This window comes from Papio anubis, chromosome 13 (genome assembly GCF_008728515.1).
Source record: "Papio anubis isolate 15944 chromosome 13, Panubis1.0, whole genome shotgun sequence".
In the NCBI taxonomy this organism is placed as follows: domain Eukaryota; kingdom Metazoa; phylum Chordata; class Mammalia; order Primates; family Cercopithecidae; genus Papio; species Papio anubis.
Window position 1 is genome coordinate 53,905,126 of NC_044988.1, and position 144,179 is coordinate 54,049,304.

Genomic DNA, 144,179 nt, shown 5'->3' on the forward strand with positions numbered 1-144,179 from the left:
AGAGGGTTAACTCAATGATCCAATGACAAAATCCAATGCAAATTAAGTATAAGAAAGAAGGTGAGATAAACAACACACAACCTCAATAAAAGCAATAATGATTGTTCTTTTAAATTTCTTTTCGTAGAATATTCACTTTAGGATTTAGTAATAGCTGTCACCTATAAACAATTACTTGATTCCTATGTCTTGCTCAGCAAATCCTGCCATGTGCCAGTTCCTTGGAGTACAGATGTAAATACCCACCAAGGATTAGGCAAACTTCCTTGGCATAAAACTTGACCATCTCTGACAGAAGTCACCAATCTTCAGACGTAAACCACAGACTTCAACTGTGTAAAAAACACTTTTAAAAAATACACACTTTGATATTCTAATATTTGCAAATCATGATATATCGGTTTTTTTAACTTTATCGCTATTATAAATACAAACGTCAAGATGTTTATTTTGAAAATAAATCCAGAGCATACTACTTATACCAGAGTCCACTACCATGTCCTGTGAGTAGCATGAACATTAGCGGGTAAAATTTTCTATTTGAAGCAAATATAGATGTCATTGTATGCAATTGTGAACATCTGAAAAAAATCTATGTATGCTATACATAATAAACCTGTTTAGGATTGAAGGCCAAGTTTTTTCAAAAATTTTAACTCTGTGAAATAAAGTTTTAAAAACTAATGGGTTATACCTTAGCCCAGTTTTGCAAACCACACATGCCTATGTGGAAATGCAGCAGCTACCAGTGAATATTTTTATTTTAGCCAAGAGATAAGCTAATCCCAACTCTCTTCAATCTATCTACTATATACTATACAATAGGTGTCTCTTAAAGCTCTATTAAAAAAAAAAAAGTTTATATGTTAGCTTTTTTTCCGCTATGCTTTGATTTGTAGCAATGTTTTATATTTTATTTCATTTGTAGGTATATATTCCTATGGTCTGTATTTGTTCTTTGGAATATGATAATTCATCAAAAAACTTCCTAAGTATATTAATTTTTACTTCTTCCTCCTTTATTTAACTTTTTGGGTGTTCATATATCCAAAAACTTGCAGCACAGCTCATTAAGGCCTATCTTTGGAAATCAACACATAAATTTGAAAAGTATTCACACTTGATTAACTGAAAAAAAGAAAAGAAAACTAAATCCAAAGACTCAAATATGAGAGGCCTTCAGTTTTCAAAAGAGGCACATAAATCAATTTTGGTTTAAGGACTAAAAAGAGTTAAAGTTTTCTTCATACTAAAATGAAAGGGTTTTATTCTATGTTTTTTACTTTCTTATCACTGGAAATGTCCACATAGAGCCTTAGTAAGCATCTGCCAAATGCACTTTTAAGGATATGCCTTCATTGGTTAGATAGAGCCTGCTTTTTCATCTCTATTGGTAAGTGTAGAGCTTAGAAAAAAAAAAAAAAAAAAAAAAAACTTGACCACTTTAGTGTATTTCCTATAATATTTTCTTTGGAAAGGAAAGGAAAGCAGAAGGGCATCATTCTATGAGGGCCAGTATACTTAATAGAGATGAACCACAAATTTTGCTCTGGGCTTTCTGGCAACAAGCATGAAAAAGCATAAAACAAACTCTAACATAATTTATAGGTGCCATAAGACCATACATTGATCCACTACATAAAAGTATATAAATACAAATGTTAAAAATACATTTGTGTTCCTGATTCAAGAAAGATAAATTTTTCTCAAGGGTCTCCATACTGGAAACCGAAGAATCAGTTAAAATAATATGTTCAAAATGTCTTTATGTGAAAACAAATTCAAAGGGTTGTTCCTAAAGCAATATTGAAGTCTGTAGAGGGAACACACAAAGATGTTTTCATAATTTATAAGCGAAAGCTATGGGCATCATGTGTTCAAATTCCCAGATTTTAGGAAATGTTTTAGACAAAAGAAGGCCATAAATATTTAACTGTACTCCACCTGACTTTTATTCTGTGTATTTTAGTGTCAATATAAAGAATATTTCAGATTGGGTATGATGAAAATTTCTCTATAATTCGTTTAATTCCCTCAACTTTTCTCTCACCTCACTTTACATTCAATGTATGAGATCAAACACAACATTTTTCAAATGTGCTTCATATGCCTGTGCTTTGAGTCCTTGGATATACAAGAGTATGCAGCAGTGAAATTGCTGCATGGATAATTCTGTTCAGTCTTTAAAATATCTGAAGCAATTTAAAGAGTAAACATGAAGGGTAGATGTCAATAATATCACATTACAGCACTGCTCAGAATAGAAAAGCCTCAAAGTTCTGCCGACTCACCAGTCACAACAGAGAAGGAAGCAGTAAACATGAGAGGTAATACTAGCTTTGGGATTCTACTAAATATTCACTAAGGGTATTCCAAAAATGTCAGGTCTTTTTCTTTAAATTTTTATTGTGCATCTGTGAATTTCCTGCCCTTTTAAAGTCCTGATTCACTAAGATTTTAAGTCAATGGTGAAAATATTTCTAGTTTCCACTGAGACATATTTTTTTAAATGGTATTTAATTGAGTAATAATTGGCTAAAGAATGTTTCAGAATTAGAATCAGAAGAAAATTCTGGAGACTTTTCTAAAAGGGTAAATACACAGTGTGTCATAAGAGCTAATAATCTGCACATAATAAACTATCAGAAAAAATACATTAAATGTTGCAATTTTTTTATCACTCAAAAATTTTCATTGAAAAAGTCCATCTAATTCTTAGATACAAAATAATAGTATGTGTTGATTAAACAACAACAAAATAACAAAAAACACTGTCAGCATATAATGTCATATTCCTTCTTTATGAGAGTTTCTATGAGTTAAGTTTTACAATTCTTTGATGAAATTGGATTCATTCAGTCCCTCACTTTAAATTTATCAAGCCCAGTAATACCATTAGAGACAAAGATAAGAGGCAAGATCTTCTACTCAAGGAAATGGGTGACTTTGTGAAGAAATCAGACATGTATGCATGTGCTTACAATCTATACTATAAAAGAGGCATAAATACAGTTGACCATGGAACAAAGCAAGGATTAGAGGCACCAACCCTCATGCAGTCAAAAAATCCAGGACAACTTTTTACTCTCCAAAAACTTCACTAGTAATAAAACCTACTGTTGACTGGAAGCCTTACTGATAGCATAAACTGTCAATTAACATATATTTTATGTGTTATATGTATTGTACATTGTATTCTTAAAGTAAGCTAGAGAAAAGAAAATGTTACTAAGAAGATCATAAGGAAGAGATAATTTATTTGTTATTTAATAAGTAGAAGTGGATCATCATAAAGGTCTTCCTCTTCACACTGCGCAGGCTGAGGAGGAAGGGAAGAAGAGAGATTAGTCTTGTCATCTTTGGGGTGGCAGAGGTATAAGAAAGTGTGCATATAATGGGATCTGTGCAGTTCAAGCCTGTGTTCAAGAGTCAACAGTTGCAGCATTTAAGAACTGAGAAAGTAAAACTTAACCCAATAATTTATCATGGAATATAACCATTTACTCTCTTTTATTAAATGCCTAATTAAAAGAAATAATATTAGCCAAGATTATCAAGACTATCAAGATGACAAACAATTCATTAATTTTTATATCACCTCGACATTTAATCTTCTATCATTGAATAAAATTTAACCACGAGGCCCTATTCTTGGACTATATTTACATAGCCCCTTAAAGATTGATCTTGATTAAATCACGGTGGTTTTTTAATATGAAGTAAAATAACTTATTTTTTATAAAACTAATATCAAAAAGCACTACCTCTATCATTCAATGTCTTCTGTATCATTGATTCACAACTACAGAGAAAGATATGTCGGATTTACCTATACAACTACGGGTTGCTTTTGTTTTATTTGTTGTTGTTGTGTTTTGTTTTCAAACTATATCCTATTGCTAGAGATTCAGATTTGGCACCTTTATTTTCTTTTTCCCTAAACCCAGGAATCACCATCTTGATGTCTACAGATATAGTCATAATACTGTAGTGTTCAGATGTATTGAGAATGAAAAATATTGGGATTTTAAAATAATTTACTACTTGCTTAACGTACTTAGATTTATCATAAAAATTAACCAGCTATTTTTAATTCAGTTATTTCAAAATAAATTTTAAAATTTTCTTTTTCCTTGCCTACCAGAACGATTCATGTTAATTATATTAATCCTCATGGTTAGCATATTTTCTTCTTCATTTTGTATTCTTCGTATTTTCCCTCATATATTCTATATATCTTTAAAGTCATTAAACAGTGTTTCCATTTTTCTATTGCTGTTGAAACAAATTTCCACAAATACAGTAGTTTAAAACACCACAAATAAATTAGCTTATAGTTCACTGAAGTAGAAATCAAGGGATTGGCAGGGCTGTGCTCCTTTCTAGAGATTCTAGAGGAGAATCTAGTTTTTACCTTTCTAGCCACTAGCAGTTGCCCGCATTACTTGACACCTGACCCCTATAATCTTCAAAGTCAAGAGTAGTCAGTAGGCCCTTTCTCATGACTCTACTTCTCTGGTTTTGGCTCTTATGCCTCTTTCATCCCCATTCGAGGATACTTTGTGAATACATTGGACCTGCCAGAATAATCTAAGATAATCTTGTTAATGTAAACTGATTAGCAACCTCAAATCCACCTGCAAACTTACTCCTCTTTTGCTATGTTGTAATACAATATAGTCACAGTCTAGGCACTAGCTCATGAGAATTCTGGGGTACAGGCAGCATTATGACTAATACATATGACTTTTAAAAGTACACAACAAATAGAGGTATATGATCGCCTGGGTCTCTAGAGAACTCATGATGAGATGTAAGTATTGGTTTCATTTGTCTTCAGCATAGATTGATTCATTAAACATATATTTAATTAATATCCACTTGGTGCCTGGTATTGCCTTTTTTTAACTTCAGAATAATGTGAACATAGCCTGACACTGTTTTAGGCATTTTATTTATTTTATTTTATTTTATTATTTTATTTTATTATTTTATTTTATTTTATTTTATTTTTGAGATGGAGTCTCACTCTGTCTCCCAGGCTAGAGTGCAGTGGCACGATCTCTGCTTACTGCAATCTCCACCTCCTGGGTTCAAGCGATTCTTCCAGTTCAGCCTCCCGAGTAGCTGAGACTACAGGCGCCCGTCACTGGACCCAGCTAATTTCTGTATTTTTAGTAGAGACAGGGTTTCACATGTTGGCCAGGCTGGTCTCAAACTCCTGACCTCAGGCAATTTGCCCACCTTTGCCTCCCAAAGTGCTGGTATTACAGGTGTAACCCACCGTGCCCAGCCCTGTTTTAGGCATTTTAGATACAGATCTCCTTGGCAAAGCACATGAGAAGGAAGATTGCCTGGAAATCAGTAAGAACTGGGCATTTCGTGGAATCTTTTTATATAGTTACTGAACAAATACTTACTGAGAGGCTAGTCTGTACTAGATTAGATGCTAGATATTGGATACAAATTATTAGAAACAACAAAGTGGTCCATATTTATAAAGATTACAATGTAGTCTGGAAAATATCAAATAAACAAGTGAACCACTAAATAGTTGTAAAATTACAAATTAACAAATAAAGTACAGGTTTCAAAAACAGCAAAATATCCCACATATATAAGAAAGTCAGAAAAGACCTCAAGAGGATACACCTTCTAAGCCCAAGGTATATAGCATGACATATTACTATCTATAGTATTTCTCCATATGCTCCCAGAAATATCTGCATCATAAACACTGAATGTTCTTGCTAAGTATTAAGATTCTTTGACTTCTTTGTAGAATTATTAAAATCAAATTCTCTGGTGTTAGGTCCAGGGAATCCACATTTTAGCAACCTTATCAAATAATCTTTCTGAACACTAAATTTCATGTTTCCATAATTCTTGATGTTAAAAGAATCAATCTGTGGGTTTTCTGTTGCAGTGCAAATGACAAATCATTTTGTGTTACTCAGGGTAAGATTATTTTCCACACAGTTGAAAATGGTTATTTTCAGGAAGAAGATGCTTGGAGAATGAAAAGAAGTTCCACAGAAGCAAAAAAAAAAAAAAAAAAAAAAAAAAAAAAAAAAAAGCATGTGAATTGCAAACAGCTAATTGATGCCTTTGATTTTCTCTGAACCAAGGCAAAACTTGTGGAGCTGTGCTTTTTATTTTTTATTTTTGTAGGTCAAGGTTAGGTTGACCATTAGAGTATTAACTTGGTTTTCTAAGTAAAAGAAACACCACTACTAAATTCTTAGACCTCAGTAAACTTCTTAAATAATGGTTAGACCATAATATAATTAGAAGTAATGCAAATAAACATTTAAAGCAGTTTTTACAGTAATTTTGTTTTGTTTCTGAGGTTTTTGATCTGTGCTCCACTTATTGCTACTTCTTTAAGTGTCTATTTTAGTGACAATACACCTCTTCTTATTCACTCAAAAATAACATGATAGTAAAAATATTGAAAACCAGAAACTATATTAGGAATAACAGGAAAGTTTATCAAATAAAAGCATGAGTGCATATGTATTAGTTCCTTCTCATGTTACTATTAAAGACATACCCAAGACTGGATAATTTATAAAGAGGTTTAATGAACTCACAATTTCACATGGCTGGGGAGGCCTCACAATCATGGTGGAAAGCTAAGGAGAAGCAAAGGCATGTCTTACATGGCCACAGGCAAGACAGCTTGTGCAGGGGAACTCCCCTTTATAAAACCATCAGATCTTGTGAGACTTATTCACTATTATGAGAACAACATGGGAAAAACCTGTCCCCATGATTCAGTTACCTCCCACTGGGTCCCTCCCATGACACGTGGGGATTATGAGAGCTACCATTCAAGATGAGATTTGGGTGGGGACACAGCCAAACCATATCAGCATATATAATTGTAAAAATTATTTTTTAATCCAACTAATAACTTCTGCCCATATCAAATGGATATTTCTTAAATTAACTTATTGGAAAATGGTACCCCTAGATGATATCCATTTAGTAATAGGATCAATATAGTTTTTTTTATGTGAGAAGTTCTATAGTAATATGATTAAACAAAACAAAACAAAGGCAAAAATTAAACAAAACAAAAATTAAAATACATATAAAAGGTAGAAGAGAAGTGTCAACACTGGCACAATATTTTAATTCAAAGGTAGGCAAACTTTATTCCTCAGGCCAAATCTGGCCCCCCACCAATTTTTGTATAGTTATTGAGCTAAAAATATTTCTTATATTTTTAAATGACTGAAATTTTATAAGGTACATTAATATATTATGACACGTGAAAATTAGATGAAATTCAAATTTCTGTGCCCATAAATAAAATTTTATTAAAACACAGCCATAATTCCTTCATTTATAAAGGGTCTCTGGTTCTAGGCTGCTACAACAGCAAAGTTGAAAAGTTGTAACAGAGATCTTATGTCCCACGAAGCTTAAAATACTTACTATTTGTGTTTTTACAGACAAGTTTGTCAATGCCTGTTTTATCTAAAGATTTACAAATTTTACCTGTTTGAAGAAATTAATGGGCATGCCACTCCTTATGCCACTTTGGCATAAGGATCATTTTGAAAGCAATTAAAAAGTTATAAGAAAAGGTCTGCACCCTCCCCAATTTGCCTAAAAACAGAAAGTATATTTTCAAAGATGTCCTTCCTCCCCTTTCCACCACGAATGGCAAAAGTGAATCATTGGAGACACTTTTATACCCTTATCAGTCCAGAGACTATACCAGATAAATCTATGTAACAAACATTACTAACTAGCCTTTATCTACCATTGGTTTCTTTCCTACAACATATTTACCTTCTTAAAATTTCTTGCCCTTGGAAACCTAACACTGCTTTCCTTTCATTTCTCTAGATTTACTGCTCTTTGTCAATGCTGCTGTATAATCCTTAGTTTTAAGCCACTTTTTCAAGTCACTCATCTCTTGTTAGTCCCATTTTACATGCATGATACACATGTTAATACACTTTTGCTTGTTTTTCTCCTATTAATCTGCCTTTTGTTACAGGGGTCCAGTGAGAATTTGGAAGAGGAAAGGCAAATGATTTTTCCTCCTCTACAATAGTATAAATATGCATATATATGTTTCGAGTCCTCACTAATTCTCATATACTATCCATGTTTTATACCCATTTATTTTGCCACATAATATATTCAATATCTGTTATTTCACTTAATCCTTGAGTTAATCATGCAAGGAATGTGCTAGAATTAAACACAATAAAAATATACAAATACTGGAATTTACATAGAATGCATAATTTCCAGAGGCACACATCTGGAACTCAAGCCCTACTTATTCTAACTCCAAAGCCCGTACTCTCTTATCTTTTGTTACTGCTTTACATTTTTAGTTACATATTTATGAATTTAGTGACATGTTTATATATACTTAAAAACTGATTAAGACAGCAGAATCTAAAGCGATTATTAACACATTTATTTTCATTTTAATTTCAAATAAATCCTTTGCTGTTAGAAGAAAATTATTCTTGAATGATAACAAGTCATGCACCTAACGTTGCCAGATAGAGCCTTCTTAAACAAATGAAAGACAGTTATAAACAGACAAATGCATTTTCACCTTTTTCTCCTATAGAATTTTCTGTCTAGGAAGAGCAGATAGTCACACTGAAAATCACACATTCTAAAAGCCAAGGGAATAGTCCTGAAAACACCTGTGAGATAGCAGATACAAATTGAATGAGGCAGAGAAGGGAGGGAATATTAAACAGAAGTAAGTGGCCCTATGCTTAACCGCCTAAAATTACCCTAGATTTTCTTCTGCTAAATTCATAACAGATGAATTTCAAGTGATAAAACTGTACCAAGTGAGGACTCATAACCTTTCTAATGCTGGGAATCAGAGATTAATTATTAGTGGGAATAATCATTAACATTGTCCTGACACCTGGACCCCAAAAAGCCTCTTCTCCAGCAACCCTGAAAATTATGATCCTGTAAGAAAAATGTCCCATTCTGGATCTTAGGTTGGAATTGACTTAGAATAGAATTAGAATATCTAAAAAGTGTTCTAATAAAATGTTGTTAACCTCTATGACTCTTATACATTCTTTGAGAATAAAAAATATGTGTGAAAATTTTTCTAATGTGAACTGTAATATGAAAGGGAAAAGGGAGATAAAGAAAAAAATTATATGTATAAATTTAAGACACAAATCTCCATTTTCACTCGATGTATGGCACTTAATATAGCATGAAAACAAGCAATTTCTGTATATGCCACTGTCTTCATTAGATGTTTCACATATATGATAATATCATTCTATTTCAGCTCTGTGAAACAGAACATTTTTTTCTTATTTAGGAATTAAAACTTAAAAAAACAAAAACGAAAATAGCTGTGCTAGATTGTCTTTGATCCACAGTTGGTTGAATCTACAGATGCAGAACCTGTGGATATGGAACACCAACTGTGCTCTGAGCAGTACAGTAAGATGTGACCTCAGAACAAAGACCAAATACAGTCTGTGGCTGACACTTTTTGTTAAAACCTCTAGAAAGTTGAAGGTGCATGTAATGGATCTTTTAAGTCAGACAATAAGGCTCCTAGGAAATGGGGAAGCGTGAGCCCACAGAATCTTGAAGTAGCCAAACTTTCAGTAATTAAGGATAAAGAGATATGATTTTTAAAAGAATTTTAGATGCAACTCTGACATACAGATTTGGCTGCAATCAAATATATGGAAACTCATAGTATTTCAAAAGACCTGGACTGGCAAAGGTGCCACCTGCCTGTAATAAAAAATCTGAGGCACAAAAGAACTTCAGTAAGAAGCTGACCAAGAAATATGCTCAATGACCTTTTCAAAAGTGGTCAGGGAGAGTTATTAAAAGTGGAAATTCCCAGAGAGTCAAGTCTAGAGCTGCAGAGAACAATAGACTGAGTTGAAATGAGGCCCAATCAAGGAGCATTTTCTATCCTCAAAGTAAGGAAAGTGGGCAATATTTGCTCAATAGAATCTCAAGAGTTACTAAAGATCGATAATAGCCATAGGACTACCCTTCTTTGCACTTGCAATAGAAGTATTTACTGTTGCTATCCTGTCCGTGTTCCACCATCATATGTTGAATGTATGAGACAAGAGGGTTGCAGATAATATATCTTATCTCTTCTGATTTAGGGGCACAGGATCTAGATCTGATCAAGCCTGATGCAATGATAAGATGGGACTCTGAGTATATTTTGGAGAGTTATAGGGCATTTTTCATATGGGGACACAGGGTACCCATAATGAAAATCGTATTTGTGGCAACCATGAAAATGTCTGTGAGGGCCATAGGCTCTTGGCCTCCTAAAGGTTTTCTAAAAGCCACTGACATGAGGCAGATTGATTAATAGGAAAAAAAGGCATACAAATTTATTTAACATGTATACAAAGGAGCCTTCACAATGATCTAATTCCTAATGAGTTACAGAAGCTTATATACCATTTTGAGATTACCGAAAGAACGAGGGCTTAAATTCTGGTAATACAGGTTCTAGGAGGGGATAAAGAGGCTTGGCTAGCAAAGATGACCTTGCTATGTGGATGAAGCTTCCCACAGAAGCAACAGCTTGTAAGTATTTCTTTTCAGGCTTTTAAAGGTACCTGACTCTTACTCTCTCAGATCCTGGGGCATGGCTGAATTCATAGAGATTATCTACAGATGCAAATTTTCCCCACTTAAGACAGCTTTGTAAGGCCATTTTTTATCAGGACGGCCAAGTAGCAGCCATTTCAAAATATGTCAAATAAATATATTTTGAGGTAAATTATGTTAATTACCTTCATCTCACCCAAAATATCTTAACTGTGGGGAGGGTGAGTGTGATGCTGGATATATGCAGTCATGTCTATGAAGTGACCAGTGATCTGTCTGAAATGGGTGGGTAAGCTGGGGGTGATATTTGTCCTCACTGGATAAGCTTAAAGGTATTTAGGGAGTTCCAGTTTAAGATATGTATCTCTTTAAATCATCTATATTTTTAAAATTTTAACTTTTACACACTAAGCAACAGAATCCCTAAGAGACAGAAAGTAAATATTTAAGTATTAATCGTTAATAAATAATTTAAAATATTCTACTTGCATAACAACATCTTTTAATTAGGTTAAAATTGTATACTGAATTGTAGATCTAAAATAGCATCTCCTTTGAAAGATACATTTAATTTTAAATATCAATTGGTATGTTTAAATAAACGCGTTAGAAATCTGAGAACATAAAAATACTTGAGAGAATATTGCAAATATGATCACCACAACTGGTTAATACCTGTAAGAAAAAGGGTGCAGATTCTGGAATCTGATCTGCCACTTATCACCTCTGGGTCCTGGAATGTGTATTTAACTCCCCTGAACATCAGAATCATTTTCTGTAAAGTGGAGGTGATATTAAAGCCTTGTACAGTTAGTGTGAAATTAATTGTTATGACATATGTAAAGTTTTTCTTCAATGGTAAACTCTCAAAAATTGAATTTCACACCTCTCCCCCTGTGAACACTCACAGATACATTTTCCTCAATGCATAAGGAATTGTTTATCAGACATGAAATATGAAGTTGGAATTTGTAAATGAATTTGTGGGCTTAGGACAAAAAGCACTCAATTCCATTGATTTATTGTCCAGTCTGTCCTTCACAGAGTGCTAGTCAGCATATCAGAATTAGTTGTTCTATTTGATGACTGCTTTTCTCATTCACCATAGTGGCTTTGTAGAATGATTAGCTGTTAGATCAAGGTATAAGAAAATCAGATTAACTTAAATTGGCAAGTAATTTTTAAATAAGTGGGCTTTAAATTCAGTCATAAAGTATAGGGGTGGAAGCTGGTCTAAACTCGTGAAAGCCTTATCTATTGGGTATGTCTTCAGATTGCTTTCCTTGAATTTTGTATGGCCAGTTGCCACATTTAAGTTGGACATGGGATGAGGAGGGTAGGTGTAATACTGAGCTCATGCAGTGATATCCAAGAAATGACTAGTAATCTACCCAAAATGGTTTGTAACCAAAAATAAAATTCTAACTGACTGATGGGCCCACCCGTTGGCCAAGGGCCTTCCAAAGTTAGCTTGAAAAACTAGCTCAGGCCATGATGGGAAGTGGGGATCAGGCATGCCTCATTGTACCCTTCTCCTTTTGGAATTCAGGCACAGCTGATAGCATTAACATCAATACAAAGGCCTTAAGACTGATAGAACAGACTCTTTAAGTCTGTTGAGTTTACAATCTATTCTCTCTTATGCTACCTACAGGCTACATCTGCATGATAAAACTTTTGATTTCCACAACCTCTTATCTAACTCAGATATTTCTTTCTGTTGATTTCAGGTCTTCAGTTAATAACCAATTGCCAATCAGAAAGTCTTTGAATCCACCTGTGACCTGGAAGCCACTGCTTACAGTTGTCCTGCCTTTCTGGACAGAACCAATTCACATCTTACAGGTTTTGATTAATGTCTTATGTCTCCCTAACATGTATAAAACCAAGCTGTAGCCCAACTACTTGGCCACATGTTCTCAGAATCTCTGGGGGCTGTATTGCATGCCATTGGTCACTCATAAATGGCTCAGAACAGACGTCTTCAAATATTTTCAGATTTTTACTCTTTTCATCAACAAGTTGATAACTTTGAGCTGCATATCTTCTGTTGGAAGAGCTCTGGGATCCTACCTAGTTCCACTTTCACATTCTCCTTTCTACTGCTCTGTCCTCCCAATCTATTACTCACTATATCTGAGTTTATCTCAACTTATGCTCTGCCTTCAATGTTTATCAATACCACAACATTGAGAACTGCTGAGTAAAGGCTTGTCTACATGCCATGTAAGCTTATAAAGATATCTAACCCCTAGATTAATAGAATTAATATTAGATTCCATAAAGCGTAGTGTAGAAATCAAATGACTATAGCCTCTATAAAGGCATGTTTTTAAAAATAAATTGATATTTACCAATAAACCAAACAAATGAAGTTGTTGAGAAAATTTCCTAATTTCTAAAAATTTAAAGTTTTAAAAAATGAGAAAATAAACTTTGCAACTAAAGATTACATTGTTAAAAATTTATCTTCTGCCATGTCTTTAACATATTAAAAACTAATTTAATAATTTCATAGTTTTATTTTTTAATTCAATTTAATTTGAATTAAAATTGCATGAAAAGAGTAGTCACTACAGCCATTTAGACGGGAAAAATGGCTTTAAATTTTACTCCATATATACACTTGTTTGAAGGGAGTGGAGTCTAATTCTATTGCTTAGGGTTTGCATATTACAGAAAGAAAAAAGCTTCATTTTAAGGCAGCATTATGATTTTCCATGACAAAAGCTTGAGTATAAGTTTAGATAGATTTGGATTCAAGTTCCAGCTCAACTCTTTAAATCAGTATAAAACTTTGTATAATTTTCCAATATCTTAGAGCTTCCTTATATTACCTATTAAAGAAATATAAACAAATTTTAATGAAATCCATATCCTCTCCTGGATAAGATGAAACAACAAATGTCTGTAGTATATAGTATGACCAATCTTTATTAGTCACTAAGGAAAATAACTAATATTATCTTTATAGATTCACCTACTTAAAAAAATACTGTATTAAAACCTGAGTGTCTCAGCTTGTTTTCTACTCTGTAACAGAATACTTCAGAAATTTATTTAGCTCATAGTTCCAGAGGCTGGGAAGCCCAAGATCGAGGAGCTATATCTGGTGAGGGTCTTCTTTTGGCTTTTAATATGGCAGAAAGTATCACATGGTGAGAAGTGAGAAACCATACAAGACAGAGAGAAAAAGGACGCCAAACTTATCCTTTTATTAGGAGCTCACTCTCAAGATAATACAACCACTTCTGCCATAGCAGCATTCATCCATTCATGAGGGTAGAGCCGTTATGACCTAAACACCTGTCAAATGTCCCACATCTTAATACCTTACATTGGCAGTTTAATTTCACATGAGTTTTGGAAGGGACATTCAAACCATAGCACTGAGCAAACATTATGCTGAAGCTTCGTGTGAAAATGTATAAGATATCTCATGAAAATGAGAAACAGAAATCAGAAATTGATAAAATTTTCATTTGGTTATTCCGAGATGAGCGGATCACGAGGTCAGGAGATCGAGACCATCCTGGTTAACACAGTGAAACCCCGTCTCTACTAAAAATACAAAAAAATTAGCTGGGTGTGGTGGGCGCCTGTAGTCCCAGTTACTCAGGAGGCTGAGGCAGGAGAATGGTGTGAACCTGGGAGGAGGAGCTTGCAGTGAGCCGAGATCGTGCCCCTGCACTCCAGCCTGGGGGATTACTACTACTGAGAGTGTGATCTTCAATGTGGCTTGTTTGGATGACAAAATGAGTTTTCTTCCATAATTCTGCCTTAAAATCCTATTATATTTTGTTTGGAAGGTGATAAAAGAGAAATTGTTTCTGGTTACCTTCTAACCAGAAAGAGATGCAGTTCTTTTATTAAAAAGATACTCTGTTTTAGAGAGCAAATATATCAGAACCAGATTTTTTTTGTTGTTTAGTTAGAGCCATAGGAGGGTTCACAGAAAATTACCTTAACCATTGCATTTAAAATAGTCCATAAATGTCTAGCAAGTAGAAGCGTGTAGTAAATATGTAGGACAGAAGAAAAGTAAATAACTGAATTTTGCCCAGAAAACTGATTGAGAGTATTTGGGGAACCAAGGGAAGACCCTTATTGAGCTTAACAAAAAGTTGTCATAAATACACATTTTTTGAGTGGCAACACAGATTGTATTTGTTTAGAAACCTGTGAAGAAATAATTAATAGGAGATGACCAGGCATGGTGCTATAATCCTAGCACTTTGGGAGGCCGAGGAGGGAGGATTGCTTGAACCCAGGAGTTCAAGACCAGCCTAAGCAACATAGTGAGACCCCATCTCTACAAAACACTTAAAAAATAGCCGTGTGTGGTGATGTGAACCTGTAGTCCCAGCTACTTGAGAGGCTGAGGTGGCAAGATTGTTTGGCCCTGTGAGAGGGAGGTTGCAGTGAGCAGTAATCATGCCACTGCACTCCAGCCTGGGTGACAGAGTGAGATCACGTCTCAAATAATGTATTATCATTATCATCATAAGAGAAACCAAGCCCAGTGGAACAGTTTTCCACAGGAAAGAAAAAGGTTTGCATAAAAAATTTTGGAGATTTTAGCACATGATTAAATAGATGAAAAGTCAAAAAACTAGGCAACTCCCTAACACATGTGACTATGATGGAAGGGCTTATCTTCATTAGAAAGGGGTCACCAGAAGGACTGGACAGGCAGAATTTAAAACAAAACAAAACTTGCTAGATCTTTGAGTGCCAATCTATTTCAAGGCATTGACGTACCCACGATATTTTATAACAATAAAATTTCTAAACTAAGATTTTGAAAAATCACATATTATTTCAAAGAATACATTTGAGTACAGCCTAATAATTGACATAAATTTATATTAAAATTAAACTATGTGATCAGATGTGAAAAGCTGAAAGTGAGAACAACAGAATACTAATTTTCTGGCAACTAGTATCCTGGGTTCAATATCCACTGGTAAATAAAATAAACAGCAGCTTTATGGATTATTCAAAGACCCAAAACTTGAGGAGAGTTTTATAAAGTTGTACACTGGAAGTCAAAACAATGAAATGGACATGTTTAGATCCCCAACATCTGCAAGAGATTAATTGTAAACATCTTTCAGTTTAACCAAGGGGTGTCATTCATGGGAATACTCCATGTTTATATCAAAAATGTGAATGAGATGAAAATATGGGAAGAAGAGTTAAACAGGCTTTAACAGCCCCTAATTTCTGATGTTCTCTTCCACAATCTTCTTCCCTCTATTGTATCTGAGACTCATGACTTGCTTCTAACAACAGAGAACAGTAAAGGTGAGAGGATGTCATTCCATGAATAACTCATGCTGTGTAAGACTTTGTCTTGCTGGTCAACTTGCTCTCCTGGCTAAAGATAGTAAGTGGGTGTTGTTCTAAGTCACTCAGTCTATGATGATTTGTTGTACAGCATAGAAAACTAATACAAGGAGATCCATCAATCCTTCACAGAGTAAGAATATCTTGGTAAAGGTAGAGATGTCTTTGGCATATAAGTGTTTTTAGGTTACAAGATTACTAATCCCTTTTTCAGGTAACTTACTAGCACTGCTAAGAAGGTTCATTTTATAGCAAGTAATTATGTGAAGTAAAGTTCCAGCTCCAAATTCAAAATAATAATAATAACAATAAAAGGGAAAAAAATCCTACCAAATTGGTTATCCAAAGAACTTAATGATTTCCCTAGTTCATTTTTTTCTCTCTTAAAAATAATTTTTATTTTTAATTGTGCTGAAATTGTAGTCAAACAATGTTTACCATCATAACCATTTTTAAGTGTATAGTTCAGTGGTGTTAAGTACATTCAAAATTCTTTATATTTTGCAAAACTAAAAGCTCTATACCCATTACAAAACTACACATTCCATTTTGCCCCCAGTTCCTGGCATCCATTATTCTACATTTTGTCTTTGAATTAGACTACTCTAGGTATCTGTATAAGTGAATCGTAGAGTATTTATCTAATTGTGATTGGCTTATGTAATTAGCATAATGTTCTCAGGGTTTATCCATGTTGTAGTGTGTGATAGGATTTTCTTCCATTTTAAGACCGCATAGTAGTTCAGTATTATGTATATACTACATTTTGTTTATCTATTTATCTTTTAACAGATACTTGAGTTGTTTCCACATTTTAGCTATGTGAATAATGCTGCTGTGATATGAGTATACAAATATTTCTTTGAAACCTGGATTTCAATTATTTTGGGTACATATACAGAAGTGGAATTGCTGGATCATAGGTTCATTGTATTTTTAATTTGTCAAGAAACTGACATGATGTTTTTCATAATGGACACACAGTTTTACATTCCCATCATCAGTGCACAAGGGTTCTAATTTCTCCACGTCTTTGCCAGTATTTGTGATTTTCTGATTTTGTATAGCAGATATCCTAATGAGTGCAAGATGGCATCTCATGGTTTTGATTTCTGCTTCCATAATGATTAGTAATGTTAAACATTATTTTATGTGAGTATTGTTCATTTGCATATCTTCTTTGGAGAAATGTCTATTCAAGTCCTTTGCTCATATTTAAATTGAGTCATTTGTTTAGTTGTTGACGTGTAAGAGTTATTTATATGTTCAGATATCAACCCTTAACAAACATATGGTTTTCAAAGTGTTCACCCATTCTGTAGGTTGCTTTTCCTTCAGTTGATTGTATCATTTGATGTGTAGAAGTTTTAAATTTTGATGTTGTCCACTTTATCTATTTTTTAAATTTTGTTCCTTGTGTTCTCTCTTTCTCTCTCATCACACTAGTATTCTTGAAGTGCTCCAGTCCCAGGTTTAAAGTGAAACTCAGAAACAGTGATCATACTAAAGTAAGTTTGTTATCTTTAGAAAGATAAGAATGTTGTTGCTGGACTTAGAAATATGAATAAACATATGCCAGATATATAGATGGATAGCTAGCTTGATAGATAATTACATAGACAGAGAGATAAAACCCCAGAAGTCAAGGTATCAGAAAACATAAGAAATACTATATTCATGCCCATGAAAAGTGTAGTCAGTAAATTCCCTTTCTAGGTTTTATTTATTTATGTGAATTCAAAGTGTTTATTAAACAGATAAAAGCCTCTCACCTTTTTGCTTTTCCTACTTTCTTAGGCCAAAAATTCTGATTTTGCAGTATTTTCCTGCTATAGTTTTTATATAATGAAGCATGGGCCAGTAAAAAGCATGGGATAGAATTATGACTCCCACCTTAATTTGTTCAATTTCATGAGCTATTTGATGCTTTACACAATGCAGTTTTAATGAGTGAGCAACCCCCAATATGGGATTTAACTAATTTTTCTCTCTTAGTTCCTTTTTCTACTTTCAGATATGGCTAGCTTTTTCAGTTGCCAAGAATATATGCCCTCATTATTTACTCAAGTGGTTTAAAAGTGACTGCAGGAAGCAAATGTCAAATATTCAGAGTTGAAGGCTTTATACAACCTTCATCACATCACTGTAACCATCATCATCACACAATGGGATGGAATGGAGTAGGTTGATCAGATGTAGTCAAAAGCTCCAGTCTTTCTACTTTTCAGGAATACTAGTCTAATCTTAAAGGAAATGCACTTATTAAACCATGTGAAAACTCTGAAAGAAGATGGGCCTTAGTGAATAGTTCTCTAGGAGACTGCACCCATCTCCTAATTGTCTATCTGGCTGACCTGCAAAACAGAAACATAGTTTTGTATAAGAGACTCTTTGGCCAGGTTTTAGGACATATATTGGCAATAATACAGAGAAGCAGGGTACAACATGGTAAGTGATTTCACTAGTGAGGGCTTTATGCAAAGTAACTAACTGTTTGGCAAACAACAAAATGTTCATCTCAAGATGGGTATGATATTTGGCATATGACCCTACCTTTGAGATGATGATTGCCCCCATCAGGAATATAAAGGAAACTTGGATTTCTCAAATATGTTTTTAATTAAAGACAACTCAGTGGAGGTGTTAAAAGAACAAAACCTCACTTTGTAACTTCAAGTAATTTTCTCTCTGGATCTCTGCTTTAACCTATAAAACTGATGCTAAATAAACGAGTTAATTTCCCAGTTCTTACCTCTCTTGAAATGCATTTTATTCAAAATCAATGAAGTATGAAGGAAAATCAGGTCAGTGGATGTATACCATAATCACATGACTTCACATACCTCATAATGGGTTTTGCCTTATTTATAATTCAAAGCGAATTACAAACAAAGAGGTTAATTACACAGTTAATGTGATGTGCTTAAATGTGGAAGTGAGGGTACTGCAAAAGGTAAGCTTCTCACAGTAAATGTACCAAGTCTACATTTCACATATGGCAAACTTCTTATGAGTATTTAAGGCTTTAAATTAGGAACTTAGTGTGGCATGCATATATGTTGATATTACAGGAAGTCTTTACTGTTTTATAATTTATTTTGATTGTAATAAAATCTGCAACTCACATTTGTATGCAATAAGGTATAGGCTCCACTTCTTCAAGGTCTTTAACAACCATCTTTACTAGTTCAGCAAAATGTTATAAAAATGTGTGATTTGTGGGTGCTCAGTATAGAGATGAGGTAAGGGGCAGGGTGGCATAATGGCTGTGTTATGTAATAGATGTGTTATTTGGTTTACTTGATAACCATTTCTCACTACGAATTAAATTAAACTCATGTAGATGTCATAACTTTTGAAAATCATAAATATAAAACTATAGAGAAAAATATAGTCATGCATCTCATTCTTTCATAGTAATATCAGCAAGTCTGCTAAGCAGTGTGTATACTGAGCACAATGAAAGATGATACTGAGGGCTTTCTTTCCTTTACTCTTTCTGTACTTTTTCTTTTCCTCTACATTTTTTTTTTTCATTATGAGGTGTGCCTACTATTCAGCAAACAATTACAGATGACAAACTATTGTACTAGTTCTGTCATGATTAGCTGAAGAATATGCTGGCAGAGACATGAATAATGCTTAGAATTTTTCACTCAATCTTCTAGTGCAGTATTACTATTAATTCATTCTAGAATTATACAGACATTAGCAAGGTACATAATTATGGTAGTAATTTTCTGTAATATTATAATGTCAAATAAATGTTAGGATTGCTATTACAAAAGAGGAAAGATAGAAATTTATCTTATTCTAAACTTAATCGTCAATGAATTAGTCACCTCAGTTGCTATCCAAAAAGTCTACTTAGAGAAGTTATCTAGAAAATACCACGACCTACATAGCAATAACAATTGCTGCATAAAGTTATTTCTAAGCAAGTAATTGTAGCAGATATTTTCAGCGTAATCCTGATGAAGACAAGAGAGGACACAAATTTGGATGTAAATGTGCTTTGCTGTATGTCATAAGCATGTAAATGAAAGGTCAGTGATTTATTATTTTAAATGAATTCAAGTGGGGAAGGATGTTTTATAGTGTAAATAAATAATCATGCCCTTATTTAATTTTCTCTCTGTCAAATTTTATTTAAAATGCAGCACATTTGTATAAGATGTAAATAGAAAAACTGAGAAGTTTGTGTATAATGCATTACCTAATAATCATTAATTCATTCATTTATCTATTATATATTTACCAAATATATACTTACCATGTCTTTTGCTTAGAATTGACTAGATCTTTCTGCTGGAACAAATAACCCTATCGTATTGACTTAAAACAGCACAAAAGGCATATTTCCTATACAAGTTTCATATTGGTAACAGTATGATTATGATCTCTGCTCAATGTCGTGCCACCTTACCTTTGGGATCCAGGCTGATAAAGCAGTCACAATAGCTACAACATGCCAGATGTTGTGGTAGAATGGAAAGATAATATGGTCAGGCATGCATGTCTCTTAAAGCTTCTACCCAGAAGTGATAGGTGTCACCATGAGTCACATTTCATTGGCCAATGCAAATCACATGATGTGAGCCTGACCTTTCATCTGAGAAATGAAATAAACATAATTTCATTTTCATGTGTTTAGATATACGGGCATACTTCATTTTAATGTGCTTTGCTTTATTGCACTTAGCAGATTAACAGTATTTTTTATAAGTTGAAATTTAGTGACAATCCTGTGTTTAGTAAGTCTCTTGGCTCCATTTTTCCAACAGCATGTGCTCACTGTTTGTCTCTGTGTAACATTTTGTTAATTTTCATAATATTTAAAACTTTTGCATCTTATGGATAAGCGAAGAAAGTGGCTTCTTGAAAGAAAATCTACTCCTGGTGAACATGCTGTGAACATTGTTGAAAAGACAACAAATAATTTAGAATATTACATAAACTTAGTTAGCAATGCAGTGGCAGTATGTAAGAGGATCAACTCCAGTTTTGGAAGTTCTACTGTGGGTAAATGCTATCAAACAGCATCACATGCTAGACAGAAATCTTTCGTGAAAAGAAGAGTTGGCTGGGTGCGGTGGCTCACGTATGGAGGATCGCTTGAGCTCAGGAGTTCGGGACCAGCCTGGGCAACATGGCAAAACTCCATTCCTACAAAAAAAAAAAAAGAAAAAGAAAAAACTTTCAGAAACCACCATCCCATTAGTCAGCAGTCATCAACATCCAGGCAAGACCTGCCACCAGCAAAAATATTATGAGTTATTGAAGACTCAAATGATCATTAGAATTTTCCAGCAACAAAGTATTTTAAAAGTAAGATCTGTACATTGTTTTTAGATGTAATGTTATTGCATACATAATATACTACAGTGTAGTGTAAAAATCATTTTGATATGCACTGAAAAAACAAAACATTAGTGTGACTTGCTTTATCATGGTAGTCTGAAACTGAACTCACAATATCTGAGTTATGCCTGAACTTTCCTGTTCCTAAGTTAAATAATACAGGAAAGCAAAAGTGACTTTGTTACTTGTCCCAGAAAAGACGTGTCCCTGAGAAATATGATTGCTAATTAAATACAAGATCTTATTTATCAAAATTAAGAGCTCACTGCTAAAAGTGATTTCAAGATCTTTACTTTCTCGTGTCCACCAACACAAGCTATTAAAGCTATTATGTCATAGACGCGTCCCAATCTCAGCTAACTCCCCTTTTGCAATACATACTTTGAAATCATCCATCTCAGGTCCTAAAACCCTATCAATATTCACCACTGACTTCCCTCCTCTTGAACATTATTAAGACTCTATCAGAATAGTATTATCTCTTACTGCAGCTAGTCAGAGAGACTTTGATTTCCTTGATAGATAAGTTTTTCTGTCAATCATTTTGAGGAGTGGGCATTCAATATATGTCTACTCTCTACACTTTGAAGAAAACAGGAAACTGAATTGAATTTTAATGTTAGGTGTTGTGATGGACATTAGAGATATAGAATTCAATAGGGTCTAGGATTTGGCATATGGTATTTGTTTTATAACATTTGTTAAATGAATAAATAAAATTTCAAATGGCAATGTTGTAAAAACTTTGTTATTAAGAAAATGATGACAATAGAGTTAGCAGAATAAAAAAAAAAGGTATATATTCATACAAACTTACTGTTGTACAATCCAATATTTTAACTTGGTTAATGTTTTCTAATTCACTTGTTTCTTGGGTTTGTGAGTAAGAGTAACCCACAGATGGGTGGACAGCTTCTCCTCAACATCAGGGTGAAACAAATAATTTCATAATCATTGGAGAACTTCTGAAAGAATATTTAGTCTAGAAGAGAATAATATATTAGATTTTTTTTTAAGTTTCTTTCTCTTTTATATTTCTAAATCCCTGAGGACATGATATTCTTATCCCCCGATACAATGAAGATGTACAGTAAAAATTTTTGAAAGAATGAATAAACAGCAACCCCATTCATACTTCTGGCATATGTTGTGCTGGCACTTTATGCAAAATCCTGTGTGGTTTTAAAGATTCAAAAATGAATAGCATACAGACACTTGAGGCACCTTTGTAAAAGGAATAACGTCTGAATAAAGTCTAGAAACCACTATGGCTTCTAGAAGATGTGACATATCTCTGCCTTCTCATAACCCTACATGGCTAAGCACATTTTCTATAGAAATAATTCTATGACAAGCAACATGGTATAATGGAAAGATTTCTGAACTTAGAATGTGTTTCCAATGCCAACACTCACATTTGATTCTCGATGTGAATTTTGACATCTCTGTGCCCCCGATATTGGTTTCCTCATTTACAAAATGAGAGTTATTTATATTATAGTTGTGTTATGAGAATGTGAATATGGAATACTTGGGAAACAATTTAGCACTATCTGCAGTTACACCTGGCAAGTTGATTTTTATCCTTCACTTCTACCGTCTCTTCCTTTTATATCTTGTCTGTCACTCTTTAGCTTCCTCTGGCATTTTATACCCAGCAGTGAATTGAAATCTTATATTAACTTGTATGCCTACTTCCCTTTGCACCTTCTCTGAGGACAGGACTACTTTATTCATCTTTACATCCCATACATTTAGTACAGAGCCTGATGTATAGTAGATGGTTAATAACTTGAAAAAGAAAATAATAAAGAAAAGGATATGTTAATTAATGAGTGAATACATAAATTAAAGAGATGTGGAATATAACAATTGTCAACAGAGTGCTCTGTTCAATCATTGAAGTAAGAGAATCACCAGCCCTCTCTTCTGTATAACTTTTTTGAAGCTAAAGATGTAACATGTGCAGCAAAGGATAAAATCAGCACTGGAGTTTTCCCCAACTTCTTCAATAATAGGAATTACTTGAGTACTTATGAAATATACAGCTTCCATGACCTTCGTCATGAAGAGTTTAATTTTTCAGCCCAGGATATCACTAATAAATTTATATTTCTAGGAAGCACTTCTAATCAGTATACAACATGAGTAAAACACCATTGAGAGGTTTAGTAACATACTGAGGTCACAGGACTATATATGTAATAGCTGAGATTTGAAATTTGGCAAATTGATTTTTAAGTCTGTATTCTTAATTTTTCATAATTATTTCTTCACTAACAATAAAATCCTTATATTTGTACAATGCTACACAATTTAAAATGTGTTACATTTACTACTGCAGAGAACAAGTGATACTTACAGAGATCCATTAAAAGTATTTCAGAGTAAGCACCACATTTAGGTTTGAATTTTGTAGTACATGATGGGATAGTACCATGTAGTTATTGACCAGACTTTTCAAAAGCTATCATATTAGTTTCCTATTGCTGCTGTAAAAAATCACATCAGTGGATAAACACACACAAATGTACTGTCTTGCAGATCTGGAGGTCAGAGTGCCAAAAGAGTCTTACGAGGCTATAATCAAGTAATCAGGATGTCAGCGGAACTATTTCTCATGAAGTCTTCAGAGAAGAGACCGTTCCTTGCCTCTTCCATTTTCTAGAGGCTGCTAGGATAGCTTGGCTTGTGGCTGTAGAACGTTAATCTCTTCTTGCATTGTCATATTGCCTTTTCCTCGTTTGTTTCTCCCTCCAGCCTCTTACAAGGACCCATGTGATTACATTAGGCTCACCCAAATAATCTAGAATAATCTCCTCAATTCAAGACCTGTAATTTAAATCACCTCTACAAGGCCCCTTTTGCCATGTAGAGTGGTGTATTTAGAGGGTCTAGGATATGGATATCTTTGGTGACCATTTTCAAGCCTACCACACCAAGAGCAGCATAAGGGTGTTCCACAAAGGACAGTTTCTTAGCCTAGATGTCATTGAATCTCCTGCATTGCATATGCCAATAAAAGGATGGAGATTAGGTAAAATACTTTTAATATTTTTGTTATAATAGTTATGGAAATGAAAACATAGGTTCTGATTGGAACAAGATACCATTCCTTTGCGCCCAGGAAAAACAGTACATGTGATTACTCTTAAGTCATCAATAGGTTTTCTTTCTTACATGGAAAGCACTGTCACACTGACTCAAAGTAAAACCTCTCCAGGAATTGGGTGTTCAATGCTATTCTGAAAGCCTAAATCAAACTAACTTTTGCATTCCAGAAGAGTTCCCTGAGACTCTATCTGCAAATTAATAACAAATCACCCAGAATTTGAAATCATAAGAAATTACTTAGCAAGGGTTTACAGCTGCAAATCATGCCCAGTTGAAAGGTTCTAGCTTTCTGAGACAGAAGTGTTTGCATAACAGAGAAAGTTCTGTGAAGAGCTGCCCTATATTGAAGGATGAGTCCTCCTCTCATGTTAAAAATACCTTCAGCAACACATTTTAGAAAGAAACTGAACCATAGTCAGCATGAGGAGTTGCTGGAGGTCATAAAGGACAAACATCTGTAATAATTTGCTTGTCTCTATCACATAATAAAAAACAAAATGTAAACTGAAACAGTTACCGTTTACATAATCTCAGTGACATTGATCAAATTGGGAGGATGCCAAATAAAAACATGTTTTCTTATTAATTCCTTAATTGTTTTTCTCATTTTGCAAATCTGAGTTAATACATTGACAAGAAGATACAGTTTACTTTGCAGTAGAAACAAATGTGAATTTGCCAACCAGATGTGGGCTGCTAAATAGCAGTCACCTTTGAACTAATTTTCCTAGGCTGTTTATTTGTTAGTTAGTACTTTACAAAGCCAAGAAGGAAATATGGAGTTTGTCTTTCACAAAGATCCATTGAGAGTATTTCCAGGGTAAGGACCACTGTAGGGTTTGGATGTTGCAGTGTATGATGGGGGCAGCAATGAGCATCCTGTGGGTGACTTCTGAGCAGTGAAATTAAGTTGTTTGCAAAGCTGTCTTTTGGATCGAGGCAAATGAAGTGATCTGCAACTAATGGATGCTTGGCATAAGCCCTGGGACATTACCCTGAGTGTCTCGGAGGTGTTACTTCAAGCAAATCACTTAAACATTCTATACTTTAATCTCTCCATTTGTACAAGGCAGAAATTATATACCTGCTATGTCTTTATCTCCCGAGAGTACCTTAGAGACTTGTAAAATTTATTCATACTTCTAAAGCATTTCAAAAGAAAGTTGAACATGTAGCAAATCAGAATAATCTCTTCATGTCATATTCTATATAGATTAAAAATATTCCTATCCTCAGATTGATTAATACCATCCTGAGCAATTTGTCTTAAAGGAATTATCCAAAAGATAGAATGTACTATAGTCAATGAACAAAAATATTCTTTTAAGAATTGTTTACAATAAAGCACATGAAAGCAGTCAAACTGTCTATTGATATTTGATATATAAATAATAGATATATGTTTAGTTGATATACAGTTTTGAACTATCAAAAGTAATGATAATGAAATTAAGGTGACATCATTGAAAATTACTTAATATTACATAAAGTAAAAATGAACGCTATTAACTAATACCCAAGATATGTGTTCTATACGAATGAATACTAGGGCCGGGCATGGTGGCTCACACCTGTAATCCCAGCACTTTGGAGGGCCAAGGTGGGCGGATCACGTGAGGTCAGGAGTTTGAGACCAGCCTGGCCAACATGGTGAAACCCCATCTCTACTAAAAATAAAAAAGTTAGCCAGGCATGGTGGTGTGCGCCTGCAGTCCCAGCTACCTGGGGAGGCTGAGGCAGGAGAATCACTTGAACCCAGAGGCAAAGGTTGCAGTGAGCCGAGATTGTGCCACTGCACTTCAGCCTGGGCAACAGAGCAAGACTCCATCTCAAAAAAAAAAAGGAATGAATACTTGAAGAGATATGCAAAATTAAAATGAATGATGTGTTTGGGTAGTGAGCTATGTGATATTTATTTATTACATTTCTTAAACATCCTATAATGTTATATAGCATTTATCATTTTAACATTTTAAAATTAGAATTTTAAGATGAAAGAAATAAGGACACACGTAGTAGCATGCTGGAATATTGCCTTTATTTTTTTTGCTCCTGCTGTTCTGTTTTTCCTCTCTTCCATTTCCTAGAGTCAGCCAACACCACCATCTTCACTGGAAGCTTTCTCTGTAACTCACAGGAGTTTTTAAAGGTTTTTCATTCATTGTGTTCTGATAGTGAAAGTATTCCAGAGGGGCCTGCAGGCTCTGTCTAGCTGTCTCCCATCCTGGCTGCTCTTTGGTCATCCACACCACTGGCTGTAAAATGCCAGCAAGAAAATTAATGGAGCATTCGCCTATACCCTGATTCCTCTCTAAGGAAGACTGTCTCTGGGGAGCCACTAAAAGTACAGGAAAAATGTGCAGAAATCTCATGGGATTGGGAAGATGTGAAGACAGCTGGTGAATCTGGCAAACCCATGTCCCTGCAGAAACCTGTCATGCAGAGATAATGTGACCCGATTCTCTATGAATATGCATTTTATTGGACTAAAAGTGAAGGGAACATCTCACTTTGTGAGTGCAGCTGTTTTTTAAAAAGTGTGCCAGACATACCCAGAACTTTGTATGCATGATCTCATTTAATTCTCATGATAACCCAAGAGAGAGAAAACATAATGCCCATTTTAGCAGTGAAAAGAATGGAGCCCGGAAAGAGTTAATTACTTTCCCAGTGACACACTGTGAGACACTAGTGATGCCTGAGCCTTCAACAATTCTATGCAGTCTCAGAAGACAGTGTAACTAGGGTTATGCAGAAAATCCAGCAAAACAACCAAACAAAATACTCTTCTCCTCCATATCAGGAAAGTTACAATCATGCCATTGGAGCAATAATGGAAGTGAAACAATAGTTCAGGGCCTTTATTGTAAGCTGCTGCTATTTGTCAGATACCTTTTAAGAATACAAGCTTTCCTAATCAAACTAGCCAGTGTTGGCCTCCTATTTTTCTTCTTTAAACAACTGAAATAATACTCCTGAGATGAAGTAAAGAGTATCATGTTTAAGAGCTCCTCTCTGGATTTTATTGTGTAATACCTCATCTTATAGCTAATGTGAGCAGTAAATGTCCATAATCGTAAGTTTAGCCTGTAACCCAACGTCCCATGTGTATATATTTGGTTTCTTTCTATTAGCCTTTTTAAAAACATGTAGAGTTAATTTCTGGATACTCATTTTGTCTTTATATCTCATAGAGTCCAGACAGCTCACGTAGGTGGGAGAGTATAGGCAATTTACATACATGATGAAATAATAAAGATTAAAAAAATTCTTCATTGTCCCCCATATGCCAGTCCTGGTTCTGGATCATATTATACATTTTCTCAGTTTTTCCAACTGGCCTTCACGATAGATAGTATTATTTCCATTTGCATCTGTGAGAAGGGTAAGGTTTAGTAACTTTCACAACAAGATCATACTAGTGGTAAACTGGTAGCGTCAAGAATCTTAAGCCAAGATTTAAAGTCTTTTGCAAATATATCAATATTCCTGATCTTCCCCAGAGTATCTCAAACACAATAATACAGCCCAGACCTCACTTCCCTGCTGGCTTTGATATGGTGCACAGATTCTTGATTGTAAGCAACAGAAACTGAGTAATTAAATTTATTTTAAATGATGTGAGATACCTCAAAGAATCATTAGCAAGGCTGCAGACTGAGCCATGGAAAAACAGCAGGAACAGAAACAGCTCCCAAGACCCTAGGCACAATTATGCCACAGAGCTAGTTATGTAAAGATAACATTGCTGCTACCATCAACCACTCAATGACAGAGCTTGCATCCCTACCATGACCACTGGCATTGAACACTGTCTTTGCTTTAGGCCATTGCTACCCTGGAAACTCAAGGAGCTGTCTCTTCAACTGCAGCCTTCCACTAATATGAGCCTCTCAGTGTCTCTCATTCTTTGCTTGATATTTCCTAACTCGACGTTAGAGTGGGGTAAGGAGTGCCTTGTTGAACCAACATCACGCATCCACACTGTAGCCACAATGAGTACTGGGATATCCAGACTGACATTTTCAGCTTCTATTGTCATATATTGACTGTCATTGTCTTTCACCAAAGCTCAAAAATGCTGGTCATTACCATTCTCCCAGTCTCTGAGAAATGCCAACCATGCATTTGAGTTTTTGTTTCTTACTCTTTTGGATTAAGAACATATAGGTTTCTTTTAAAAATGCAAAGAGAATCACCTAAAGAGGACAACACACTGCTATTAACAGGCCAAATCCTCAGATTCTTCTACTTTATAAGATTATCTCAAGCAAAAATCAAAATTCTGAAGATGAAATATAAAAAAAATGATAATGTTGGTTCCGATTTAAGTGTAAGAAAATAGTCCAGGAAAAGAATAATTTCTAGAGGAAGGTAAAACTGGTTTTGTTGTTCAATTATCTGTTTTGCAGACCTGGGAAGTTATGGTGGAGAAAGCAACTGAAAGGAAAAAGAGACAATGTGAGTGGAAACTTTCTTAAGTGACAAATGGACATACATTCATTCAATCTTTGATTCAACAGGTATTTTTGACTGCCTATGCTGTCAGGCATAGAACTAGGTGCTGGAGATAAAAAATATGTGTAAAATTGCTCACTTTCTTCATAACGTTTGCTTTCTTCATGTATAGGCTGCTCGGCAGCTCACAGACATTTACCTGTCAGGAGCTAATTCTCTGGAAACCAAACTCCTTTTCTTCCAAAAATACCTATCTGACATAAAATGAAACTAGATTACACTAGTTCAGTGTTTAATATTCTGAAATCATAATTTTAGCCATAAATGCTGTTTCTTTCAAGTGATTGCTGTCTGGGGATTCTCATAGCAGCCTGAAGTTGGGGAGTAGTCAGATCCTTCCCTGGCTGTCACTGGCTTGTTTAAGTGACCCCAAGCAAATGAGTTAAGCATCTCTGGGACTTGGCTTTTTTATCTTTAAAAGAGGGCTAAAAATATCAGCCACCTGTTGGGAAGATCAGGGAGCTAATATGTCTCAGAGCTTTCAAATCTCTCGCTCTAAGCCTTTTGCTATCTACGTATTAAGAACAAAGACAAGTCCTCATTGCTTTCACCCAAATGCTACATTCATTCAAAGGAGGAAAAAATTACAATATTTGAGTTCTACAAGGCTTGAAGGTTATTTTGTATTAGTTTGAATTTCAAACTGTTTTTCTCTGTTGTACTCTTGGCACTGCCATTTTTTAAGTACAGCACTTCATTTGCATAATAATTACAAAGTTTAACAAATAGCATTAATGTCTGAAAGAAAGAGGTGCACTCCATTTAAATTACTGACAGTATTACATTACACATTTTAACTGCATTTTTTTTTAAAGAAAGCTATTCCATCCTAATGTGCTGCTGTACAGATTCCCAGAGCTCAGCATTATTTGTGCTTTAAGAAGGTAAAATCTCTTCCTGTGCTCTTTAGTGACTTCTAAAACCCTATTCATAAATACTGATTAGGCACTATTTCACCATAGGACAGAGCGCTGTTGGCACAGATCCCTACTCAAAGCCAAATTGGAAATGTTAGTATAGTAAATTAGGCCAAATGTCCTAGCTGTACTGTACATGAAAGATCATCTTTAATAAATAGATGCTAATGTAGCACTTGGATCACTTATTGCCGTAAATGTCAACCCTTGGCCTTGATTCCAGGAAGTTTGGGAAAAAAAAAAAAAAAGATATTCAAGGAATGTGTGCTATTTTAATGGAAAAAAGAATAAAGAGCAAACCTGAAATATACCATTTTTTTTGAAAGAGTGTTGAATTTGAACAGAAACTCACTGCTTAATTGTAGTGTGAGGAGAGAAAAGGAAAAAATGAAAAGACTTGTAATTTTTCCTGCTTATGCCCATGTTGTATTTGTTTTATTGCTTTTGTCTAGCTTTGTTACTTTGTGGATTATAAATAATGCATTTTTAACCAGTTTTCTCCTCAATTGTTTGTCCATAACTTCCTTTAAACAAACTTAGATCCACTAGAAATAAAGTATTCTTAATTCTGATTCCATACAAGCCATCCTACCACTTCTCCACTTACATGCTTTTATATCCGGGCAAAACACACAAACACAGACACACACAGCTCATGGGCAAACAACGTACAAAAATTCTATTAGAAAATTATATTAATTAGTAATTATTGTTTTATCCCTCTATTTGGCCTAAGATAAGACAGCCTACTTCTAATTATAAAATATATCTTTAGCAAGCATACAGGCATTTCAAAGAAAGAGACTATGCACATATGCACATATTATTTACCTCATATAAATAATGTCTAAGAAATTTGATGTGGCTTGGTAGCTTGTCCAAGCATTCTAACTTACCTATGTTAACCACCTATGACTGGTTCAGTTATTTGACCTGAAAAGGTAAAGTGTAGTAACTAAAAGTACTTACATTTTCCTGATTTCCAGCCAAACACCAACCACTTGTTAGACCTTACAAGTCACTTAAACTTCCCAAGACTCAAGGTCTTCTGTACGCTGGTGATGAGAACACCTGTCTCATAGCTGCACTGTGAAAGTGATGAACATGAAAGACTCAGTAAAATGCCATTGGCATGTAAATGGATCCCAAGAAACAGGCAATATTGCCATCATTATTTCTAAACTGAATTATTTTGAGTCTTACTCATTAATAAATTGTTATTTTATTTCAAGCTTTAGTCTGAAACATTAAACTCCTTATTGATAAGTAATCACTATTGCAATGAAAAATTATGACTTGTTACTGGTATACTCTTAGTCTTAAATTTTCCCCACATATGATAGATGTTTCTGGTTTATTTTTGTTTTTGTATTACATTTATTTCAAACTTTATCTTCTACAACTTTAAAAATGATTTAGTAGTACTTATCATTGTGAATGTCATGGTATTTTCATTCAAAGTAAAATAATTTGTGTTATAATTTTATTCATAAGGTACAAATTATGTGATTTATCATGGGAAGATATCTATAATAGAGATCTAAAGGATTATGCTACAGAAGCTTCTCTACTGTATCAATAATACCTTAGATAAATTCTGAGAAGAGCTTGATACAACCTTGATCAATAACGATGGTGATAGCTGAAGTTTTTAAATTCTTTGATTCTCCCTACTGTGTCAGGACCCATTTTATGTCCTCCAAAAGACATATTTCTAACCTTTACCACAGCCATTCAGTAGAATATCTATATTCCTACTTTAATATAAGAACTCCTGAAGGTGAAATAACTCGTGAGGACACGTAACTACAGGAGTCATCACCTGGATTTAAACCTAGGCTTTTTTTGTCTCAAACATCTATGTCTTTTATCATTCTGTATTCTAATATTGAATTATAGAGATGCTTTGCTTAGTAATATTGATTGTTCAGGTATAATATTCCCCCACAGTTATTTTTTGATAGGTAAATTAGGGGTTATTTCTATATGCATGAAAGGAAAAATAACTTTGTTTTATGTCCTTTGTATGTGATATGGATATTTATGGGATCATTTTACTTGACTGCAGCAGTTATTTTTAATTGTAGATATTACTAAAAAAAGGATTAATCATTTCGTAATTCAATTCCAAGAAAAGATAGCACCATATGGATTCTCTAGGTAAATTGAAGTAAGAGATCCTAAGGAAGTTTGTATAACGTAGGGTTAAGTGGAGTCTGATACTATTTTGAGATGTGGATTCAGGACAGATAAGGCAGCAGCAACCATGTAACCATGTAAACATGGAACATGTGAAACATATTATAGGTCCTGGGGGGAAGCCACAGGTAGAATGTTCCTAAGTTTATGTAAGAATAGCTTAAAAACAAGCAAGTCAGCTATAGCAGGTACTGGAATCTTCAAGATGATGAGGCCTTGACAAGGATGAAATAGGTTCTATATGAAAAAGATTTGATGTTGCAAAATAACCCAACGATGGGCATTGTAGGAGCTTCACAGTGGCTTAAATGTGGAGAGTCACTGAAAACTGGGTATACTGTTTAGAATTCATGTTAAGACTTTAGGGAGGACAGAAATTTCAAATGGGTTTCATTATTTAGTTTTCTACAAAGAAAAAAGATAAAATTATAAATATACATTTTATAGGTTAAACATTAATTTGAAGATGTGATGTGGTGTGCTCTGTATAAAAGTAATCAGAAAGAGTAACAAAATATTAAAATAATCTATAATGGTTTCAAAAGAATATTAAAATAAATGGACATATAAGAAAATTAGAGATAATTTTGAAAGATGCTGTTATATAATATCAGTATTATTTGTTTGAGAAATTTCCACAAAGCCCTTAAATATTTACAAGTTGAGAGCAAGCAGTATTCAATGAGCATTCATCCAACAAATAGAACTGAATTCCCCTATATGCTTAGTGAGCACTCCTGATTGCTTAATTAATGTTGATTGTTCCGACATTTATCATTGTTCTTTTCTTTCAAAAACACCACTTTTTCAGATGTTTATGCCATGTCCATCTGTAGAAAATATGCTGATCAAACAGCTTATGTCATTCCCTTTGGTCCAGGGCTCACACTGCAATTTAAGTTTACCAATTAGAGTGAAAGGATAGGTTGATTTTCTTTGCTGGGTGAGGAGAGTATTATTTTCTCTCTGAATGTTCTTTTCTTCATCTACGAGCATATCTAGTTCTCTCTCCTAGAGGAGAGGGACGAGGAATCTTAGTAATCTGAATGTTACTGGCAGTTGTGTTGCAACTACCAGATGAGTCAGCTTCAGTATAAAGCTGTGCCAAACATAAGCATAATATATATACAGAGAGATGGAAAAATGCTGGATCTTAGATGACACCACTTAGTCCACTCATTTGCAGAGCATCACACGTCTGGAATCTATCTTACCTTTTATTAGTTAAGCCAATCTGTAGCTGTGTTTTCTGTCATTTGTAGCTAAATGGATCCTAAATGCCCATGACTTTTGCTGTGCATTGCAGATATTCAGAAAAAAAAGACAAAATGTCTGCTCCCAAGGAGCTTATACTATAAGGGAACAAATAGATATATACATTATTACACATAGATAAAATTGATATATTTTATTATATACACATATAAAAATCACATAAAGATATATACATCATTAGAAAAACAATAAGATAAATGTTAATGAAGATGTTTTCCACCCTCATACAACCAACACTCACCTATCACATTGTTCCTACTGCAGGCAGAACATGAAAGAAGCCACTATTCAGGAGAATTTCAGAGCATAGCTTGCCCAGTATCAGATACGAAATGCACATTCAATGGCTTTCAGAAGCAGAAGTGGCAATGAGCACAAAAACATTACCCTCAATGAACATGAGGGTACTCAGCATCTGCATAGGAGATCATTACACAGAAAGATAAATTAATTCTCATAGATCTCTATTGAGAAAAATAATAAGTATTTTGTTAGAAATTGTATATGATTTTAAATTTCACTTATCATCTGATAATCTGGTTTTCCTAAAATATATAATGAATACATACCAAGTGCTATGGAAGCACTGTGTTTATGAATTTTTGTTGAAGTGGGACATAGTTATGAGTAGTCTTCATAGAGTTATCATTCAATATTCAAGGCAAGAATTCATCATAAATATGGGAAAGTTAGTCAATAGTAATGAATGTTTATTGAGCACTTACTATGTGGCACACATTTTTCTAGAAGCAGCAGCACTGAACAAAAGAAACAAAATTTGTTTTTATAATGAGGCTTATATTTGGAAGGGTTGAAAGAGTTAGATCATGAACAACATACATTACATGGGATGATAAAGTGATATGTGCTGGAAATAATGAAGTGAAATAAGGAGTAGTTGAGTTGGTTAAGGGAAAGGAGATCATAATTTCAGATAAGGTAGCCAGGGAAAACCTTGCTTAACAGGTGATATGACAGCAAACATATCTAAGAAAGAGTGCTCCAGATGAAAGAACGAGCAGTACAAAGACCCTGAAGTTGGAGAATATCTTGCATGTTCAAAGAACAGAAAGATAGCAAAGAGCCCCTGGAACAGAGTAGGCAAACAAGCTGAAGAAGATATAATGGAGTCCTAAATTATGGAAGGCTTCAGGTGAGGGCCTTTGCAAGTACTTTTACTTTTACTCTAAGTGAGATGGGAGGACACTGGACATTTTGAATTCAAGAGTGACAGAATCTAAGTTAAGTTTCAACAGGATTATCTTGCTGCAGGGTTAAGAAAAAGGTGGGAATAAAGAAACAGCATAGTATGTTTAGGAAGCAAACGGTGGCCAAGGAAAGGGTATGAGTGTGCTGTAGTGAGAGCGAGATTAGAAAAGGAGATAGGAACTATGTTACGATGGACCTTTATCTCTTTGATAATAATTCTGGACTTTTTTGCAGATGATAGATGTTAAACCTAAGAGTAGCATGATCACATTTATATTTCAGAAATCACAGGCTATGGCAGCATTTCTCTCCCCAGGAAAGAAATAAGAGTGAAGCAGAGAAAATAGTTAAGGGGCTCTGATTTTTACAACTTTGTTTAGCTACCAATAAAAAAGATTAAATATAAACAGTAATTTAAACAAAAATAAGTTTAAACATTTTTAATCTAGGGTTATCAAAGTGGTTCCTCAACCAACAAAAACTTAGGACTTTTTCTGTATCATTAGATTATCATCCTCAACACTTGTCATTTATGTTATGATCCAAGATTGCTGTTCCATTTCCATCCATCATATCTGTATTCTAGTCAGTAGAAAGAAAGAATGAGAAAAGTGTGTCACCTCCCCTTTAAGGACATGTCCCAAAATTTGCTTACACTATTTCTAATTATATCTTTTTTTTGTCAAGAATTTGGCTTCAAGAATTTGGCTTCATCTAGCTGTCGGCGAAGCTAGAAAATGAACATTTTATTTTGTGTAGCTACATACCCAGCTAAAATTCAGTTTCTATTGCTGAGGGAGAAAGAAAAAAATGATATTGAGGACAACTATATGATTCTCGCTAAGAGACTAGTCCAGGTGAGGTTTGCTGTATTCCTGATCTCAATTGCTGTTTCTGCAGGTAGAGGATAGCATGTAAATTTAAGCAAGGTTTACAAAGGAAATCAGCCAGATTTGGTGAATAATTAGATCTAAAGGATGATTAAAAAACACATCTAATTTGAGATTTTGACTGAAACTGATTTTATGACAAGGTCATTAAGCGAGACAATGTCTTAGTCTGTTAGGGCTGCTATAACAAACTACCATAGACTGGGTGACTCATAAACGAAAGAAATTTGTCTTTCACAGTTCTAAAGGCTGGAAAGAGCAACATCATGATGCCAGGTGATTTGATGTCTGATTAGAGCTAGCTTCCTTATTGATGGCCATCTTCTAGGGCGTAATGTGGACAAAGATGTTAGGTTGCATTTACAAAGACACTAATCCCATTCTTTAGGGCCCCACTTTCGTGACCTAACCACCTCTCAAAGATCCACTTCCTAACGACATTACCTTAGTGGTTAGTATTTTAACATATAAATTTTGGGGAGGAACACAAATATTCAATCCGTAGCATGTGGGGATTCCTGGAGAAGAAATAGATACGTACAAAATGTTTGATTTTGTAGATTGTATTTGAAATGCTTCATGATAGTTATCTGGAAGAAATTCTTATTTTTACATTATATTTATTTCTTAAAAGAGTAATGTAAACCACAGAACATACATTTCTTAGAGTGTAATAGTACTATCAGAGTGGTTGAACTCATTTGGTTTTCAGTCCTGGAAATTGCTCTAGGAAATATATTTCTGTTTACTTAGGAGCTACCTGTTATTTTATTCTTGACCCTCCTGGCATTTGCTAGCATACAAGCATAGGTTACGAACTCACTCAAAACAATTTAATTTTGTTTTATAGAGAAATAATGCTAATAAAATGTCTTAAAGTCTGATCTCTATTCTTTTGTATCTCCTGTGGCAATTATCTAGTCAGGAAGACCCACCTGTAGAAATAAGAGACTTCCTGAAACCAATACAACATCAAAAGCAAACAGTGTGTAACAGCATTTTTGCCATTTCTCCCCGTCAACAGGGATGCTTGAACCATAAATGCCAATTAGTATTGCAGAGGTTAGGGTATCACCTTTGTAAGTAGGAGCCAGAAGAATACAAAGAGTTGTTTGCTCTGCTTTCTACCTGTCTTTTAGCCTTCCCTGGTTCTATCTTTCTATAGGCCTAATCCTGAAAACCTGGAAGACTCCAAGAAAAAAACTCTGAAAAAAAAAAGAAAAAGAAAAAATAGCAATTGATTATGTGAAGTGAAATAAGCCAGGCACAGAGAGACAAATACCACGTACCCTCACTTACATGTAGAATACAAAACTGTTGAACTCACAGGTTACCATTTGGATGTGATCCAATTCAAAGTGATTAAAAATGAGAGGACCACTTACCAAGTTGAGATGAGTAATGAGACCAATTAAGTCTCATTAGGTCTCCTCACTTGAGAATGCAATACTACAACTAGTACAACTACTATAACTGAAAATTGTTGTTGCTATTAATGTTGTTATCAGATTTCATAGAAAATTATTCTGGAGCAAATGCCCTTTGGCTTACAAATTTAGGGCTGGAAAACCATCAGTGGGTAAACAGATGACAAGTTGCCTTGAAAGAATGATTTCTCACACAATTAACTCATTTAATCCTTATAATTAAATTGAGAAAGAAAATATTCACATTTTTCCAGATGAAGAACCTGAGGCTTATAGATTTTCAATGACTGTGCCAAGTTGACAGAGCTAGAGTATGAAAGAGTAAGAATTTGAACCAAGGAATATCTGATTTCAAAGCTTTTGATAGTATTCCACTATACCATGCTTTTCATACAGATCTCACATTCATTGAACAGAGTATACTTTATATTACACATTATTTCAATTTTCAAAGTGCTTAATATGCAATGAGAATATTTATTGTACATTTATGCAAATTATTATATTCTACTGTCACAGCAGAATTCACTAGTCATAGGTCCCTTTTCTATAACACAAGACTATTGTGCACTTTGCTAAGTTTGGTTTGATAAATGTATGGCTTGTTTATTTATTCAAATTGTCATTGAGTACCTACTAGAATACTGTCAGATAACGAGGGCATAAACATGAATGAGCTATAATGCCTCCCATCAAGGAATCCTAGCAAAATGGGAGAAACAAGCAAACAGAACAAACATATAATGAAAATGTCTGAACGTAGAAATGATGTAGATAAAGAGTTGTAGGAGAACGAAGGATAAAAGAACCAGGTTGAATTTAAGAAAGATTTCAGAAGGAACACAACGTTTGGGCTGAGTTTTAAAAGGAGCTCATTTAAGGATGAGATTTTAAAGTGGAGAAAAGGGAGTCAAACTTTCTTGGCAGAGGAAACACATGTAAACAAACATAATGGTTTGAAACACCAGCTCTGAAGTTGAATTCTTTGGGTTCAAAGGATGTTTGTGCCTTTTTCTAGATTAGATGAAATACCTTAAGAAGGCTACATACCTTCCATAAGCCTTAGCTTTCTTATCTTTAAGAAAAATGAAGGTTTCTACTATATGGGGTTATTATAAAATACTATAAATTAAATAATTCATGTAAAAAATTATCAGAATACCTAACATGCAAGGAACACTCATTAAATATTCGTTAATACTACCTTTTTATTCAGTATGGCTATGCTTCCATTATTTAATAAACTCATTATCTAGTATGGTAAATGGAATATTCTGGTTAATTATATACTCTAGCCAATAGTTATATTTTATTTGTGAAATTGTAATTATCTGAAAATTAGAATACTGAAGATGACTTCAGGGAAGATTGAATAGATGTACTTTTCCCTATTTCTCCTTGCAAGTACAACTAAAAACCATGAAAGTTATATGAAACAAAAGTAAGAATACTAAAACATAGAGCAAAAAAGCCATACCAGCTAGGGACTTCGGAATTCAAGAAACCTCATGATATAGTTTGAATGTTTGTCCTCTCCAAATCTTACGTTAAAATGTAATCCCCAGTGTTGCAGGTGGGGCCTGGTGAAAGATGTTTAGGTCATGAAGAAGATTCCTCATGAATGGATTGGTGCTGTCCTTGTGATAGTGAGAGAGTTCTCATGAGATCTGGTTGTTTAAGAAAGCATGGCACCTCCCCCTTCTCTCTCTCCTGCTCCTTATTTAGCCATGTGATGTGTTGGCTCTTTATTCGCCTTTTGCCATGATTGTAAGTTTCCTGAATCCCTCTCCATAAGCAGATGCTGACACTATATTTCATGTACAACCTAAAGAACTGTGAGCCAATTAAAATTTTTTCTTTACAAATTAACCTGCTTCCATGTATTTATTTATAGTAATGTGAAAACTGACTAATATAGAAAATTGGTACCAGGAGTAGGGAGTTGATGTAAAGATACTTGAATATGTAGAAGCAACTTTGGGACTGGATAATAGGCAGAAGTTAGATTTTAGAGAGCTCAGAAGACAGGAAAAAGAGGGTAAGTTTGGAGCTTCTTAGAGACTAGTTAAATGTTTGACAAAAATGCTGACAGAGACATTGACAGTGAAGTCTAGGCTGAGTTCTCAGATGGAAATGAGGAGGTTATTGGGAATTGGAGTAATAATTACCTGTATTACACCCTAGTAAAGAACTTGGCTGTATTGTGTCCATGCCTTAGGCTTTTGTACAAGGTTGAACTTAAGAGTGATGAGCTAAAGTATCTGGTGGAAGAAATATCTAAGCACCAAAGCATTCAAGTTGTGGACTGGCTGCTCTATCAACCTGTGCTTAGATGTGGGAGAAAATAAATGACTTTAAGTTGGAACTTATATTTAAAAGGGAAGCAGAGCATAAAAGTTTGGAAAAAATACGTACTCTGGCCATATGGCAGAGAAACAATCCAAACAGGCTTTGGAGAAACCACCTGCTAGAGGGATTAGCATGTCTAAAAGGGAGCCAAGTACTTATATTCAAAACAATGAAAACAATACCTCAAAAGCATTTCAGAAGTCTTTGAGATAGCCCCTCCCATCACAGTTTCAGAGGCCCCAGAGGAAAGAATGGTTTCTGGGGCCAGGGCCTTGCTGCCCAGTGCAGCCTCAGGACACTGCTCCCTACATCTTGGTAGCTCAGGGTTCAGCCTTGGCTCAAAAGGGGACTAGGTACAGTTTGGGCCACCACTCCAGAGGGTGTGATCAATAAGCCTTGGAGGCTTCCACACGGTTTTAAATCTATAAGTGTTCAGAATGCAAACATGAATGAGGCTTTGTGGCTTCCACTTATATTTTAGAGAATGTATGAAAAAACTTGGATGCACAGGCAGAAGCCTGTTAGAGAGCTGGAGCCCTCATAGAGAACCTCTAGTAAGGCAATCCCAAAGGGAAATGTGGAGTTGGAGTCCCCACACAAAGTCCCCATTTGTGCACTGCCTCGTGGAGCTATGGGAAGGCAGCTGCCACCCTCCAGACACCAGAAGGGTATATTCAGCAGTAGTTTGTTCCCTGCATCTGATAAAGCTGCAGGCACTCAACTCAAACTCGTGACAGCAGCCATAGGAGCTGTACCCTGCAAAGCCACCGAAGCAGAGCTGCCCAAGCTCTTGGAAGCCCACCCCTTGCACCAGTGTGCCTTGGATGAGGGACATAATGATTATTTTGGAACTTTGAGATTTAATTAATTTTCTGCTGGATTTCAGACTTGCCTGGGGTCTATTGTCCCTTTCTTTTGACCAATTTCTCCCTTGTGAAATGATAATGTTTAACCAATGCCTATATAGCCATTGTATCTTGGAAGTAAATAACTCAGTTCTTTAACTCACAGGTGGAAGAAACTCATCTCCAGATAAAACTTTGGATGTTGGACTTGAGGCTGGAAAAAGTTAAGCCTTTGCGGAACTATTGGCAGGGTGTGATTATATTTTATAATGTGAGAATGACATGAGATTTGAGGGTACAGAAGCAGAATAATATGGTGTGGATGTTTGTCCCCTCTAAATGTTATGTTAAAATGCAATCCCCAATGTTGGAGGTGGGACCTGGTGTGAGGTGTTTGTGTCATAGAGACAGATCCCTCTTGGTGGTGTCCTCAAGATGGTGAGTGTGTTCTCATGAGATCTGGTTATTGAAACAAGTGTGGCACCTCCTCCTTTTCTGCTGCTCCTGATCTTACCATGTAATGTGTTGGCTCTCCTTTGCCTTCTGCCATGATTGTCAGCTTCCTGAAGCCCTGACTAAAAGCAGATGCTGGCATAACATTTCACATATAACCTACAGAACCATAAGCCAAATAAACCTCTTTTCTTTATAAATTACCAAGCCTCAGGCATTTCTTTTCTTAATGCAAACACTGATTAATACACTACATAATGATGAGCTTCCTCCTGCTTTACTTTTTTTTTTTTTTTTTTTTTTGCCTCAGATACCTATAAATGGGGCTGAAGAAGCCAGCAAGCTGGAAGCACCAATGAGAAAGACATAAAAAAAAAAAAAAAAAAAAAAAAAGGAACAGGGCAAGAAGGCTGACTAGAGGTAGCCAGGTGAAACAGCTGGAATGGAACTAATGAACTAAGATGACTGGCACATTATTAACAGATCTTTAGAGGGAAGGCACTGAGAGTGGACAGAAGGAAGACACACAAGCTGCGATGAAGGAGGAGAAAGCTGGGAGCCCCGCATGGGACTACTTCACATTGGGACTCATTCCTGATGCACAATGATTCCAGGAAAAAGGATGAGTTGAACTAACAAAAAGCAATTCTCTCCACAGGCCTCTGGAATCCCAGGCAGAATAAGACCCCTCAACCACATGGATACTTGAGTTGGCAAGGAAATCTGCTTAAAGAAGTGGTAGAGGCAGCACACCAGCCAATGTAAAGTCCAGAGGGTTTGGTGTGAGAGTGTCATAGAGGAGCATGGCCAGGAACACCTATCCTATCCCCCTAGGCTTGACTTGCTCTCATAGGAGACTTTAGACCTAGGGGAACTATTGGAGCTGAGCTGAGCAGGGTGGTCTTGTCCATCAGATGGGGCCGGTCTGACCTGAGCATCCCTCAGTCTGCTGTCTTACTCTGGGACCCCAGCCTCTGCCATGCCTGCTTGCAATGTAGCATTAGGAGTACTGAGGGTCTGCATCATAGCTTCTGCACTGGTGGACCACATATGACCAATAAAGAACTGCAGTGGGTTGACCCTGATGAGCACACACCAGTCTGCCCACTCTCTGCCCTAACTGTAGCTTCCCATGGGCCCATGGTCACCACCTACATTGCTTTACTGGCATGTGTGTCCACGGGAGGATCTTGCTTTCCCTGCCTCACCAACACTTGTGTGCATATGCCCCCTGCCCTGCCACTGCTGCTGATGCAACTGCACTCTACCCCCCTTACCCATCTACCTGCCATTGCAGTGGGAGCCTTGGTGAGCACAGAGAGTACAGAGCTTACCAGTCAAGCCCCTGCCAGCTCCCTGCCCTTGCACCAACACTGATGCTGGAGTGAAACTAGGCATGGAGAACAGCAGACCCTCCCTTGCCCTGAGTGGCCACTTCTGCTTGCATAAATGTACACAGAGGAAGCACACGGTCCTGTGCCCACCAGCACTCTGCCCCCATGCTAACAGCACCACCAGGGCAACCACATGCACAGACATCAGCAGGGACCACCAATACCTCCAGCTATGCTGCCTCTGCAGCTGCTGTGAACACCTGCATGGAGGCCAGCATCCTGGCACCAGCTAGCAGCTGATGAGCATGCACCCCACTGTGCTGCCACTGCCACTTCTGCTGACATGGGAAAACAAGGATAGATTCCATGAAATGCTCTGGACAGTACCACTCATCAGAGTGTTGTGACTAGCAGTCTAGGAACAGCTCAGCTCCCAACCCAGCACAGTTGGTTTCTAGCCTCTAGGAGGCAGAGAACAAAGCCGGGGTCCAATATCAGTCCCCCAGATTTACCAAATGTAGTCCAGGAGTTGTGAGCTGAGCCATGTCCCCCTAAAATTCTCCAGAAACACTCAGTGAGTTGACTGAACCCACCTTATACTACAATCAATGCTCAAGGTCATCAAATAAGATTAAAAAATAAACCCCATCTAAAGGACAGCAACTTAAAAGATCGAAGAATCATAAGCCCACAAATATGATAAAGAACCAGCACAAGAACCTTGACAACTCAAAAAGTAAGAATACCGTCTTTCCTCTAAATGACTGCACAAGTTCTCTAGCAAGTGTTTTGAACCAGGCTGAGATGGCTGAAATGACAGAAATATAATTCAGAATATGGACAGAAACAAAGATAATCGAGATGCCGGAGTACATTGAAACCCAATCCAAGGAAGCTAAGAATCACAATAAAATGATAGAGGAGTTGACAGAGAAAATAGACAGTATAGAAAAGAATATAACCAACCTGATAGAGCTGACACTAAAAAAATTCCGTAATGCAATTGGAACATTTTTTTTTTTCTTTTTTTTTTTTTTCAGACAGAAGTCTCGCTCTGTCGCCCAGGCTGGAGTGCAATGGCACCATCTTGGCTCACCGCAAGCTCTGCCTCCCCGGTTCATGCCATTCTGGTACCTCAGCCTCCCGAGTAGGTGGAACTACAGGCACCCGCCACCATGTCCGGCTAATTTTTTTGTATTTTTAGTAGAGAGTGGGTTTCACCGTGTTAGCCAGGATGGTCTCAATCTCTTGACCTCGTGATCCACCCGCCTGGGCCTTCCAAACTGCTGGGATTACGAGCGTGAGCCACCTCGCCTGGCTAATTGGAACTTTTAATAGCAGAATAAACCAAGCTGAGGAAAGAATCTCAGAGCTTGAAGACTGGCTTTCAAAAACAAGAGAGTCAGATAAAAATAGAGAAAAAAGAAGGAAAAGGAATGAGAAAAACCTCTGAGAAATATAGGACAATGTAAAGAGACCAAATCTATGACATACTCGTATCCCTGAAAAAGATGGAGGGAACGGAAGCAACGTGGAAAGCATATATCATAATATCGTCCATGAGAACTTCCCCAACCAAGCTAGAAAGGCCAATATTCAAATTCAGAGAACCCCAGAAAGATACTTCACAAGAAGATCATCCCCCAGAAACATAATAATCAGTTTCTCCAAGGCTGAAATGAAAGAAAAAAATGCTAGACACAGCTGGAGGGAAAGATTTGGTCACCTACAAAGGGAAGTCCATCAGACCAACAGATGTCTCATAAGAAACCCTACAAGACAACAGAGATTGAAGGCATATATTCAACATTCTTAAAGAAAATAAATCCTAGGCCGGGCGCGGTGGCTCACGCCTGTAATCCCAGCACTTTGGGAGGCCGAGGCGGGCGGATCACAAGGTCAGGAGATCGAGACCACAGTGAAACCCCGTCTCTACTAAAAATACAAAAAATTAGCCGGGCGCGGTGGTGGGCGCCTGTAGTCCCAGCTACTCAGGAGGCTGAGGCAGGAGAATGGCGTGAACCCGGGAGGCGGAGCTTGCAGTGAGCCGAGATCGCGCCACTGCACTCCAGCCTGGGCGACAGCGCGAGACTCCGTCTCAAAAAAAAAAAAAAAAAAAAAAAAAAAAAAAAGAAAATAAATCCTAATCAAGAATTTCATATTTTGTCAAAGTATGATTTATAAGCAAAGGAGAAATAGATCCTTTTTAGACAAGCAAATGCTGAGGTACTTTGTTACCACCATACCTTCCTGAAGTAAACATGGGAAAGAAAGACTGTTAACAGCAACCACAAAAACACACAGAAGTACACAGATTAGTGACATTTCAAAGCAACCACATAAACAAGTCTGCATAATAACCAGTTAACATAATGATGACAGGATCAGATCCACAAATATCAGTAATAACCTTGAATATAAAAAGGCTAAATGCCCCAATTAAAAAGCACAGAGTGGCAAACTGAATAAAGAATCGAGACTCAACAGTATGCTCTCTTCAAGAGGCCCAGATCATATGCAATGACAACCATACGCTCAAAATAAAGGGATGAAGAAAAATCTAACAAGCAAATAGAAAACAGAAAAAGGCAGAGGTTGCAATCCCAATTTCAGACAAAAAAGACTTTAAACCAACCAAGGTCAGAAAGGACAAAGAAGGGCATTACATAATGGTAAAGGTTTCAATTCAACAAGAAGATCTTATTTTCCTAAATATATATACACCCAACACAGGAGCACCCAGATTCATAAAACAAGTTCTTAGGAACTTTCAAAGAGACTTAGATTCCCACACAATAATTGTAGGAGACTCAAACCTTATTGACAATATTAGACAGACTGCCAAGGCAGAAAATTAACAAATATATTCAGGAACTGAACTCAGCAGTGTATTAAATGAACCTGATAGACATCTACAGAACTATCCACCTCAGAATCAGAATATACATTGTTCTCATCACCACATGGCACATACTCTAAAATTTACCACACAATTGGACACAAAACAATCTACGGCAAATGAAAAGAGCTAATATCATACCAACCACTCTCTAAGACTATAGCACAATACAATTAGAAATCAAGACTAAGAAAATCACTGAAAACCATACAATTACATGAAAATTAAATAACCTGTTTCTGAATGACTTTGGGGTAAATCATGAAAGTAGAGCAAAAATTAAGAAGTTTGTTTCAAACTAGTGAGAACAAAGATACAACATACCAGAATCTCTGGAACACAGGAAAGGCAGTGTTAAGAGGAAAATGTATAGCACTAAATATCCACATCAAACGTTAGAAAGATCTCAATTTAACTATTCAGTGTCATAACTAAAAGAACTAGAGAATCAAGAGCAAACCAATCTGAAAGCTAGCAGAAGACAAGTAATCAAAATCAGAGCTGAACTGAAGGAGGTTGAGACATGAAAGAACTTTCAAAAGACTCACAAAATCAGGAGTTCTTGTTTCTTTTTTTGAAAAAACTAATACAGAGGCTGCTAGCTAGACCAATAAAGAAAAGAGAAAAGATCCAGATAAACACAATTAGAAATGACAAAAGATATATTGCCACTGGCCCCACAGAAATACAAATAACCATCAGAGAATATTATGAACATCACTATGCTCACTGGAAACTAGAATATTGTGAACATCACTATGCTCACTAGAAATTAGAAAAATCTAGAAGAAATGGACACATACCCCCCAACCAGGAGCTAGGTTTTTGAAAAAAATTAATAAAATGGATAGATTGCTAGCTAGACTAAAAAAGAAGAAAGAAGACCCAAATAAAAATAATCAGATATGTAGAGGGGGATATTACCATTGACCCTACAGGAAAACAAATAATTATCAGAAACTATTATGAATACCTGTATGTACACAAACTGTAAACTCTAGAAGAAATGGAAAAATTTCTGGACACATACACCCATCCAAAACTGAACCAGGAAGAAATGGAATCCTTCAACAGACCAGTAATGAGCTCTAAAATGAAAGCAGCAATAAAAATAAATAGCCTACTAACCAAAAAAAAAAAAAAAAAAGCCCTGACCAGAAGGATTCTAAAAAAACGAGGAGGGGTACTCCTCCCTAACTTATTTTATGAGGCCAGCATCATCCTGATACCAAAATCTGGCAGAGACACAACAACAGAAAAAGAAAATTTCAGGGCAATATCCTTAGTGAAAATTGTTTCAAAAATCCTCAAAAAAACATTTGGCAAACCAAATCCAGCAGCACATCAAAAAGCTTATCCACCATGATCAAGTATGCTTTATCCCTGGGATGCAAGGTTAGTTCAACATATGCAAATCAATAAATGTGACCCATCACATAAGCAGACCTGAGGTCAAAAACCATATGATTATCTCAATAGATGCAGAAAAGGCTTTCAATAAAATTTAAAACACCCCTTAACGTTGAAAACCCTCGATAATGTAGGCATTGAAGGAACATACTTCAAGATAATAAGAGCCATATATGACAAACCCACAGCCAACATACTGAATGGGAAAAACTGGAAGCATTTCCCCTTGAAAATCAGCACAAGACATTAATGCCCTCTCTCATCCTATTCACCACAGTATTAGAAGTACTTCCCAGGGCAACCAGGCAAGAAAAACAAAAAAGGCATTCAAATAGGAGGAGACAAAGTTAAACTATCCCTGTTTGCAGATGACATAATTCTGTATCTAGAAAACTCCATAGTCTCTATCCAAAAGCTCCTTTAGCTAATAACTTCAGCAAAGTCTCACAACACCAAAGCAACCTAAAAAAAATTACTAGCATTCCTGTACACCAGGAATAGTCAAGCCAAAAGCCAAATCAGGAACTCAATCCTAATCACAACTACCACAAAATGAATACAATACCTAGGAATACAACTAACCAGGGAGGTAAAAGAGCTATACAAAGAGAACTACAACAGTCCCATTCCAAGTGGAAGAAATTGGCCAAAACAAGGAAGCTATAGGCCCCATGGAAGTCCAAAAGCCAACAAGGCAGCCATCAAATCTTAAAACTCCAAAATAATCTCCTTTGACTCTGTGTCTTACATCCAGGGCATCCCTATGCAAGAGGTGGACTCCCAAGGCCTTGGGCAGCTCTGCCCCTGTGGATCTGCAAGATACAGCCTTTGCAGCTACTTTCATAGCCAGGCATTGAGTGCCTGCAGCATTTCCAGGTGCACGGTGTAAACTGTCAATGGATGTACCATTCTAGGGTCTGTAAAACAGTTGCCCTCTTCTCACAGTTCCACTAGGCAATACCCTAGTGGGGACTCTGTGTCGGGAATCCAATCCCACATTCATTCCCCGAGTAGAGTTTCTCCATGAAGGCTCTGACTCTGTAGCAGATTTCTGTCTGGACATCCATGCATTTCCATACATCCCCTGAAATCTAGATGGAGGTTCCCAAAGCTCAACTTTTGTCTTCTGCAGACCTGCAGTCCCAACAGCACATGGAAGCCACCAAAGCTTGGGGCTTGCAACCTCTGAAACAATGGCCCAAATCGTTCCTTGGACCCTTTTAGCCACAGCTGGAGCTGGAGTGGCTGGGACACAGAGCACCAAGTCCCAAGGCTGCATAGAGCAGCAGGGTCCCGGGCCTGGCCCAAGAAACCATTTTTCTTTCCTATGCCTTCAGGCCTGTGATGGGAAGGGCTGTCTCAAAAAGCTCTATGTTCCCTGGAGACATTTTCCCCTTTGTCTTGGCTATTAACTTTCAATGCCTCATTACTTATGCACATTTCTGCAGCTAGCTGAATTTCTCCCAAAAATGTTTCTTTTTTTTCTTTTTCTAAATTATGGTCAGGCTGCAAATTTTCTAAACTTTTATGCTCTGTTTTGATTTAAATAAAAGTTCCAGTTTCAGATAATCTCTTTGTCAATGCATACAGCTGAATGCTTCCAGAATCAGCCAGGTCACCTCTTGAATGCTTTGTTTCTTAATAATTTCTTCCACAAGATACCCTAGACCATCTTTTTCAAGTTCAAAATTCCACAGATCTCTAGGACAGAAGCAAAATGCCGCCTGTCTCTTTGTTAACGCATTGTATGAGTGACCTATACTCCAGTTCCTATAAGTTCCTCATCTCCATCTGAGACCCACCTCAGCCTGGATTTCATTGTCCATATCACTATCAGTATTTTGGTCAAAACCATTCAGCAAGTCTCTAGGAAGTTCCAAATTTTCCCACACCTTCATGTATTGTTCTGATACCTCCAAACTGTTTCAACCTCTGCCTATTACCCAGTTCCAAATTCACTTCCACATTGTTAGGTGTCTTTATATCAGTATCCCACTCCCAGAACCAATTCTCTATATGAGTCCATTCTCACTCTATTATAAGGATATTACCTAAGACTGGGTAATTTATTAACAAAAGAGATTTAATCGACTCACAGTTCTGCATGGCTGGGGGAGGCCTCAGGAAATTTATAATCATGGCAGAAGGTGAAGGAAAAGAAAAGTATGTCTTAAGGGCAACAGGAGACAGAGAGAGAAATCAGGAAAACTGCCACTTTTTAACTATCAGATCTCATGATAACTCACTCATTATCATGAGAACAGCATGGTGAAAAATGCCCCCATGATCCAATCACTTCTCATCACATCCCTCCCTTGACACACAGGGATTACAACTGGATTTGGAATTTGAGAGGGAACACAGAGCCAAATTAAATCAAACCCTCATTACCTAGTCTAAGCTAATTACCTCAAAAAGGCTCTATCTGTAAATAACAACCCATTGGGGGTTATGGCTTCAACTAATAAATTTTAAGAAGACATAAGCATTCAGTCCATAATAAACTGGTTTTCTCCATCCAAACATTACATACACACACACACACACACACAAAACCCATACCCACACCCACACCATTGAGAACCAAGAAGGGATACTGGACTTTAACTTGTACAAGGGCCAATAAAATACTTTGAACACTTTCCCCCTCAGGCCCACCCCACTTACCACTGGTCTCATGTCAGAGAAAATCTAGAAGGAAATTGAAACTTTCAACCCACGGGGTAGTAATTAGGCCCCCAGACCTGCAGTGTCAGTGAGGCTACATGGTGAGACTTGACTTATATTCAGTACTGCCACCCAGTAGTAATGAGGTGCCCCTTCTGTACCTTATGAGGGAGGTACTTGAGAAGATCCTAAGGAGAATCAGACTTTTGACCACCACCCAGTGATAATGAAGATATGAAGATATCATTTTTTTTCCACTCCAAACTTTCTTCTACTGTCAGTGAAGGTCAAATGTAGACACTAATGGGACATTCCTACTCTCACCAGAAAGGAAGGTACCAGTAGCGGCCTAGTGGAGGAGAACTAGAATTAATATCCTCACTCAAGGGTAACAAGGCATCCTCATCTCAGATGTCAATAGAGGTCAGGCGGGGAACCTATACTTCTATACCACCACTTTATCTTGCTGGAGAAGTGTCAGGGGAAGCTAGCTAAAACAGAAGGCTTAAATAAAACACAGAATGTCATAGCATAGTGCTCAGAATAACAAGTTTTAATTTAAAAAGAAAGACATCTAACTAACTAAAAAAATAAAAATACAGTATTTAATATATTCTAACACTAACATAACAGAGGTATTAGAATTTTTCTGAAAAGGATTTTAACTTAGCCATTAAAAAGATGTTTTGAGAAATGATTATTACTGCACTTGAGTAAATGAAAAAAAAGTATTAACAAATAGAGAACTATATTAGTCGGTTCTCATACCGCTCTAAACAACTTCCCGAGACTGAGTAATTTATAAATGAAAGAGGTTTAATTGACTCACAGTTCTGCATGGCTGAGGAGGCCTCAGGAAATGTATAATCGTGGTGGAAGAGGAAGGAAGCACATCCTTCTTCACAGGCAGCAGGAGGGAGAAGTGTCCACAGTGAAGGGGGAAAAGCCTCTTATAAAATAATCAGATCTTGTGAGAATTCACTCACCATCATGAGAACAGCATAGGGGAACTGCCCCCACGATCCAGTCATCTCCCATGAGGTCCCTCCCCCAACACATGGGGATTACAATTCAGATTACAGTTCAAGATGAGATTTGGGTGGGGACACAGAGCCACACCACATGAAAAACCTCAGCAAAAATATAAAATACATAAAGGAGAACCAGATGGAAAATTTAGAATAAAAAATTATATTGGCCAACTTAAAAAAATATCGATGGATGTGCTCAACACCTGAATGCAGAGATCAGAAAGAAGAACCCATAAACTTGAATATAGAGCAATAAAATCTTGCCAATATGAGTAAGACTGAAAAGTTAGATTGGAAAAAAAGAACAGAGTCTCTGGGACCTGTGGAACTATTAAAAATAAATCTACATTCATACCATTGGAGTTCCACAAGGAGAAGAGAAAGAGTGAAAGACAGAATATATTTGGCCAATTTGTCAAAAACATAAACCTACAGTTGAGCAAACACCAAACAGACTGAACTCAAAGAATTTCCCACCAAGATGTGTCATAAACTTCTCAAAAATAAAGACAAAAGTAACAAACATCTTCAAAGAAATAAGAAAGAAACAAAATATTATCTACAGAAAGAAACATAATGCTAAAGGCAGCAAATATTTTATTAACAACTACAATGGCCAGAAGATAATGGCACAATATTTTTCAAGTGTTGAAAGAAAATAACTGTTAGCTCAGAATCCTATATCCTTCTGAAGGATATATTTACTGAAAATATGCTTCAGTAATAAAGGAACATCATGACAATCTCAGATGAAGGAAGACCAAGATAACTTGTTGCCAAAATACCTAAAAAATGGCTAGAAAAAATTTTCTAAACTGAAAAGATAAAATAAAAGAAGGATTCATGGAATATCAGGAAGGACCAAAGATAAGAAAAGCATAAAATATGATAACTATAATACCTTTTTATCTAATGCTTCTAATGCTCTGCTTCATAATTAAAGCAACAATTATCACACTGCTTAATGTGGTTCTTTATATGAAGGAAATATTTAAGATGAATATAATAGAAGGAGGATAGAAGGAAGAAAATGGAGGTAAGATTTCCACACTTTACTCAAAATAGCAAAACAATAACACCAGTAGACTGTGATAAGTTATGTAGATGTAATATAATAGTTATAGCAACCGTCAAATACACTCAAATACACAATAGAATGCTATTGAACCTTAAGAAAAGGAAAAAAAGTCCTGTCATTGGCAGCAACATGGTTCTACTTGGAGGACATTATATAAAGTGAAAAAAAGCCAGGCATCAAAAGACAAATGCCACATGATCTCACTTTTATGTGAAATCCAAAAAATAAACTCAACTAATAAACACAGACTAGAATGGTGGTTGCCAGGAGCTGAAGGGAGGAAATGAATTGGGAAGATATTGGTCAAAGAACACAAAATTTCAGTTACACAAAAAGAATAAGCTCAAGAGATCTCTTATACAACATGGCAACTATAGTTAATAATGATGTATAGTATACTTGAAAATTAACGAGAGTAGATTTTAAGTATTCTCACCACAAAAAAATAAGTATATGAGGTAATGTGTATGTTAATTAGTATATAAATTGAACCATTCCACAATGTATACATATTTCAAAACATTATATTATACATAATAAATATATACATTTTTACTTGTCAATTAAAAATTTAAGAATAAAATGATAAAGAAACTCTAGGTAAATGAAAATGTAATTATAAAATATGTTTAAGAAGCCCACAAGAGGGCAGGAAAAGAAAACACAGAAACAAACAAAAAGGAAAAAGAGAGGGCAAAAGAGAAAGCAAAAGTTAAAATTGTAGGCTTAAGATCTAACATTATCAATAATTAATGTACATGGAGGTTGTCTAATCCCATCCATTAAAAGACAAGGATTGAGAGATTAGTTTTAAAAATAGTACCCAATTATATTCTATTTACTAGAAACTCACAGCAAATAAAACAATACAGGGAGACTGAGAGTTAAAGGATGGAAAAAGATACAATCATTAATCCAAAGAAAAGAGAAGTGCCTGTATTAATATTAGGTAAAATAGACTTCAGAGCAAATAAAATTACTGGATATACAGAAAAACTGTATATATTGGTAAAATGATCAATCCCCTAAGAAGTCATAGAAATCCTAAATGTTCAAACACCAGACAAAAGAGCTGCATATTATGTGAAGCAGACGCTCTCATGATAATGAAAAGAGAATTAGACAAATATACTATTAAAGTTGGAGAATTCAACATCCCTCTCTCAACAACAGATAGAACTAGACAGAAATCAACAAGAATGTAGAACTCAACAATACTATATCCACTGAAATATCCACTGATATATCCACTGAAAATATGCTTCAGTAATAAAGGAACATCATGACAATCTGAGATGAAGGTATTATCTTGAAACCAAATATCTTGTTATTATCTTGAAACCAAAACCAGAAATAAATGAAACAACAATAAAAAATAATATTCATCAGTATTAATATAACACTGCACCCAACAACAGAAGAGTCTCTTTAAGTGCACATGTAATATATACCAAGATAGAAGGATGAAATCCTGAGCATAAAATTCACCTCAACAGATCCCCCAAAAAACCTGAAATCATACAAAGTTTGCTCTCTGGCCACAGTGGAATTAACCTAAAAAGAAGTAACAAAAAGATAACATAAAAATTTTCAAGTAATTAGAAACTCATAACATGTTTCTAAATAATTCATGGATCAAAAAGAAAACCTCAAGTGGAACAAAAAATGCATAGCACTAAATGAAAATGAAATCATAGCATATCAAAATTTGTGCGATGGTGTTAAGGCAGTTTTGAGAAAGAAATTTAAACCACTAAATGCTTACATTAGAAAAAAAGGAAAGCCCAAATCGATAATGTAAGTTTTCTCTTCAAAAATCTAGAAGAGTAAAATAAACACGAATCTACTTAAATGGAATAATAAAGATAAGAGAAGAAAATGTGAAGATGAAATAGAGAAAAATCAATGAAATAGAAAGCTAGCTCTTTGAAAACATCAATACAATTGACAAATCTCTACTAAGACTGAAAAAGAATAAAAGAGAGAATATACAACATTTTGGTATCAGGAAGAAAATAGCGGCTATCACTACAGAGCCTACAGGTACCTAAAGAATAAAAGTGGAATACTATGAAGAATTCTGCACATATAAATTTGAAAAGTTAGATGAAAAGAACCAACTTCAGGGAGAACACACTACACAACGCGTCCAATGTGAAATAGACCATTTAAATGGCTATATAACTATTAATTAAATTTGAATTCATAATATAAAATTTCCTAAATGAAGCTCTATAAGCACAGATGGCTTTACTGGAGAATTCTAACAAAGGTTTGAAGAACCTTTGTTCTAAAGAAGTGTTAATACCAATTCTGTATTAGGGTTCTCTAGAGGGACAAAATAATAGGATATACGGATATATGAAAGAGAGTTTATTAAGGAGAATTGACTCACATAATCACAAGGTAAAGTCCCACGATAGGCCGTTTGCAAGGAAACCAGTGGTAGAACAGTCAGAGTACCAAAACCTCAAAAGTAGGGAAGCCAACTGCAGCCTTCAGTCTGTGGCCAAAGGCCCTGGAGCCCCTGGCAAACCATTGGTGTAAGTTCAAGAGTCCAAAAGCTGAATAATTTGGAGTCTGATGTTCGAGGGCAGGAAGCATCCAATGTGGGAGAAAGATGAAGGTCAGAAGACTCAGCAAATCTGCTCTTCCATCTTCTCCTGACTGTTTTATTCTAGCCACACTGGCAGCTAATTAGATGGTGTCTACCCATATTGAGGGTGGGTCTGCCTCTCCCAGTCTAAGGACTCAAATGTTAATGTTAATCTCCTTTGGCAACACCCTCACAGACACACACAGGAACAACATTTTGCATCCTTCAATCCAATCAAGTTGACACTCAATATTAGCCATCACAAATTCTTTATTATCTCTTCCAGAAAATTGAAAAGGAGGGAGAATTTCCCATTTTATTTTATGAAGTTGGTATTGTCTTGAAACCAAAACTAGAAATAAATGAAACAACAAAAGGAAACTACAAAGCAACATCCTTCATAAATATACATGCAAAATTTTTTTTAAATATGATCAAAGAGAATTTAGTAGCACATAAAAATAAATATATACCATTACAAAATTTAGTGTATTCCAAAAATTAGGGCTGGTTCAATTTTTGAAAATTAATCAGTATTGTTTACCATATTTAATTAAAGAAGAAAAATCATATGATTATATAAATTAATGCAGAAAAACTGTTTAAAAAATTAACACCTATTTATGTTAGATAGTCTCAGAAAAGTGGAAGGAGAACTTCCTCAACTTTATAAAGGATATGTACAATACATCTCAATTAACATAGTTGTTAATGGTAAATGACCATTCAAAAGCAGGATCAGTGCAAGTATGCCTGTTGTCAGCACTCTGATTCAACGTAGTGCTGGAAATTCTAGCAAGTACAATAAGAAAAGTATCTGAATAAAGGCATACATATCAGAGTGTAAAAACATTAAACTGTTCTTATTTGCAGATGACATAGTATTCTGTGTAGAAAATTACATGGAATCCAAAAATAAATCTCCTAAAATGAATAGATGAATAAAACAATTTCACAGAATAAAATATAAACATACAGAAATATAGCACTTTGGGAGGCCAAGACGGGTGGATCCCGAGGTCAGGAGATCAAAACCATCCTGGCTAACATGGTGAAACCCTGTCTCTACTAAAAATACAAAAAATTAGCCAGGCGTGGTGGTGGAAGCCTGTAGTCCCAGCTACTTGGGAGGCTGAGGCAGGAGAATGGCATGAACCCTGGAGGCAGAGCTTGCAGTGAGCCGAGCTTGCCACTGCACTCCAGCCTGGGCAACAGAGCAAGACTATGCCTCAGAAAAAAAAAAAAAAAAAAAAACATACAGAAATAAATTGTAATTCTACAAACTAGCAAGAAACACATAGACCGGGAAATTAAATGCAATAGCATTTATAATTCTTCAAAAAATGTGAAATAATTATGTGTAAGTCTAATAAAGTTTCTATGGTCTTACATGCTGATATCCATAATCTGCTGATAAATACAAGAAGATTGAAATAAAGGGAAAGACATACTGTGTTTGTGGATTAGAAGACTCAAAGATATAAATTCTCCACAAATTGACATAAAGTTTAACACAATTTTTACCAAAACACAGCAAAAGTTTTATATTAATACAAGAGTTTTCTGAAGTTTGTATGGAAACACAAAGGAACTATAGTAGCTAAAACAATTTTTATAAAAAGAAGAGAGTGAGAGGAATTTGTCTACCTGATTTCAAGACTTACAATTACAGTAATTAATACTGTGTCGTGTTGGAGGACAGATAGACGTGTATCAATGAAACAAAATAGAGCAACCAGATATATTCCTATTCCTATACAAATGTGCACAAGTAATGTTTGACAAAGGTCCAAAATCAATGAAATGAAGAGAAGAATGCCATTTAAGCAAATGGCAATCAGGCAATTGGATATTCATAAGCAAAAACTGAACATCATCCTAAATCTCATACGTTTTACAAAAATTGACCCAAAACAGATCATTGACTTAAACATGATGTAAAAAACTATAAAACGGATAGAAGAAAATATGAAAAAAAATCAGAATTTAGAAGCAAACAGAATTCTTATACTTGACACCAAAATATAACCTATGTAAGGAAATATTGGTAAATAGAAGTTCATCAAAATAAAAAATTTTGTTGCTTGAAATATCTTGTAATAGAATCGAAAACAAGATGCAGACTTACAGAAAATATTTGCAAATTACTTGACTGTATCAATGTTAATATCCTCATTGTGCTCTCATACAACAGTTTTGCAAGATTTTATAATTATAAGAAACCAAAGGGGACATGGGATCTTTCTTCATTATTTTTTACAACTACATATGCAAGAAAGGGCTAATATCTAGAATATAGAAAGCAATCCCAAAGTTCAATAGTTTAAAAAGAGAGAGCACGCCAACTTGAAAATGGGCAAAAGATATGAACAGTCATTTCACTGAAGTGGATATACAGATGGCAAATAAGCACATGAAAAGATGATCAACATCACAATGAGATATAATTACATATCTATCATAATGGCAAAAAGAAATAATATTGAGAACACCAAATGATAGTGATGATGGGGGAACACTGGATCACTCATACACTGCTGGTGAGATTGTAAATGGTTCAGGCACTCTGGACAATAGACAATTTCTTTAAAAAAATCAACTTGCAACTACTCTATGAATCAGCAATTGTACTCTTGGGCATTTAATCCAGAAAAATGAAAATTTATATTCATACAAAAATCTGTATGTGAAAGTTTATAGGACCTTTGTTCATCATAATCAATGATTAGAAACAACCTGGATGTCCTTCTATAGATGAAGAAGTAAAAAATATCATGGTACCTACTTACCATGGAGTAGTACTCAGAAATAAAAGGAAACTAATGATGCATACACACAACAAGAGAATCATACTGAATAAAAAATCCAATCCTGAAAGGTTATATACTGCATGATTTCATTTATATAATATTATTGGGATAACAAAAGTTATAAAATGAAGAAAAAAGTAGCAGTTACCAAACACTAATAGTGAAGTGGAGGGGGAAGGACGTGAGTGTGACTATAGAAAGGCAACATAAGGAATCCTTATGGTGATGACAATGTTCTATAACTTGACTGTAGCAATGTTAATATCCTCATTGTGCTCTCACACAACAGTTTTGCAAGATTTTATAATTACAAGAAACTAAAGGGTACATGGGATCTCTCTTCATTATTTTTTACAACTGCATGTGAATCTACAATAATCTCAAAATGGAGAGTAATTTTAAAAAACAGAATAAAATGAATTATACTATTCCTGGCCTTATAATTTCCATTCTCTGGATGCCTTTCCCTTACCTTAATTTCTCCCTTCTTACTCTCTCCATTCTTCCATTCTTCTGTTTAATTTTCTTTTTCTTTTCTCTTTTTCTTTTTTTTTTTTTTTTTTTGTTTTGAGAAAGAGTTTTGCTTTGCTGCCCAGGCTGGAGTGCAGTGGCGCAATCTTGGCTCACTGCAACCCTCATCTCCCGAGTTCAAGCCATTCTCCTGTCTCAGCCTCCCGAGTAGCTGGGATTACAGGCGTGCGCCACCACGCCTGGCTAATGTTCTAATTGTTGTATTGTTAGTAGAGACAGGGTTTCACCATATTCGTCAGGCTGGTCTTGAACTCGTGATCTCAGGTGATCCACCAGCCTTGGCCTCCCAAAGTGCTGGGATTACAAGCGTGAGCCACGGTTCCCAGATCTGTTTAATTTTTTTAGACACATCACATTTCAGACCACTTGTCCTACTCTACAAGTTTTCTGTCTCAACTGCTACTCAAATCTTCAACTACATGCTCTGATTCCACTGCAGCCACAGCCAATCAACTACATAAATGTTTTGAGCTCAGTCAGTCACTTTTCAAAGTCCCTGGTCCCTTTTTCTGCCACTTCTGGACTCTAGTGAAATGCTACAATGGACGAGGCAACTCGAAAATGCAGAGCAGTTTTCAAAGTTTGTGGGACAAACTTTTAAAAAGGGTGGAGTAGCAGGGGCAGAATGAATGAGATCCACGTAGATAAATTTCCTGTTACTCCTCCTGGTAGACTGCTTAAGGAATGGATCTGGCTGCGTCTCCTTGTGGCTCATTGTAAAACATTGACTCATATGGTAATATAGCTTCTGGCTTTGCTTGCTGTTTTTCCATACCTCACTTTCCTACTTTTCTAAATTTTTTGCTGCCCTGGGAGTGAAACTCTTCAAAATAACATCAGCAGTTAAATCCTGATTCAGTATTTGTTTTTCAGGAAATACATCTTATTAATTTTTATAATTTCCACTCCCATACACACAGCATTTTCTTTGAAATTCTAGACTAAGGCAGTCAAGAAATATTTCACCTCTGTTTAAGTATTTGGGTTTGTTCTTGTTATTTTTTATGATAACAACCAGCTAATTCAGAAACAGCTTAGCATAGTGGTTTATATAACTAATTTGAGAGTCAGAAATTCCTTGCTTTAACATTTACCACTTGTTTGCATTTGAGTAAACTATTCAAATTTTAGGAGCATGAGTAAATTGGTGATGATAATATCAATGTCACAACATTTTTAGGAGGATGAAACAAATGATGTTTAGAAACACATATGGACTAACGAATCTGTAATTAATATTACAGATGCTCTATCTTTTTCCATATTCTTCTCAGCAATGCTTTTAACCAGTTATAGTTTTGTGGCTTTGTCATCGGGGGGGTCTTCTTGCTTCAGCATATAATTTTTTAATATGTGTGTTTGTTTTAGGATCACTTCTCAAACTGCCACCTTGATAACAGACCACAAAAGAGCAGTACTTGAATGCCTGGTAGCCAAGTCTTTACACTACTAACCATGGAAACATAGTCCAGTCACTTCACCTCTGTTAGCTTTACTCTTCCTATATGTAAAATGAATATAATGAGATATTATGAGAGTTAAACATAGCAGTGTGTCCAATAAATACTCATGGTGATCACAACTTCAGGTGACCTTCCCTCCTTCCTCCATCTCTCCTCTCCCCTCCCTTCCCCCCCCCTTCCCTCCCCTCCCTCCCCTTCCTTCCTTCCTACCTTCCTTCCTAATATTCCATGTTGCCTTGAGGTGCTACATCTCCATGGGTAAAAATTTTCATATGATTTTATTTTAGTATTTCAGTAACTGATATTCCATAAATTTACAGCTTAGAAACACCTGTTTATGGTGTTTTTGTTTTAATTTCACAGTGCTACAATAAGGCACTAGCATTTTTATATATTAATATATAGATATAAGCAAAAGACACCAGGGTATGGGGTTCTTGATTAATGCTTTTATGTATTTTCCCCATAATGGTTTTAAACATTCACTGTCATAACTCTTTTCTTATTAGTGAATGTTTGATGTGCATATGAAAGGATATCATTGCTGAAGATTTTAAAACATAAATTATATGGCATCTGTTGGTATGTTGTAAAAAAAAATGGGGAAAAATGTGTAACTACTGAATATAGCTATTTAGGAATGCCCTTAGTGTAAAAATGTGATAAAGATGTAGAGAGAAAAAGAACTGAACAAAATTAATAAAACAAAAAATAAAAGGAAACCACTTAAGGAAGCATTGTACAGCTCTTCTTCCTTCCAAGACTGAAATGTGATATTAACTAACTGCCAATCACTATAGCTTTATTTAAGTACATTAGCCATGGAGAACGGTAATAGATTTAATACTAGCTTGTTTCTCATATTGAATTACTTACTAATGTGAGTGGCAGTAGAATTATTGTGATCAAATGAACACATTTACGTGCACCTGTGTAATTTAAGTGAAACGTTAAATCACAAAAATGTAAACAACATTGTGTGCTATTTGTCAGAAACTTCCAGGGAAAATTGCCAACGAGGACTTTATTGCTGCTCTGAGAAATAAGTGCATGCATCTAGAGTCAGCACCTGCCTTAAGTATTTCTGTGATAGGTCTTGCCTTGAATTTTTATTAAAATATCAGGACCCAAACACCTGACTTCCAGGGTGCTGCTTCAGGTTGTGTGTATTGACAAAGAGACCTAATTTATTAATTAGCTTGTCCAGTTAAAATTCACCCTTGCTTTTTATACTTTACATCTGCTCTCAACCTTTTATTCTACGTTGAAAAATCAGAAAACTGGAGAGAAAGATTTATAGCACACATATTTAAACTGTATGTATAATTGGGATTTAACTTAATCTTCTAGGCAAAATTGAACATTTTAAAAACTAAGATGAACATGTTAGGAGCAACTGTCAAATAAATTTTTCATCTACAGCAGTGTCATCCAATAAAAATATAATATGAACCACATATGCAATTTAAAATTTTTTAGTAGCCATGTTTCAAAAAAGTGAAAAGAAACACATGTATTTTAGACTTACAGCATATCTTAGTGTGAACTAGTATCATTTCAATGCTTAATAGTCACATGTCCTGAGTGATGACCTTTGGAAAGCACAGATCTAGAATCTAGACATAATATAAGCTTAAGTGGTGTACAATTTAAGAACTGCTGTGGGATTTTTCTGTACAATTATAGACAACTGTAACACTAAGCAATAATTAAAAAGTGTTTGGAACAAAAATTATTCAAAATTTTAGTATTTCAGAAGCAGAGTTTGAATATGACATACTTATGGATGGAAAGAAAGTTGTAATAGATTACTTGCTTACATTTTTAACTTAATGATTTGTCAAGATGACATGAAGACACAATCAGGCTGAGGTATGGAAAATAATTTATGTCACTGAATTTGCAACTCAATAATATTAGGGTTAAAATTAGAACTGAATTAAATTAAGTTTTCTTGTTACTTTTCATATACCATACCAACTGGAATGTAAAGATCGATGAGGGAAGAGAAGACTCTTTTTCCTGAACGACTCACGATTAAGTGGGTAAAGAGTGTGATCTGTTTGAAAGGGATAACTTAAACAAAAATAAAATCCAACAAAGTCTAAAAAAATTTAATTTATATGTATTATTAGTCCTTAAAAGTCAGTAGGATTGCCAGGTGCAGTGGCTCACACCTGTAATCCCGCACTTTGGGAGGCCAAGGCGGGCGGATCACCTCAGGTTGGGAGTTCAAGGCCAGCCTGACCAACATGGAGAAACCCCCTCTCTACCAAAAATGCAAAATTTGCGGGCGTGGTGGCACGTGCCTGTAATCCCAGCTACTCAGAAGGCTGAGGCAGGAGAATCACCTGAACCCAGGAGGCGGAGGTTAAGGTGAGCCGAGATTGGGCCATTGCACTCCAGCCTGGACAACAAGAGTGAAACTCCATCTCAAAAAAAAAAAAAAAAAAAGTCAGTAGGATGATTTATCATAGCAATAAATTTTAATAGAGGAAAAACCTTAATTTTTTATTTTTAATCATTAAAAATTATTTTTTATATCTTGAGACAAAGCATGTAATTTCTAAACGTTTTAAAATAAACAGTCTGATATGTAACAAACGCATATCCAAACATGCTTCTATTGTATAGATTTTTTAAAATTCATAACTTTGTAAGATGGTTTGTTTTGTAAATCATACTGTCTTGGGCCGGGCGTGGTGGCTTATGCCTGTAATCCCAGCACTTTGGGAAAATATACTCAAGGATATGTCAAAATGCTAATAGTTGTTTTTGGTCATTTCTTTCTATTTTTTTACTTTTTGACAGTTTAAAAGAGTAATTTTAATTTAATAATAAAGCCAATGAGGCTTATCTCATCATACAAAGAAAACATAAATTGTTGCATTTGAATTCATAAAAGGTAAAAATTTCTCTTAATCAAAAACATTCAAAAAGAAAAAGACAAAAGCCTGAGAGAACTACATGTGACAAACAGAACAAGAAGTTAATAGCCTTACTGTACAAAAAATTAAAACAAATTAAAAATAAGGATTACAAGAAAAGAATAGTCAAAGCAAAAGGAAAATAACACAAAAAATCAACCTCAGTAATAGCCAAATGAATCAGAATTTTAACCATGAAATATCATTTTCAAACATTAATTTAGTAAAGGTTTTTTTAAAATAACAAATATATGTTATCAGAAAACTTAAACAAAACACTCCATTTATTCACTGTTGGTGGAAATACAAACTGGCATAAACTGTCTGGGATGTAATTTGACAAGACTATCCCTAACTCTACAGAAATCTTGCCTTTATCCTAAAGGTGTACTAAAAATATTGCACTAAAATGTAAGTATGAGATATTTATTCCAATTTTATTATGTTTCTTATTTTAAATAAAATATTTAAATGTTAAAAAAATTAACAATGGCCAAGTAAATAAGGATATGTTCAGTAACATGAACATTATCCAGTTATTAAAAATAATATTTTCAAGGAATATGATAAAAAGTTTGTAATCTTAGTAAAACAATAGAAAAAAAGTGTTTATTTACAATTAACATAGCAGCAATAACTAACCATGCTTTAAAAGAAATAAGTAAAAAAATCAAACTTATAAATTAGGGGTTACTGTATTAGATTGCCTTGCCAAGCATTCATGAAGTGAAACCTCTTCAATGTTTTAATTAATGTTTTAAGTCGTTTGAAATTTAATCAAGTACTTTATAAACAACATTGAAGCTGACTAAGTTTTTAAAAGACGTTGTTAGGGTTTATGAAAGCAGAAGGCTAAAGCCACATACCAGGTGAGAAATACTCATCCATCTTTGTATGGGGAAAATGGCTAAAATAATGTATGGAAAAACATATGGTAGTGTATTGTGATGTGTTCTTTGTCAGTGAATAATGTTGAAAGAGGTAGAAACTTTATTGCTGAAGATTTAAAGAAACCAATCTTACAACGAATTATGTAGGGTGAAAGGTTTACAGTACAGCAGGATCAAAGTAAGCAAATTTCTACACGCTTTGAATTATGCTAGGTATTATTTTTTTCAATTATAACACATATAAACTACTCTTCATGAACATTCAAAGAAAGATACAATTTCCCTAAGAAATAACTTAATGAAAACAATCGTAAAACTATGCAGTAACTGCTTTTACATGACTAAAAATAAAAGAAAACCATTGTGATATGTTGCAGATTTAGCACTTCAATTGAATTCATTCACTGTATCATGCCCAGGAAAACTTTCATAGCAGAGATTTTAAGCCAGAAATATAAAGTGCTACAAACTATATTAGTTTTAATTCTTTGATCAAAATAAGCTACTTTAAATGTAGTCAACTCTTAAAATAAATGTATTATAAAATTCAACATAATTATCAACAAAATTCAACATTATTATCAAAACAGATCAATGTTTAAAGGCTATTCAAACAACAGAGATCTTAAAAGAGTTGCTGACCTTAAGAATAAGGTATGCGTTCTTTTTCAAAAATCAAGTGTTTTAAATTTACTTTTCTCTGATGACAAGCACTGCCAGTAACATGCTAGCCACCTAACAGATAAAGGCAATATTTTAATAGTAAGCAAGTAGTAATTGTTTTTGAAAGAATATCATATTATTGACTGTACATTTTGAAGACTAGCATTTTGAAGTTTTTCTGCCATTATGATTTGCTGCTCAAACTAATAGACTAGCCTTATATACTCATATCTGCACATTAGAAATAGGAAATAAGATTTTTGAAATTTTAGTATCCTTTAAAATAAATAATTTTATGGAGTCATGAACCTGTTCATCACATATAAAAACATGACACCTTCAGATTTATTTAAAACCAAAACCAATTAATTTTTTATAAAAAAAAAAACTGTACAGTATGCCTGAACAATTGAATAACTGGACAATGGGTTTGAGTAGTGAGTGTCATGATTTAGAAATGCAGTCAATGATGCAAGCATTCCTTCTGGATCCATATTTCTTTGTAAAATATCTATTTTGGCTATGATAGCCATTAAAATAATGTAGTTAAATAAACAACTTAGAAACAGATGGCTATATCACAAAATATTGAAATGATAATTTCGTTGTTATTTAATGCTACTGTTATAATTTATAATATATTAAAAACAATTTTGTAGAGACAAAAATTTTTAAATAGTATTTCATTGTTACATTTAAATTTCTATTATTAAATGCTTTAGCATTTTTAATGTCAGTATAATAGATATCTTTAAAGTACATGTTAATAAATATACATAGGCTGTAGTACATTTTTTTGCAATTTATATTGTCTGACCGACCACTGCTCTATCATTAGTTTGGCAAAAGGCAATCTCTACCTGGCCCAAAGGAGTTCACACAGTCTCGAGGCCAACAGCCTCATAGGAATAAAGACTGTGCTTTCGCTGGTCACTTTTCTCTATCATGTGTCTTACCCTCATAAACTTTACAGAGAACAACAAGTTAATCTGTAAAAGTTATTCAGAATTTCAGTATGTGATCAAATGTTAATTTCGTATGACTCCACTAATACTTCATATGAGAAAAATTAGTATATAAAACAATTATATTGTTTTAGTTATGAAAAGAAATATATATATATAAGTTCATATAAAAATTAGGAGGCAATATGCTAAATAGTTTATATACTAAGTTATATTGTATACTACACTGTAGAATTAATGGTAACTCCTATTGTCATTTATATACTTGGTCATGTTTTAAGTTTTTGAAAATAAGAAATAAAACCGGGTATTAGGAAACAATCAGCTCAATTGTTTTCAGTATTTATTTTCCTACAATAGTATAGACCTGGTCTAAGTTCTTATTTATGTGAAAATAAAAAAATATGCAGATTATCACTACAGGTTATATAGTGACAAAAATTCACGAAGGAAGAGTATCTCCCAAGGAAAGAAATGTGAGCGCTCTTCATTCTCCTACATGTTCAGCAGTACTAATGACTCAGATCCTTCAAAAATGAATGTTTGAGTCATTCCACTGGGCAAAGAACCACAATCAGCTGAGGTGTGTGCTGAGTGTGAAGGAAATACGAAATAGATTGAAAGAAGATAGTTATTTACAAGGTGCAACCATGTGACCAATTACAGAGAAGAGGACTTTAATAGTCATAAGTACTTTTTCTTTGTTTTGACATGAATATGTTTATCTATATATATACATACCAAATATTATTGTTTTATCCCCTCTCTGATTTTATTATTATTTATCTCAGTATTTAATTTACAGGACATCAAAGGAGAAGAGTAGTAACCACTCAAAGATTTCATATACTTTTCTGGAGAACAGCTTAGCCTATTTTTGACTGAACATGAGATAGTTGAATCATATTATGCAGAAGTATAACCCTGTTACTGTCTCTATTTGGAGATTCAGTGAGGTTTTAAGATATGTTTATAGATGCCAAATTGAAAAAGGTGAACTGCAGTGGCTTTTGATGTATTCAATTTGCTCTTCCATACTATAGTTTCCAGAATTCCCTTTCTACTACTTTCCAGTTAAATTGAGCTTCAAGGGATGTTCTCTTGCAAAAGTCAAATATTGGAAGGAAGCAGTCATTTTGTAGCATGCATATACCTTCTAGTTATTCAATAAAACAATAAACTAGTTTCTACTTTAAAGAGATTTTTGCAGATGTGATTAAAGTATTTGATCAATTAACTATAAGTTAATCAGTTGCACAGTCTTTAAAAGAGGGTTTAGGCCTTCTCTGAGTTAAGAGAACACTGCCTGTGAACAACACATTTTAGATTGAGGTGCCATCCCCTTCTCAGTTGTCTGCTCTAAAGATTTCAGATATATATATATATATATATCCTCACATATTTACCCCAAAATATATATGTTTGGGTAAATATGCGGAGATAGATATATCCATCCAACTAATTCTGCTTCTGCAATCAAACCCTGACTAATATAAGCATCATTAAGAAAAATTTCTAGTCAAGAGATATCTTCGTTATATATATAACAAAGGCAATAGCATTAACAACAACATACAGCCTGTTAACCCATCAGCTATTTTTCAATAAATGCATCTTTCAATATCATAGTTTCAAATCCTAGATAGAATTTATCTAAGTTTCAACATATATTTAACACACTGCTTGTTTCTTACAAAATATTATCTACCATTAATCAGAAAGATAATTATTTTCAGTTATTGTTTAAATTCTAATAGTGCAGGTTTATTGTTTCATTTCATACTTTAGGAGGGAATTGTCAATTTATGTATTGAACACTATAAATAACGTAATAGAGCTAAATAGTAATTTGATTATATACTTATATTTCCACTTTCTGCAGGCATGGAAACTACAAACCATGCTTTCAAGGTCCTTGTGACATTATCAATCTATTAATTATCTTATTTTATTTGACTCCACTGTACAGACTCTGCAGGAAGTATTTGATCCAGGACGATTTAGTGACCTCTCTCAAATGGCTAAGATGGGAATCAGGGAAAAAAAAAATGCAGCAAGCTACATAGTAAGAGGACATATTAACCTTAACTGCTTTGACATCAAGATACTGCTCTTTGGTTTCATGGTTTAAGGGATAAATGAAATAAGAAAACAAGATAAAATAGTTGACTAATTCACACTGAAATAAATTTTAAGTTCTTTTCAATTAAAGAAGTGCATTATCTCACACTTTACAAAGAAACATAATTTTAAAAAAATAACATAAAGGAAATCTGTAAAGTTAACATTGAATCCAAATAATCATTCAGCTCAACTTCAGCCAATTAGTTATTTTCAGAATTAGGACCAGAACCCAGGACTAACTGGCCAGTTTTTGGGCTACAATAGAATGTTGGCTTTCCTTTTACTAGGGCATCTAGCTGATGTGCCTACCTTCTAGCTGCTGTTCCAGGTTCTGAGAGTATGAAATGACTAGCCTGTGTCCTGTGCGAGCACTAACTCTAGTTGATTTTCTAAGACCAATCCCTTACAGCTGTATGAATAAGTATGTCATAGTAACGATTCACATAAGCTAGTTTGCAGCAGACCTCCAAATTCCCGAAGTAGGGAGGAGCTTCCCTCATCCATCCTTGTTGCTCTTTTTAGACCAGATTGGAAAGTCTCTGCATTTCTTGTTTTTTCCCCTCTCTGATACAAGGCGTGCGCACACACACACACACACACACACACACACACACACGTGTTCTAGATAAAATCCCAAGGTTCTCCTTGCATTACACTGGACTCCAACTGAACTCTGGTGCCGTACCAAAAGAAGAATCATGTTACCTTCTTCCAGATCCGCAGGGAAAATATACCTAAAAACAGTATTCATAAATTTGGAAACAGAAAAATGCTATGATTATATCATCTAACCTACCAAATAATTACTAAATATATCCAACAGAGTTAAATGCTTCTTCAAATGAGTTTAAAAATGCAATAATTTAAGCATATGGATATTTATCACAATATAGATTGGTGAGATATATATATATACACACACACACATAGACACACACATACAGCTGATCTTCATTATTCATGGTAATCGTGTTCTATAAAATCACTATGAACACTAAATTAAATACTAAATTTTTGTTCCTAGGAGAAATTGTGTATATATATATCTGCATACATATACATGTATATATATCTGCATACATATACATGTGTATATATCTGCATACATATACATACATGTATATCTGCATACATATACATACATGTGTGTATATATGCATACATATACATGTAAGTATGTGTATGTGTATGCATACATATACATGTATGTATACATACAGTCATTTCTCAGAGATTATAATCTTAAATCTTAAAAACAACAAATCCTGGCTGGGCACGGTGGCTCATGCCTGTAATGCCCGCACTTTGGGAAGCTGAGGCAGGCAGATCACATGATGTCAGCAGTTCGAGACCAGCCTGGCCAACATGGTGAAACCCCGTCTCTACTAAAAATACAAAAGTAGCCAAGCGGGGTGGTGCATGCGTGTGATCCTAGCTACTCAGGAGGCTGAACCTGGGAGGTGGAGGTTGCAGTGAGCCGAGATTGCGCTATTGCACTCTAGCCTGGGCAACAAGAACAGCAAAACTCTGTCTCAAAAAAAATAAAAAAGAAAAAGAAATTGGAATAGTTTATTTATTTTACAAAGGAGAAAACAAGATTCAAAAGCATGAAGTGACTTGCATAAAACCATGCCCCCTAACAGGTGTCAGAGTGGGGATCTAAACACTGACCAACTGGTCCCAGACTAGAGCTTTGTGCACTACATTGCACCATCCCTGACCTTCTCCATCCTCTTTTCATCTTTATATGAGAGCTGAGACAAGAAGGCCTTGTTCCTCCTTAGCTGGAACTTGCCCAATAGCTGACTCAAATGTTTCACTATTTCTGTGCATGTCCACAAATGACTTCAAAAGCACTGCTAGTATTGATTTTGACATTATAAACAAAGTTTAGCAAATAGGCAAATTCACAAATATAGAATCTGCAAATAATGAGGATCAGTTGTATATATGGTCAGTAAACACAAGTTAGTAAATTCAAATTAGTAAAATACCATGCTTTGAAAGATATAAATAGATAGAAATTTCAAAATTTATCATAGATATGGGATCATGAATAAATGTGTTAACTATCTGATATTGTCTAAAATGAAAATATACTAATTGTAAAATAATACTTTGCTAGAATAACCAATTTTGATTCTCTGCTCTAGAGAATAACTTAAACATCATTAGAAGAATCCAGATCTTCAAAATGCATTTGTTTTAAACTAAATAAAAACTGACATTTAATTATCCACTTTGGAGTATCATATTCAATCACATAGTATGGATAATCAAAAGTTGTTAACTTCATTGTAAACCAAAGGAACTAAAACATTAAATGAAGACATTATTATTATTTTAAGTGAATATTTTTATTTTCAGAAGCATAGATTTCTCTGTACCTTTCTGTTATCTTGTTTGAGTGGTTGATTTTTTATTAATGTGTGTGTGTGTGTGTGTGTGGATGTGTGTGTGTGTTTCACTACCAAGGAAAGGCAGAATTTAGAAGGGAAAGAGGAAAATGAGTAAAAAAGAAACAAAAATTTCACAGTTGTATTTCAACAATACATTTAATTTTTATTCTAATGTTCTAAGCAATATGTGGAAATGACTGCCTTTTATAAAAGCAATTTTCTTTCTGGCTTGATGAAAGTAAAAAATCCCTGTATGTTCAAACTCATTTCAAACTTCAAAGGACAGAACAGCCTTGGCGTTGGCGTGGTTCTTGCAAGCAGTTGGGTAAATTGACTACATAATGAGTCCTTGGCTGTTCCTAACCAAAACTTTGTTGGACAGGTTCATTTACAATCCTCAAACAGAATGACCTTCCATCTGGCTTAATGGCCCCTGGATTGTTGCAAATGCGACCTGACATTTCCTTATGGGTGAGTTATTAAATTATATCACAGAACACAATAACATAATTTGGTTTCAAAGCCTAAGTGAAAGTGATAGTCCAGCAGATTAAGATGTAAAATTCCTTTGCAAAATTAAGTTATTTATAATCTGATGCATACCTCCTTGTTTTATCTGCCATATAATATAATTACTTTCCACCGTACAGTAGCTGCATATACTGACAATGCTGACAGAACAGAAATGGCATTTGAAGAGGAGAAAAGAACTTCAGTGGTCAGGTAACTGACTTTCATAGTTATATTTCTAAACTGAAATCACTTGCAATTTTTGCTTTTCTTTCCTTAATGGAATTGATCCATTAAGCAGTGCTTCTCTCTTTTGCCTAACAGTATTAGACATACTTAACTCTATGAGCTACAGTTTCTTAATTCATCCTGAAATATCTGCTTTGACATGACTAATACTAATATATTTTTAAATTTAGGGTTTTATCTATTTAGTTGCTTCTATCAGTTGTGGTTTAGTGAAAAATAAACCAATGTCTCATTTGTTACTGTATCGGATATTGGAATGACTAACTGTGACTCTTTAATGGTTTGGATAAATTTCAAAGACCAATAAAGCTAAAAGAACAACATATTTCTAAAATTATTCATACATAATGCAAAATTTCCTTTAGTCAGATTTTTTACCATTAAGAAAAGAAAGATTTGAAGGTAAGATTTGCCTACAGCAACAACTAGAATTTTCATTCTAACACATTCTTCTGGTGTATTTCACAATGGGAAAACTCTGCTCTGCTTGTGTTGAGTCTCTTTTGTAGTATTTCTAACTTTCCAAAGCATTTACCCTTATTCTGTTCACTCACAGCTGCTGCTTATCTATCATCAACAGAGTTTTAGTTGAATATTCATTCAAGCAAATTTTTTGAGCACCTACTAATCGGGTACTGTGCTAGGTTTTATAAAAATAAAGACAGCAATAGAAATAATGACAATATTAATTAAAATGTGGTATAATACAAGATCCAGTAGGGTAGAGATCTATCTTAATTCATGTATGTGTTCTAAGTGACTAAGATGCACCTGAAACATAAGAGGAGCTCAGTAAACATTTGTGGAATAGCACTTACTGTGTGTTCCACTTGCATATTCTCATTGAACCTTCAAGATGTCCCTACTGGTAGATAGCATTTTCTTCTTATTCCATGAGAGGAAATAAATGCAAAATGTTAAATCACTCTTCCAACTTCTTGGCTGATAATAGCCAATCATGTATTGAAGCCAGAGTCTGATTCCAGAGACCGTTCTTTGAGCAATTATCTTATTGCCTCTTCCTGCCCTCAGGAAGCACACTCACAAGTTTATTCCAATGAAGACATCCAAAATTAAGTTTAGTAGATGATCTTTGCACATTTATTAGGGCATTTTCACACTCAGCTCTAATCTAGATCCATAATGGCACTATATAAATTACAAGAAGTTTCAGTTCCTTGCCAAAACCAATTTGAATCAATGGGAGTAACTTCACTTCAAGGAATATCATTCCTACATCACTGACTTTATGAACAGTTAATTCCTTGCACATTCTATCTTCCAAACTACATCACTTACAGTTTTAATGCTAAGACTAAAGCTGATTTCCTGCATTAGGCATTTCCTCATTTAACAGTATTTACCAGTTCATGCACCTCTTAATTTAATTGGACTGTCTATATAAATCCAAATAACATTACATCAGAAGGAAAACATGAAACTTATGTGAAGTCATGAAATCCTACAAAATGAATATTTTTCTTCTTTTTAAATTGTTGAATAACAGCATTTCTACTGATTATCTATTTTTCTCCACTCCTCAAAATATAAAAAATACACACACACTCTGTCACACATGTATATTATTGTTTTGGAAGGGTTAGAGAATTGAACTAGTGACCATAATATTTTTAAGGTCATCATATACCCTAAATAAATACAGAAACCAGGTTTTCTCCGCACTGTTAACATTTGCACATGGTTCCTTCTTGAGAGTTAGAGGAACCCAGAGAGTGCTCAGTAAATGCCACAGTTATTTCTACATCATGGCATTCAAAGCTTGAAACTTACTTTCCAAACTAAAGCTAAGAATTTCTTTGTAACTGCTTTTTTTCTTTTTTTTTGAGATGGAGTCTCGCTCTGTCGCCCAGGCTGGAATGCGGTGGCGCAATCTCTGCTCACTGCAAGCTCCGCCTCCCAGGTTCACTCCATTCTCCTGCCTCAGCCTCCCGAGTAGCTGGGACTGCAGGCACGCACCCTCATGCCCAGCTAATTTTTTGTATTTTTAATAGAGACGGGGTTTAACCATGTTAGCCAGGATGGTCTCCATCTCCTGACTTCTCTAATATCCTGTTTACCAAATGAATGTAAATTCTGCATGTGCTGTATTCCCTTACTCACATTTACCCCTAAACAGAAGTTACCTTACACTGTCTTATACTGTAGTTCTCCTTAATCTCCACTTAGTTTACCTCCTAGGTTATAACTAACCAAGTGTAAAGGAAATATGAGGAAACTTAAAAAAAAAAAAAAAAAAAAAAACAAGAAAAAAGTTGAATTGAAAGATAAAAATAAAAAATATAAACTTTATTTTTCAACATAAGCTTCATCAGGTTCAAGACATTTTTGTAAGCAATGCAACCAGCTATTTAATCCATCCCTAAAGAACTGAGAGTCTTGGTAATTTAACCATGCCAATGTAGTCATTTTACATTATGACTTAAAAAAAAATGGGTGCCCTCTATAGTAGTTTTTAAGATTAGGAAACAAAAATAATTCAGAAGGAGCCAAACTAGGACTGAAAGGTGGGTGCCAAATGACTTTCAAAAACAAACAAAACAAAAACCCTCTAGCAAAATTGTTCTTGTTTGATGAGAATGAACAGAAATTTTGTAATGGTGGAGAAAAACTCTGTTGAAGCTTTCCTGGCTTTTTTTCTGCTAAAGATTTAACCAACTTTCTCCAAATACTATCATAATAAGCAAATGTTAATATGCTTGAGCCCTCCAGAAAGTCAACAAGTAAAATACATTAAGTGTACCAACACACTATTATTATGAGCTTTGATCTTGACCAGTTCACTTTTGCTTTGACTGGACCAGTTTCACCTCTTGGTTGCCATTGTTTTGATTGTGCTTTGTCTGCAGGATTACACTGGTAAAGCTATGTTTTATCTTTTGTTACAATTCTTCATAGAAATACTTCAGGATATTTATCTCACTTGTGTAAAATTTCCATTGACAACTATTCTTGTCTGAATTTGATCTGGGTGCAATGGTTTGTGCAGTCACCAAATGGAAAATTTGCTCAACTTTAATTTTTCAGTCGAAATTGTTAAGCTGAACCAAGTGAGGTACCTGTGGCATCGACTATTGTTTGTATTTTTATTCATCATTTATCTTCAGTTAGGTCACAAACAAGGTAAATTTTTTCCTCACAGATTGGTGTGGATGGTTTGCCTCTGCAGGTTTCATCTTCAATATCATTTTGTCCCTTCTCAAAACAAGTTATTCATTTGTAAATTACTATTTTATTTGAAGCAATCTGACCCCATAAAGTTTTCATAAATCATCAGTGATTTCACCATTTTTCCATCTAAGCTTCACCATAAATGTGATGTTTGTTATTGCTTCAATTTTAGCAGAATTCATGTTGCTCTAATAGGAACTCTTTTCAAACTTACGTCTTATCTTTCTTAGTGCCTCAAGCTAGGTCCTATGCAGACATGTCATAACATGTTAGTTCAAGTTTATTTTGGTGGAAAAAAATTGAAATGTATGCATAATTTTTCTACAATATGCATCTTCCATGAACTTTTGAAGCTCCTATGTGCTCTGCTCCCCTCATCACACTCTCACTCTCGCATGCATACATATACATGTGGTATACTAGGGAACTGGCTCTCCACAGGGAAAAAAAAAAAAAAAAACAAGGAAAGACAGAAAGAGTAGTGATTGTGTGTGTGTGTGTGTTGTGTGACTATTTTAGTGGTCTGACTATTTTAGTGGTGTAAATACTCTTCCCTGGACAATTTCAAGCTACCAGTAGTTTAACAACTACCTTGCAAAATTTCTTAATGTTTTAACAATTGGCTCTTGCTCATTTTAAGAGGTAGCTTATATAAACATATTTACACTAGCATAATTCTATGTACACAATAAATAACCAATAATAAGCAACAAAGGAGATCAGCATGAAAGAGTGTAGCACAGGAAGGTAGGAAACAGGAACCTATAAAGGAAAACCTCAATTCTTCCTATTTTCTACAATACTAATAAAGCAAGGCAGCATAATATTATTCTTCTTTTCCATTATTCTTGGATTATTGGTGAAGCCTATTCTTGGTCTTCGCAGCCCTTCTCTCTCTCTCTCTCTCTCTCTCTCTCTCTCTCTCTCTGTTACAAATACGCACACTTTGCCAATGACCTTTCTTCTTTCTTTGGTTCCTCTCATCCAATAGTTAAAAATTAACTCAGCTAGAGGAAAAAAATCCATAGTAGTAGAATTTAAATAATAGAGCACTAGCATCCTACACAATTCATAATGCCCCCTTCAGCAGTCCATTCTACAGGGCTCCTATTCATCCAGGCTAGAACATTCAAGTCTTATGAGTTTACACATTTGACCTCTTCAGGAGAATAACCAATGTGTTGCTCTCCACTGGCCATTACCCTGTCTTTGTCATCTTCATAGCTAATGGTGCTTTAGGGGATTCATGAAATGAAGTTACTAAAATCTCAGTCTACCTTTGCTTAGGTTCTTGCCATTGGGCACACAGAAGTTACTCAGGAAGATGATATTCAATTCTATCTGAACCAGCCTGCTAGCTAGAAGGCAGCTTTAACATATATTTAGTTATTCAGTTGCTTTACAAAATTGCACCCATTATAAAAATGCCCAGGGAATAAACCAAAGAATTAGCACATTAATTATAAGTAAAGCATTATAGAACAACAGTAATTAACAACTCTAGTTTTTAGAGCTATCATTCATGCTGGGTCACTAATAGAAAAGTAACTAGAATGGGAGAGGGCAATATAACTACTGAATGCCAATCTACCTGTTTATCTATCTATCCAACTACCTACATATCGCCCTACCTAAGATTTGTAGTCAGTCACCTGGAGTTTTCTGTCTTGATTCTGCTACCTTCTACCATTGAAAAAATATGCAATTCAATTAAATTCACCACTTTCTATATTTTTATCTCTAAGAACGATATCTATTGTACCAGTGGTAGTGTTTCTAATTTCCGGCTTTACATTGCTCCCAGTATTTGTTTCAGTCTTCATTTCCTCTGACTGGCAACAAAAATGGCATACTTTGGAAATCATGCAAAATTATCTATTTCCATTGAGATGGAAATAGCCTAAACCTGCAGCATAATACATTTAGTCTAGGGAAATAGGTGAGCTTGATAACAGCAACATTTTCAAAACGAAGTAAGGATTTTTTTCACATATGTTTTTCATTGCATGTCATTTTAAATATCAACTTTTTCCTGATCTTTCTTCTAGTCTCTCTATGAAGATATTTCTTCCAGGACTATATATTATCCGCTTCTCAGCGTGACCTCCCTGACTAGCATCCTAGAGTCAGTATTGATGTTTTTATCATTATGTTGTGTGTGTGTGTTTTTTTTTTTTTTTTTTTTTTTTTTTTATACAGAGTCTCATTCTGTTGCCCAGACTGAAGTGCAGGGGCATGATTTTGGTTCATGCAACCTCTGCCTCCCAGGTTCAAGCAATTCTCATGTCTCAGTCTCCCAAGTAGCTGGGACTGCAGGTATGTGCCACCACACCCAGCTAATTTTTGTATTTTTAGTGGAGACAGGGTTTCACCATGTTGGACAAGCTGGTCTCAAACTTCTGACCTCAAGTGATGCTCCCCACCTTGGCCTCCCAGAGTGCTGGGATTACAGGATTGAGCCACCGTGACTGGCCTATGATTTTATTTTTCAATAGTTACCACAATGTGTTATCATTTTATTTCATTGTTTCACGTTTTTGTTGCTTTTAGTAGTTCTTGCACACTAGAATATAAACCTCTTATTGGCAATTTTAGTGCAATTTGACCACCTTTATATCCCTAGATCCTAATGTCATATCTGGCACAACAGATACTTACTGACTGAAAGAATGAGAGGCAGACATAATACATGAAATTAGGAAAGACCTAATAAATAATAGTTTTACAATGGAAGCAGAAAACTCCTTTGTTTTTGTGGAAACAGAGAGTACATCATCCTATGCATAGGTCATACTGACACACCCAAATAAATTAATGGATCAGATAAGAAACATCCCAACCCATCTGTTTTCCTCAAAATCTTAAGTTTTCAAGTAAATAGAATATCTGGGTCATTGTCTCAATTTAATTCTTATACATGATTTTTAAAAAATTTCATGACTCTCTATTTAGGCACCACAATATTTCTATAAAAATTTTATAAGGGTGTTTTTGTAGCCCTAACATAATTTGCAACACCTACACATCTTCAAACCTTGAATAACAATAAAAAGTTATTTTGTATTTAGATTCACACTAAATTTAGGAAAGGTTAAAATATTAAATCAACCAACACTTTACTTAAATCCAGTATTCCTTTTCTTGAGATTAAATGGCCTCCTTGTTTTGAGGGTAGGGGAAGACAAAAAAAAAAAAGAAAGAAAAGAAAAAAAAGCCCGCTTGACTTCCACTTGCACATTTTCAAGTGAAAAAGATATCTCAGTCACTTCTAACACATCTTAATTGCTTCATTATATTTTTATAGAGCACCTGAATTGCTTGGAAGAAGCTTAATTAAAATGGTGCTTGTTTTATAGTTAACAGAAATGCAAAAAGCACATATCTTGCAGCACAATCAATCATATTTTTTCTTTGCTGCAGTCTCAAAGACAGTATAGACTGAGCAGATTAATAAGGCACTGAAACATTTGAGCACCATCAGAATTTAGATGTGTGCATCTTTTTCTTGGACCCAAGCCTCTCATAAACTTTAATATAATCTTTCCTTCAATCTATGGCATCACTTAATGAATCGCTGGCCTTAATATATTTTGTGGTCTGACTGTACATTTGCCAATTCTGAGCATTATGGGAGAAAGGAAATTTTCAGTACAGCAGCAATCATTAGGCACAAATTCACATTGCACTTATGGTTGGTTTCACTATTATTTTCAGTAGAAATTATTGGAAACTACAAGATATAGTTTGGAGTCATAATTAGTGCCAGTCTTCTGTGTGGCTTTGACTAACACTTAATTTATCTGTGTTTACATCCCTTTCTAAACAAAATGAACTTCTTTCCTGGAGACAGGTGATATAATGAACATTTTGTGTGTTTCTAACTAAAGATTGTTGAAGGTAGAGAGGATAGAAGTATAGAATTTGAGATAATTTATATAGAACAAAAGCCCTTGCAACACCTGAGAGTAGCACCTGCAGGGCAATTCCTAGAAGTTTCCAAAATGACTAAGCAGCTCACCATAGGACTCTTGCAACAATGTTGTTCTGACTTGTCACTGACATTTTTCTTCTTATAATCATAATTGTGTTAGAATTTCTGAGCTCTTTAAAGTCTACACTACAATCTGCTTTGTTTCTCCTCTGGGAGTGGAAAATTTGGATCTTCTTTGAAGCACCCCTTACCTTGACTTTTTTTATTATTTACCCAAACCTATAATAAAGGATTCATTCATTTGTCATGCACTCAATAAACATTATTTTGTACTATGTTACTAATACAGATGAAGTCAGATTTTATTGCTTTTGACATCAGGGTCTAATTATTGGACATAGATATGAGATATAGAACATAGGCTAGCATCTAAACAATGTGATCCTCAGAGCAAGAATGAGATTTTAAACACTAAAATATGTATATTTTGGAGGAAACACTCATAAAGAAAATTTCTTACCAGTAAAATATTGTGTTAAATTTTCTGCATGAATAATCTAGCTCTGATTTAATACAAATGCTAGTACACAAGGAGACTCATAGAGTAACATGAATGTCACAGGTAAACAGTTAACAATTCTCCTTTACTGAAAGTAGTTAACTATAAAATATAATAGAACTGATACTCCTACCTTTCTCCCTACTACCAAAAAAAAATGCACACACACATGTACACACACACACACACACAGAGACATTCAGAAGAAATTTTAGTTACATAGACAACAAAGAAAAAAAGGAGAATACCATAAGCTTAGGGTTCAAAACCTCAGGGTCCTTTTACTATATAGAATAACCTATCATAACAAAAAAAATTACCTCTAGTTGGATAAATAACAGTATGGGACAGACTATTTACCATAGGCGTTTAAGAGAGTGAAGCTGGTGTAGTGAGTCGAATGGTAGCTGTATTAGTCTGTTTTCACACTGTTGAAAATAACTGTATGAGACTGGGCAATTTCTAAACAAAAGAGGTTTAATTGACTCACAGTTCCACCTGGCTGGGGAAGCCTCAGGAAACTTATAATCATGGCAGAAGGCGAAGGAGAAGTAAGTACCTTCTTCACAAGGCAGCAGGAAAGAAAGAGGGCACAGGGGAAACTGCCACATTTAAAGCATCAGATCTCATGAGTACTCCCTCTCTATCATGAGAACCGCATGGGGGAAACTGCCCCCATCAGCCAATCACCTCCCACCAGGTTCCTCCCTTGACAGGAAGGGATTATAATTTAAGATGAGATATGGGTGAGGACACAGAGCCAAACCATATTATTGTGCACCTGGCCCCTCCCAAATTTCATGTGCTTTCTACATTTCAAAATCAATCACGCCTTCCTGACAGTCCCCCAAAGTCTTAACTCATTCCAACATTAACTGGAATGAGCATCAAAAGTCCAAATCTAAAGTCTCATCTGAGACAAGGCAAGTCCCTTCCACCTATGATCCTGTAAAATCAAAAACAAGTTAGTTACTTCCAAGATACAACAGGGTACAGGCACTAGGTAAATGTCTCCACTCCAAATGGGAGATATTGGCCAAGTCCAAAACCTGGCTGGGCAGTCATTAAATCTTAAAACTCCAAAATCTCCTTTTATTTCATGTCTCACATTCAGGCCATGCTGATGCAAGAGGTAGGCGCCCACAGCCTTGGGCAACTATGCCAATGTGGTCCAGCAGGGTACAGACCCCATGGCTGTTTTCACAAGCTGGCATTGAGTGCCTGTGGCTTTTCCGGGCACACATTGCAAGTTGTCAATGGGTCTACCATTCTGGGGTCTGAAGGCTAGTGGCACTCTTCTCACAGCTCCACTAGGCAATGCCCCAGTGGGGCCTACAACCCCACATTTCCCCTTTGCATTGCCCTAGTAGAGGTTCTCCACAAGAGCTGTGCCCCTGCAGCAGACCTCTGCTGGACATCCAGGCAAGTCCATATATCCTCTAAAATCTAAGCTAAGGTTCCAAAAGCTCAACTCTTGTCTTCTGCACACCCACAGGCTTAACACCACTTGGAAGCTGCCAAGACTTGGAGCTTGAACCCTCTGAAGCAATGGCCTGTGCTGTACATTGGCCCCTCTTAGCTATGGCTGGAGCAGGGGCAGCTGGAATGTAGAGCACCAAGTCCTGAGGCTGCAGAGAGCAGCAGGATGCTGGGCTAGCCGATGAAACCATTTTTCCCTCCTAGGCCTCTGGGTCTGTGATGGGAGGGGCTGCTGCAAATTTTTCATACATGCCCTGGAGACATTTTCCCCATAGTCTTGGCTATTAACGTTCAGCTCCTCATTACTTATGCAATTTCTACAGCCAGCTTGAATTTCTCCCCCCAAAATGGGTTTTTCTTTTCTACCTCATGGTCAGGTTGTAAATTTTCCAAACTTTTATGCTCTGCTTCTCTTTTAAATATAAGTTCTAACATCAAATAATCTCTTTGAATGCATATGACTGTACACTTTTAGAAAAAGGCAACACACATCTTGAGTGCTTGACTACTTAGAAATTTCTTCTGCTGGAAACCCTAAATCATCTCTCTCAAGTTCAATGTTCCACAGAACTCTAGAGCATGAACAAAATGCTGCCAATCTTTTTGCTAAAGCCTAACAAGATTGATTTTTACTCCAGTTCCCAATAAGTTCCTCATCTCCATTCAAGACCACTTCAGCCTGGACTTCATTATTCAAATCACTATCAGCATTTTGGTCAAAGCCATTCAACAACTCTCTAGAAAGTTCCACACTTTCCCACATCTTCCTGTCATCTGAGCCTTTCAGACTATTCCAGCCTCTCTCTATTACCCAGTTCCAAAGTTGCTTCCACATTTTCAAGTATCTTTATAGCAGTGTCCCACTCCCAGTACCAATTTCCTGTACTAGTCTGTTTTCACACTACTGTAAAGAACTGGGTAATATATAAACAAAAGTCTCACTACCTGAGACTGGGTAATATATAAACAAAAAAGGTTTAATTGACTCACCATTCTGCATTTCTGGGGAGGTGTCAGGAAACTTGCAATCATGGCAGAAGGCAAAAGAAGAGCAGGTACCTTTTTCACAAGGCAGCAGGAGAGAGGACAGGGGAAATTGCCACTTCTAAAGCACCAGATCTCATGAGAACTCCCTATCATGAGAACAGCATAGGGGAACCGCCCTCATTAGCAAATCACCTCCCACCAGGTCCCTCTCTCAAAACGTGAGGATTACAATTGAGGTGCAATTTGGATGGGGACACAGAGCCAAAGCATGTCAGTAGCTAGAAAGATTAACACCTGTATCTGTAAATATGACCTCATTTTTTAAAAAGAGGCTTTGTTGATGTAATTAACTGAAGGATCTGTAGATAAGATGATCCTGGATATCTGGGCAAGCTCTAAATATACTGGTAAATGTCTGAATAAGAAACAAACAAAGGAGAGACAGGGAGAAAAAGGAGAAGGCCATGTGAAGGCAAAGGAGTGAGAGATTAGAGTTAAGCAGCCACAAGCCAACGTGGCTGGTGGTGCCTGACACCACCAGAAGCTGTAAAAGATAAGATGGAATTTTGCCCTAGAGATTTCAGAAGTATAGCCTGGATGTCACCTTGATTTCAGACATTTGGCCTCCAGAATTGTAAGAAAATAAAAATAAATTTCCTTTGTTTATAAGCCACAAGGTTTGTGGTAATTTGTTACAGCAGTCCTAGGAAACTATAAAAGCTAGTAAATATTTTACCTTTTCATGTGATACACTGTGCAATAAAATGAATCTGTATAAACAAATAATGTAATTTGATTGCTCGGACTCTAAATTTGCTTAGAGATTTTTAGTAACATGCCAAGAAACATTAACCTCATACAAAATAAGATCATGTTTCCCAGGTGTTTTGCCTTTTAATTATTTTTCTTTTATAGTAAACACCTTTCAGTGTTATCCAGCTAAACCCGTGATTTTCTTTCTGCAAAGTTATTGACTTTGCTATCCAACTTAGAAGTCTATCTGCAGTCCAGATCAGTATTATCCAGTTGCATTTTCTACTACTCCATTTGGTTTCTGCTTTAGCTTTGAAGCTCCTGTTCAACACCATCATTTCTGTTCTTTATTCATTGAAAAGTGTTTTCATGACTGTTCTGCTCTTGTTTCTTCACATTCTTTCTTTGACTTTGTTTACTCCTTTTGATGAGCCAGTTGTCATGTCATTTTACCTTTCTTACCCAACATTACAGCCTATTTTTGTTTTAAATGTCCTTGAGAGTACTAAGCACAATGTCCAAAATTTACTTTGGTTTTTTATTGTAAAACTTTTTACACAAAGGTATTTTCTTCACTGGGCTCTTGCATTACTATGATCATATGGTTATTTCATGTTGCACAATCATTTATCAACTTTTATTTATTTTTTCTGTTAATTACCTTTAAATGGGGAAAAATAGCTACAGAAAGCATAGATGCTTTATCTTTGCCTCTAAATAGCTTGAGTTGATTTTTCTTTTTTTTTTAATTTTCAACTTCAAGTTGAAGTATATATATAAGCGTATATATACTTTTTTTTCTTTGAGATGGAGTTTCACTCTTGTTGCCAAGACTGGAGTGCAACAGCGCGATCTCAGTTCACTGCAACCTCTGCCTCCTGGGTTCAAGTGATTCTCATGCCTCAGCTTCCTGAGTAGCTGGGATTATAGGAGCCCACCCCAATGGAAAGTTATTTTTTTGCATTGTTTATAGATATGAGGTTTCACCATGTCAGTCAGGCTGGTCTCAAACTCCTTACCTCAGGTGATTCACCCACCTCAGCCTCCCAAAGTGCTGGGATTACAGGTATGAGCCACGGTGCCTGGCCAGGTGCACATATATTTAGAATAGCTAGCTGTTCGTGTTGAATTGATGCCTTTACCATTATGTAATACCCTTCTTTGACTTTTTAAAATTTTTGTTGGTTTAAAGTCTGTTTTGTCAGAAACTAGGATTGCAACTCCTACCTTTTTCTGTTTTCCATTTGCTTGGTAAATTTTCCTCCATCCCTTTATTCTGAGCCTATTTGCATCTTTGAAGATGCATCTTTGCATCTTCAAGAGATGGGTCTCTTGAAGACAGCATACTGATGGGTCGTCATTCTTAATCCAGGTTTCCATTCTGTGTCTTTTAATTGAGGCATTTAGTCTATTTACATTTAAGGTTAGTATTATCATATTTGAATTAGATTGTGTCATTATAACACTAGTTGCTTATTTTGCAGACTTGTTTATGTGATTTCTTCACTGTTTTGCTGATCTGTCTACTTCAATGTGTTTTTGTATTGTCTGGTAACAATTTTTCCTGTCCATATTTAGTACTTCCTTCAGGAGTTCTTGCAAGGCACGTCTGGTGGTAACAAATTGCCTCAGCATTTGCTTGTACAAAAAGGATCTTTTTTCTCTTTTGCTTATGAAGCTTAGTTTGGTTGGATGTGTAATTCTGGGTTGGAAAATCTTTTCTTTAATAATGTTGAATATTGGCCTCCAATCTCTTCTGGCTTCTAGGGATTCTGCTGAGAGGTCCACGATTAGTCTGATGGGCTTCTCTTTGTAGGTAACCTGACCTTTCATTTCTGGTCACCCTTCACATTTTTCCTTTCATTTTGACTTTGGAGAATCTGATGTTTATATGCCTTGTGGATGATCTTCTTGTTGAGTATCTCACTGGGGTTCTCTGCATTTTCTGAATTTGAATGATTGTCTATCTTGCTAGGTTGGGGAAGTTCTCCTGGATGATATTCTGAAGTATGTTTTCCAACTTGGTTCTATTCTCCCTGTCTCTTTCAGGTACCCCAATTGGTCACAGATGCAGTCTCTTCACAAAATCTCACCTTGCTTGAGTTGCAGACACATTTGTTGTGGATCCCAGGGCCAAAGTACGTAAAACTCCTGGGTCTCTGTGTGAACATGAGTAGGCTCTGTCAAGACTCCACATAGCTCTGTGTGTCTGACTTCAGGCCCTGGTGGCATGGGCTCACCATGGGATCTCCGTATCAGCAAGTTGCAAAGATCCACGGGAGAAGCAAAGTTTTTGGGGGTTGTGCAAGCACTCACCATTTCCCTTGGCTGGGGGTGGGGATTCCCTTGACTCCATATCATTCCTGTGTGGGCCATCACCCCACCCTGCTTTTCTTCATTCTCTGTGGGTCGAATTGTTTCCCTGATCAGTCCCAATGTGACTACCTGGATATTTCAGTTGAAGGTGCTCTATTCACTTGCTCTTTTTGTTCCTCTTTGTGAATGCTGTGAACTTCAGCCTCTTCTAATCAGCCATCTTTTTGGCTATATATTTTAAACAATTAAAAAATATATTTACACCATGGGATAAAAAGAAAAAAAAACAATTAGGATTTATATGTGTTTAGAGTTAGGGAGAGCTCCCTGTATCAGTGTAGTCTGTGAGGACTAAGCTCTGATTTTTTTTTTTTTTTTCTATCTTGCCCAAAGTTCTATCTAAGGGGTCTGGGAGTCATGCCTACAAACCACAAATTCTCATCAGATGGGTTTTGTATAACCCTATATATTGTGACTTGCTTTCCAACCCAACTGGAATAACATTATGAGACAAGGAAGAAAATCAAAATTTTTACCCCAAAACATGTTTCTTTGCCATATCTTGAAATGGCCCTACAAAGCTGTCCTTTGTGGGGGAAAATCTGTATCTGTAAAGAATCTATATTAACATAACTAGATCCTTTTCTTCCAGGCCCTCCCAGTCCTAAAGAGATTAACTAAAAGTCTAGCACCTTTTAAAGATTTGAATTTGTCATCTATTTATTGTCTCTGAGGGCATAAACTATGAGACTTCAAAAGAACCTTGGTCTCCACAATTTTTTATCTTAACCTAAACATTTCCTTCATATTGATCCCAGGTCTTTACACAAACTCAACCAATTGTCAACCAGAAAATGTTTAAATTTACCTATAGCCTGGAAGCCCCCACTTTGAGTTGTCCTGCTTTTCTGGGCCAAACCAATGTATTTCTTAAATGTATTTGATTAATGTCTCATTCCTCCCTAAAATGTATAAAACCAAGCTGCACCCCAACCACCTTGGGCACATGTTCTCAGGACTTCCTGAGGTTTGTGTCACGGGCCATGATCACTCATCTTTGGCTCAGAATAAATCTCTTCAAATATTTTACAGAGTTTAACTCTTTTCGTTGACATCTGCCATTTTGTTTTATGGACCTGGAGTAGACTTTTCATGTGTCCTCTCTTTTTATTTTCCAAAGCAACAGTCAGTTTTCTAAATACATTACATGATACACTCATTTCATCTTGACACCAGCCCAATTGTCCCACAGAACTGATGTTTATGGTTTATTTCCCATCAGCCCTTCCAGACAGTACTTACCAGCAAAAACTTACCAGATCACTGCATCTGGACAATGAGATGCCAGACCTCTTACCCATCATGATTTCCTTTTTCACCACCTGCTTCCTGTTGAACAACTCCTTTTCTTTACCCCTCCCTAATTCCTGTTTACCCACATGTAATTACATTTCTTCCCCACTACGTAAATCCCTAACTTGGTCAGTTAGATGGACTTGAGATGCATCTCCCATGTCCACAGCTGCAGCACCCAATTAAGGCCTTCTTCCCTGGCAATATTTGTTGTCTCAGTGATTGGCTTTCTCTGTGGTGAGCGGCAGAATCTAGACTGAACCCTTGGTGTTTTGGTAAAAATCTTCTCAATAACTCTATAAACTGGATCCTACAATTGCTATTTTTCTCCTTTTTCATTAGATTAAGAAATTGAAATATAGAGCAGTTTTGATTTATTAAAAGACCCACACATTGAAACCACATCACAGGTGGGATTTAACCTCAGACAGGTGGCTGTAATCTATGTGCTCTGGTATTTATTTGATACTTTGCATTTCCTTGGAAGATCTGGTGATGAAAAATTACATTACCAATTGTATTCTTTGGAATCCTGGTGAACAGAGAAACAAAGTGGCGAGCATTCACAGAAGAAATATTTGTCTGTTTCTGTCCCAGAATTCCCAAGAAAGTCTTATCTGGAGACTACATTTAGAATACAGAAACTCATTCCACATTACCGTTGTCTATCAATACCATTTATGTAACTACTCCTCACGTCTTAACCTTCTCCTTCCATTCCAGAATGAGGCTAATTTACTTTTCATAACCAAAATGCTCATCAAAGCAGTTTTCTAAAAAGATTTGTTTCCTCTTCTAACAGCAGTTGTCACATTTCTTACCTAGCATCAGAGAACTCAACAACAACTGCAGCCATTAAGATTGTAGAAATGACTTCATTTGCTTTTACATTTGCCTTTTCCCTCTTCTCCCACCTATAGCTATCTTTATATTCCAATAGTCATTTCTATTGGAGTGTGCAGCAGTGGTTGTGAGATGTGTATGTTTCAATTTTCATCGTATGCAGAATTTCCGACAGTCTGCCACTTTGAACTGTCGTTTCACTACCACAGGCAGCTTTTCTTGGAAATCTGACAGTCTGCAAAATATACCTTGCCTTGAAGTTCATGAACAAAACCTTATTGATCACTTAGTCTCTCATTCTCCAAAGCTAGGAAATCATTTAGCTCTTTCATAGATGTCTATATACTTGAATGAATATTTGCATACCTATTCATGTATATATACATTTTTCAATCTTTACAAAGGATTCTTAGAGGGCAGTTTTTGTGTCTTATTGATATTTTTATTCTCTCTGTCCTGTATTGCTTGGTGAATAAATGGATGGGTGAATGAATGAATATTAACTGAAGCCATTCTGCCATTTTGGCCTCATTTGTTCAAAAGCTTGAAATGCTTTCCCCCTCAATAACCTCTTTAAATAACTGCCCATCTTTCAAAATCAATGCAAAGATTTTCTTCTATATTTGCAATTCCCTAACTTGACTGAGCATAAAAGTTATAAAAGTTTCTTGTGAAAAAAAATAAATCCTCAGGTCCTCGTGAAGGTACCAAATCAGAACATTCAAGGAAATGCAAGAATTTTGCATTTTTAGTAAGCACTCTCAATGAGTCTTGTGATCAGGCATGTTGGGGAAAAGTTGAATTGCAGGATATCTCCTATAAACTCTGCTAAGTAATAGTCTTTCCAATTGTTTTGTACCTTCTTCAGAATGCTTTTAAAATTCTGCTTTAAAATACATATTTTTGTGTAAAGTCTAACTGTACTATAAAAGCATATACCCCTGAGAGTTAGAAACTTGCTTTGCCCACATTTTGAATTCACCATAGTAGAGCACAGTAGTGCTTTGCAAATAATAAATATTTGTTGGGTTGAGTCATTACATATACTCTGCACAATCACAGCTTCACATTCAAATAGGTGAGAGAGCTGGAACTTGCTTTAAAGAAAAGTTTGAAATAATTTCAATTTCTTTCTTTCTTTCTCCTTTATTTATTAATAATTTTTAAGACAGGGTCTCACTCTGTCACTCAGCCTGTAGTGCAGTGGATGCAACTCACTCACTGTATGAGTGAATGCAACCCAGCTCACTGCAACCTCTACCTCCTGGGCTCAATTGATCCTCTCATCTCAGCCTCTCAAATAGGTGGGACTACAAGTGTGTGCCACCTCACCCAGCTAATTTTATGTATTTTTTATAGAGATAGGCTTTCACCATATTGCCCAGGCTGGTCTCAAACTTCTGGGCTCAATTGATCTGCCCACCTCAGCCTTCCAAACTGCTGTGATTACAGGTGTGAGCCACTGCACCCAGCCTACTTTTAATTTACAAAATATATTAACACGATGCTTAACATAAAATGGATTCCAATGACATTTTGTTATAAAAATGGAAATGCCTAGTATATTTAGTAACGTTTTCTAATCTTAAATCAGTATTTACATTTTTTCTTGACTGCTAATAGTTTTCTGTTAATAATCAAGAGACATCCAATTATGAATTTCCTAATGCATTAATTAAATAACTGATTGCTGAGAATAGATTAAAAAGATAAAATGAGGATATAATTGAAGAGATTGAGAAGCAAGTGCAAGTTGAGAAAAAATGGATTTTTTAAGGGACTGAAGTTGACACCTAGCAAATGAAACATACTGTTAACTAAATGCAAAGCATAACATCCGTCAGGATGGCCAGACAAGCAGAACCACAGCAGCACACTGAAAATGCAAAGGAACAGGATCTTCAAACAAGAACTCTTCTCAAAATGTTCACTGGCAATTAAGGGCAGTCTATTTTGACAATGCAGAAAAAAACAAAGGGAACCCCATGACAGGTATTTTAACACCACACTGTGCAGATATGGACTCCTATGATGATAAGTCCAGGCTATGTTTTTAAAATGGTAAGAATGATTCATAAGGCTGAGGTTATACTTTTTTTAAGTTTTTAAACTTATATTTTAGGTTTCTAAACTTCATTTCTGTTTCTTTTCATTTATGGAAATTTCAAACTTACAGAAGAGCAATGTAGCATAGTACTTTAAAACCCAAATTCTGGGGATTTTCCACAAGTTGTTCAATCTGTCCCTCAGTTTTCCCTCTGTAAAAGAATGATGTCAATAATAACTAATACATAGGGTTCTTATAAGAATTAAATGTATTAAGGTGCTTACTCCCAGAATATAAGGACTCAGCAAGTGATACCAATTAGTAGTAGCAGCTACAAGCAATTAAAGAGTAATGCATCAAGATGACTTAAGTGTACATAATAAAAAACGGTAACTATCTAGCTTAAACCAATAGGAAATTTAATTCACTTGTGATAGGCAGCATAATGGCTTCCCAAAGGTGTCTCTGTTTTAATCCTAGGAACTATGGATTTGTTACTTACATGGCAAAGGAGAATTAAGTTTACAGATAGAATTAAGGTTGCCAATCAGCTAGTCTTGAGATGATAATATTATCCTTGATTATCCAGATGGGACCAATATAATTACAAGGATATTTTTAAGTGAAAAAAGAAAACAGGTGAGTAGGAGTCAAAGAGAAATGTATATGGAAGTAGCGGTTGGAGTGATGTGATTGCTGACTTTGAAGTTTAAAAGAGGGCAATGAGCCAAAGAATATAAACAGACTCTCAAAATTGAAAAAGGTGAGAAAACAGACTATCTTCTAAAACCTTTAGAAATTGATACAGGCTTGCTGACACCTTGATTTCAGTCCATTAAAACCCATTTTGGACATCTGATTTCCAGAAATGTACGATAAGTTTTTATTGTGTTAAACCACTGAATTTGTGGTAATTTGTTACAAAAGCAAGAGGAAACTATGTCACTCAATAATAGAGTGCAACATAATGAGTCTCCAAAATTGCTTTATCCAGTAGCTCAACAACATCATTAATAACTCACATTTCCTGCATCTTTTCCTTTGCCATCATCAGTGTATGGCAAGCAGCCCTGACAATATGAAATCACTTCACCAGCCTCCAAATTCCGGCCAACATTGTAAACATACGCAGCAATATCTAAGTAAAAATAGATTATATGTCTTTTTATATCTGTTTGATGTTTGACTTTCTACATTATTTTTGGTATCGTTTCCAAAAATATTTATTAATCTTTATTTTATTAAATATATCAATCGTTTTATTTGTGGTTTGCACCTTATTTTGCTCTTATTTAGACTTTCCTGCTACTAAGATTATTTCTCTAAAAGCTGTCAATGTCTTCTCTGGTGATATTTTAAAACCAAAGTGCACTTAACTTTAGGGCATAAGGAACAAGTCTAATTTTAAAATACATTTTCAAACTTTTTAACTTATCCATTTCACATATGTATCACTTCTTGGGCTCTCAAGTCTGCTGCATAGATCAAATTATTTATTTCTTCATATTCTACATGATTTTCATTGCTGTTACATTGTAAAAAAATTCTTGTATGTGGTAGGGCAATTTCCTTCTACTACTTCTTTTTTAAGAGTTGTGACACAATTCATTCCAAATGTATTTTAAAATTAATTGGTTATGCTCCATAAATTATCTTGTTGGAATTATATTTATTTGTATTGTGTTTGCAGATTAATTTGGAAAGTTTTTTTTTATCTTTATGGCATTTAGTTTTTGATCTGGGAAGATATATGTCTCCACTTATTTAAAACAAATTTTACCTTGTATCATTCAATAATGTTTATAGTTTTTTTCATACTTTTGTGACACTTGTAGGTGCCGTATGATTCTTGTTGCAACCTGTTTAAGTCTCTGAATTGCTTTTATTTACATATTTATTTTAGTTTAGATTGATTATTGCAAGAATACGAGAAGATTGCTGATATTTGTATCTAATAAACGTATTGATCTATTTAATTCTAAAACAGATTTCTTGAATTTTCTATGAAACCAATGACAAGTTTTTATTTATATTTTATCTATATTATTGCTATGTCTTTTATGAACTTATTTTGGTTATGACTTCGGTAGAAATATTAAGGGTAACAGAACATTTGTCTTGGTATTGATTATAAGGGCAATTCTATAATTTCCCTATTAAGTATGTTAGTTGCTCTTTTTGTTAACATCCATTAAAAGTTTAAGGAAGTTCCCATTTCAAGGATTTTTATTCATATGTGTGTATGTGAGTGTGTGTGTCTCTGTGTGTGTGTGGTTCCTGATCATTCTTAATCAGAATAAATTACTTTCTATTATAATGCCTAATTTTAGCTTGTAAGCTCAATTTTGAACACTGTTTATTTTGAAAATTTCTCCAGAAAGTTTTTATATTTTTTTTCAGGTGCCTCAGATAGGAACTACTTTTATATTAATTTTCCATGCCAAAAAAGTAATGTAAATTCAATCCCAAAACTCACATGAGGCGGACCTAAAGCTGGAATTCTCAAAAAAAATTATTTTAATTTTTAATTCAGATCTCAGGCATAGGCTTAGAAACTTCTCTACAGTCTACATTTGCAAAAGGATAGATTTTAAGTAGTCTACTTTTCAATAGACGCTAAAGTCTTTCAAGAGTACCATATTTAGTTGCATACCTCAGTTCTAACTCCATGAATTCGTATACCTCATACTTTAACCTTTGTCTCTGGATGGCTAAACCTCAGCACTGTTTGTTATTGATATTAATAAATACCCCAGGAAATGAAAACTTAATATTCTTACCATATTGGCTTGCTGGGATTTTTTTTCTTTGTGTATTCTCAATTTTTAATTAAACTAGGCATCTTAATTGACATTTGTTGCATTTTAAAAAGCATATTAAGTGTTTTGAAGCCAGTAATTGTTCAATGCATGTAATTCAACATATTGCCAGAAATGAAAGCCTCATCTCCAGATTTATATCTATTTCAGTTACAGACACATTTAGGCTTCTTCACTGCTGTAGTGAAGGAGCATGCTGCTCCCTCTGTAGTGTTCTTAAGCCACTACACCACCATTTAATATATGAAGAGGGAGCATCTATTCATTTTCTGCTCCAACAGGGGAGGCATCATACAATCGTGAAGAAGATGTAGTTCCTAGAAACCTGCTGTAGCTGAGATAGTTACTACTTTAGCCACATCCTCTCTAGAGGGAAACTGCTCAGAGAAATGTGCTTGAGCTACCTAGGAGAATTGTTCCCTGGGGAGGTATTTACATTTCTTTTTTTCAGGAGTCTCCCTCTGTCGCCCAGGCTGGAGTGCAGTGGTGCGATCTTGGCTCACTGCAAGCTCCGCCTGTCAGGTTCACGCCATTCTCCTGCCTCAGCCTCCCGAGTAGCTGGGACTACAGGAGCCCGCCACCACGCCCGGCTAATTTAGTAGAGATGAGGTTTCACCATGTTAGCCAGGATGGTCTTGATCCCCTGACCTCGTGATCCACCCGCCTCAGCCTCCCAAAGTGCTGGGATTACAGGCGTGAGCCACCGCGCCTGGCCGGCATTTACTTTTCTTTGATCTCCACTGTACCGGGATAAGCAGGAGAGAGCAGTTACCTAATAGGTTTATACCTACCTAGTTCAAAATGTCCAACTGAGAGCTGTCAATGTGCTAGCAGCCCTCACTCTCAGCGCCTCCTCGGCCTCAGGGTCCACTCTGGGGGCGCTTGAGGACCCCTTCAGCCCACCACGGCACCATGGTAGGCCCTCTGTGCTGGCTGAGGCCTGGGCCGCCTCCCTCTGCCTGCCGGAGGTTTGGAGGGAGGGGCGTGGGCGGGAACCGGGGCTGCGCAGTGCTCCAGGGCCAGTGGTACTTCCTTCCGGCGGGCGCGACCTGGGCCCCGGCGCGGGCGAGAAGGGCCCCGCACACGGAGCGCTTGCCGGCGCCCTCCGGCCCGGTGCAAGTGAGGGGCTTAGCACCTGGGCCAGCAGCTGCGGAGGTTGCCCGCGTCCCCCAGCACTGCCGGCCTGCCGGGGCTGCTCTCAAATTCTCGCAGGGCCTTAGCTGCCTAGGGCCTCCCCGCGGGGCAGGGCTCGGGGCCTGCAGCCCGCCATGTCTGAGCTCCCCAACTTGCGGTGGGCTCCCACGCAGCCTGAGTCTCTCCGAAGGGCCCTGCCCCCTGCTCAGTGGCGCCTGGTCCCATCAACAGCCCAAGAGCTGAGGAGTGCAGGCGCCGCTTGGGACTGGCAGGCAGCTCCGCCTGCAGGCGGATGCAGGATCCACTAGGTGAAGCCAGCTGGGCTCCTGAGCCGGATGGGGACTTGGAGAACTTTTATATCTAGCGGGAGGATTGTATGTGCACCAATCAGCCCTCTGTGTCTAGCTAATCTGGTGGGGACTTGGAGAACTTTTATGTCTAGCTAGAGGATCATAAATACACCAATCAGCACTCTGTGTCTAGCTCAGGGTTTGTAAATACACCAATCAGTACTCTGTGTCTAGCTCAAGGTTTGTAAATACACCAATTGGTACTCCCTATCTAGCTAACTCTGTATCTAGCTAACCTAGTGGGGACTTGGAGAACTTTTCTATCTAGTACTCTGTGTCTAGCTCAAGGATTGTAAATGCACCAATCAGCACTCTGTGTCTAGCTCAAGGATTGTAAACACACCAATCAGCACTCTATCAAAACGGACCTATCAGCACTCTGTAAAATAGACCAATCAGCAGGATGTGGGTGGGGTCAGATAAGGGAATAAAAGCAGGCTGTCCCAACCAGCAAGGGCAATGCTCAGGTGCCCTTCCACACTGTGGAAGCATTTTTCTTTCACTCTTTTAAATAAATCTTGCTGCTTCTCACTCTTTGGGTTCACACTGTCTTTATGAGCTGTAAAACTCACCGTGAAGGTCTGCAGGTTCACCCCTGAGAGTGAGACCGTGAACCCACCAGAAGGAAGAAGCTCCAGACATATCTGAGTGTCTGAAGGAACAAACTCTGGACACACCATCTTTAAGAACCGTAACACTCACTGCGAGGTCCGCAGCTTCATTCTTGAAGTCAGTGAGACCAAGAACCCACCAATTCCGGAAGCACAACTATTTTACGTAAGTGATTATTAGACCTAATCCACCATGCCTGATACTTCATCAGCACCAGAAAACAGTTATTCACCTAAAACTTATCCCCTTAATGTTATTTTTATTCACTTATTCTACTTATTTTCCCCCATTAGAATACATAGTTAATAAAAGCAAATCCCTAGATCTTCAATTTTTTCAAAATTTTGCCCCATGTGAAATCTACCTTTTCTATGATGTCATCTTTCCTCTGTAGTCTATCCTTCCACCAAGTTCCAGATAGGAGCTCTTTTGACCCCCATTACCACTTTGAAATGGTATCTACCTTGATCTTCAAATACCCCAAGTTTTTTGACAAGTATGTCACTAAGTCTGTTTCCTGCTCTCTCCATATTGCTATAATCTCTCAGCCTTCCCTTTCTTATATCAGTAACTTCCTTTTATTCATGGATGTATTAAGCACCTGATGTAATATATTTCTGTTCATGTCCTTTCCAGTCTATATTCATAGTGGCATCAATAACCATGCAATACCCTTACCTCAGTTCCTTAGTCTCCTTACAACCGCACTCCTGACTTCATTGTCCTTCTCCTTCTCATAAGCATTAACTGCTACATCTTTGTAATCTTCTGCATCTTTGAAATCATCTGTGGCAGAAAATTTTATAAAAACATTGGAGATAAAAAGAAAATATTTCCACTCTTGTACAGTACTGGTCAGTATAAATTCATACAGATTTACAGCACTGTGCATGTAATAGGATCTCAGCCAGCCCTTCTAGCACCTCAAGTTAACATGATACCTCAGAAAGAGCTTTCAATATGCCAACAGATGATAGTTATCTCAGTCAGCTTACAAAGCAGGAAGCAAACTTAAGAGCAATAACAAGTCCACTTTGCATTAGAGTTGAAGCAATGCCTCAATTTCTAATATAAAGCTGAGGACAAATCACTCTTATCAAGTGTGATTTATATTGGGTAATTTCTATGAAAGTTACATTCTTAAGTTCTAAATGCTTATAGTCTTAAATGTATTAAAATATATGAACAATCCTACTTGCACTGAGTTCAAAATTTTTATTTCAAATGGAGATGGCTACTAAATTAATTCCATATAATAAAAATAAGGAAGAAGAAAAGATTAAGAGAAAGAAAAGAATATGTAGATCAATGGAGAGGTGAGAGGGGAAGGGAATAAGAGAGGGAGTGCAGAGGAAGAGGAAGGCCACAGTGATTGGAAAGTTTCAAGGCTGTGTCCTCATGTTCTCCAAGGTCACATAGCAAGTAAGTGGCAAAGTGGGACTGAAACCCACTTTTGTCTACTAGAATAATAGCTTTAAGCCCTATATTGTTGATGAAGTGTAGTTTTTAATTCCTTGGATCCAAATTATTTTTATAAAGGCTTGAAATTCACTGCAAATATTTCCAGGTAAACAGTTTGGACCAAGTTCAACCAGTTTTAACAAAAGCAAAGTTGAGGTCATTCATGCTTATTTGTACATAGAAATATATAAAGCTTCGTTATGATTCATATAAAACTAAAGTATGGCTCACTGTAAAAAAAAATCAACCATATTCTTTCTAATTATATTTTATTATTGTTTTCTTTGAATTCACTGTTTGGATGTTTTAGATCACTACACATATTAAATGGTGGTAAAATGTTTTGCTTTTTATATATTTTCAACAATCATTAATAACCTTTCCTTGAAAATAGTTCTGCTTGCTATCCTAATAAATCTGATGAAATTTACCTTTATTACAATCTAATTTTTGGCCCAACTTAAATTTTGTAAATAAAACCCGGCATTTTTAAGGGCTATTGTTTGTTCATTAACAACACTGATTTATAAGTTTACAAAAGGTTTTAGCTGTTAGACAAGCAGAATATGCGGTTCTTTGTGAGTATTTTTCCTTTTTTGGCAATTCCTAAGTACATGTTTGGGTTAAATATACCTAAAAACAAAATAAATATCAATGGCAATGTTAAGGGAATTAAAGTTAAAGAGATATAATTTTTTAAAAATTTTTACCTATTTGAAGTCCAATATTCAGGTTGAATTTCTAGTTTACATACTGCAAACTTAACACAGAATTTTGTTTCAGCAAAGTTGAGTTTTGACTGAGTTCCGGTTTTATTCCCGTAATGCAATAGCCTTGAATGAGTCTTCCTCGCCCATGTATATTTGTTCCAGTGCAATTTTTGCTTTGACCCTCTCCCTGGACCAAATCTGCCATACAGATATATTTAGTTTGACTTACATAGTATTTTTGAAATTAGAAAATGTCACGTAAAAAAAATAGAATATACGATTTTCTTGAAAAATGTGAAAGTTCTAGCAATAATGGTCTAACATTCTATCATGGCAAAATCTGGCAGGAACAGTGGTCTTTGTTGTTTTTCCTAACATTATTTTTCATCATGACCCCTCCTTATCCCATGAAATTGTAATACTACATATAGATGTGTATTTGTTGTATGTATATCAAGACTTTATATGTTAATATAGTAAGATTTTCTTCCTCGTACCCTCCAAGGACTAATATTTATCCCTTGGTGTCGATAAAGCTGGGTTTAGAATGAATGCTTTAGAGAACAATGCTTGTGCTTTGTAGCATCTCATGGTCTCCACCACTACCTAACTTACTCCTTTCTAACTGTTCACTTGTTAATATCATCTGCCTGTTTCTTGGTAAGATTTTGAACTTGAGACTTCTGTTTTAAGTGTTCAAAACTGGCTGCTGACATTAGATACCCATAAATTTTAACTGCTGCATTATCACAGCCTCATATCTTGTATTTGTTGCTTAATGTATAAATGGAATAAAATAGCTTTATCAATTTTTGAGGGAATTTAATAAAATAATATTAACAATGTACTGGGGGATATGTCATACACATTTTAGTTCTCAACTCATATTAAGAATTAACAGTATTTAAAAATATTAATGCTATTTAAAAAAACATAATAGGACTCTACTGCCCCAAATAATAGTTAACAACCTAAAGCCTCAAGAATAAGACTGTATTTGCTCATTTGGGTATTTGTTTGTTAGTTTGTTTCTACTGAAAATTTAACATAGAAAGAATTTCCCCTTTGGTTATATGAGTGAAGTCTGAACTAAGTGTTAATTAGCAGGCTAAAACCATTCTTAGAATGTAGAATATTGAAAAAAAAAATGAGCTAGATGGGAAATTCTAGTCAGCCTTGGACAACAAACCTTCATTTTTTTTCCTGAATAAATACGTTTTATTTAAATTAAGTGGAAGAGATAATTCTGGTGATCTTTTAGTTTTTTACACATGATCATATTTTATAGTGGTTTATGGGAAAGGTAGAATGATTTCATGGAAAAATGCTAGTTTAGATTCTAGCTAGTCACCATCTGAATCCTGGTTCTATTTCTAAGTAAGCCAGCAAGTATTCTGATTCTCATGAAAAGTGTCATTTATAAACTAGCCTATCTCCACCCCTACTCCTTCTGAGGAGGGTAACGACTCTTGCTCATGTAGGGGAGAAAAAGTAGTATCTTTTCCTTGCCCATCACACTGTTAATGACTGACACCCCTATAACAAAAGATAGATTAGAAGAAAAAAACATAGCAAATGTATTTATTCAAGTTTTATGTGGCACAGAGCCTTTAGGAATGAAAACACAAAGGCCCAGGGAAAACTGTATATTTACACTTAGGTTTGATGAAGCATAAACAGTCATATGGAAGTAGGTTTGGGCTAAAGGAGTATCATCTAATGGTAACCAATTGAGGAAAACTTAGGCCTGTTTGTTCAGATGTTTCTCTGTGTTTCTTTGCATTATTTTCTTCTGGGTATAGGAGAGGATACCTGCCACATGTGGATTTCCAGAGGAGAAGAAAGAGTGAATTCTTTTTATGACTTTAAGAGGGAAATGTGGGAAAAGATCAGAGAGTGACCTTTCTCTTATGCCAAAGTGCCGTATCTGGGAGCGTCGTATTCTGAGCCTGGTATTTGCTTCTAGAGTTTGTAGTTTTTGTTTGTTTGTTTGTTTCCTGAGTGCAAACAAATCATCTTTTTTTCACTTTTTAAGAAAAAATACTGTACTCAGAAAGGGAGATGTGGAGTTTCCTCAATATGTGATAGAAAAAGGGAGAAGAGGAAGTTGATGAGGGAGACCTTTTTTTTTTTTTTTTTTTTTGGAGATGGAGCCTCTCTTTGTCACCCAGGGTGGAGTGCAGTGGCGCGATTTGGGCTCACTGTAACCTCTGCATCCTGGGTTCAAGCAGTTCTCCTGCCTCAGCCTCCCAAGTAGCTGGGATTACAGGCATGTGCCACCACGTCCAGCTAATTTTTGTATTTTTAGTAGAGATGGGGTTTCACCATGTTGGCCAGGATGGTCTTGATCTCCTGACCTTGTGATCTACCCCGCTTGGTCTCCCAAAGTGGTGGGATTACAGGCGTGAGTCATGGCACCTGTCTGAGGGAGACTCTGAAGAAGGTTGGATAATTTGCGTATTTTGCAGTTACATGCTGAATATTCATCATTCAACATAATGCCCTCTTATTCCCTCTGCCCAGTATGATCCCACACAAACTTTTACTATAATATTAAATTTTTACTATGCGGTAGTTAGCCTGGGAAAACTAGGCCAAAGGAGTCACCAAACCAATTAAGTAGTTTTGAGGATTAAGCGTGATGATGCCAAAATACCTAAAATGTGTTTGGGAACCCTAGGTCCTCAAACAAGTAACTTAAAGTCAGGAATTATGTTTTTACTCACCTTTACATTCTCTTTAGTACCTAGGCTAGAAGTTTCAATAAAAGAAGTGTGTTTTTGTGATATAGGCCAAGAATGAATATTTCAAACGTCTTTACAGATAAAGTAGCCACATTACTGATATATATCCAAGATGGCTTACCAAGGTAACATTTATGTGATGTTTTTGTTTTTTTTTGTTTCAATATACTCTCTTAATCCACCAGATGGAAACATACGGAACATCTCATCATTTCCTGTCATGTTGGCTTAGGTACACATGGGATAAAGTGTGTTAGACTTGGAGTCAAGAGGCCCAAGTTAAAATCCTGTATTGACTACCTTTTAACTTTTTGACTTTGAGTTGTTAATCTAATTTTTTCAGCTTTAATTTCCCAACTTATGAATAACTACAACTACCTCATGGAACTGTTTTGAAGTTCCATGTATATGTTATGTACAGCTAAGCTTCTCACTATACTAGGATCTGAAAAATTATCCCTATATTAATTATCAAATTAAATACCTGTACCAGTCCTGGACTGGATGTTTTATTTAGATCATTACCCTTACTGGAGGTATAAAAAATAACTGAAAGCTGTATATATCACTAATCAAAAGATCTGTGGTTGTTAGTTCATTTATTTAAATGTTGAGTACTATTATATGTGATTCTTCTATGATTAATGAAAGCAAAAGGAAACTTAATGCAATAGATTATTTATGACTTGATAAATCTACACATTCTTGAATAGTTTTGCTATTTTGTCCAGATAGATAGTGGAGCCAAATAATCCAGGTGTCTTTCAAAGGAGATTAACTAGTTCAATGCCTAGTTACACAGAATCTGAAATGGTACTGTGTTGTTACATAGAAATTAACATTTCAGGGAAAGAAGCTGCCAAATATCATTTCAGCTTCTTTATTTTAAGAAATGCACCTTTTTGGCATCTTTAGTTTTGCAACTTTAGGGCAAATTCACACTTGTGTCCCTAAAGTCAGGGTAAAACAAAATCTTTTCTGTGTATTGAGGAGTTTTGTCCTTCTCAGTATCAATTAGTTCACTGGGCTAGGCCCTGGGCAGGCAATGAGAGCAATTGCAAGGAGCCTAGGAATATAACTCAGAAGGATTCAGATAATTCTGTCTTAAAATGATTTTCCACCATAACTTTCTAAAAATCTAGATCAGTATTAGAATCATCTCAGCAGTCAATGTATGTTCCTGTTAGTATATCTGTTTTCAAGAGGGACAATATTTCACACAAATTGAGGTAACTATAGCAGAAAATGTGGGTTTCTCTTTTGAACTGTTCAAGTTGTTCCAATTTTTCCAAAAAGGAGGTATTTGGAAACAAGAATACCTCTTTGTAATGGATAACTCCCCATATTTCCAGAACAATTTTTGATAGGAAAATGGGACTGAGAGAGAGATTTTGGAAGCCAGTGAGTGTTTAATAACGTGATTTAAATTTTGAAATCAGATGTGACTTCATTTTTAGGCCAAGCAGATGTCATGGGTTATACTGGTTAGACATGTATGGTCTTATGTACTAATCAGGAAAAAAAAATAAAGAACTTTTCTATGTAATGTATATGAAGAAAAGATGAGTATGATAGCAATGAATGAAATAGAAACAATTACGGTTATAGATTAACTTTGAATAGGACTTCTGAATGAATAAAATTCTCAAACACTCACAATATAGCCTCTTAAGTATTTTTGTGTTAGTCTGTACAGGTACTATTGCATTCAATTTGCAGATACCCAAGGCCATACATCTCCAGACTTCTGCTAAATAAAGAACTCCATTTATAGCCAGTAACTGGTGTAGGGAAAGTCACTCTGTAGTAATCCAAAATGGAAAAGGGGCAGAAGTCATCTCCAATCCATCACAAAAGGACACTGAAAAATGTTTCCTACAAAGTTTGAAGGAAACTAAAAGTGTAAAAGAGAGTCAAATAAAAGAATAACAAAGTAGATAACCACTATCTATAGATAAAATAAATGGCTCTTTAAATATTTTTGAGAATAAGTCCTTGTGAAAATTTTTAAATGAGGTCTTAGCGATACTTCTTCTGAAACATTCCTAGCATTAAATTTTGCCCAGTAAATGTTCTATGGAGAATTAAAATATAATTGTATATAAAATAAAACTATAAATAATGCTTCACAACGCAATTCCGTTTTGTTTTATGATATATTTGATTTATGTATACTTAAAATTATATTCGAATTTTAAAATTTTAATATCTATATTTCATCTATCATCCCATAATATATACCAACCAAATTATATCATAATCCACTTATAAGCTCTTAATTATATGTAATCTACTTAAATTTCAATAAATATATGCTTCTTTATTAAATTTTTTTCTCACAAACCTCTTTATTTAAAAAATATTTAACTAAATGCATTTTGTTTCATTACAGAACTCTTTGTAATTGTTATATATTTTGGGAAATTTTATAAACATACACTGATCCTCTATTTCTTATTTCCTATTTTTGTATTAAATTTTATTCATCTATTAACATTATTCTTTTTGTTTTGGCTTACCTTCGGTAATCTTTATTTTTAACATTCCTATTTATTTTGTTTTATATGCAAATTGTGCAACTGCAGGCAGCTTGAACATCAAACTAATAAGATATCCATCTTAGGAACCTTCCAAAGTTGTGTGTCAGATTGTATTTATAATGATATTTTCAGTTTCTTAAAGAGAGTCACACACTTTTACAAGTTTTGGGTCTCATCAGACCTGGATTTTATCATTTGCTAACAGCACACAGTTGGATTTTTTAAATAAAATCTGAAAATATTTATTTTATTTTAACAGAGGTGTTCAGCACTATTATTGTTGAGATGCTTGATCTATCTTCTGTTGTATTTTTTCACATTTTTTGTGTGCCTCCTTTATGTTCTTCTTCTTTTTTTTTTTTTTTTTGTATTGTTTTTATATTGATGTGGGTCAGGAAAAGCTACCCAAAAATATGACAGACTTCATTCCAGGGGTGCCCACCCTATCCTCATAGGAAAGAAGTGTTCCTATCTCTGTAGATTCAGGGACATAGAGAAGAATCTGAATAAACAGACCTTGCTAATTCCCTCCAGTTTGTTACCCTATTTTGTCTAATGATACTTCCCCACAACTGTCCACTCTTTATCAAACCTAAGTATATAAATACACAGATTTCCCTGTTTCTTTCCATCTTCATTTCTGAAGTCACCTGCATCACATATACTTCATATTAAGTAAATTTGCTAGTTTTCTTTTTCTTTTTTTTCTTTTTTTTTTTCTTTTCTTTTCTTTTTTTTATTTTGAGATGGGATCTCACCCTGTTGCCTAGGCTGGAGTACAATGGCATGATCTCGGCTCACTGCAACCTCCACCAGTCAGGTTCAAACGATTCTCCTGCCTCAGCCTCTCCAGTCACTGTGATTACAGGTATCTGCCACCATCCCCAGCTAATTTTTGTACTATTAGTAGAGACAGGGTTTCACCATGTTGGCCAGGCTGGTCTTGAACTCCTGACCTCATGATCCACCCACCTTGGCCTCCCAAAGTGCTGGGATTACAGGCATGAGTCACCACACCCACACATTTGCTAGCTTTTTACTCATTAATCTGTCTTCTGTTACAGGTACCTCAGCCATGAGCCTTGTGATGGGAAAGAAAGATAATTTTTTCCAAAAAAAAATAGACTATGTTTTATTTACATTTATCATTTTGTGTTAGTTTATTCATGTCTTACAAGAGTTGATAAAAAATATTTTCATTATGAAAAATTATTTTATTTCAAGTTTTTATTTCGTCTGTTACATAGAATTCATTTAGGAGTGATTTTTGTTTTTAAAAAAAGGAAACAGTATTTTAGTTTCTGGTAACAATTGTATTTTAAATGATCAAATAAATTGGCACATAAATTGGCTGCATATATCTAAATTCTGTGGATGTGTTCAACAAATTAGCATGCTATAAATTTTTGCCTTCTAGGCACACTTAAAAAGTTGTGTCCATTGTGCCTGTTCACTTAATCTGATTAATTATATTATTTAAGTTATTTATATCTTTTTTGATGTTGTTTATTTTTTCTGTGAAAGGCCGTAAAGTACATTCAGTGTTGTCATTCTAATTTTACTTATGTTCAATTATTTTCCTTGTGGTTCTAATCACTTTTCTCCAAGTATTTTGCTACAATATTTGGCATGTACGTTTATAAACTATCATATATTCATTATAATCTATCCCTTATTTATGATGCCTCTCTCTGTTTTGAATTCCACTTTGCTTCACATTATCACTTTATCTTTATTAATATATATTTAAGAAGACATGTTAATTTTATTCTTGTTAATGTTTCTGTTACTTATATTCCTCAATGTTTCTTTTGCTGTATCAATGATGGTTTGGTTGTTTTCATCATCTCAGGTTATTTAGAGGATAGTATTCTGCTTCTACTTACATGTTTTTATCATTGTGGTTTTCTAAAGCAAATCTTAAACTTCAGTAAGTCAAGAATGGAAAATCTCAACCTAACTAGCATAAAGCTTAGCATACTCTTACTGCTTCCTCATCTTCCCTTCACAAAAAGTTTAGTAAACATAACATGAAATTTGGGACTTACCTCCTAGTGGAAGGAGTATTTCCATGTAAGATTTGAAATTGTTCTGTAATGAAGAGTTGTCCCTTTCCCCACATTTATTTACTTAATAATTAATGTCAGGATTAATGTTTTATACTTTGGTTATAGTTACATTGTACTTTATTTATTTCGTTAGTTGAATTGTTCCAGCTTTTGGCTGATGAGAACTCTTTCAGGATGTTTCCTGTGTCCTTTTGATATGGCCAAAATCTTTTGTTTTTGCATACTTCCTTACTTTCTGGTTTGTCTTATTTTAATATAAAGTTATTTGTCCTATTATTATTATGCGATAACAGTTCTTTACTCTAAATATAAGTTTTATATTAGGTGTATGTTTGCAAATATTTTCATCCAATTTGTATCTTAATTTTCATTTTCTTAATACTGGTTGTGAAGCACAAACATTTTTAAATTTAATAAAGTCAAGTTTAACAACTTTTTAATGGTTCATGCTTTTTGTGCCTTATTCAAAAAATGTTTACCTAAACTAAGTTCACGAGTATTTTCTTTTATGATTTTTTAAAAATAGTTTTATAGTTTTAGAGCTTATATTTAAATCAATGATCTATTTCATGTAAATGTTTATATATGATATGAGACAGAAGTCAAAGTTTATTTTTGCAGTCTTTCTAGTGAGTAGAACAAGCTTGTAATACAGGCACCATATAGACTCTTCAGAAGGATATCACCTCAGTAGTAGGACTAAAACAGTTCTACTAAAGGCTATTCTAAACCTGCTCTTAAAAGAGCATTAAAACAAACTTCAAAAGAATCAAACTGATTCCAAGTAACTATCAGATGGGAACACCAGCCCTCTTTGAGCTTCGGAAATTCTCTGACCTCCTTCTTTTCAGTGGTTCTTTCCGTGGCCTCAGATAGTTCCCTATCACATATGAACAGATTAGTGCCTAACTATGGGGTTAAAGAGACCTCTCTTCCATCTCAAGATCTGAAGACTTTCTCCTTATAAAGTCGCCTCCTCTCTAGTATTTAGCTTTGCAAATTCTAGGTTCTTGGACTGCTTAGCTCTGTCGCCTTAACTTCATGAGAAATCTGGACTCTGTTTCTCCACTATGGCATTGCCTATAAACTGCCTCCAAGCAGTCAGTTAGGGCAATGGTAGAGCTCATCTTGTTTCTGTCCCTCTTCTCAGGAACAAATGTCCTGTTCTGTTTGCTATCCCATTTCTGAAAACTAGTATTCCTTATATAGTGTCTGTTTTTCTGTTTTATAAAGTGGGAGGTAAATCTTGTCCCTGTTGATTCATAATGCCTGGAACCTAAATGTGTTTTGTACAGTGTGTCAGCATGACAACTTGTTTTGTGTAGTGTATTAGGGTGACAACTTGTGTTTTTACCCCACATGAAACATGTTCAAAAACAGCAAAACTCTTTTAAATGTTTGTTATAAATAAAACAGTGATTAAATAATATATGTCTCTTTTAAAGCTAATTTTACATGGCTCCTTTTAGAAATAAAACTTGTGCCATTCTTTCTAGATGTATACATTATTGGATTGTTTAACTTTCAATTTAAAAAGCCTGAGATGCTTGATTATTAGAGTTAGATTCATAATTAAATTTTATTAAAAGTGTAAAAATGTCACTGCACCTGGCATATAGTCAGTTATTGAAAGAGGGAGAATGATAATTAGGAAATGAATGTAATGAGAGAAAAATTAAGGAAAAAAAGAAGTTAGGACTTTGATGGGCAGTGGAAAAGAGATTTTGGGAATTCAGCTTTAAAATAGTGAGTGAAACAAGTAGTTTCAAGTAGTTATTTCCCTACTGACTGTCAGTCCAAGACTCTTTCCTTTGTACCACACAGCCTTCTCTCTTAATGAAAATGCTTTAAAAGGACTATTTAAGTTTTTCTACAATAAATTGACCAAGATTTTTATCATTCAAAGAATGTCAGCTCTTGCCTGACTCAACTAAGATAGTTGAACACAAAGTAATCCATGCTATGAATAAAGACCAGAAAAATAAAATATTTCTAAAATGCCATCTTTGTTCTAACTGAAGTATTTAAGGCACTTAGTTTTTGTCACAACAGGCACTTAAAAACAGGAAGGTTGAAATAAACATCATATATACAGAAAGTGTAAAAGGAGACTATAATAACTAAGACCAGTAGTGATGAATCACACTAAGTTGCCCGTCAGCACTTATGAACACATTTATTTCATCTGTACAAGGAAGAATATTCATAGATATTCTTTTCAAATTTTACTCTGATAATTCATATGTATTTTGAATAAACCTCTTTGAAGGCTAACATTTAATTTCCTCTAAATAGTCAAGTTGATTTAACACTAGGGGAGCAGCAAATTTATGAGGACCGAATAGTCAATATGATTTTCTAGGTATTCAGATGCTTTGTTGCAGCCTAGTTATCAACAATTCAAATATTTTGAATATTCAAAGTATGAAGAAATTGACTACTAAGGAATAGACTTCAAACTTACAATACATTTTCAAATTAAGACCACCCAATGTTCATGCAAATATCGAAGGGGTTTTGGCCACAGTGCAAATCACCCTAAAGGGTTATTTTTATACCCTTACTTCTAAAAGACTCTATTTCTGTGTTATGTGTAACGTTTTATAAGACTGCTGATGATATAGATAAAATGAAACTTGGAATGCAAGAATAATGCCCCAAATTCATGCATGTTAAATATAGTATATTATGGCCACAGAAAAACACATACAAATTAAATTAATTGCAGGCTATGTCTCTTATAGTAACAATAGGTTCCACTGAGTTCTCTGTATTTTTCCATTTTGTTCAGAGTCATGTGAATTTGTGAGACACATAACCATAGATACAGACAAATTCTATTTGATATAACCTTGTTTTCCTTTATGTAAAATTAATCCATAGCATTATCTTCTTGCTACAATGTATAATCCATTTTGTTTGTTCATTCATATTAAACCTCCTTTAAAATAGGAATTAAGGTAACTTACAAAGATGCATGCATACCACATTATAAAAACAAATAAATGAAAGATCTGGAAGAAATCATATACAGACAATTAAAATATAAAATAAACCCAGAAGGAAAGGTAGCATCTCAACCACATGTCACATGGACCCCCCTTCCCCACATACAATTTGAAAGTTGTCAGAGAAAGGAATAAAAAGAGGCTTGACTTAGTTAAAAAAATTATTACTGTTATTTTTACACAATTCAGGTAAAAATTCTCCATTTAAAAACTCAAACTTTCCTCAAATTCTATTACATGACATAAACAACTCCTTACAACATGGTGTCATCCTCTTTTTTTTTTTTTTGACAGAGTCTTGCTCTCTCGCCAGGCTGGAACACCTGGTGCACTGCGATCTGGGCTCACTGCAACCTCCGCCTCCTGGGTTCAAGTGATTCTCCTGCCTCAGCCTCCTGAGTAGCTGGAACAACAGGCGCATGCCACCACGCCACCACGCCCCCCTTATTTTTGTATTTTTAGTAGAGAGGGGTTTCACCATGTTGACCAGGATGGCCTCGATCTCTTGATCTCTTGATCTCTTGATCTCTTGATCTGCCCACCTCGGCATCCCAATGTGCTGGGATTACAGGGACGAGCCACCACGTCTGGCTGCATCACCCTCTTTTTAAGTAAAATCTTCACTGTTCTTTCATGTGCAGTGTGATCTGGTTACCCAGAGTGTCTCTCCATTTCTCTCAATGTCATCTTCTTGCACCTCTTTGCTTTTGAACCTTTTGCGTGGAGAGCCAGCTTCAATCTCTTTTTCTTGGTGAAATGTCATGAAACCTTTAAGACCAATTTAGTTTCTCACTCTCTGAAGACTTCTCTAGGGCTAAAGAATATGTTGGTCACCTAGTTTATGTGTACCATTAGTGTTTTAAACCAATTTGTATAATAGCATAATAGGTTCTCTCAAAACCCTTCTGATAATTTCTCATATGCTTATTAGCCCCAATACACTGAGAAGATGGAGACTGTATCTTGTTCAATTCTACATTCTCAGTTCCTAGCCCATTATAAATAGACACTTTGTGAGTGTCAGATGCACAATAAATTGGCTTAGAGCTAACAGTAGAAGGGGTGAAATTTTAAGAATGAAAACAGATGAGTAAGACTAATAAAAAGACTGAGTGCCAAAATACCTCAAAGGGAATCATGATTTTAAAACATAAAAATGTGTCATTAGTTGATCTGAATTAACCCGTACAATTAGTGGATTCTTTTTAAAAAAAAAAAAAAAAACATATTAATATGGATGAAATTTTGAAATGCTTAGCATTACCAGTAAAATCCATATAAAATTTCATCCAATGTGAGTCATATTGTTAAAGAAAGTCACCTCCTTTAGTCTGCACATTGAAGGCATTTTATTGCATTACATATAGCCTTCCTTTGTGGCTGTAATGAGCTATCACAGTCCAATTTTATTCCAATTGCACAGTACAAAGCAGTTCTCCTAGGAGCTGCTTTTGAAGATTAAAGCATAGAAATAATTTTATTAATGCAATTTTATTTTATATAACACCACACTTCAGCAAGCCTAAATTCTTCATGAGTATCAGCATTATCTATATAGAATTTAATTTACCAGTGGTCCAATGTGAAAATGCTGTTTGCCTATCCACAAAAGTACTTGAGTAGGTAACCTAACAGTTAATGCTTGCTTTAAATTAATCGAAGTTTCACCAGAAACTGCAAAACTAGTAGTATCAGGGTCAGTAACATACTTCAATTGTGTCCATTTTATATTTTACAAAGTTCTTATCCATAATGTCATTTAGCCTTATTGCAGTTTTGTGACCCAAGAATTGTTTGCTAGTTTATTTTAAGTAAGTAGAGAAAATAGGCCTAGAGAACTAAAAGTGACTTCTCGGTGTCATGGGACAGAGGAGGGTAGATTTTGGATTGGAACTGAGGCTGTGTAACCTCTGGCTCAGAAACGTTTTTTTTTTTTTCCTCTTGAATAATTTTCTTCTTATCTCATCTTTGGAATGGTTTACAGAAAATTATGATGTCAGGTCAAGAGTTTAGAATAAAAGAGGGTACATAAGACATACAGGGAGCTAGAAGAAAGTCACAAGTCACTCAGAAAACATTCATTTGTGCATTGATTCTTGCAAGAAATACTGGACAACTATTAAGGAACTTCCACTCTAGTAAGTGCTGGATTTAGCATTAGACATACAGATTTCTACTATGTGCTAAGGAGTTTACTGGGCTCTGTAGATAACATAAAAATTGGATTTAAATCATGTTTAAATATGTAGAAATTACAATGTCTTAAAAATTCTGATTAAAAAAATGAAAACAAATATATTTAAATAATTGGAAAATTTAAGAATACACATCACTGTCAAAATCAACTTTTTCAGGACTTTGAAAATTAATAAAAGTCTTACAACAATCTGAGAAGCATTTATTCAGTAAAATGACTACATCTGCTTAAGAAAAGCAAGCTTTGTGGCATTATAATTTGCCCTTATATCAGTCCTATCTTTTTAGCTCTGTGGTAATCTTGTAAGCCAAAAGGCGCAAAATCACGGTAGCTGGAAAATAAACAGCCTAGCAGCCACTGAGGGAGTAGAACATGTTTTTAGCTCCTCAAAGGACCATTTGTCAGATATTTGTCATTATTTGACTTGTTTGTCAGCTCCTAGGAATCCTCCTCTTTAGGACTTCTCTTTATTTGACCTCACTCAAGGTTCATTCAGTAAAAACAGTCTTTTGGTTGAAAACAATGATCATTACTTTCTTAACGTCAGAGCTACCAAAGAAGGGAACAATAGTTGGGACCAATTAGTTTAACTAAAGAAGTTAGAAAGAAAATGCCTAAAAATGAGAATTAGAAGTAGATAGGGGATTTTGAAAACCTCTGACATATTTCTTGTCACATAAATGTACAAGCCTGTTTGCATTTTCAGAAAATAATTAATACTCTAATCTCATCTTTCTAGCTTACTTTGAGTTTCTTTGCACTCAGAAAGTGAAGGCTAAGGCAATGTTGTAAATGCTGGAGTGTTAGAGGCACAGCACAACATGCATGTGCAGTCTCTCAGTAAAAACTAGAAAATATATTAGTTCAAGGCATTTGAGGAAATTTCTGTGCAAATATTAGCTCATCAAGTGGACATTTCAGTAATTATAATTGACAAAGAATATGGACTTTACAAAATTAGTTCAGGAAAGTCAGTAGGAAACCAACAACCCGAAAACAGCAACAAAAACAAACACAAAGGAATAGAAGAGAAAGCATCCACTTTCTAGAACTACCAGATTATTTTATTTAAAATATCTTGTTTTCAACAAAAGTGAGATGTGTAGAGACACATGAAAGTATAAACCAGAAAAAAAAGTTAATAAAAACTGTCCCTGAGGTAACCCAGGCTTAGATTCACTCAATAAAGACTTCATTATAAATATATTCAAAGAAGCAAAAAAAAAAAAAACAAAAAAAAACTCCAATATGTAAAGAAATAAAGAAAAGCATGAGAATTCTACTCACTAAATAGAGAATAACAGTAAAGAGACAAAAGTTTTATTTAAAAAAAGAAGCAAATAGAAATTCTGGAGTAACAGATTAGAAAGGCTGAAATAGGAAATTGTTAAAGGGGCTCAATAGCAGATTTGAGCTGGCTGAAGAAAGAATCAGAGAACCTGAAGATAGGTCAGTTGAGATTATCCAGTCTGAGAAAATAAAAATAAAATAAAAAAAAAATAGAGCCTCAGAAAAATGTGGGACATCATCAAGCATATATACCAACATACTCAGAAAAGAGAAATGGAGGTGGGGTGGAGGCACAGGGAGAGAAGAGGCAGAAATAAAATTTTAAGTAATAGGAAAAATATTTATCTACATTTAAAAAGCTCAGCGATCCACACTATGAAAAGACAAAGAGAAAATCCTGAAAGCACTAAGAGATAGGTAGGAGATACGTGACAATTCACATACCTATGACCCTCAATAAGGCTAACAGATGATCAGGCGATTTATCATTAGAAACCATGGAGATCAGAAGGAAGTAGAATTACATATTTAAAGTGCTGAAAGAAAAATAATATCAACCAGGAATTTTATGTGTAGCAAAATCATCCTTCAAAAATGAAGGAGAAATTAAAATGTACCCAGGTAAACAGAGACTAAGCAAATTTTTTAGTAGCAAACTTGCCCGTCCTGAAATACTAAACAGAACCCTTCAGGGTGACTTGAAGGTCTACTAAATAATAATTTGGTTCCACATGAAGATATAAGGTATACATGCATTTTTGTTTATACTTTTTCTTTGTGCTGAATGATTTTTTTAAAACCTGCAGAAGGCAATAAATATAAAACTGTGCTAAGGTGCGTATAATGTACAAATATGTAATTTGTGATTATAATATCACAAAGGACTGAGGAAGAAAGAGAGCCACATAAAAGCAATATTTTGTATAATAATCTAATTATGGTGGTATTAATCTGAACTAGACTTTTAAAAATTGTTATACCCAAAGAAACCACTAAAAAAAATGTTTCAAAAGGAATGTAGATAACATCCAATATGAGTAGATAGCAAATATTGTTTCAGGTAAGAATATGTTGTTAAAATTCTGTATTTGCTTTTAATGTATCAGGCATTGGTGATTCAAAATGATTTCTTTTTTTGAGAGGTTCTCTGTTGCTTGGGCTGGAATGCAGTAGTGTAGTGACTCACTGCAACCTGGAACTTCAGGGCTCAAGCAATCATTCTACCCCAACCACCAAAGTAGCTAGGACCACAGGTGCATGCCACCACACCTAGCTAATTTTTTATCTTTTGTAGATACAGGGTCTACTTGTGTTGCCCAGGCTGGTCTCAGACTCCTGGGCTCAAATAATCCTCCCATCTCAGCCTCTTAAAATGCTGGGATTATAAGTGTGAGCCACCACGTCTGGGCTCAAAATGAATTCTGACTATTATGGAGTTACTAATGTTTGTTCTAAAATATTCTGTTCTCTCTTTGATTAGGATTATACTTACCTGCTCCCTTTGAATCCAGAAGCCATGTGTCTTAATTTGACCAATATAATGTAGCAGAAATAACATGCCTTGGCTTCAGGATAAAACTATGTGCCAGTGTGTCATCTACCATGCCTATTTTTTCTGCCTTAGCATTAATGGAAGCACGTGTAGAGACTGAGTCTTCATGGATTTTATGTCCCTGAGTGACCATGATATTCCAAAACCTCTTCTAGTTCAAGTTAGACTGGAACTGCTAGTAGAAGTAAACTTGTGTTAAGCCAATGAGATTTGGGGTAATTTGTTATTTCAATGTAAGAATTATAATGGATGATAGTAAAAGTATAATTTATTGCAGGGCCTTTATCTAGGATTATTCACTCCATGAATAGTTGTGTTTAACAAAATACTTCTATAATTTGAAATTTTTTTAAAATTATTTTACATGAACCTTACTAGGTGGTCTATTTAAAATCTGAATTAATTGTGAAATTTGTGATTCTCTCCCAGAAACTTTCGCTCTAATTGCACAGTTTTTCTCTGTTATCTTCTAAAGAAGCAATTTGCATTCCTGTTTCCAAGACTTTTTTCTTCTCTTTCCATTTGGAATACTTCTTCAATTACCATACTTGGATTACATCTTAAAATCTTATCAAATCTTCAGTGATCCAATTCAAGTCATATTTTATTGATATGGTTAGGCTCAGTGTCCCGCCCAAATCTCATCTTGAGTTGTAATCCCCGTAATCCTCACATGTCTAGGGAGAGACCAGGTGGAGGTACTTGAATCATAAGGGTGGTTTCTTCTATGCTGTTCTCACAATAGTGAGTGAGTTCTCACAAGATCTGATGATTTTATAATGGGCTCTTCCTCCTTCTCTCTGCAATTTCCTTCCTGCTGCCTTGTGAAGAAGGTGTCTTGCTTCTCTTTCACCTTCTGCCATGATTGTAAGTTTCCTGAGGCCTCCACAGCCATGCTGAACTTGAGTCAATTAAACCTCATGCCGTTATAAATTACCCAGTCTCAGGCAGTTCATTATAGCAGTATAAAAACAGACTAATACAGTAAATTGGTATTGAGGTCGTGGGGCACTGCTATAAAGATGCCTGAACATGTGAAAGCAACTTCGGAACTGGGTAATGGACAGAGGTTGGAGCAGTGTGGAGGGCTCAGAAGAAGACAGGAAGATGTGGGAATATTTGGAAATTCCTAGATAATTTTTGAATGATTTTGACCACAACACTGACAGTGATATGGACAATGAAGTCCAGGCTGAGGTTGTCTCAGATGGAAATGAGCAACTTCTTGGCACCTGAAGCAAAGGTGATCCTTTCTATGCTTTAGCAAATATACTGGCAGCATTTTGCCCCTGCTATAGAGATCTATGAAACTTTGAACTTGAGAGTGACAATTTAGGATATCTGGTGGAAGAACTTTCTAAGCAGCAAAGCATTCGAAATGTGACTTGGATGCTCCTAAAAGCATTCAGTTTTATGTATTCAGAAAGATATAGTTTGGAATTGAAACTTATGTTTAAAAGTGAAGCAGAGCATAAAAGTTCAGAAAATTTGCCACCTCATGATGCAATAGAGCAGAAAACCCCATTATCTGAGGAGAAATTCAAGCCAGCTGCAGAAATTTGCATGAGTAATGAGAAGCTAAATGTTAATCACCAAGACAATAGGGCAAATGTCTCCAGGGCATGTGAGAGGTTTTCACGGCAGCCCCTCCCATCACAGGTTTAGAGGCCTTAGAGGGAAAAAAAAAATGGTTTTATGGGCTGCAAGGACATTGCTGCTTTGTGCACTCTCAGGATTTTGTGTTGTGTATCCCAGCCATGGCCAAAAGGAACCAACATACAGTTCAGGTTGTCGCTTCAGAGGGAGCCAGCAAGCCCAAAGCCTTGGCAGCTTACTTATGATGTTGGCCTGCAGATGCACAAAAGTCAAGAATTGAGGTTTGGGAACTTAGCCTAGATTTCAGAGGATTTATGGAAACCCCTGGATGTCCAGGCAAAAGTTTGCTGCAGGGGTGGAGCCTTCATGGAGATCTCTGCTAGGGCAGTGCAGAAGGAAAATGTGGGGTTGGAGGCTCCATGGAGAGTCCCCACTAGGGTACTGCCTAGTGGAGTTGTGATAAGGGGGCCACTGTCCTCCAGACCCCAGAATGGTAGATCCACCAATAGCTTGCACTGTACACCTGGAAAAGCCACAGACACTCAATGCCAGTTCATGAAAGCAGCTGGCAGGGGTCTGTCCAATGCCGTGGGAGCCCCCATCTTGCATCAGCATGACCTGGATGTAAGACAAGGAGTCAAGGAGATTATTTTGGAGTTTTAATATTTGATGGCACTGCTGGATTTTGAACTTGCATAGGGCTTGAAGCCCCTTCATTTTGGCCAATTTCTCCCATTTGGAATGAGTGTATTTACCAATGCCTGAACCCCCATTGTATTTCGGAAGCAACTAACTTGCTTTTGATTTTACAGGTTCATAGGTGGAAGGCACTTCTAGTTTAGATTTTAGAATTTGAAATAATAACTTTCAGATGAGTCTTTGGACTTTGACTTTTGTTAATCCTGGAATTAATTAAGACTTTGGGAGACTGTTGGGAAGGCATGATTGACTTTGAAATGTGAAAGGGACATGAGATTTTGGATGGGCTAGTGGCAAAATGACATGGTTATGCTTTGTGTTCCCACCTGAATTTCATCCAGAATTATAATCCCCATAATCCTTATGTGTCAAGGGAGGTACCAGGTGAAGGTAATTGAATCATAAGGGTGGTTTCCCCCTTGCTGTTCTCATGATAGTGAGTTCTCACAATATCTGATGGTTTTATAAAGGAGTCTTCCCTGCTTTTCCTGAAACTCCTCCTTCCTGCTGCTTTGTGAAGAAAATGCATTGCTTCCCTTTCACCTTCTGCCATAATTGTAAGCTTCCTGAGGCCTCCCCAGCCATGTTAAACTGTGGGTCAATTAACCTTCCTTTATAATTTACCCAGTCTCAAGGAGTTATTTATAGCACTATGAAAATGGACTAATACATTTTATATCAGGATTTTTCCTATTTTTATACTTCAAATAGATAACAAAATAATAATGCTGCATATATTGAGGATCAGTAATGTGCAAAACACTGTATTCACTGTTTTGCATGTGTTATGCTGTTTAGTCTTTGCAGCAAGGTCTAACAAAAGACTTAGGCTAAGAAATATCATGCCAAGCTGATGTGCCTCATACAATGCTAACCCCTATTTATAGAATTAGTATTTTTTTATAAACTACAATATTACACTTTCAACTATTTTTATTATGAAACCTTACTGCATTTGACTCAGAAACCAAGTCATTTATTTTCTCATAATTCCATCATGTACTTTAGTTCTGTCTTTGAGGTTAGCTGTAAACTCGGGTTTCATGTTGACTTTGTATCTCATTCCCCACAGAAGTGACTATCATTACAAATATTCTAGTTTAGATTTTAGAATTTGAAATAATAACAAAGGTGGTGCATGCAATACTTAAAGTCATAAAGTATGATATGGAACCTTAAAACTAAAACACTTGTTTTAGCTGAGAAAATAATTTCAGTGATTAGGAAGAAAAGGTGAGGCAAAGACAATTATTTTACATGAGTTACAGCCTGTTTATTTGTAGAATCATATCAATATATACACATCTATGCTGACTTTTTCATTTTTATTTCCAGTTGTGCAGATATAGATTTAGTTGCTAAGCGTGTGGCCTATTTAGGTTGCTACAAGGGAAAAGAAAAATAATAATGCATATCAAGTGCTTCCTCTATGGAAAAATGTGGCTAACGTTAATGAAAACCTTAAGGGTTATCAAAAGTATCAAGGATGCCATCTTAATGTTCTAACCCATAATAGGTGTTTTAATATTAATTACTGTTTCTGAAGGCTGTGTAATCAGTAACAGAGTCCAAATTCAAAGCCCCATGTATCTACCTCCAAAAATTTGTGCATTTCCCCTCATACTACCCAGTGTTCAAATTTTTTGCTAGAGATAGTTACAATGCCCATCAGATTTACTATGATTTCTTTATTCTGTTGAGGTTTATTCTGCTTTTTTACTGCACTTAAATATTATGAGCAGCCAACAATCTAGTTTCACATGACAAGACATTGTCAAAGAAAAACCACTGACACTTACCTTTGCAAGTGACAAGTGCTGTTTTCCAAGGAATACATAAAATGGTTAAAAAATTAAAACCTCAGAGTTTTTGTCTGTTTGTTTAGAATCGACTGGGTTTCATACTTTATTGTTGCTTTGATACTTGCCAAATTAGTGCTTCAGTACTAACATTTTTAAAGTATATTTTTGTCTCTATCATACTCTTTCTTCTATTTTTTTCTTGCTGACCTGTAATCATAATGAAAGCACTTATACATCTTTTGTCCCGTTTCACTTTTCAAAACAAGTACTAATCACCCTCATTCTGGAATCTGAATGTCAGAGTCAATCATATCAATATTTACCCTTGTATTAGTCCATTCTTGCATTACTGTAAAGAACTACCTGAGACTGGTTAATTTATTTTAAAAACCAAATGTTTTAATTGGCTCATGATTCCACAGCCTGTATAGGAAGCATGGCTATGAAGGCCTTGGGAAATTGGCAATCATGGCAAAAGATGAAGAGGAAGCAGGCACATCTTACATGGGCAGAGAAGGAGGAAGAGAAAGAGGGGTGAGTTACTACATACTTTTGAAAAAGCAGATCTTGTGAGAACTCACTATTACAAGAAAAAGGAGAAAAATCCACCCCCGTGATCCAATCACATCCTACCAGGTTCCTCATCTAACACTGGGAATTATAATTTGACACAAGATTTGTACAAGAACACAGACCAAAACCACATCATTCTGCCCCTGGCCTCTCCCAGATCTCATGTCCTTCTCACATTTCAAAACACAATCATGCATTCCCAACAGTCCCTCAAAGTCTTAATTCATTTCAGCAATAACTCAAAGTCCAAAGTCTCATCTGAGACAAAGTTACTTCCATCCACCTATGAGCCATTAAAATTAAAAACAAGTTAGTTACTTCCAAAATACAATGGTGGTTTAGGCAATGGATAAATACTGCCTTTTCAAAAGGGAGAAATCAACCAAAACAAGAGGGCTGCAGACCCCATGCAAGTCCAAAACCCAGCAGGGCACTTGTTAAATCTTAAATCTCAAAAATAATATCCTTTGACTCTATGTCTCACATCCAAGCCACAGTGATGCAAGGGATAGGCTCGCAAGGCCCTGGGCAGCTCCACCCCTGTGGTTCTGCAGGGCTAGGTTACTATGACTGCTCTCAAGGGCTGGCATTGAGTGTCTTCAGCTTTGCCAGGTGCACAGTGCAAGCTGTCAGTGGATCTATCATTCTGGAGTCTTGAGGATGGTGGCATCTTCTCACAGCTCCACTAGGCAGTGCATCAGTGGGGAATCTGTGTAGTGGCTCCAACCCCATATTTTCTCTCTCCACTGCCTAGTAGAGGTTCTCCATGAGGGCTCTGCCCCTGCAGAAGGGTTCTGTTTGGACATTCAAGTATTTTTGTACATCCTCTGAAATCTAGCCAGAGGCTCCCAAGCCTAAACTCTTGTCCTCTGTGCACCCATAGACTTAACACCACGTGGAAGCCACCAAAGATTGTGACTTGTACACTCTGGAGCAGTGACCTGAGACATATCTGGGGACCTTTTGGCCACAGCTGGAGGTAGAGTGGCTAGGATGCAGGGACTAATGCCCTGAGGTTGTGCAAGGCAGTGGGTTCCTAGGCCTGACCCATGAAACCATTCTTCCCTCCTAGGCCTCTGGACCTATGAGGGGAGGAGCTACTGTGAAGGTCTCTGAAATGCCTTTGAGGTATTGTCCCCATTGTCATTGCTATAAACATTCAGCTCCTCTTTACTTATGCAAATTCCTACAGCTGGCTTGATTCTCTCCCCAGAAAGTGAGTTTTTCTTTTCTACCACATGGTCAGGCTGCAAATATTCTAAACTTTTATGTTCTGCTTCCCTTTATATAAAAGCTCCAGTTTCAGATAATCTCTTTGCTCACACATATGACCATATGCTATTAGAAGCAGCCAGGCTACATCTTGAATGCTTTGCTGCTTAGAAATTTGTTCTGCCAGATACTCCAAATCATCACTCAAATTCAAAGTTCCACAGATCCCTCGAGCAGAGGCACAATGCTGCCAGTCTCTTTGCTAAAGCACAGCAAGAGTAACTACTCCAGTTCTCAATAAATTCCTCATCTCTATCCGAGATCATCTCAGCCTGTAATGCATTGTCCATATCCCTATTAGCATTTTGGGCACTACAATTTAACAAGTCCCTAGAAAGTTCCAGACTTTCTCTCATCTTTCTATCTTCTTCTGAGCCTTTCAAACTGTTCCAACCTCTGTTACTCAGTTCCAAAGTTGTTTTCACTTTTTCAGATACCTTTATAGAGTTGCCCCACTCCTGATGCCAATTTTCTGTATTAGTCTGTTCTCACATTCCTACAGAGAACTACCCAAGACTGGGTAATTTATTTTTAAAAAGTGGTCTAATTGTCTCACAGTTCCATAGGCTGTACAGGAAGCATGACTGAAGAGACCTCAGATAACTAACAATTATGGCAGAAGGCAAAGAGGAAGCAGGCAAAGCTTACTTGGATGGAGAAGGAGAAAGAGAAAGGGTGGGGAGGTGCTACACACTTTTAAACAACCAGATCTTGTGAGAACTGACTCACTATTAGGAAAATAGCAAGGGGAAATCTTCCTCCATTATCCACTTACTCCCCACCAGGCCCCTCTTCCAACCTTGGAGATTACAATTCAGCATGAGATTTGGGCAGGAACACAGACCCACATTGTATCAACCCTTCACTTCACATATATAAGACCAGAAAAGTGACTTTTCCTTTTAAGCTGTCTGCTTCCTAGGTGTCTTTTTTTTTTGAGATGGAGTCTTGCTTTGTCACCCAGGCTGGAGTACAGTGGCTCGATCTCGGCTCACTGCAACCTCTGCCTCCCAGGTTCAAGCAATTCTTCTGCCTCAGCCTTCTGAGTAGCTGGGACTGCAGGCATATGCCATCATGCCTGGCTAATTTTTGTATGTTTAGTAGAGATGGGGTTTCACCATATTGGCCAGGCTGGTCTCGAACTCCTGACCTTGTGATCTGCCCACATCAGCCTCCCAAAATGCTGGGACTGCAAGTGTGAGCCACTGCACCTGGCCTCCTAAGTGTTTTAAAATCACAATGTCTTATTGTTTTAGTTTCTTCTCAAAATGAAGTTTGTACTGCTTTAAACACTGCTAAAGCAATAGTATGAATATTTCATCATTCTATTTCATCATCCATACTAGAGAGAAGGATTCTGTTTTGCCATCTTGTAAGTTGTCAACCTTGCTTTCATTGTAAAAAAGGCATTAATAATAATAAAGAAGAAGGGAAAATATCATAGGAGGATTTCGAGATCTCCAGTGTAGATATCACCAGAACATGGAAAAACAGCAGCTTAACTAGATGTAAATCATGTGGGAGACAGGAAAAAAAGAATGAATATTAAAATTCACACAACATTCTTTGGTAGGGTTCCTTCAGATTAGGATTATAGTCAGTATGGATTTGAAATCATAGATCCATAGACAATGATGAAGCTTCATGGCTGTATAATTATTTCCGAAGCTTTCCAAAATGGTTGAATTTTTTTGAAGAGTAAAGATAAAGAACTCTGCTCAGTTTTCAAAGATATTACAAGCTATCTTAAGGAAATGAGCACACTCCCAGTTAAGGAGTGTATTTAATATCCAGTTTTAGGGGCAGGCTCCACCACATGGCTGATACACTGGTGACAGTAACATATGGATGTAACCTGAGTCGGAATTTTTCTTAAATATTTATTTCACTAATACTTTTTCAGAGATTATGCTTACACATTTTCCTCTTTGGATATAGGCTAAAAATAAAATTTAAATGTTAACTGGAAAATTGTAATTATATAAAACAGATTTAAAATTGGGGCACTTCAATCAAAAAAGACTTTATGACTTATGTTGAATAATAATTACCCAATGTTCTACTTACTCTCCCATTTTGATCAAGCATATAAAAGTGTGGGATTCTTTCCTTTTCTTCACTTTCCTCCTCTTCCCCTTCATTCCTTTTCCTCCCTCCCTCCCTTCTTCTTTTCTTCCTTCTCTGTCATTACATTTTTTTTCTTTTATTCAGATTGGGAAAAAATTAAATTTCCAACAGAATTCTAAATCCTATCTCAATTTGGTTTGTTGGCATCCAAACTTTGAAGTATTTTTAATGACATTCTTAAGTAGAATTGCTTTAGGAAGTTAAATTTATCTCTTAATATTATTAACACAATAAAACAAAGCATTTTTACAGAGAAACGTAAAATTTCTGATGCATGTCTTCAGCTCATTACAATTTGATTTTTGGAAACTATTTATTACAATAAGTTACAACTAAATTAAGCATAGTAAATGGATCGCTCCTAAGGGGATAAACTAAATTAAACTTGGAAGAAACCAGAGCTAATTGTATTGCATCTTTATAATTAAGCAGTGAGAATTTTAATCTGCTGTTATCCTTTTGGTTTGCTAACACTTACATTTTATTAATATAGCTGATGTGTCTATATTTTTTTCTCAGGGTAATATAAACTAAAACGTTAAAAATTAGAATACTCAAAGATTACTCACTTTTGTCAATGTTCTATGTTTCTGGGACTAATTGTTTTAAAATTTAGTAAGTATACATAATCATTTACATCATCTAATTTGATAATTTAATCCATTTCTATTTTCTGCATCTATTTATTCAACACATACTTATTAAGCTGCTAGTTGTGCTCTAGATATGAGAAGTACAAAAAGGAATAACACATGGTGCTCCTTTCAAGCTGGTCTTTGTTCTACTTGAGATGACTTATAAACGGGTGAAAATAGATAAAGGAACAGGGGGTAGATAATAGATAGTAAAAACTGTTTAGCAAAGCTTTATAGAAAATGCTTTCGAAATACAAAGGAAAAAGTGATGATTTTTATCTGGAGGAAATCCAAGGAAGTTTCATAGAGAAAGTGATATTTAAATTGAGTGTTGGAAAATTAAACAGAGAATGAGGAAAAAGCCAATTTAAGAAACATAGTAACTAATATTTATTGAGCTCCCAATAGATATTTTACCTATGTCAAAAACTGACAACCAGAGAGGTAAGAAACATGTCCAGAACACACAGCTGGTGAATGGAAAAAGGTGGACTTTGAACATAGGCAATTTTACTTTTGAATACACACTTTCAATTTAGGTAACAATACTGCAAATGAATGATAACATAACATTTGATAAATTGTTCTGGAACATGAGATCTAAGATATTTGGGAACCTGTAGTAATGAGTCTAGAAATGTTATTCTTGGTTTATTATGAAAGTCCTAAAACATCTTTTCAAGGAATTTAGATTTGATCTATTAGATGTTTAAAATAATTCAAAGCTCTTAAACTGAGAAGTAGTAAGCTCTGAGGAAAGTGGTTGTTGAAATAAAGACTGTAGACTTAGAATTTTAAAAATGAAAGAGAAGACAGACAATTATTTTAAAAGGACAGCATAGTGACATTGCAGAAAGGAAGGATGATAGTGCAGCAACCTAAGCCAAAGACTGGCATTAGCATAACCCAGTTTCCTCAACAAATCACAATATGAGTTTTATTGGCTTGAATACAAATGTGTAGAACCCAGCACTCCCCAAAGAATTGCTTGGTGGTCAGCAATAGAGGATGGGCCAAGTTGACTTCAGATATGGTAGATGAAACCTAGCGCCACTCAGTAGGGAAGGCTGTGATGAATCTTGACATAAGTTAGAAAACAGAAGAAGAGCATGTGAGACGAGAAACTGAGTTGACATCCATTTGAAACTTCCACAGTGTTTGTCCAACAGAAAAACAAAGGTGTCTAAAGACTTCCGAGTGTTTTTCCTAGAGAGTGAAACTTTAAGGACCTTTTTGTTAGTTTAATTGTTAAAATATATGACAGGAAGATTCTTTGATTTTCGAAGGGCTGATTTCCTCATCAGTGCTTTAGAAAGTTCAGACAGCCACAGGCGAGTAGATAGGGGCATTGGAAAACCAAAGGCAATAAGGAAAATGAGGTGCCAGAATTTTATTCTAAGCAATGAATAAAGGCATTCTGAATTATAACAAAGAAGATGAAGAAATCAAAGTGAAACCTTGTTCAAGAATGAAGCTTTGCCGGGCGCGGTGGCTCAAGCCTGTAATCCCAGCACTTTGGGAGGCCGAGACGGGCGGATCACGAGGTCAGGAGATCAAGACCATCCTGGCTAACACGGTAAAACTCCATCTCTACTAAAAAATACAAAAAACTAGCTGGGCGAGGTGGCGGGCGCCTGTAGTCCCAGCTACTTGGGAGGCTGAGGCAGGAGAATGGCTTGAACCTAGGAGGCAGAGCTTGCAGTGAGCTGAGATCCGGCCACTGCACTCCAGCCTGGGCGACAGAGCAAGACTCCGTCTCAAAAAAAAAAAAAAGAAAAAAAAAAAAAGAATGAAGCTTTTACATGCTCCAGTATAAATGCTACATCTTAGAGTATATTCCTCATTATTTAATATGTTTGTTTATATTTGTGTTCACATAACTGTTGGTATAGTGGAGGTATTTGACCTGAGAGGTTTGCAGTGTGAACACAGTGTAACAAAATCAAAAATTATTCTGCCAAAATGGAAACTGTTTTTTTTTCTTGGAAAAAAAAATATTCTCTTAAACATATGCATTTTTGAATTAAGTTTATTCCCCTTAAAATAACAGTTTCATTAATAGCTAAATGTGAGAAAATCATATCATACAAATGAGCTCATAAACATTCCTTTTGGGACACATTTTGAACAATAGATCCTAGTTTCTCATATAGTTAAATATTCCAGGAATGAATTTAAAAGTATTATTTCCACCTCAGTTTTTTTTTGGATGAGTTTAAGGAGGATTGGTGTTAATTCTACTATAAATGTTTGAAGAATTATCCAGTGTAGCATCTGGTTCTGGGCTTTTTGGAGGGGGGGGGTTGATGTTTTTGAGTACTGATTCACTCTCCTTACTCCTCATTAGTCTGTTCAGATTTTTTATTTTCCCATGGCTCAGTCTTGGCAGCCTGCTCATTTCTATGAGTTTGTCCATTTACTATAAGCTATCCAAATTGCTTGTGTAAAATTGTTCATAGTATTCTTTTATAATCCTTTTTACTTCTGTGGTGTCACTTGAAATGTCCCATTTTTCATTTCAAAATTTAGTTATTTGATTCTTCTCTCTTTCTGTTGTTTAATTATTCCAACTAAAGTTTGGTCAATTTTGTCTACTTACGTAGTTTTGCTGATTTTTTCAATCTTTCTATATTGTCTATTTTTTAAAAATTTGTTCTAATATTTATTATTTCAGTCCTTCTGCTAACTTTGAACTTAGCTTGTTCTTTTTCCTATTTCTTGTGGTATAAAGTTAGGTTGTTGATTTAAGATTTTTTTATTTTTTTAATGTTCACATTTATAGCTATAAACTTTCCTCTTTGCACTGCTTTTTTTTCAGACCTCACAGGTTTTGGGATATTTTGCTTTTATTTTTATTTGCCTGAAGATATTTAATAATTTCCTTTTTTACTTCTTCTTTAACCCATTCGTGATTTAAGTGTGTATCGTTTCATTTTCTACATATTCGTAACAAATATGCTATTGATTTCTACTTTCATTTCATTCTGATAATAACAGACATTTTGTATAATTTCAATATTCTTTACTTTTATTAAGATGTGTTTTGTGTCTTAATATATAGTCTCTCCTGAAGAATGTACCAAGTGTGCTTAAGAAAAATGTATATTCTGCCTTAACTGGGTGGAATGTTCTGTATATGTCTGTTAGGTCCAGTTTATACATAGCATTAATTCCTTTGTTCTTAGTGATCTCACGTTCTGATTGTTCTATCCATTATTGAAAGTGGGGTATTAAAGTCTCCTATTACTATTATGTTGCTTTTTATTTTGCCCTTCAATTCTGTCAACGTTTCCTTCCTATATTTAGGAACCGTGAGGTTTGGGGCATAAATATTTATAATTGTTATATCTTCTTGAAGAATTGATCCTTTTATCATTATAATGTCTTCTGTCTCTTGTGACAGTTTTTGACTTAGTCTATTTTCTCTGGTGTTAATATAGCTACCCTGATCTCTTTTGTTTACCATATGCATGAAATAGATTTTTCTGTCTTTTCAACTTTCAGTCTATTTGTGTCATCTAAATTGAGTCTCTTGTACACAGAATATAGGTAACTATTTTTAAAAAATCAGTTTAGTCTCAATCTATGGCTTTTGATTGAGGAATTTAAGCCATTATCATTTAAGGTACTTGCTGATCAGGAAAGAGTTACTATTGCCAATTTTTTTATTTATTTACCGTATTCTTTGTAGCTTTTTTTGTACCTTTGTTCCTCTATTACTGCCTTTACTTGTGTTTTGTTGTAGTAGCAATTTTTGATTCCCTTCTCATTTCCTTATGAGTATCCTGTACATATTTTCTTTGTAGTTACTATTGCAATTACATAAAACATCATAAAATTATAACGTTCCACTTTAAAGTGATAACAAGATAAGTTTGATTGTATATAAATATTCTACTCTTTATAGTGCCACTCCCACCCTTTTTAATTATTGAAGTCAAAAATTACACTTTTAAATATTATATACCCATTAACATAGTTTTATACTATATGTTTAATGTATATGCACCATAATTATAGTAATCCAGGCTACTCTAGTTGTTCACGTATCTACCTTTACTGAAGAACCTTCTATTTTCATTTATGTTATACTTTTGTTTCTACCTGGAAGACTTCCTTCAGCAGCCTTAGTGGTAATGAACTTCCTCAACTTTCGTTTATCCAGGAAAGTCTTAATTTCTCCTTGATTTTTAAAGAAAATTTTTCCCAAATATAGTATCTTGGTTGATGGCTGTTCTTTTTAGGATTTTTAACATATAATTCCACTCTTCTGACTTGCAAGATTTCTGCTGAGAATAGTCTTATGAAAGGTTCCTTGTATGAAACAACTTACTTTACTCTTGCTTCTTTCAAGATTCTTTGTCTTTGACTTCAGTCAGTTTTGTTAATAAATCAGTGTGATTTTCTTTAGCTTTTTCCTAGTTCTTTTTTGAGCTTCTTGAATTTGCATATCTGTTTCTTTCATCAGATTTGAGAAGTTTGGGGTCATTATTTCTTCAAATAAGTTCTCCTCTCTGCTCCTTTCTTATCTCTTCTCTTCCTAAAATTTCCAAAATGCATATATTGGCTCACTTACAGTATTCCACAAGTCCCTTTGGTTTTCTTCATTTTTCTTTAGTTTTTTTTTTTTTCTTTTCATTCCTCTGACTTGATGATTTCAAATGACTTGTCTTCAAGTTCACATATTTGTCTTTCTGCATGATCAGGTCTGCTGTTGAACCTTTTTCATGAATCATAATTATTTCATTCTATTGTATTCAGCTACTGTACCCTTGAATTTCAAAATTTCTGTTTGCTTCTTTTTATAGTTTCCTTTTGTTGACATTTTTGTTTTGTTTTTCCTGATTGTGTTTTCTTGATTTTGCTTAATTGTGTTACCTTTCAGCTCATTGTGCATCTTTACGACAGATGTATCATTGAACATCTTTATGACAGTTTTCTAAATTTTTGTTAGGCAATCCACAGATCTACATTTATTTAAGGTCTTTTCCATGATGTTTTTTATTGGGCTATATTTTCTTGTCTTTTATGCCTTGTAATCTTTTGCTGGGATGTGAGGATTCCAGAAACAGTCTTTTTCCTCTGGCTTTGTGTATTGGCTTCTTGCAGGAGAAGACTTTCACCTTCAGTATTCACTTTCAGTTCAGCTAGATATTCTGGGATCTCTCATATCTTTTCTGATATCTTTCTCTTCTTAGTTTCTGTTCATGGAATAGGAACTCTAATGTGTCACAGTGTTAACCTGTTTTCAACAGGCTTCCAAACTCTGCTGTTGAAAACAGACCATATTAGCACTAGTCTGCCTATGCTCTGAGTTAGGTAAGACCAAATTCTTTCCCTCAGGCAGCTACCAGATGAGCTAGAATGTGGAATCATAACCACTCTTTGTTTCTGTTTTTAAAAAAAGAATGTCAAATATAGGAAATTTTTTCTTGTTATACATGTTATGTCACACAGAAGAAGGGTCAAGGATGCGTACATGATGCCACAATTTTTCTTCCCCTTTCACTGGAAACTCTTCTTGATTTTACATTGGGTTGGGTGCTGTGGCTTCTCAACTGGTCACTAAAGGTTTCACAGAGACATTCTGGTCCATTTATTGTTAACATATTATCTCTGTGGGGAAAGAGGGCCTGGAGCTTTCTAGTCTATGACCCTGCTGACATCCAGCAAATTTTTTAAACCATTGCTAACTAGTTTTAATGTACTATTTGTCCGAAAACTTCAATTCAACTTTACCTAAACTGTTGTGTATATCTAAAAATACTTTAAAGTCCCCTCTTGCCCTTTGGACAAAATTCATGGTAGTATAGACGACAAGGCTCTTCATGATTTTGGTCACTGCATAGAATTCTAGATTCATTGCTTCCCTGACATTCTCTGACTCTATGATATAACCAAGACTAAACTTTCAGTTAACATACTCTCTGAAATTTTGCACGTAACATTTTATTTTCCTAGGATGTTTTCTTACAACCATCTCCCACGCCAACCCCAACTCTAACCTGTCTTTTGCCTAATCTCTCCTCCCTTATTTTTTCAATATTTCTTTGCCCGCAGTCTCCAATTTATCATCTGTAACTATAGACTTAATTTACATCTTCTAATCTTTGTATTTGGTTTACTGTTCCTTCATTAATTCGCTTAGGATAATGGTCTTCAGCTGCATCTTTGTTGCTGAAAAGGGCGTGATTTTATTCTTTTTAGGGCTGCATAGTATTCCATGGTGTATATGTACCACATTTTTGTTATCCAATTCACCATTGATGGACACCTAGGTTGATTCCATGTCTTTATCATTTATATTTAGATTGATTTGTTTTTGTATGCTATAGGTAATAACTTCTTCATATTTATATATCAGTTTATTGGTTTGCTCATCAAGCATGCCTCAGATGCTTTTTAATTGTCCACTAAATTTTTAATTTTAGTGACCAGACATTTTATTTTAGAAGTTTCTTTTTATGCTTTATCTTTTGTTGTTTTTCAATTTTTTATTCCTTGTTATCTATATTTTCAATTGTCTCTTTTATCTCTTTAAATATTTTACACATTGTCTATGCCTTTGGGCTTTAAGAAAGATTAGTTTATGTTTGTCTGATGATTATCTCTTATAAACATGACTTTCTTGTATGTTTTTTAATTTTTAATTTTCAGAAAATGCTCAGGATCATGTTGATGATCAGTCCCTCCAAAGAATATGTACATTTCTTCATATCATGTGCCCAAGGAGTTAGTATCTTCATAATATCTTAGTATATTACTGGATTTAGTTTTTTTGATATTCATTGAGTGTTGCTTCATTTTATGTGTCAGTTTCACTGGGCTGAGCAATGCTCAGGCAGCATTATTTCTGTGCGTGGCTGTGAGGTTGTTTCCCGATAATATTATATTTGAATTTTATTGCATTTGAATTGTTAGACTGAGTAAAGAAGATTCGCTTTTGCCAATGTGGATGAGAATCATCTAATCTATTGAGGGCCCAAATAGAACAAAAAGGTGAAGGAAGAGTTCATACTTCCTCCTTTTCTGGACTGGACATCTCCACTTTGGACATAAAGCCTCTGATTGTTGAGATTCTATACTCTGAGACTTAGACCACCAGCTTTTCTGATTCTCTAACTTGCAGATGGCCTATCATGGGATTTCTCAGCCTCCATAATCATGTGAGTCAGTTCTTACAGTAAATCTCTATAGCTATATATATACCTGTTTTTTTAATTTTTCCTCTGGAGAATCCTGACCAATATACCTCACTAAAACAAATTTAAGCCCTAAATCTATTTTCACATCCCTGTGTTAGGACAGATCTTTTTCTGGTTTATATTTTTTCCTTGAGAGTCAAAGCTAAATGTGACAGTCTGATTTGCACCTCTTACTTGCATTGTCACTTTTCATAAGCAGTCCATAAAATCTAAAACTCTTGGTTTTCTACCTTTGGCAAACATTATCAGCAATCCTTAAAGTAATGCCTGTTTATTAGTCAGGTTTTCCTGTTCATATTACCGTACATTTTTTTCTTTCCCAATTGGACCCAGGCTCATTCACATCTAATAATTTAATAACTTACCATAAGACACTTTTTTATTCTTTCAATTCACACATCATTTTGTATTATAAGCTCGTTTCAAGGCCTATCTTCCCCATATTTCTCTGGCTGGTTCCTAATAAGTAATTAATAAATATATATTAAGCAAAACAATGAGTGATAAACAAAACATTGCCTAACATTTATCTATATTATACACAATTGAAAAACATAGCTCCCTAAAATATCTAAGAAGCTCATAAATATATTCTCCTGTTCAAATATAAGTGTATGGTTTTTTCCATGTTTAAATAAATTAACCAAAATTAATCAGTTGGTATAATAGACAAACATGGTAGTAAAAAAGTTGTATACAAAGATAAAGGAACTTGTTACGTGTGTTCCATCAATGGAGCTAATCTTACAACACTCCAAACTATGACTTTAGAAGAATATCCAAGTGGATAAAAAGCCAAACTTTAGTGTGCTTATTCAGCCTCTTGCTTTCCACTGCAAAAAACTTTTAATATTTAGATCTTTCACAAAAATGTTCTTTGTAGAGAATGTCATAGTTATGGTATACCTAACTTTATCTGAATAGTTTCTGACTTAGCTCTCTGGCAAAGGAAATGTGCAGTAGTAACAGAGGAAGGAGAAAGAAAATTTAATCAGATCATCTGCAGGAGAATAATACTTAGAAATAGCAACCATTGTATTTTTTCTTAGCTTTTTATGCCATTTTCTCCTTCCTGTCATATTTGGAAGAGTAAGAAATCCACCATACTTCTTTCAAGAAGAGGATAATAGCACAGAACACACAAAAATTCGCTTTTTAACTTCTGTATCAGTCATAAAATAATAAATGTTAGAAGATAATGTGACTATTCAGAATCAGTGTTCCTCATTAATATTACTTCAAACTTGTGAAACTAGGTAAAGCTTTCCTGTACTGTTGGAAGGGAGAAAGCGTTAAGCAGGGACAGAAGAAAGTTTACAATCTGGTAGGTTGTTACCATGTCTTTCCCTTGCCAAATATCAGTGATAGAAATGCAAAAAAGTCATAATTCAAGGTAAGGTAATCAGAATCGAGAAGACAGAAAATTTGTAATATTTGATAAACTCATTAGAGTCTATTTCTGGTCTGAATCAAGAACACAGGCTTCAAAAAAATTCTTAGAAAAGTTTTAACTGATTAAGGTATGCCCAGCCATATAGAGTTTACTACAATCAAATATATAGAAAGCTGACTCAGATTTTGAGAAAGTGGCACTACTCAAAGAGCTTCATGGGGATTAAAAATGATTGTTACATTGGGGCACAGTGGTTCATGTCTGTAATCCCAGCACTTTGGGAGGCTGAGGAGGGAGAATCACTTGAGCCCAGGAATCTGAGACCAACCTGGGTAACATAGTGATACTTCATCTCTATAAAAAAATAAAAATTTAGCTGGCCATGGTGGCACATGACTGTAGACCGTGCTACTCAGAAGGCTGAAGTGGGAGGATGGCTTGAGCCCAGGAGTTCAAAGCTAAGTGAGCTGTGATCCTGTCACTGCACTCCAGCCTGGGTGACAGAGGGAGACTTTGTCTCAAACAAACAAAAACAAACGAACAAAAAAAAGTTTGTTACTGTTGAAGAGCGAAAAACAAAAAACAAAAAACAAAAACTTATACTCAGACTTTTACTGAGATCTCCATTTCTACAAGCATGAAGCAGCTCTCTCCATATTCTATGTGTCTATTCCACCAAAGAAATTGCAAGGGAAGGCCATGCAGGAGGTGGAGCCAGGAACTTAGTGACTAATGGACGGAAGAACCACCATGGTGGGGAGAATTAGCAACATGTTTGTAGAGTGTCTATGGGCCAGTGAATATTGCATGCGTCCTATTTTTTTTTTTTTTTTTTCTTTTTCGAGATGGAGTCTTGCTCTATCACCCAGGATGGAGTGCAGTGGTGCTATCTTGGCTCACTGCAACCTCCTCCACCTGGGTTCAAGCAATTCTCCGCCTCAGCCTCCCAAGTAGCTGGGATTATGGTGCCCACTACCATGCCCAGCTAATTTTTGTATTTTTAGTAGAGACAGGGTTTCACCATCTTGTCCCGACTGGTCTTGAATTCCTGACCTCGTGATCCACCTGAATCGGCCTTGCAAAGTGCTGGGATTACAGGTGTGAACCACTGTGCCCTGCCCTGTATGCCTCCTCTTTCCCTTTATAAATGGAAGCATTCACTGTGATTATTTTGTTCTTGTCCTACTACTATGTGTGTGGTTTTTGATGGGGGGAGAAGGAGAGAGGGAGGAAAAATAATCTGATATTCTATTTCATGAACCCCAGATCAAAAGGAATCATATTGAAATAGATGTGGAAGACTAAATATGTTTCATGCTTTAAAGGGAAGGAAATAAAAAGTATAACCAAAGGTTAGTTTATAATAAATTGTATTATTATTTCCAATTATTTGCTGCCCCTCCTATAATAGGATTAATAGGAACATACGTCTCTATCCATTGTCATGTGACTTGTAATGCCTTTATTAAGAAAGATATTCTTCCCCTTGCCTTCCCCACATGCAATTGGCATGCCATTCAGCCACATAACTCGCTTTGGCTAGTGGAATAATAGAAAGAGTTATCACAGGCTATTCTGAATAGAAGCTTTAAGATCATCTTATGGCTGGGCACGGTGGCTCACGCCTGTAATCCCAGCACTTTGGGAGTCCAAGGCGAGCGGATCACCAGGTCAGGAGATCAAGACCACCCTGGCTAACACGGTGAAACCCCGTCTCTACTAGAAAAAATACAAAAAATTAGCCGGGTGTGGTGGTGAGTGCCTGTAGTCCCAGCTACTCGGGAGGCTGAGGCAGGAGAATGGCATGAACCCGGGAGTTGGAGCTTGCAGTGAGCCAAGATCGTGCCACTGCACTCCAACCTGGGTGACAGAGCAAGACTCTGTCTAAAAAAAAAAAAAAAATCGTGTAGTGATCCTTCTAGTTATTTTTCATTTCACTCTGTTTCTTCAGAATAATATCCCAAGTAAGAGTTATTTGAAAGATCCCTCAGCTGGATGCCAGAATACAAAAAGACCCCAAATTAGAGCTGACAAATGAAATATAATTATCACCATGTTAGTCCAGAGTAGAAAGTCTAATAATTTAAATATTATACAATGATATATAGCACCTTTGTTATAATAAGAAATATATATTTGGTTTTCATCGCGGATTCCTGGCATAAAACTCCTAAATATATATGTACATATATATTTATATGTACATATATATACACACGCACGTATATATACATATACATATATATATAAATGTTACAGGTAGTTAAACAGGAGAGGGGCAGGAGAGAGCTCCTCCCCAACCCACTAGATGGTGACAGTTTGGCAATTATCACATTGCTTCTCTAAAAATGATAATTCAGCAGCCCGGGAGAGAAAAATCTCCTGATGGTCTACACCTGTTAACATTAAAAGTGTTCACTGAATGCAGGCCCCAAGGAGAAGCAGCCTCTTGATCATGCACGTTTATAAACAAAAATGGCAAAGTATGATCTTCCCAGGGTACACACCACCAGAAAAGGAAAGAAAGCCTCAAATGGGCATGTGTATAACTCCCTAAACACACTGCCCATGCTCAATTCCAAAGGGTAAGGAGAACACTGTGCATGCAGGAAGTCCACCCTAAGGGAAGAATCATGCAAGAGAGGAGAGTTTGTAAAGTCCTAGAATCGAGGTTAAAGGGGCTTTTTCTTTCTTTGACCTTCAGGTGCCCACTTGGATCTCTTCAAAGTAAATTTTCCTTTATTTCCTGTTCTAAAGCCTTTTTAAATAAACTTGTGTTCCTGCTCTGGAACTTGCCTAAGTCTCATTTTCTGCTTTACGCCCCTCAGTCGAATTCTTTCTTCTGAAGAAGCAAGGACTGAATTTGCTGCAGACCTGTATAGATAAGCTGCTGGTAACTCGGGGTAACTCAGATCTCTTCCACTGGCAATATAAATATATATCTTATTTTAAATCAAAATGTCATAATCACCAACAACTAATGTAGTCACTCATGCCCGTGTAGTGAAATCTCCATAGAAACCATTAACCTACAGGATTCTGAGAGCTTCTGGGTTGGTAAATGCACCCATGTGCTCGAAAGCAGGACACCTCAACCCCTAGCTCCCAGGACAGGAGCTCCTGTGCTCAGGACCCATCCAGATCTTGCCCTTCTTTATTTGTATTCTTCATAATATCATTTACAATAAACTGATAATAGTAGGTAAACTACTTTCTCTAAGTTTTATGAGCCATTCTAGCAAAATTAATGAACCCAAGGAAGGATTTATGGGAACCTCCAAATTATAGCTAGTTGGCTGGAGGTACAGGAAGCCCAGGACTTGCAATTGGTTTGGGAAGTGGGAGAAATCTTGAGGTATTGAGCCCTTAACCTGTGGGGTCTGAGGGAGGTAGTATTTGAATTGAATTGAAGTGAAATGGTGTTTGGAGAGTTAGAGAATTTGTTCTTGGTGTAAAAAAAAAATCCTATGTTATTGGTATCAGAAGTGTTATGAGTAGTGTAAACCAAAAATGAAATTCTAACGCCCCCCCCAGCCAACTGAATGTAACCATCTCTTGCCCAAGGCAATCTAAAAGAAACCTGAAAAACTAGTTCAGACTATGAAGGAAGAAGTCAGACATACCTTGTTATAACCAGCCTTAACATTACAGTAGAAATCATATAACTGACAAAACAGACTCTTTGTAGAAATAAGATACTCAACTCCAACTCAACTCTGGTATAGCATCACACAACAGATAGCAAGCCCTTAAGGAAATCAAAGCATTTTATCTCAAAATAATATTACCTTTTACACAACTTGAAGTGACCCTGCAAAGCCCTCTCTTATGGGAGAAATTTGCATTCTGTAAAGAATCTCCTTCCCTTACTAGGTCTTTCCCCAAGAGCCTGACACGTTTTAAGGTTAAATAAGAGACGTTTGCCATCTATTCTCTCTGAAGCTTGTTACTTAGAGGTTTCAGCTACCTAATAAGAACCTTAGCTTCCACAATCCCCCTAATCTTAACTCAAGCATTTCTTTATGCTGACGTCAACTCTTCAGGCAAAGCTTAACTCTTTTAACCATAGTGAATCAAGAAATCTTCGTCTCCACCTATGACCTGGAAGCACCCCCTCTCTTTTGAGATGTCCCATCTTTCAAGGCTGAACCAATGTCTACCTTGCCTGTATTAATTTATGTCTTCACCTGTAACTTCTGTCTTCCTAATAAAACCAAGCTGTAACCCAACCGCTTTGAGCACCTGTTCTCAGGACCTCCTGAAGCTGTGTCACAGGCCTTAGTCACTCAAATATGAGTCTCAGAATAAACCTCATTAAGTATTGTACTTAATGAGTTTGGCTTTTTGTCAGTAGTAGAAAGAGTTTATAACCTTTTATCACTGATACCTATGTTAATCCATGAATCATGAGCTTTCACATATTTCCAGATTATAAACTACTGTAGGGAATAGTCAGTGTTTACTAATATTTCTTATATTTTCCTGGGTAACACATGGCAGGGAATCCAGATGAATAAATGTCTGCTAAGGCTCCTCTGAGGTGCTTGAGAGTTCAGGACAAAGCTAAGATATCAAGTCCACACTCTTAGAGCTAATAATCTTTTTTATGTCGCACAGGAAGAGTAAAGTATCAGAATGGAAGTAATTTTCTGAAAGGATTGAGGAGAAGTAATCAAGCATAGTATTCTAAGAGGCAACAATAACATTTTTAAAGTAAATTGCAAATTGTTAATATGAGTTCTAAGTAAGAAAAGTCAATAGACATTGGTAGCATGCTGAGATACTGTATAAATGTCATTGAATCGCTGAGAGTTTTTTGAATAAAGCCTGCTGATTTAGGTCAATGTTAAGAAATATAGACAAAAAGAACCAAAATCATGACAATCCTTAAAATTGTTATTCTTCTACTGTATGGACACTGATCATCCCAGTTTCCTAGTTTTGGCAGGAAAAAAAAAAGGAGCTCAAAGGTTACCTCTTGAATTTTCATCACAACTTTACAAACCTAGTAACAGAAAATGTGTCTTTTTAATACTTGTAAGAATTGAATTATATGTGTCATATTAATTTTCAAAGTTGATAGTTTAATAAGAACTGGCCATTCCCAAGCAACATATTAAAGTACTATGTTTTAACCTCTTTCTTCCTATTAGACCATGATAATAGGTCCAGCCAGAGACTCTGTCATTTTTTAAAATAAGCCAAGATATAGCACGATGCCTACAGCAGAAGAGATGCTTACCTATAATTACATACAGTAAATGCTGAATAATCAAATTGATGAACTTAAGCTAAAGCTGAACCATTTTCTCCTGTAAGTACCATGCATGGACTATGCACATGGAAACATCTTTGCTATTCTTTCTTTGTTAATGAAACATTGAGTTTTATAGTAGTGAGTGAATGTTAAAGTATTGACTTAATCTATTTTATTTCTACGAATAAGTTTTTATTTGGGCTCAAATAGTGAAATTGTGGCCACTCTTGAAATTCATACAGTAGAAATATGGGAGGATTATGATGAACTCTTGTGAAGTGTTTATTTAACACTACTGCCCCAAGAGCATAATAATACCAATTGGCAATGCCAGCCTGAGTAATTTGGTGTCATAAAACTTTGCATGGCAGAACAAAAGTGGATTCCAATATCCTGTTTATTGTTAGTTTCCAGGACAAAACATTTGTCATTTCCAAGGAAAAGAAAATCACTTTTGGAAGGTGGACATTTTTAATGAAAACATAAGTAAAGGAGTATATTGCTATTTCTTCTATAAAAATTCCACAAAGGCCCTGGTTTTGAAACATATTTACAAAACATGCCATAGGCAGAAAGAGAACAAGTGTTGTGATGAATAACTGAGGCAGCAGGTATTGCAGGGCAGGACTAAAATCATTTGTACGAAACTATGTTGCACCATACCACACCTGCTACTATTAGTTAGAAAACTGAATTCTCTCCCTGAGCCAATATTTATATTTCTCTTTGTATCTATTACACATTACTTTTCTAATCCATTACAAGTTAAAATAGTTTTGAAAAAGACACTACAGAACAATGGAAAAGCTCAGGATTTGGAATAAAGACATAGGGGTAGGAAGAGGGAATAGGGACTAACATTTTTTCAATAATGGACCACATGAGAAGCACTTTTACAAATATTATCTAATTCAATTTAATCCCTCCAACATCCTAGAGACAAAGTTGTAGTCCACTTTCAAAGATGGGAAATAGGTTCAGAGAGGTGATGGAAACTAGCCATTTTGTTGCAGACATGTTTTATACCAGCCTCCAAACTCTGTCCCTCCTGCTGCTGCTAATGAGCTGTATGAACTTTTGTGAATTACATTCCCATAATCTATGCTTTGGTTTCCTCTTCTGTTGTATTTGGTTAATACCATTGATTTAGGTGTTTTTAAGAGTTATTTTGATGATAAAATTAGATAACCTTTAAATGTATTTTTATCAAGAAGAAGCACTATGAAATGCAGGTTACTTTGCACTCACAGCTGATTTACAGTAATTATAATAGAAGAAGGGCCATTGCATTACTATTCTTGGCCTATCTCTGCTTCCTTGTCTCCATTTAACACATATGAAGCCACCCAATCTTACTTTGCTAACACTAGCAGTAAAGCTTTTAAAATGTGATTTTTATATGCCTAATTCCTTTTCTCTCTCATTTCAGAATTTAAGAGGAAGGGATTTATTCTTTTTTCTTTCTTTGAAATTTATTATTGCCCTCCCTGTTGACTCATCCTTTCCTTTCACACACCAATTGGTAGATATAAATTCCTCAAAAATGTCATAGTTTGGACAATTGATATAATTTTTACCCTCATGAACAATCTATTTTAAAATAGTTACATTTATAACTTTAATCTTGACTCTTACAAATAAAGTTAGACCCTTGTATTTAAAAATAAGGAAAAATATTTGTGGACATATTTTAAATAACTACATTTGTATTGTTTATTCAGGCACTAAACTTTAATATTTGATAGCAACAAAATGCACTTACAATCTGTAAACAGATGGAAGATTAAGCATATGGTTATTAAAATATCGATTTATTCTTCTCTAGTACAATATATTTTCCTAATGAGGCTTTTCATGGAGTTTAATGTGATGGTTAAATAAACTAAATTGCAAAAGAAAATGTAGAGTTTTAGTAAGCAGTATCTGACATATATGAAATCTCAAGTAATGCCTGCCACATAAAACTATACACAGACTCATATTTAAAAATTATTACTAATCACAAAACAAAATAATAACAAATATGATTACTATACATTTATTGATGCAAATACAGCATCTATAACTATTTATTTGAGAACTATTTCCCTTTTGGAATATTCCAGATGTTTCATATTTCATTTTGTTAATGTGAAGAAAAGGCACCAATTTTCCTCGTATACTTAGACATCTGTCCAGTACTTTGAGGTTCAGGTTGATAAAATTAGTATATGTGCATCCTTTTTGGTACATATCCTGAAGTAGATACCATGACTCTAAAAAGTGCCAAGTCTCAGAAAAATTGTCTTAACCCCTTTTACGTTTCCTCTGACATTAAAATTTCTGATGATGAGTTGGTTCGAAGGCCCAGTTTATGTAAGATTTAAATGCCATTCAGAGAATTACAGAATTTAAAATGTGGAAGGAACTATCAAGATCCTTCTGTCCATTAATGTGACAGTCTCTAATCATTTGCATAGCAATTGGGGATTTTCCTCTTATCTTTTTATGATCTGTACCACTATCTACCTAATTTTTTCAAAAAATTGCTTTTTTACAAAATGAATACATGAAGGACAGATATTTTAAAACAACCTATATCAAAGTTTTAATGGAATATTAATTCATATAAAGATAAATTAATGTTAAAATAGATTATATAGGTCTATGTATACAAAGAAAGTAAATTGTATAGGTCTATGTGTATAAAGAAAATAGATTATAATTAAAATAAATTTTATGTTAAATACATACACACATAAACATAGACTCTCTAAGTCATCTCTATTATAGTAGTAGGATAGTTATATACTGTAAATAATAATCTTAAAAAGCACTCATTGTGTTTATCTTACTGTCCGCCATAGTAGGATATCTATGAGAACAAGTACAAGCAAATATCTTTATTCCTGTAGTGTTTGCTCACTGAACATAGTTGTATACTTAGAGTGTAAATATTTCTTCCAAGTATTGTAATAGCTTTTAAAATAGATTTAAATGAAGTTTCAGAAACTATCAGATTATTTAATACAAATAAACTTAACAGATAAACAATGAAAAGATATACTCATCAAAATAAGTGAGTATAGAAGAGTACTCTCCAGTTATGGGATTACAAAGATCAAACTGAGTGACTCCAGTGGTCACACATTGTCATAGGTTTTGGTGTGAGTGGCTTTTTTTTTTTTTTTTACTTTTAAGTTGAGGGGTACAAGTGCAGGTTTGTTACATAGGTAAACTTGTGTCATGGGGTTGCTGTACAGATTATTTAGTCACTCAAGTATTAAGCCTAGTACTCATTATAGTTATTTTTCCTGATCCTCTCCTTACTCCCACCCTCCACCCTCTGACAGACCCCAGTGTGTGTTGTTCCCCTCTATGTGTTCTGATGATTAGTTTCCACTTATAAGTGAGAACGTGAAGGACTTGGTTTTCTGTTCCTGCGTTAGTTTGCTAAGGATAATGGCCTCCAGCTCCACCCATGTCCCTGCCAAGCACATGATCTCATTCTTTTATATGGTTGCATAGTATTCCATGATGTATATGTACCACATTTTCTTTATTCAGTCTATCACTGATGGGCACTTGGGTTGATTCCATGTCTTTGCTATTGTGAATGTTGCTGCAATGAACATGCCTATATGTGTGTCTTTATAATAAAATGATTTATATTTCTTTGGGTATTTTACCCAGTAATGGGATTGCTGGTCAAATGGTATTTCTGGCTTTAGGTCTTTGAGGAATTGCCATACTGTCTGCCACAATGATTGAACTAATTTACCCTGCCACCAATGGTGTATATGAATTTCTTGCTCTCCACAACTTTGCCAGCATCAGTTATTTTTTGGCTTTTAAATAGTAGCCATTCTGGTTGGTGTGAGATGGTATCTCATTATGGTTTTGATTCACATTTTTCTAATGATCAGTAATTTTGAGATTTTTTTTCACATATTTGTTGGCTGCATATATTTTGAGAAGTGTCTGTTCATGTTCTTTGCCCACTTTTTAATGGAGTTGTTTGTTTCTTTTCTTGTAAATTTGTTTAAGTTCCTTATAGATGTTGGATATGGAACCTTTGTCAGATGCATAGTTTGCAAAAATTTTTTCCCATTCTGGAGGTTGTCTGTTTACTCTGTTGATAGTTTTCTTGCTGTGCAGAAGCTGTTTTATTTAATTACATTGCATTTGTCAAATTTTGCTTTTGTTGCAATTGCTTTTGACATCTTCATTATGAAATCTTTGTCCTGAATGGTATTTCCTAGGTTATCTTCCAGGGTTTTAAAACTTTTAGGTTTTACATTTAAGTGTTTATTCCATCTTGAGTTGATGTTTGTGAATGGTGTAAGGAAGGGGTCCACTTTTAATCTTTTGTATATGGCTAGCCAGTTCTCTCAGCAGCATTTATTGAATAGGGAGTCCTTTCCCTGTTGCTTGTTTTTGTTATGTTTTTCAAAGATCAGAGAGTTGTAAGAGTGTGGACTTATTTTTGGGGTCTCTATTCTGTTCCATTTGTCTATGTGTCTACCAGTACCTCGCTGTTTTTGTTACTGTAGCCCTGTAGCCTACAGCCCTGTAGCCGTGTAGCATAGTTGAAGTCAGGTGGCATGATATCTCCAGCTATGCTCTTTTTGCTTAAGATTGCCTTGGCTATTCAGGCTCTTTTTTGTTTCTGCATGAATTTTAAAATATTTTTTTTTTCTAGTTCTGTGAAGAATCTCAATGGTAGTTTAATAGGAATAAGATTGATTCTATAAATTGCTTTGGGCCTCATGGCCATTTAAATGATATCAATTCTTCCTGTCCATGAACACGGAATGTTTTTCCATTTGTTTGTGTCATCTCTGATTTCTTTGAGCAGTGTTTTGTAGTTCTCCTTTGTAGTTCTACAGTGTTTTGTAGAGATCTTTCATCTCCCTAGTTAGCTGTATTCCTATGTATTTTATTATTTTTGTGGCAATCATGAATGGGAGTATGTTCTTGATTTTGCTCTTGGCTTGACTGTTGACGGTGTATAAAAATTCTAGTGATTTTTGCACATTGATTTTGTATGCTGAGACTTTGTTGAAGTTGTTTATCAGATTAAGAAGCTTTTGGGCTGAGACTATGAAGTTGTCTAGATATAGAATCATGTCATCTGGAAACAGGGATCGTTTCACTTCCTGTCTTCCTATTTAGATGCCCTTTATTTCTTTCTCTTGCCTGACTGCCCTGACTAGGACCTCCAATTTTATGTCGAATAGAAGTGGTGAGAGAGGGCGTCCTTTTCTTGTGCCAGTTTTCAAGTGGAATGCTTCCAGATTTTGCCCATTTAGGATTATGTTGGCTGTGGGTTTGTCGTATATGGCTCTTAATCTTTTGAAGTATGTTCTTTCAAAACCTAGTTTATTGAGAGTTTTTAGCATGAAAAGATGTTGAATTTTATCAAAAGCCTTTTCTGCAGTTATTGAGATAATCGTGTGGTTTTTTTTTTTTTTTTTTGAGACTGAGTCTCGCTCTGTCGCCCAGGCTGGAGTGCTGTGGCCGGATCTCAGCTCACTGCAAGCTCCCCCTCCGGGGTTCCCGCCATTCTCCTGCCTCAGCCTCCCGAGTAGCTGGGACTACAGGCGCCCGCCACCTCCCCGGCTAGTTTTTTGTATTTTTTAGTAGAGACGGAGTTTCACCGTGTTAGCCAGGATGGTCTGGATCTCCTGACCTCGTGATCCGCCCGTCTCAGCCTCCCAAAGTGCTGGGATTACAGGCTTGAGCCACCGCGCCCGGCCAATCGTGTGGTTTTTGTCTTCAGTTCTGTTTATGTGATGAATCATATAAAACATATGTTGAACTAACCTTGCATCCCAAGGATGCTTCATCATGGTGGATCAGCTTTTTGATGTCCTGATGAATTCTGTTTGCCAGTATTTTGTTGAGGATTTTTGTATCAATGATCATCAAGGATATTGGCCTGAAGTTTTCTTTTTTTGTTGTGTCTTTGCCAGGTTTTACTGTCAGGATGATGCTGGCCTGATAGAATAAATTAGGGAGGAGTTCCTCCTTTTCAATTTTTTAGAATAGTTTCAGTAGGAATGGCACCAACTCTTATTTGTACATCTGGTAGAATTCAGCTGTCAATCTGTCTGGCCCCGAGCTTTTTTTTTTTTTTTGATTGGTAGGCTATTTATTAATGCCTCAGTTTCAGAGCTCAGTACTGGTCTGTTCAGGGATTCAATTTCTTCCTGGTTCAATCGTGGCTAACTAATTTGATATCGTACTCCACTGGAAAAGCTTCCAGATTTTGCCCATTTAGGATTATGTTGGCTGTGGGTTTGTCGTATACGGCTCTTATTATTTTGAGGTATGTTCTTTCAAAATCTAGTTCAATCGTGTTCCTGGTTCAGTCGTGGCTAACTAATTTGGTATCACACTCCAGTGGGAAAGCCTTTTTGATAACTTTTACAGCTTTATGTGAAAAGACCGTGTTTTTTGGTATAATGATACTCAAATGGCTGTTCTCATAAACAAACAAAACATTTCTGTTTCTCAGATATATTTTTCTCCATATTTCAAAATATCCCTTTTTTAAAAAATGGCACATAGAACAATGAGTCCTGGCCCACATTGTTGAATCCAAACAGATCAACTTTCAGCATGTTTACACTGTAACTGTTTTCTTCCTAAATTTACAATGAGAATGGCTACTGAAGAGCTAGTGAACAAACTTGAAACAAAATGAGTGTCAGGGAAAAGGGAATCTACAGATCCTTATCTGTATACCTACAACTTGACAACCCTCTCTCAGAACACCTACCTGCATATTCACTATCCTTCAAAATCCTTCATCCTCAAGCCACTCAAATATATGTATGCATATACCCATTAAGTTGAATATGAATATGAATATACATTTTTCTAAGTTTCATAAAAAGATCAATTGCTCTTGGAATCTTTACATATAAAGGATAAGAGTAAAAAGGCCTGTAAATTGCCTATGTCAGAGACAGATGGTTAGTAAAGGGTTCATTTGTCTCCACTTATCCTTGTTTACTGTAACAGTCTCATTCTGATCTACAGTTATATTCTTATTTAAACACTCACCGTACAATACAGCATAAAGGCAGTGAATGCCAAGGTATAGAAGGCACATATTTGTCACAGTTGCTTGGCAACTACTGACAGGTACTGTATATTGGAGAGTTGGGGTACAAAGCAATAAGTGAAAGTTTTATCAGCTTCATTGACTTCAGGTGGAAGAAAACTGTCTTCAATATAAAAATGACTCCTTTGGATTTTGAAAACGATACAGAAAAGTAAGTTTATTTCTCTATTTTTAAAAATTAAGCAAAATCAACCATTGTATTGTGATAGACCAGTAAGTCATTTCATGAAAAATTAGCTGATTGTTGGTAAAAGAAGAGATGAATATACCTAACAAATCAGTCCTTGAGTGTACTCTCATTCTGGTGAGGTGAACTGCTGATAATGTTTTGGATCAAATTTCTTTTCTCCTTTTTATTTTCAGATTGAGAAAAAAAAAAAAGCCTCATTAGACTTCAAATTTTAGCATGCTTTTTTTTTATATTGGTCCAAAATATAAACCTGTTTTGCATTTTAAAGGATCGTATTCCTTTCTCCACAATGCATATCATATAGTTGGCTAATATTTTAAAATCAGAAACAAAGGAAAAGATTGAAACAAGCATGGCTTGGGCCATTACTCTTAATAGGTATTTCAGTTTTGGCTTTTTCAGATCACACTATTCCATCTAGCTTACTGAAATTGCTATTTCCTATAATTTTTATGGCTATCTCGGCTTATACATTTCTGTCTTTCAGTTTTAGAACAGTTGTTTCCTTCCAAATATTTACCTTAAATTTTTAGGTTAGGTAGTCAAACATAATCACTTATACATTTACAGAAAAATAATTTTTTTAAATAGGCTATTGTCAGATATTGCCAGAGATATAAAACATGATATCAGAGAAAAATTCAAACCCAACACTTTCAGACTATAATTATATATTCAAAGCTCAAATGCTTATGCAATTTGAGATTTTGAATCTCATTGCTGATACTTTTAAATACCATCTTTCTAATTCCTGCACCCATGAGAAAATATCATGAACTACATTAAAAAAAAAAACAAATAAAAAGAAAGAAAGAAGAGGTAAAGGCAACCCCTACACTTGCTTTCATGACTTGAGGAGGAGAGTGATTAAATTGGTGGGAGGGGCACAATTATCTGTTTTTCTCTAACTTGTGTTGCATTTCCCACAAAAGAGAAAACTAAAGAAAATAGATGATTCTAAAAGATTTTTTTCACTTAACAAATGTTCGTTCACCATTTCCTACATTCCAGTACTAGCCTCCTTTTATAGATAAGAAAACAGGTTCCTAGAGAGGTTCAATAACTTGACCAGCAATAACTGTTAGCCAGTGACAAAGCGTAGATAAGACCAAATCTGTGAATCTAAAGCCCAAAATCTTAACCCCTAAATTTCATCGGCTCTTAGGATCTCAGCTCATGTGAGGGTCCAACTAAAGGAATTATACTATCCTTTTCTGTATTTGATCATAATACTCTGTAGGAACCTGAAATTTCCAGTTCATGGGCCATTTCTGGAATTGAGTCTGCATTTATAATCCAAATTAATGAGTTCAACTGCAGCACATTAAGCCGGCATTATCTCTTTAAATTGTCCACTTTTCCTACTGTTTCATTCTACTTTCATGTCCTGTGGGGAAGAATTGTCTTTACCTTCCAGATTGGGCAATTTAGCCTAGAATAAAATAGATCCGCTAGGCACAGTGACTTGCCTATAGTAATCCCAGCACTTTGGGTGGCTGACACAGGAGGATAGCTGAAAACCAGATGCTCAAGAATAGCCTGTGAACATAGTCAGACCCCATATCTACAAAAAAGTAAAAAAAAAAAAAAAAAAAAAAATAGCCAGGCATGGTGGCTCCTGTAGTTTCAGCTACTGCAAGGCTACTGCGAGAGAATCCCTTGAGCCCAGGAGGCAGAGGCTGTAGTGAGCTATGATCATACCACTGCACTTCAGCCTCTGCAACAGATTGAGACACTGTCAAAAAAAAAAAAAAAAAAAAAAAAAAGGAGGAAAGCGAAGAAAAAAATAGATCCACTCATCATCCAATCTCTGTCAGATTTCCTTGAGCATCTCGTAATGAAAGCCATTTAAGTAGGTATAAATTTTACAAACTCAAGTCCTTTATAGAAATGTTAAACTTCTCCATAATTCACTTACTTTCATTCTTTTGTGGAACAGACCCAATCATTGAACACACTTTTGCGGATGAATAGCATGGATTGATTTAAGAAATTGACTTTACATGCTCTTAGTTTATTGTACTTGATGTAAGCTGTTGAAAGTTGCTTAAGGGAGATTGAAATTTCCAGTTCAAAGTTTTCCCATCACAAATTTATGTTATCTAACTTAAAGAGAGTAAACTGTTCCCAGAACACTGTGACTATTTTATTTCAGTATTTTAAAACACTAGAGATTTAATAGAGATAAATAAATAAATAAATAAATAAATAAATAGTTCCAGTTAATACTAGGTGTTTTATTTTTTGGTTTCTAGCCATAAACAGAATTCTATACACTTACCTGGAAAATTCTAGTTAACAGAAAGTTCTCTCTGTCCTTAAAAATTGTGAAGAAAGACACTTTAAATAAGGGCAGATAAATTAATAGAGGTCTTTAACTTTGTCGTATTTGAATTAGCTATGATTGGTGTTTCTTGATATAACATATTACAATCAATAAGAACCCATATGAGTTTAGATTACAGGCAATGATAATATATAATAATGTACCCAGGTAAATGGACATAAAGGAATTCATGTTTTTACCTGCAAACACTCAATCTAGATCTTGACCAAAAACTTGAAATATATTTGATGAAATAATCAGAATGTCAGGATATCTTGATCTGTCTATAAATGTGGCATAAAACAATAAACATATCATTAATATAGGAGTTGGGATCACTTTTTACCTTTATTATCAAATAAGTAAAATAATAGTCATAAATAAGTAACATTAAAATATTTGGTGGAGGGCAACAAAATCATCTGTAATTTAAAGAAAAATGTGAAATTCCATTTATTACAATAAATAACAGATAATCATTTATTTTACATGATAGCTCCTTTGAGTGGTCTTTGACTAGCTCTCCTCAAACACTGAATAATCACACTATGTGAGTAATAGGACTGACATTCTGAGGAAGCATCTGTCTGCAATAGGCACACGTTTCAAAGAGCAAAATCTTCTTGCAATATATAGCATGGCTATTAGCAATTATCTATGCTTCACATGTAAAAGTTCCCTTGGAGAGCCAATCCATACAGAGACCAATGATGCCCATTAGACTAACAAATATTTGGAGTTTTTGTCATCCATAGGCTGCCCTTGGTTGTCATTTGGTCTGAAGGACTGAATCTCTCTACCTGAACCTCAGCGTGATAACTGGGAATTCATTGTTTATGCATGGACCGCTCATATGACCAGTGACTGCTGACTGAGGCCTGTGGTTCCCTGGATTAGTTTCTTGCACTAGATCTCCAATTACCATAGTCAGTGGAGATTTCCAGACTGCTTGGACACCAGGCCCCTTCTGTTTAGTAGAATAGCTCTATGGGGTAGATCTACTCTATGTACCTTTTTTTTTTAATGGTTAAAAATGTTTTCATTCTTTGATAACTTAGTTGTGGATCAAGCAAATTTATAACTAGCAAACAAGCTTTGAGTTATGGAACATCTTTATGCATCTCTATTAATGCCAATGTATTAATAGTATCATTAATAATTATATTTGTTACTAAGTATGCTAGGCACTCCAAATGTGTTTATGTTTGTTTAAACCTTACAACAACCATTTAAGGTCAGTGCAATTGTTTCTTTTTATCAAATAGGACACTAAGGCATCGAGAGTTCATAGATGTCCCACAAGATCTCATAGTGAGAAAGTGGCAGAGTCACGATTCACATCTAAGTGACTTGACTTCTGAGTCTAAACTCTTAGCCGCTACATTTCACTTGTTCTTCAGTTTTACTTTTGATAGGGTTGCCAACCTAGTAATTCAGAAAATATGGTAGTATGTCTACATTTCTGTAGAGAATTTAGTGAGATATGTTACGAGATGATTTATTTATTTATTTATTTATTTAAAGATGGAGTCTTGCTTTGTTGCCCAGGCTGGAGTGCAGTGGCGCGATCTCGGCTCACTGCGAGCCTCCCAGGTTCAGGCCATTCTCCTGCCCCAGCCTCCCGAGTAGCTGGGACTACAGGCGCCTGCCATCACGCTTGGCCAATTTTTTTGTATTTTTAGTACAGACAGGGTTTCTTTTTTTTTTTTGAGACGGAGTCTCGCTCTGTCGCCCAGGCTGGAGTGCAGTGGCCGGATCTCAGCTCACTGCAAGCTCCTCCTCTCGGGTTCCCACCATTCTCCTGCCTCAGCCTCCAGAGTAGCTGGGACCACAGGCGCCCGCCACCTTGCCCGGCTAGTTTTTTGTATTTTTTAGTAGAGACGGGGTTTCACCGGGTTAGCCAGGATGGTCTCGATCTCCTGACCTTGTGATCCGCCCGTCTCGGCCTCCCAAAGTGCTGGGATTACAGGCTTGAGCCACCGCGCCCGGCTACAGACAGGGTTTCACTGTGTTAGCCAGGATGGTCTTGATCTCCTGACCTCGTGATCCGCCTGCCTCGGCCTCCTAAAGTGCTGGGATTACAGGCATGAGTCACCGTGCCTGGCCGAGATGTTTTTATCTGTTATTGAGATGGAAAAGTGTATCCTGTATACTCATTAAATCACGTAGATTTGTTCCCAGTCTCAAGATTTAAGGATCCATGCTAACCTGGAGGGAAATGTGGTATTGTCCATGAGGCTATTCTCAACAGTTAAACGTATTTATTACTGACTATGTTTATATCTGCAAAGCACAATCATCAGACTTAAAGATAAGATGAAACTGGAAAAGACAGCAAATGCTTTGAATGCCTGAACCAAAAATATCTTGATAAACTGCAGGAAAGAGCTGAATATCAAAAGATGACATGAAATGAGAACAACAACAACAACAATAAAACATCCTGAACTTTCCTTAAATCCTCACATTATAGATGTGGAAGAAAAGCAACATCTGTGGGAATGCTTTAGAGACATTGCATCAACAATCAGGTCTCTGTGAATCATCAGTTGGCTGTGGCCGTCACTAAAGATGATCCTTGCACAGGTGGTAGAGAGAAAATCAGACAGTATCTACAATGAAGAAAAATATAGCCCCATTCTATTCTACTTTTGTCAAACCACAAGTTTTTAATGTTTATTCATAATTGTAGTTTTGAAAGGCAATATAAACACCACAGACATATTGTTAGGGAAAGGTAAACAGTTTGGTGAAGAATCCCATATTTTATGAGAATGCTTGAAGAAGGTACAGATATTTGGCTTGAAAAAAAATTGTGTCTACAATACTTTTTTGAAAAGAGCAATTAGAAAGTTATTCAATTCTCTTAAGAGTAAAACTAGGGGAACAGAATGGAAGCCACAGGAAGATGCATTTTTGATCAACATAAGACAATGTTTTCAAAAATCTAGACCTGCCAACTCAGAAATCAGTGAATCCCTAAGCAC

The 144,179-nt window shown here is 35.6% G+C and overlaps 1 long non-coding RNA gene across 1 annotated transcript; it reads right to left on the bottom strand.

Moving 5' to 3' along the window:
* Positions 1–11,629: 11,629 nt before the first annotated feature.
* On the bottom strand, positions 11,630–90,701 carry LOC103878285. The gene is made up of 7 exons (XR_002517549.2): positions 90,131–90,701; positions 33,586–33,759; positions 33,284–33,421; positions 30,840–30,957; positions 22,139–22,303; positions 20,387–20,572; positions 11,630–11,739 (listed from the first exon to the last, which is right to left on the bottom strand). It is a non-coding gene; the product is annotated as an uncharacterized LOC103878285 (long non-coding RNA).
* Between the last annotated feature and the right edge of the window lie 53,478 nt (positions 90,702–144,179).